The sequence below is a fragment of the Arachis ipaensis genome, chromosome B6, assembly GCF_059453495.1.
Source record: "Arachis ipaensis isolate K30076 ecotype BB chromosome B6, ASM5945349v1, whole genome shotgun sequence".
Classification (NCBI taxonomy): Eukaryota; Viridiplantae; Streptophyta; class Magnoliopsida; order Fabales; family Fabaceae; genus Arachis; species Arachis ipaensis.
In genome coordinates, this window is record NC_142441.1 from 143227625 (window position 1) to 143371803 (window position 144179).

At 31.3% G+C, this 144179-nt stretch overlaps 8 protein-coding genes and 2 long non-coding RNA genes across 12 annotated transcripts; 5 read left to right on the plus strand and 5 right to left on the minus strand.

Annotated features, from left to right (window-relative positions):
• Window positions 1-9592: 9592 nt before the first annotated feature.
• LOC107648466 (uncharacterized) lies at window positions 9593-17441 on the minus strand. Its single transcript, XM_088490291.1, has 5 exons — window positions 17148-17441; window positions 13883-14088; window positions 11944-13663; window positions 10229-11150; window positions 9593-10120 (listed from the first exon to the last, which is right to left on the minus strand). Exons 3-4 carry the CDS (start codon window positions 13660-13662, stop codon window positions 11049-11051), a joined length of 1821 nt encoding a protein of 606 aa, XP_088346417.1. The 5' UTR covers window position 13663; window positions 13883-14088; window positions 17148-17441; the 3' UTR covers window positions 9593-10120; window positions 10229-11048.
• Window positions 17442-18617: 1176 nt separating this feature from the next.
• Window positions 18618-25035, plus strand: LOC107605197 (uncharacterized). Its single transcript, XM_016306980.3, has 10 exons — window positions 18618-18921; window positions 19300-19382; window positions 19481-19558; window positions 20196-20308; window positions 20415-20480; window positions 21383-21484; window positions 21600-22176; window positions 23544-23749; window positions 23878-24041; window positions 24718-25035. The coding sequence occupies exons 1-10, from the start codon at window positions 18782-18784 to the stop codon at window positions 24851-24853; spliced, it is 1665 nt and encodes a 554-aa protein (XP_016162466.1). The 5' UTR covers window positions 18618-18781; the 3' UTR covers window positions 24854-25035.
• A 262-nt stretch (window positions 25036-25297) lies between these two features.
• On the plus strand, window positions 25298-26766 carry LOC148563012 (uncharacterized). Its single transcript, XR_015885905.1, has 2 exons — window positions 25298-25693; window positions 26248-26766. It is a non-coding gene; the product is annotated as an uncharacterized LOC148563012 (long non-coding RNA).
• A 1266-nt stretch (window positions 26767-28032) lies between these two features.
• LOC107648465 (Polyketide cyclase/dehydrase and lipid transport superfamily protein) lies at window positions 28033-28698 on the plus strand. Its single transcript, XM_016352320.3, has one exon. The coding sequence runs from the start codon at window positions 28126-28128 to the stop codon at window positions 28630-28632; it is 507 nt and encodes a 168-aa protein (XP_016207806.1). The 5' UTR covers window positions 28033-28125; the 3' UTR covers window positions 28633-28698.
• A 16041-nt stretch (window positions 28699-44739) lies between these two features.
• LOC107647546 (uncharacterized) lies at window positions 44740-51418 on the minus strand. Its single transcript, XM_021105085.2, has 15 exons — window positions 51322-51418; window positions 51150-51235; window positions 50981-51021; window positions 50032-50101; window positions 49774-49922; window positions 49534-49629; window positions 48803-48873; window positions 47959-48020; window positions 47794-47857; window positions 47624-47708; window positions 47230-47356; window positions 46490-46566; window positions 46152-46209; window positions 45335-45462; window positions 44740-44993 (listed from the first exon to the last, which is right to left on the minus strand). The coding sequence occupies exons 2-15, from the start codon at window positions 51223-51225 to the stop codon at window positions 44814-44816; spliced, it is 1284 nt and encodes a 427-aa protein (XP_020960744.1). The 5' UTR covers window positions 51226-51235; window positions 51322-51418; the 3' UTR covers window positions 44740-44813.
• Window positions 51419-52042: 624 nt separating this feature from the next.
• Window positions 52043-57353, minus strand: LOC107605196 (Thioredoxin superfamily protein). Of its 3 annotated transcripts, none has more exons than XM_016306977.3 (11): window positions 57229-57353; window positions 55565-55776; window positions 55428-55472; window positions 54711-54767; window positions 54388-54457; window positions 54045-54086; window positions 53812-53885; window positions 53196-53266; window positions 52973-53058; window positions 52724-52833; window positions 52043-52421 (listed from the first exon to the last, which is right to left on the minus strand). In XM_016306977.3, exons 2-11 carry the CDS (start codon window positions 55724-55726, stop codon window positions 52359-52361), a joined length of 780 nt encoding a protein of 259 aa, XP_016162463.1. In that variant the 5' UTR covers window positions 55727-55776; window positions 57229-57353; the 3' UTR covers window positions 52043-52358. The 3 variants fall into 3 exon arrangements, with proteins under 3 accessions (XP_016162463.1, XP_020960745.1, XP_088348028.1); XM_021105086.2 differs by having other exon boundaries at window positions 52724-52880; window positions 57229-57352; XM_088491902.1 differs by having other exon boundaries at window positions 55565-55772; window positions 57229-57348.
• A 3703-nt stretch (window positions 57354-61056) lies between these two features.
• On the minus strand, window positions 61057-62211 carry LOC148563013 (uncharacterized). Its single transcript, XM_088491124.1, has one exon. The coding sequence runs from the start codon at window positions 62209-62211 to the stop codon at window positions 61057-61059; it is 1155 nt and encodes a 384-aa protein (XP_088347250.1).
• Window positions 62212-74925: 12714 nt separating this feature from the next.
• On the plus strand, window positions 74926-78600 carry LOC107605195 (uncharacterized). The gene is made up of 4 exons (XR_001612474.3): window positions 74926-75066; window positions 75140-75256; window positions 76404-76475; window positions 77899-78600. It is a non-coding gene; the product is annotated as an uncharacterized LOC107605195 (long non-coding RNA).
• Window positions 78601-106483: 27883 nt separating this feature from the next.
• Window positions 106484-107330, plus strand: LOC107647545 (ethylene-responsive transcription factor TINY-like). Its single transcript, XM_016351615.3, has one exon. The coding sequence runs from the start codon at window positions 106586-106588 to the stop codon at window positions 107222-107224; it is 639 nt and encodes a 212-aa protein (XP_016207101.1). The 5' UTR covers window positions 106484-106585; the 3' UTR covers window positions 107225-107330.
• Window positions 107331-129186: 21856 nt separating this feature from the next.
• LOC107648464 (GATA transcription factor 9-like) lies at window positions 129187-131886 on the minus strand. The gene is made up of 2 exons (XM_016352319.3): window positions 131533-131886; window positions 129187-129969 (listed from the first exon to the last, which is right to left on the minus strand). The coding sequence occupies exons 1-2, from the start codon at window positions 131884-131886 to the stop codon at window positions 129187-129189; spliced, it is 1137 nt and encodes a 378-aa protein (XP_016207805.1).
• Window positions 131887-144179: the final 12293 nt, after the last annotated feature.

Here is a 144179-nt window from a genome sequence, read left to right on the forward strand (position 1 = left end):
TCTTCTTCTTTTTTGTTTGATTTTTTTATTCTTGTTAAAAGAGTAAAATAAGAAGAAACTTAAGAAGATAAAAAGAAAAAAAAAAGATGAATAAGAAAAAAAAAGATGATGATGATGATTATGATGATTAGGGGTGTTTATGGGCCGGGTGAAACCGGGTTTGTCCTGACCCATACTCGGCCCTAAATATACACAGAGTCTATTTTTTAGACCCTAACTCAGTCCTAGACCCGATGAAACCTAAACATTTTCGGCCCACAACTATACCAGGTCCAAATCGGGTGAAAATCGGGTCTTTAAAATTTTAACAATAATTTATAAAGAAACTTATTTATAATGCACTTATTTATAAAGAAGAAACTTATTACCGAAAAGTGGATATCCATATTTGAACTTGAATTTGTCCATAAATTCTAATTTAATGTTTCTTTGATCTATTTTCTAATTCAACAAGTGTAATTAAAAATAAAAAATAAGCTTATAATTAATATAACATAATATTAAAATTAATTTAAAACATATATATCTTTTTTAGTTGCTTTAAGGTGCACATGGGTCGGGAGAAGCCGGGTTCGCCTTGACCCGACCCGGCCTGAAATAATGACCAGGTCTATTTTGAGATCCTTACCCGACCTTAGACCCGGTGAAATCACACCAAATTAGCCCCTAAAATGTTCGGGGCCGAACCGGGTCTTTGGGCCCAACCGGGCCATGTGCACTCCTAATGATGATGATGGAAAAGAAGAAGAAGAAGAAGTAGCAGAAGATGAGGAGGAGGGAGAAGAAAAGTTTTGAATTATGTAGAACTTATCAGCACACATACACCAAAAATTCTTAAACAATACACCCAAATACAGAAAAATATTTTCTTTAATGTAGAATTTTTACATTACATTCAATTCTAACCATCAACAGTGAACAACAATTTTCATAAAAAAAATATTATTCACCAACAGAATCATAAACTATTAATGAAAACATTAACTAGGATCGAACCACACCTCAGCCACTTGATTGGATTCAAAATAATCAATTTCGTTCTGGTTCAATTGACAATCTAAACTTAAATTGTTCATTTTCTTCAACAACGAGATAACTGATGATGGAGGAGAAGGAGAAGAAGAAATTCCAATAAAAAAAAAGAGGAGGAGGAGGAGGAGGAGGAGGAGGAGGAGGAGGAGGAGAGTAAAACAAGAAGAACTTGAGAAGATAAAACAAAAAGAAAAAAGATAAATAAGAAAAAAAAGAAGAAAAAGATGGTGATGATGATGAAAAAAAGAAGAAGAGACAGCAGAAGATGAGGAGGAGGAAGAAGAAAAGTTTTGAATTATGCAGAACTTATCAGCACACATACACCGAAAATTTTTAAACAATACACACAAATATTTTCGTGTTACACCCAAATTTGCTGCAAATACAGAAAATATTTCCTCTAATGTTGCATTTTTTTCTTCTTCTTTTTTTTCTTATTTTTTTCTTTCTATTAGTTGAACGAATGTAAGTTCATCATTTTCCAAGTAATTTTGTACCATTATGTGTTTCTTTTTCTTCTTTGTTTGATTTTTTTATTCTTGTTAAAAGAGTAAAACAAGAAGAAACTTGAGAAGATAAAACAAGAGAAAAAAGATGAATAAGAAAAAAAAGATGATGATGATGATGATGATGATGGTCAAAAAGAAGAAGAAGAAGTAGTAGAAGATGACGAGGAAGGAGAAGAAGAGTTTTGAATTATGCAGAATTTATCTGCACACATACACCGAAAATTATTAAAGTATACACCCAAATATGTTCTTGTTACACCCAAATATCTTCGTGTTATACCCAAATTTGCTGCAAATACAGAAAAATATTTTCTTTAATGCAGAACTTTTACATTACATTTAATTCAAACCATCAACGATGAAACATTATTACCTACATAATCATAAACTACTAACGAAAAAAATTAATTAGAATCGAACCACACGTCAGCTACTTGATTGGATTCAAAATAATAACCAATTTCGTTTTGGTTCAATTGACAATCTGAATTTGAATTATTCATTATCTTCAACAACGAGATAACTAATGATGGAGGAGAAAGAGGAAAAAGAAAGAGGAGAAGAAATTCCAATGAAAGAAGAAAGAGAAAGAGGAGGAGGAGGAGGAGGAGGAGGAGGTAGTGGTGTTGGTGACAACGATAATGAGAGAGAACAATAACGAAGAAGAAGAAGAACGTACAATAACGACACGAAGAGAAACGTGCGCGCATGAATATAAATGACTTGTATGACTTGTATGGGAAAAACGCTTGTATGTGGAGAATAATTCATATACATAATCAATTTGGGTTGGCCTAATAGTTAATTCAAAGAATAAATATTGTTTTGGTTTCTAAAATTTAGAGTCAAAATCAAATTTATTGTGATAAGTGTGAAGTGGATGACCATTGACCACCTATGACTTGGATGGCTTAACTTTCCTATAGTGAAGTGCCATATTCTAGGAAGCACCGATACGACACGCGATACGGACACGACACGACACGGATACGCCGACACGTTCTTTTTATAAAAAATTGGATACGACACGTTTAGGATACGTTGTGAATTAAAATTTAAATAATATATTAAATTAATAAAATAGCATATTGTAAATATAAGAGGAAACATAGTTGTATAAAAAAGTCTAAAAATTATGCAATTATTAAAAAAAATAAAAAATTTTCATCTACTCTTGCCATCTCGCTAACAGAAAATGTATCAATTTCTTTTCCTCCAAGTCCATCATCCGCAAATACAACAGCTTCTATGTTTGGTTCATCTAAAGATAAATACGAAACCCCACTCAGATCTGGACTGTTGTCATCAACTCTGACATCCCACATACTGGTATCTCCTTTTTTATAATCTTCACTCATTCTAGATAAAAGTCGGAGATTAGTACGAACATATACCAATTTTTTTTTAAAATTTAAATTTTGATTTGTTTTAATTTTAAAATATTTTAAAATTAAAAAAAATCGGTTAATTGGACCATAAAACCACAAAATCGGATCGGACTCATTCGGATTCGTGACAGCTTCACCAAAACTCTGCACCGCAAGAAGACACGCCACCGATACGCTCGTTTGAAGTATCCGTCGAGTGTCGGTGTCGGATTCGTGTCCGACACGGATACGCCGACACCATAGGAGAATCCGTGCTTCATAGGCCATATTACCAAGAAAAGTACATTTAATGAAAGAGGAAAAAGAGGACTCTTGTACATGTATAAATAGGAGGTTAAGCCTCTGTTAATTACACACACAAGCAATAAGAATTCTCTCTCTCTTTATATTGTCTATATACAAAATTCTTCCTCTCTTTCTTTCTTTCATACATTAATACATATATATAAATATATAAGTATCATATTTTTTATATTGAGATAATAATTGTGGTTAATATTGTTATCTAATCATATTTCTTTACTTTATGTTTGTTACCTCTTTCTTATTTATTTATTTATTTAGTTATTTTATAACACGTTATCAGCACGAAGCTCTAACGAAATTTTAGGAAGACTTCAGGTAACAAATTTTTATTATGCGAATCTCTTTTATCTTGAATATAATGCTTTTGATATATTTGGAAACAATTATTTACCATGGATACTAGATGCTAAAATTTATCTTGATTCAATGGATCTTGAAGATACCATTAAGGTTGAAAATAATACATCCCAGAAGGATAAAGCCAAAGCTATGATTTTCCTTCGTCATCATCTTGAAGTATGATTGAAAAATGAATATCCCACATTAAAAGATCCTGTAGATCTGTGGAAAGACCTTGAAGAAAAGTATAATCATAAAAAACGGTGATACTTCCTCACGCCTGATATGTTAGAGAAAATTTTCTCAACCTTCCATGCCTCGAATGTGCTCCTGCAGCAGCAGTATCGAGAAAAATAATTTAAAAAAAAATATTCTGAGCTAATTTCTTGCTTTCTTGTTGCTGAGCGCAACAATGAGTTACTCTTAAGAAATCATGAAGCGCACTCAGCTGGCGTCGCTCCATTTCCTGAAGCAAATGCGGCAAATTATAACCCCAGAAGAGGTAAATAGCAAGATTTTGATGACAAGAAAAATTATGGAAGGAAAAGAAATTATGTTCACAAAAAAGGATCTCACCAGAAGTGGGATAAAGAAAGAAACAATGGGCAAAGTAAATCAATTGAGGATAAATGCTTCTGTTGTGGTGGAAAGGGCCATTGGTCACGTACCTGTCGTACCCCAAGGTACCTAGTTGATCTTTATCAAGCATCCTTGAAAAGAGATGACAAAGAAAAGGAAACAAATTTTGTTTCAAATAATGAAAATTCCACCACTCATTATGATGTATCTAATTTCTTTAAGGATTCTGAAGGTAATATTGGCTATTTGATCAATGATGGAATAGTTTGATATGTGTATGTGTTTGTTAAGTATTCATGTGAATAATTTGACTGTGCATGTACTTCTACTCATTTTATAATTATCATTTGTTTTTGAAAAAAAAAATGGCAAGGACATATCTTGAAGATATTTGCCTTGCGGATAGTGCAAGTTCGCACACTATTCTTAAAAGTGATATATATTTTACCCATCTTCTGCCAAAAGATGAATATGTTAATACTATTATTGGCTCAGGCAATGTGATAGAAGGCTCCGGAAGAGCTATAATTTTGTTTTCTGGAGGAACAAAATTTATAATAAATAATGCACTATTATCTAACAAGTCCCTGAGGAACTTGTTGAGTTTCAAAGATATTGCCGAAATGGATATCATATTGAGACTATGAATGAGGGAAATCATGAGTACTTATGTATCACAACTCTTGATTCAAATAAGAAAGTTATATTAGAAAAATTACCCTCACTTTCATCTGTGTTGTATTATACCAAGATTAGTGCAATTGAATCACATGCCACTGTAAACCAAAAGTTTACTAGCCCAAATGAATTCATAACTTGGCATGATAGATTGGGTCATCCGGGAACAACCATGATGAGGAGAATTATTGAAAACTCTCATGGACATTCACTAAAGAACCAGAAGATTCTTAAAACTAGTGAATTTTGTTGTGCTGCATGTTCTCAGGGAAAGTTAATTTTAAGGCCATCACCAGTAAAAGATTGGATTTGAGTCCCCTAAATTCCTAGAAAGGATTCAAGGTGATATATGTGGACCTATTCATCCACCATGTGGATCTTTTAGATATTTTATGGTCCTAATAGACACATCTTCGAGATGGTCACATGTGTGCTTATTATCTTCTCGCAACCTGGCGTTTGCGAGATTACTGGCTCAAATTATTCGATTAAAAGCACAATTTCCAGAAAATCCAATCAAAGCAATTCGTCTTGATAATGCTGGTGAATTTACTTCCCAAGCTTTTGATGCTTATTGTATGGCTAATGGAATAAGTGTTGAACATCCAGTGGTTTATGTTCACACACAAAATTGGTTAGCAGAATCACTTATTAAGTGCCTCCAATTAATTGCTAGACCCTTGCTTATGAGAACAAATCTCCCAACCTCGGTTCGGGGGCATGCTATTTTACATGCCACAGCACTTATTCGTTTGAGGCCAACGAGTTACCATCAGTTCTCTCCTATACAATTAGCTTTTGGCCAGCAGTCAAATGTCTCCCACTTAAGAATATTTGGGTGTGCAATATATGTTCCCATTGCACCACCTAATCGTACCAAAATGGGACCCCAAAGAAAATTGGGGATATATGTTGGATATGATTCTCCCTCTATAGTGAGGTATCTTGAGATACAAACTGGTGATGTGTTTAAAGCCCGGTTTGCGGATTGTCATTTTGATGAATCAAAATTTCCAACATTAGGGGGAGAGAACAAGCTTCCTGAAAAGGAACTTAATTGGAATGCATCATCATTGATGCATTTAGATCCTCGATCAGGGCAATGTGAACTAGAAGTTCAAAAGATTATACATTTGCAAAGAATAGCAAATGAATTAACTGATGCATTTTTCGATACAAAGAGGATTACCAAGTCGTATATACCAGCGGAAAATGCTCCAATTCGAATTGATGTCCCAGTAGGACAAGTAGCCACTGAAGCAAATTCACGCCAGAAACGTGGCAGGGCGAAAAAATGCCCCAATTCGAATTGATGTCCCAGTTGGACAAATTGCCACTGAAGCAAATACACGCCAGAAGCGCGGCAGGCCTGTCGGTTCCAAAGATAAAAATCCTCGAAAGAGAAAAGAGGTAAATATTCCTGTGGAAAAAGACATAGTAAAGACACCTGCAGTTGTCCAAAATTCTGATATAACGCCAGAAGACGTTCAGGTACCTGAAAATTATGAAAATGACGAGATCTCGATAAATATGTCTTTACAGGAGAGAAATGGGACCGAAATAAGACAATTGTCAATGAAATATTTGCATATAATGTGGCATTGAATATCATGCATGAGAGTAAGGATCTTGAGCCAAGATCAGTCGAAGAATGTCGACAAAGGAGTGATTGGCCAAAATGGAAAGAAGCCATGAAGGCTGAATTAGACTCACTTGCAAAACGTGAAGTCTTTGGACCTGTAGTCCGTACACCTGAAGATGTAAAACCTGTTGGATACCGATGGGTATTTGTGAGAAAACGAAATGAGAAAAATGAAGTTGTGCACTACAAAGCCCGACTTGTGGCACAATGTTTTTCACAAGGGCCCGGTATAGATTATGAAAAAACGTATTCCCCTGTAGTGGATGCGATAACATTGCATTATTTGGTCAGTTTATCTGCATATCATAAACTGCATATGCATTTAATGGATGTGGTAAAGCCTATTTATACGGCTCATTAGATCGGGATATCTATATGAAAGTCCCTGAAGGACTAAAGATATCTAAACCATCCAATGAATATTCGCAAGGGTTATACTCAGTCAAATTGCAAAGATCTTTATATGGTCTAAAGCAATCTGAACGAATGTGGTATAATCGTCTTACTGAGTATCTAACCAAAAACGGATTCAAGAATGATGATATCTGCTCATGTGTTTTCATAAAGAAAATTACATTTGGGTTCATTATAATTGTTTTGTACGTTGATGATTTAAATATCATTGGGACTCCTGAAGAGATTCCAACAATTATAAAAACTCTAAAAGAAGAGTTTGAGATGAAAGATCTTGGAAGGACTAAATTTTGTCTCGGCCTGCAGATCGAGCATATAAAAAATGGGATCTTTATTCATCAAACAACATACACAGAGAAGATCTTGAAGAGATTTTATATGGATAAGTCACATCCCTTAAGTACCCCAATGATCGTAAGATCTTTGGATGTGGAAAATGATCAATTCCGTCCTAAAGAAGAGAATGAAGATATCCTTGGTCCTGAAGTACCATATCTTAGTGCCATTGGAGCGCTAATGTATCTTGCTAATAATATGCGACCTGACATATCATTCGCGGTGAATTTACTAGCAAGATATAGTTCCTCTCCAACCAGAAGATATTGGAGTGGAATCAAACAAATTTTTCGATATCTTTATGGAACGGTTGATATGGGATTGTTTTATCCCTATAGATCCAAGTCACAACTAGTTGGCTATGCAGATGCCGAATACTTGTCTGATTCACATAAAGGGAGATCTCAAACAGGATACCTGTTTACATATGGTGGACCAGCTATATCATGGAGGTCCACGAAACAGACGATTGCAGCAACATCCTCTAATCATGCTGAAATACTAGCGATACATGAAGCTAGTCGTGAGTGTTTTTGGCTGAGGAGTGTGATCCAATATATTCTGTCATCATGTGGACTAATTGATTAGAAGATAGCTCCAACTGTCCTGATTGAAGATAATACAGCATGCATTGCTCAGCTTAAAAGCGGATACATCAAAGGTGATAGAATAAAGCATATTTCTCCCAAATTCATCTTCACTCATGATCTTCAAAATCAAGGGATAACTGATATCCAACAGATCCGCTCAAGTGACAATTTGGCAGATTTATTTACAAAGTCACATCCCAAAATCCTCCTTTGAAAGATTGGTACATGAGATTGAGATGCGCCGATTTCGAGACATCAACTGATGTTGACAAGAGGGGGAGACTGTACTCTTTTTTCCTTGGTCAGGTTTTTTCCCATTGGGTTTTTCTTGACAATGTTTTTAATGAGGCAGTCCCTATCACTAAAGGATGTTGTACTCTTTTTCCTTCAGTAAGATTTTTTTCCCACTGGGTTTTTCTTTAGTAAGGTTTTAACGAGGCATTATCCTAAATGGTCATCCAAGGGGGAGTATTGTGATAAGTGTGAAGTGGATGACCATTGACCACCTATGACTTGGATGGCTTAACTTTCCTATAGTGAAGTGCCATATTACCAAGAAAAGTACATTTAATGAAAGAGGAAAAAGAGGACTCATGTACATGTATAAATAGGAGGTTAAGCCTCTGTTAATTACACACACAAGCAATAAGAATTCTCTCTCTCTTTATATTATCTATATACAAAATTCTTCCTCTCTTTCTTTCTTTCATACATTAATACATATATATAAAGTATACTTTTTGTCCCTGAAGTTTACTAAAAGTTTCAAAATTACCCCTAAGTTTCAATTTGTTTCAATTTTATCCCAAAAGTTTTCGATTTGCATCAATTTTATCCCTAAACGTTAACAGCGTTGAAATCACTAACAGACGTTAGTGACGTGGCAATAAAGGAGTTCTATGTGGCAACTATGTGTGTGAGTCATTTCTAAAACGTTTTTTAAAATAATTTTTAATTTTTTGTTTAAAAATTTATATTACAAAAATGATATGGCTAAAAATCACAACCTCAAACCCTAAAATTAACTTCTTCATTTACGTCTTCCTCTTCATCTTCTTCACTGTGTGTAAGAATAAGAAACCCTAACGAATGGCTTCCCAAGGCTCGGTATCATCACAAAAAAGCACTCGGAGACGACGAACGCTTATATGCAACTGTGGTGAACCCCCTGTACTGAGATGGTCGAAGACACCAGAAAATCCCGGCCGGAGATTTTGGGGCTGTGTATACTTTGATGTTAGTTTTGAGTGCTTTTTATTTTGATGTCTTCATGAGTTTCTTCAAGTTCTTTTTTTTTTGTTTATGTTGCAGATTGGGAAGGAGTGCACATTTTTTTCCTGGGCAGATGGAGTTGCAGAGACAGAAGAAGCTGAGGTTGCAAGGTTGAAGATGAAGATTTCCACCTTGAAGACTAAATTAGTTTATGCTAAATGCAAACTGTTGGTGGCTGTTATTTTTGGTGTGTTGGGTTGGTTTATGGTGATTTTAATGGTTTATTTGTGGGTGAAGAATGGAACCCATTTGAGATTAGGGTATTAATGCGTTTGGGACAGCTGAAATTAGCAGAAGTAAGAATAGATTGACTAGTTGTAATCAGTTACAAAACTGTACTCAACTCGAAAACTTGTTAATATAGTTGTCCTTGAAGTTTAATTTATGTTTCAAAAATATCCCTGAAAGGATTAAAATAGTTTGGCACTAAAATTGGCATTAAGAACCTGTTGTGGCAGAGACAAACTCAAGTAATGAGGGATAATTTCAGCAGTGCACTAAAATAAATTTGCATGAAGGAATCCATCACATTAGTCATTATCAAAATAACATAAGTTGTTAATCAACATAATCTCTAGTTAACATAAGTCATAACTAAAGTAAAAACTTAATTACATAAGTCCTAAGCAAAATAATTCAGCAACAAAGGAAGAATTGGAGTCATAAGTCATAAGTCATAATACAAAATGCCAACATTTTTCAATCTTCCAAAATAAACACCAAACACAAGATGTGACACAACTAAGACCCTGTGAGAGCACTCTGAGTCTGACTCCCTTGTGATGAGGGTTGTCCCTGTGCAGTTGAAGTAGAGTTGCTCCTAAGAATTCTAGTTGGTCTTGGTGGCTGAAATTTTTTGTGTGCATTTGGTTGGGTATTAGGCCTTGCTACAACACTGGCCAACCTGGTACTCTTATGCACTGAGCCAGTAGATCCAGCATTCCTTGCAGTGCTGTGCTGGACTGGTGATGTTGTAGCAGTTCCAGCATTATTGTTTTGGGCTGGCGATGCTAAGGATGGGGCAGCAGTTGTTTCCTATGATGGACATGAACAAAAAACAGCAACAAGTTACAGTTATAAAGAGGTAAACAGCATAAGAAACAGTGTTATGTATAAAACTATATTTACTAGACAAGTACTCACGTTTGGCCTTCTAAGAGGGCAGCCTCGCTTGTTGTGACCCAATTTCAGACAACGAGAGCATTTTTGTTGTAACCCCAGCCTAGATGTGCTTGGGCCCTGTGGTTCTTCACCCTCCCCCTTGCTCTTTTCTTCTTAGGCCTCCCAATTGGCACTCTATGTGGTGGAGGCATCACATCTGGGTGGGTAGTTCTCTCCCACATTGTATGTCCATTACAAGGGTTAATCATGGGGGTATAACAAGCCACATAAGCAGCTTTATTGTAACAGCTTGAAACATATTTTCGAATATCATCCTTAGCACAATTAATTGCACTAACTGCATGCGGACAAGGTAAACCTGTCATTTGAAACTTTCTACAAGTACACTCTTTCATCAGAAGATCCACTACAAATTTGTCCCTGCCTCTTATGACTTTAAATTTTGAAATACCGGCAGCAACCGGAAACCACCACCTAGAAGCATCTATTTCCTTTTGTAACTTAAGCTTAATCCTAGGAAGAATATCATCCTTATACTTCTCAATAAGTACCCTATTTTCAGCCCATCTCTTCATCAAATAAACTCTAATATCTTCTAGCATTGTCAATATTGGTTTTTCCCTTGATTCAACAATTGCAGAGTTAAAGCTTTCACACATATTATTGACAAGAGCGTCACATTTAGGATAGAATTCAAACCTTGATTTAGTCCAATACTTTGGACGAATTCCTATCAAGTGTCGATAGGCACCCTCACTAATGGCTCGGATTTCCATCAACTCCTTTTCCCATGCTGCTAGATATGTACATTTTGCAGCTCTCCACATCCTTTTCTTAAGATTCAGCCCTGGAAATTTTTTTTTTTGAAGTTGGCATAAAGGTGTCTCACACAGAATCTATGATCAACACCTGGAAGTAATTCATCAAACGTTGGCACCAGGCCCTGTTGGTGCAAAGTGCACAATTTTAATATAATGATCAAATAATTAGTTTAGTGCAGAAGCCACATGACTAACTAATTCACAGCAATTTATAACTATATATAAAAGAACATTACAAGAACATTAACATATAGTGCAGCTCTCCACATGACTAGCTAATTCACAGCAATTTATAACAGCAACATATAACTAATTATATGTTGAACATTACAAGAACAGCAAGATATAGTACAGAAGCCACATGACTAACTAATTCACAGCAATTTATAACTAATTATAAAAGAACATTACAAGAACATTAACATATAGGTACAACAATTTATAACTAATTATAAAAGAACATTACAATTACATTAACATATAGTGCAGAAGCCACATGACTAGCTAATTCACAGCAATTTATAACTAATTATAAAAGTCAATTACAAGAACATTAACATATAGGTACAGCAATTACTAACTAATTATAAAAGAACATTACAATTACATTAACATATAGTGCAGAAGCCACATGACTAGCTAATTCACAGCAATTTATAATTAATTATAAAAGTCAATTACAAGAACATTAACATATAGGTACAGCAATTACTAACTAATTATAAAAGAACATTACATATAGTGCATAAGCCACATGACTAGCTAATTATAAGAACAATAACATATAGTGCAGAAGCCATGAACGTGCTAATTATAAAAGAACATTACAAGAACATTAACATTAACTAATTATAACTAGACATAAAAATATAGTGCAAAATCTTAATTACACTAAAATACAGGTTAGTAAATTACCTTTTGTTGGTCAGACATGAACGTGCTACGTAATAATTTATCCGCTCCTATATCATCAATTAGGTTTGAGAGGAACCACGTCCATGAATCTTTTGTCTCAGCCTCCACGACCGCATATGCAATAGGTAGCATCTGGTCATTCGGATCCCACCCCAAAGCAACCAATAGCCATCCTCCATATGGTGTCTTCAAAAAGCAACCATCAAGCCCTATCATAGGCCTACACTTCATGAAACTCTCCTTGCAAGCCTTTAAGCAAATATAAATCCTATGAAATCGTGGACTTAAGTCGACTGTTGTATCGGGGTGCTCAGTTTGGGCTGCTGGAGGTAATTGAACATGCAGCTTCACAGATGAACCAGGATTGGTGCGCAGCAACTCATGGTAATAGTCGTAAAGTCTTCTATACTGCTCCCTAAAAGTTCCATTAATGTCAACCAGTGCAATCTGCTTGGCCCGAAATGCCTTTGCTCTTGAAATCTGCACATTCCACTTCCTAAGAGTCCTACTTTGTATGGTGCCCAGCTTCAACTTCGGATTCTCTTCTACTTTTCTCCTGAAGACCTTCGCCAGCCACTTCGACTTCATCACTTTTATGTCAAATACAGTGTTACAAGAATGATGATCATTAACTGTTCTTAGCTGCCAACTATCTTCATTGGCCATCTTCACTGCATATGCAAACCATTCACAACCATCTCCACACTTAGCCCTCACCCGGACATTGTCCACCACTGGAAATTTTATGTTTCTCCCAGTATGAACAGCATATGATGTCACAGCTTCCTTGAACTCCTCTCTTGTTGCATAGAGAGTTCCAGCCTCCCACTTATACTTACTCATATCCTTCAACTCCTTGTGAACGGGAAATTTCTTCTTGCTGGCTTCATCATCCTCACTCGATACCTCCTCTAATTCATCACTGTTCAATCCTTCATCATCGCTTAAACGAGAGCTCTTTCTCTTCCCAGCAGCCACCTTTTGAGTTTTCTTTAACTTCTCGACAGCACTCTTACTTTTCTTAGACTTTCTTATATCTTGGTGCATCTCCCCAAGAGTTATATCAACATCAAATAAACCATCATCACCACAATAATCATCTTCACTATCACTAAAATGCAGATCAGAATCAGCCTCATAATCTGGGTCATCAGTGTCATCCTCTTCTTCACTATTGTCCCCATCACCAATATTCTGTAGCACTTCTTCAGCAGATAAATGGGCATCAACTAATCCCTGCATTTGGGCCTCCATATCCACCCCTCCACCTTGGGCTTCTGCTTGAATATTTTGGGCCTGTCTAATATCACTTGGCCCACTATCAGCATCCACACACTCCTCCTCAACAACTTTGCTGCCACCCCCAACATCTAAATAACCAATGTCGTAACAAAAATCATTAGGGATTGAAGCCTTATGCACCACATACAAATCAACTACCTTTTTTTCAACTCCTATATTTGCCATTTCCATTGCTTCTTCATCACCTTTCAACAACTTCAACCCTTCTAATCCTAATTCAGTATCTTTATACCACAGTACCCCAATGTTTTCAGCAATGTACCCAAGTTTTTCAACCACATCATAAGCTTCTATAACACTCCATCTATCTCTGTCACACCAGTCAACCGTTGTCACCTCACCATCAATATACTCATTTTTTCCCTTATCACTACAAAACCTACCCCTGTGATGAACTCTAACACTGAAATCATCCATCCTGCCGTTATAAAAAGATGTTCAGACCAAAGAACAGAGTAACTAATCATTAAAAAATATAGACCACCTCAAAGTTATATTTTTCACTAAAACAGAACAGAAATTCCTCAATCCCTCAATGCAATAGAATCCTAACAGCAATCAATAGTGATTAAAAAAAAACCCTAAATCCTAACCGTTCAGACATGCAGTAGCAAAATTGACTAGAATGGTGGCCTACCTCGTCAGAAACCTTAATCAGAATGGCGCTATCCACGTTTGAATGGTTGATGACTGAATGCTATCCCAGACTCCTCCCTCAGTCTCGACGGCGTCACAACATGCGCCGTCCTGCACGTCGCTGTGGCAGACTGTAATTGACGGTGCGACGTCTAACCACCCACCAACCTTCCTCCTGTGACTCTGTTTCTCTGGCGATGTTCCTTACTGGCAAAGGGAAGACAAACGGGTTATGTTTGAAAAAGGATGCCAATTGGTTTACTTGGTATAACTCAGCCATGGGTATTTTGGGGGTTTCACATTTCTTGCCACATCACACACTATACTTTGCCATATCACTAACGTCTGTGAGTAATTTAAACGGCGTCAACTTAAAGGATAAAATTGATGCAAATCGAAAACTTTTGGGATAAAATTGAAACAAATTGAAACTTAGGGGTAATTTTGAAACTTTTAATAAACTTCAGGGACAAAAAATATACTTTACCCTATATATAAATATATAAGTATCATATTTTTTATATCGAGATAATAATTGTGGTTAATATTGTTATCTAATCATATTTCTTTACTTTATGTTTGTTACCTCTTTCTTATTTATTTATTTATTTAGTTATTTTATAACAAAATTCATCCTTATCATTATTTTTAATTTAAAATCGTCATATTGAATAAAATATTTTTTTAAATAACAAAAATATCCCCTAATCTTCCTTTGTTATGATGTCCTCTCCCTTATTCAAGAAAATAAACGTTTCACATCTTCTGAACTCACTGATAAATTTCTCTTCTTCTTTTTGAGCATCATCCACTTTGAAGTCCTCGCTCTAATTTCGGTGCTCTTCAAAACAGTATCGTTGTTGTTGTTGTTGAATGTGTTGAAAGGGAGAAACAACCACGGTAGAGATCCGCTTCGACCGCGCCATTGAAGACTCTTCTGCCACTGTCGAGATTGACGGCCACCCTCGCCTCGCCTCGCCATCGAAGGACATCCTCTTCGTCATCGATGCTCTCCTCTTCGGCGTTGATCGCGGCGCCCTCGCCGCCGTCACCGTTTATCTTGACGGCTGTCGACGGCCTTCTCCAGCGACAACAGTGGTGGAGTAAGTCGGCGATCTTACTCTCTCTATTTTGTTTTATATTTTGTTTGTCTCGCTCTGTAATTGATGAAGTTTTTCATTTTTTTTATAAAAAGTTGAATGATTTGTTGTTGTTGTTATTATTGTATTTGAAAATTTTGATGTTGGATTTGAAGGATTTTAAAGCGTTGGTGGTGTTGATAAATATTGAGGCTGAGCTTCTTTGCTTTTCTGTTCGCATTTGCAGGAACTTTTCTGGTTCTAGATCTCCTTTTCCTCCTTTCTCTGTTGTTAATGATAAATTTTAAAATTTAAATGTTATGTTGTGTTGTTGTTGTTGATGAATTAAAATGAATAGATGTGGAAAGAGAAATAGCTAGTAGTTGGTGGGAATAAGGGTAGTGGTGGTGGTGGTAAACGGTGGGGTTAAAGTAAGAAAAAATATAAGGGTATTTTTGTCCGAAAAAAATCAAAAGAATGATTTTAGTACCAAATGAATCGTTGAGGACGATTTTAAATTAAAAATAAGGTCAGAGACGAATTTGATTTTGACGACCCTAAACCTTAGGAACCAAAATATTACTTATCTCTTAATTCAATGATATGTTTAAACAAGTATCGGATGTTCAAATTATATTCTATACATGTAATAATCAATTGGCCAGCTACAAACCTTTAAATAAAATTTCCATCCACAAATTTGCCGTTAGAAGAACTTTATTTCCGTTTAGTTTAGTATACACGTGGCCAAGAAAACAATGATTTGGCACTCTATCATTATTTTGGATAACTAAGGTGGAAATTAACAATTTTTTTTAAAGAAAAATGTTACAGGTACAAATCTTTTTTGTGAACTAAATCTAATTAAGTTGAATAATAAAACTTATATGAGTGAGTCAGTAAAAGTGATGAGATTGATTTTTGTTGATGTTAGACTAATTTAATTATTAAACTTGGTTAAGAAAAAAATATATACATTTAGTACTATTATTTTTTAAATAAGAAAAATTATTATTAAAGAATGAAGTGCCCTTATTTGGCTATAAATTGATCAAATCCTAATTTTATCGCATTATCCAAAAAAAGTGCTAATGAGAGTTAGAAGTTGAAGTTATATTTAGGTCTAAGGATTGGTCCTTCTTCTCATAAAGGGTTGCTCTTCCACTCCTCATATCTAGAGATGACTTTAATCTCTAACTCTCATTGGCATATCTATGGATAATGTGGTAAAATTAGAGTTCGATCAATTTAAGATTAAATAAAGACACTCCACTCTTTAATAATAATTTTTTTTTATTAAAAATTGTTAATTTTCACCTCAATTACTCAAAATAATGATAAAGAATGCTAAAGTTATCGATTTTTTTTGCCACGTGTATACTAAACTAAACAAAAATAGAACTCTTCTATCTACATATTAGTTTTGTTCATTATTAGTTATTTTGGTGTGTATATTAAAATTTTGATTCTATCATGTGTATTTTTATGATTCCAAAATTTTTCACATGTATTTTTATCTATCAAATTTTAATTTTATTATTTGCAAGTGATGAATAACTATAACTATTATAATATAAATCACTAATACTAATTAAAAAAATATTTTTTTAATCAAAGATAGGTATTATCTATTTTATTGAAAATAAAAAGTTGATCCACATTTAAATAATACATATATCAGATGGGGTCTCCCAAATGAAACAAAAAAACAAACTCATTCAAAAAAAGTCTAAGAAAGAAAGAAGGAAGTAGAAGAGATGAAAGCTTCTCAAAATGAATGATGGGAGCAATTCATTAACTCCATAGCAAACTACTCACCTGAGCCAGAATTTTTTCAGGGGTTAAACATTTATCCTCAAACAATTGTACATTTCGAACTAATCATATCTCCCAAAACGTGAAAGTAAACTGGGTTAGCAGTTGATTACTGTGCGGCTTTGATTTGATGAAGGTGAAATTTGATTTAAGCCATTTTCCATAGAGGCTGGTCTTGCAAGTTCATTGAGATGAGTTGTTGTTCAAGCTTAAGATAAAGGTTTTAAGATTTTATAATAGAAGAGGAACTAAATTGAGCATAATAAATTAAATTTGGACCTTACTAAAGGTTTAAGATTTTATAATAGAAGAGAAAAGGCTTAAGATAAAGGTTTAAGATTTTATAATAGAAGAGAAAAGGGAGGGCCAAACCGTATCACCGGTGGTGTGACAAGAGAGAAGACGGAGAGTCAAATTGTGTCGGTGGTGTGATAGGAGAGAGACGGAGAGGTAAACCGCATGGAAGGAGCTGACTGAAGAAAGAGAAAAAACTGCGGTGGAATAGCTCCGACGATAAAAGATGGTGACTTGGAAGAAGTGAAGATGGGAGAAGAAGAGAGGAAGGAGGATGACGAGGAAAGGAGGGGGAGGGTATAGAAGAGGGTATTTTTTATTTTAATTATCAAATGTTATAAAGAATAAATTTGTTAAAAGGATGACTTTAATACCAAATGTAATGTTGGAAACTATTTTAAACAAACAAAAAAAAGGTTAAGAACCATTTCGATTTTTATAAGGACTAAAATAATAGTTATCTCGCTTTTAAAATATAAGATAGATAAATCTAAATTAATTTATCATTTATATTTTTTGAAAGCAAAATCCTAATTTTTTTATTTATGGTTGTTTTTCACTTTATCTTCTTAACAAGTTTTGTTATAACACTTATGATGAATGTGGTGATGTTTAAGAAGTTGAATGAATGAACTAAATTCTCAAAGTAGTTTTTTATATTCACAACTTTTATTATTTTAGTCCTTTAAATACAAAATTTATTATATTGTTTTTTGAAATTTGGTACATTATATTAATTTTTGGATCTTTTTTAGCATTCGGTCAACAAATAAAGTGTTGAACTAACTCTAACTTACCACCCTATATACAAGATTAAACGGCGTCGTTTCGTTTTAGCGCTTAAACAAGGCAAAATGAGAAGGCGAAGAAAAGTTTATATAATGTGCAAACCGTTTTTTCTCACCTCATTCTCAAAAAAGATATCGTTTTTGCTTTGTTTAAGCGCTGAAATGAACAAACATCATTTATCCTTCTGTCTAGCATGACAAATCAGAACTAGCTCAGTATTTCGTTCGATAACTCAATGTCGAAAAGGGTCTAAAGACCAATAGGAACAAGTATAATGAATTTTGAATCTGAGTGACTAAAATAATGAAAGTAGTGAATATTAGGACCACTGTGGCGATTTAATATGAATGAGTGATTAGTCGTTGATAATAAAAATTAAGATAAAATATATTTTATCTTTTGTCAAAAATTTTAAAAATATCTCTAAATTTTATTTTATTTTAATTTTGTGATAAAAAGTTTCAATTTACATCAAATATATCTGGCAATTAAATTTTTAAAAATTTTAAATTATTTCAATAATAATATATAACAACTATGTGTAATTTATTTGTGTTGAAAGTTATTTTTGTGAAGTTGTTATTGAATTAGTCATAGTTTTAAAAAAAATTAGCTAATAAAAATATACTTGATTTAATAAAAAGCTTTTAAAATAAAATAAACTTAAAAATAATTTTAAAAATTTTAACAAATAGTATGTTTTACTGTAAAATTTAAAATCACAAGGTTATTTCACACATGTAATAACTAACAATATGCAATATTAGGTGGTGGTCAGTCATCAACTTAGAAAATGTTCTTTAAAATTACCGTAAGCATTTGCAAATAAAGAACACTAAGCGGCAACAAATAGTGTTGATCGTTTCTGCGTTGTTTTCTATTTTCACCTTCATTTGTAATTTACACAAACCCTGAAGAACAAAATGGATGAAGAAGAGAGAAGAATCCTCCTCGACAGGGAAAGGTACCAGATCGAACAGATTCGCCAGCTCGATCTTGAGGAGTTGCAGATCGAGGAGGTTGATGATATTCTCGAATCTTCCGATGAAGACACTGACCCTACGTAATTCGCCTTATTCTTGTTCTTTCCTATGATTTTTCTCGATTCTATGGCGTTTAATTCGACGTAGCTATTATTATTTGCGATTCTTGAGAGCTACAGCTGAAAATTCCATTTGGATGTGCTATATTAAACTGAAACAGAATGCTAAAATGCCTTATATACTTCGTTTCTTTCGTTTTTATTTGTTTTTGGTTCAATTGTTATTGAAATATGAAAAAGGAACATTTGGTGTTATAGAATTTGATGTCGTAGAGGCACAGTTAGCTGGTTTTTATGCTTGGGAAATTGGAATTTGCACATGGATTCGGTATAATGGATCAAATTGAACTTTTTCTTAGTGTTACTGAGAGTCTATCGTTCATGCTGTGGGGTTTACAGTGGTCGCGGATTTGGCGGCGCAACCTTCGATGGCGAGTTCACTTACAATACCTGTGTAGTATCCTTACATTCATATTTGGGTGGTAGGTATTTGTCTATTGGACTTGGTTGTATGTATGTTCCCTTTTCTACTGTTACATGTTATTGTTTCATGTGAAGTGTGATAACTTGCATGTCACAGAGGTTGAAGACGCACGCCATAGGACAGCTTTCTATGATGGTGGTGCTGTATTGAACACTCCGCTTTTCTGTCTAGAAGGTATCTATGTCATCCTTCACGGATTTCAGTTTCATGGTCTTTTATCTTATAAGTTATAACATGGTTTTTTGTCAAAACTGACAGCTCTGTGGTTCTGCATTGTTGTCCTACTTTTATATACAACAAGTAGCTGAATATTCGTGTAAAATATTGATAAAATCTTGTTAAAAAGGCATAATGTCTTTGCAGTGTGCTTATGGATCATGTTTGAACATTTGAATCATCATTCGTTCTCTGAATATGAGTTACTGTCCTCTAAAACTATTCAATTTATAAATTAAAAAATAGGTTTTGCTTTCACCATGGTAGTCCTCGTCAATCTTTTGCTTTTTCACTTGCCTTATTTTAAGGTTCTTTCTTTTGTTATATGTTTATTGGCGTCTGGATGGAATTTCAGGTGTCCTAACCTTTTCATTGTGCAGCACTGTCTTATGGTGCTTTTGCTCATTTTTATTTTGGGTCTCTATTCTACTAATGATTGTTGAATATATTCTTTCAAATGGTCAATTTTATTGCTTCTGGAGTAAAATTGGTGCAAAATTGTCATCTCGCTCGACTTATCATCTTGTCATCCTCATTTGCTTTGTGTAAATTCTCACTTACAGAAAGAACTGATGCTAATCCTAGCAATATTCAGGTGTCGTACTCTTTCCTGGGGCTACCCTTCCCTTGAGAGTGACTGAAGCAAATCTTGTGGCTGCTATTGGGAGAGCTTTGCGTCAGGTTGATGTTCCTTACACTATTGGTGTGGTAGGTGAACTTATTACCATGTCTGCTCATTCTTTAGTCATGCTTTGGATTCTTTCAGCTGTCCTTGAAAACATGAATTACATATACTTGTGGGTGCCTCTTCCAGATTCGAGTTCACAGGGATACTGCAAATTATAGGATGAAAGCCGCAAGTGTTGGAACGACTGCAGAGGTATTTCCTGCCAACTATTGTGCTGTTTGTGACGTATTCATACTGAGGAAACCTTCTTTAGTTGTTATTCTAGAGTTTCACATCACAATATGTCCTGATTTGTTAACCAATAATCAGTGGTTATCTTGTTCATGATGGCTCAGTCTTTCTGGACTACGGTTAGAAGATATCCCAATGCTATTTCTTGCCCTCTATCCATGCTGGTTGATTGAAATCATATTTTGGGTGACAAATATCTGACCAAAGTCTTCATCAATATTGGTTGGTAACCTTTTGGATAGTGCCAGCTCCACTTTTGGCATGCATTAAAGCATTTCCTTGTTGTTGAGCAATCACAATAGCCATTAGCCTTTCTCAGCAGCATACTGATTAACCAACCATAAGTATGATTATCTCCTTCAAAAGATAGGATCCCTTTTCTCTTCTGATGACCCCCCCCCCCCCCCTTTTCCTGTTGTCTTACTGCTCCCTCTTATGTTTCATATTTGGTGATATCTATCCAGGCTCTAAGGATTGAAAACTCTGATACTTATAGATAGGAACCTCATAATGGAATAGGAAGAACGTAGAAAAAATGTTTGTATATGAATAATGATGGAACTTAATCAGATTAGAACAGCCTGTGTACTGAATATTTAGAAAAATGATTTTGTATGAGCAACATGAAGCCCTCAACACTTCCCAAACCTGTCATGTCACATCACATGCAACCCCCCCTTCTCTGTGTGTGTGTGTGTGTGTGTGTGTCTCTCTCTCTCTCTCTCTCTCTCTGTACAATATTGAACGCTGAAGGTTTAGTAAGATGAGAAGCACTGTATTGGTGATCCACGACTTAATAATTGCTAAGCTACACTCCTTACATGTGTGTTAGTTCTAACAACTTGTGAAACCCATCCCGATAGATTCGACAATATGGACGCCTGGAGGATGGTTCATTGAATTTGGTCACCCGTGGACAGCAACGCTTTCATCTGAAAAGACATTGGATTGATGCAGAAGGAGTGGTGAGAATACTATCATGTTTACTTCCTTTTATCCGCATTGGTTGTTAAAGGTTCATGACTCTCTATCCATTTGTCTTTTTCCTTCCCTTCATTTGGTTGGGGTGGTGGTTCTTAGCCTAATGGAGAGATACAGATTATTGAGGAAGACATGCCGTCGAGAATGCCACGGGATGCTTTTGGGAAGTTAGCACCTTTGAGTAATATACCACATAGTTGTGTCGTCTCACGTTTTCTACCCTCAAAGTATTCTCACCTAGGAGTGTGTGGATCTAAAGTTGGGGTAAATGATTCGGAAACAAATTCAGAAGATAGCTTTGAGAGTGAGCTTTCGCCAATGGATAGGAGAATGCACCATTCAATCATTGGCTCTGGCTATGACCATGACTTGATGGATGAATCAGCAAGCAGTGGTGATGATAAATTCTTGTATGAGTCTGATCAGGAAATTAGGTCTAACCAAAATGATTCTGACTCCTTGAGATTGTTGCTCTCTAACTATGGAAAAGATGCTGAAATTCAAGATTCAAGAATTGGGCATTGTTCTACTTCGGGAAAGCAGTCTTCCATAAGGGAACAGCTTAGGTGCCGTAAAACTATCGATGTCTGCTCGTCACATAAAATGTCAAGAGCATTCTGGCCTCATTGGGTATATCGTATGTTTGACTCATATTGGCTTGCACAAAGAGCTTCAGGTAGTTTGGCTTTGCCTTCTCCAACTCTTTATCTGTCATTTCTTCAATGTTTATTTTTTGTAACATCGTTATAATATAAGTTGCTTAATTATGTCTTGCTTTTGTTTCTACATACTGATTGGTCCTAATGATTCTAATTCAAACATGAATTTGTTAGAAATCTTAGAATCTCCAGGAACAGTCTTCTGGATTGGCAAGTGTATAATACTAACTAATGTATGCTTTTGTCCATTTTCCATTTTAGCTCAGATTTTTCTATCCCAATGTGATTGAGATATCGAATTTGTCATTTATAAGTTAACAAGACTAATATGCTAGTGTAATATTTAGTCTAATAAGAGTGTAGAAAGGTAATCAAGCTGCAAAACTTGAAAGTAGTTTGGGTATTCAGTCTAATAGTACTGTGCAAAATGTATTTAAAACAGTAGAGATGAATAAGAATGAGAAAGGTAAACAAACTGGAAACTTAAAATGTTAGGAGCCTTCATCGTCCCCAAGAATCTCCCGACTTCTGCTCAAGTGATTCAGCAAGAGTTCCCTCCCATATAGAGCTAACTGCAGAAGGCACTCCTTCTCGGTCCTAGTCAGCATAACTTACTTCCTTACCAAACTCACATGCCCCACTTGGATCCAGGTCACCCTTGATCATGTGTTTGTGTCAGTGCAACTCTCTCTTTGTAGAGTAACCCTTAGTTTAATATTCTGGGCCTTGATGCTGGGGTTCGTACTTCATTTTTTTTTTTGACAGAAGAAAACATTTCATTCATAAACATAGCCAAGCGGCAGTTACAGATAGGAGAGATAACTTAGATCTAAATGTAAAGAACAAGATCAGATATGTTCTATGTTGAACTCTAAATGGAGAGTGGGCCCAATATTCAATAACGAGGGATCTTTAACATGCAAAACAGAGACATATCTGAGTCTCTCTAGTTTTTTCAGCTACACTCAAAGTGCTGCAACAATCTGAAATATCCATTCTTCTTCTCCACTTAAATCTAAAATCTCTTATGGTCTGAAAGTAGTTCCATGAACAAAAAGCCAACTTCACTATATTCTTCTCCCAGATCTGTATCAACATATTCAAACCAACCACAAAGGGGAAAAACACCACAAAAGGGAGAGAAAACACCACAAAGGGATATTGAAAGGGAAACATCAGAAACAAAACAAATAAGAGAGAGAGAGAGATTCATTCTATAACATTTTATTATATTTCTTACTTATTGATTCTTCTTGTTGATTAATAATATGGTAAATTGGTATTGTATTAAAAAATGGATCTAACAAATTAATTTTGGTTCTTCTATGTTGGCTGTCAGTAATCACTTAGGGTAAAATCTAATAATTGTAATTGTAATATGTAGATATGTGGAAGCAAATAGTTGGGGCGCCAAGCGTGGATGGTCTTGTCAAAACGCCTGATGTTTTATCATTTTATATTGCCAGTAAAATACCTGTTTCTGAATCTACAAGACAGGAGCTTTTGGATATTGATGGCATTCCATACCGACTGCGCAGGGAAATTGAATTACTAGAGAGTATTGATCTTGTTCGGTGTAAGATCTGTCAGGTAATAATTATGTCTCGAAGATCCCTGATGTTTTCAATGCAGATAGATATAAACAGTTTGGGATTGTGTTATTCCTTTTAAGTGCACAGGACTAAAGTGAGGCTTGTTTCAACATTCTGAATTTGCAGGCTCTAATTGCAAAGCGAAGTGATATGTTAGTGATGTCTAGTGAGGGTCCTCTTGGTGCGTATGTAAATTCAAATGGTTTTGTGCATGAGATAATGACTCTATCGAAGTCAAAAGGCTTAGCCCTCATGGGGCCACCAGTTACAGAATATAGTTGGTTTCCCGGGTAAGATTCAGTGCAATTTCATTTCCTCCGATTCTTTGATTGCCATAAGCATATCAGTTTATTTATATTTGCCAAAAGGGTGGTATACCGATATTCATTTAGACGTCAACTTAATCACCATTAGATTAACTGTGGACTAAGAAGTGTCTAGAGTGGACATCAAATTAGATGTACAAATAACTGCCATTTATAAATAGGATGTTTTAAGAACCTATATTTTTTATTTTAGATTAATTTATTTTATTTTAACTAATCAAATCAAATGTGGTAACAATATGACTGCAATCACCAAGGCTAGATGCACAAAATAGATACAACAGGAAAATGAACAGAAAAATAAAAACCTTGTGAAGCATCTTCTCTCACTCATCCCAAAAGGCCCCTAATTTACGTGGTCTACCTTCTTTCCCAGCCAAATTCCTCATCCATGCTCATTTTCCGCTGCCACATTAGCAATTTGTTATTTTCTGGCCACATTATGAAACTTGAGTTTGTTTGAAATGAGACGGATAAATTGAAACCAAGCTGCTATTCTTCTGGGTAGTTTTCAAATAACAGAGCTGGGGATGTAAATCAATATTATTCTTTGATTAAAGGCTCCATGATGTTGGAGTACATTCTATTGGATTGTTTGAAAAGAAGATAACATGTTGGTCAAATTTCTGCACTTTGGCAGGTATGCATGGACAATCGCAAACTGTGGTACATGTGAAATTCATATGGGGTGGCTTTTTACAGCCACCAACAGAAAACTGAAGCCCAGGTCATTTTGGGGGATACGTAGCTGTCAAGTTGCAGAAGAAATGCGCTAAGCCTCCAATTCTGGTGTAGTGGCCAAGTAGTTATGTTTGATCTTTATACATTCACAACTAACTCAATGGAAATTCATAGTAGGATGCTGAAAATTGTATCATTGTGTGTATGTATGCCTTTCTTTATTACATTCGTTGAATAAAAGAAAAAGGATCATTCATACACAGACAGTCATTCGTGATGCTGAGTTCTTTATGTAGTTAGAGTAGAGTAAATCCCCATAATATTCTTTGAGATTTACGGAATTACCCAATTTGATCTTCGAGGTTTCAATTTCACTATAGTGGTCTCCCAGACTGAGGTTCGGACACCATAGTGGTCTCTGACTGTTTTTCCAGTGATGACTCAACCATTTCAGTGAAGACGTGGCTACAATGTGCCACGCCGGTTTCTCCGCCATCCCACACCTTATACCTCTGCCACCCTCTTCTCCTTCCCCTCCCACTCCACCACACTCTTCTCCTCTCCTCTCGTCCTCAACTCTCTCCATCCCTTTCCCCCTCTCTCCGTCCTATCCCTCTCTCTCCTTACTAGAATATGGAAGAGCCCAGGCCTTGCATTATATCTAGATCTATGATGTGAATCCTTTTTTTCTTCTCTCAAATGCTTCTTGAATCACTGGCGGTGAAGTGGGAGAACTTGACGAAGGGGCTGATTCCGTTGAAGACTTGGAAAGCAGAAGCGACTTTCTGGCTGAGGAACGATTGGCAGTGTTGCGTAGATTCCGAGACAAGAGCTTACCATTTCTGTGGCGCTGCTTGTGGTTGTTGCCGGTGTTTTAACAAGATCTTCTTCAGGTTGCTGAGGTGGCTTCTCTTGCGGTGGCGGCTGCGGTGATGGTAAAGTATTGGCCAATGAAGTATTTGTTTGAAGCATGCATGTTTGAAGTATTTGTTTGCTTCATAACCGAAGTTTTGTTTTGCCATTGGGTACAAGCTTTTTAAGATTTTATTTATAAGTTTATTCTTCTTTGTGCAATACGTTCTTAGGAAGAATTTGCTGAGCTTGCTCGTTTGGACAATAAAAAGAGATCTAAGTTGCATGCAATTAAAAGTATGCTTGAAAGAGTTTTTCTGACTAGTTTTAAGAGGAAAGTAGAAGATTGTATAATCTTGTTTATTTGTGTAGGAAAAGAAAGATAAAATAAAAAGAAATGGGATGAAAGAGATTTTGACGGGGAGTAAAATTAGTCCATGAAAGATAAGACATCTTTTAAATTCGTTCCTAAAAGATTTTTTCAATCTAATTAGTCCTTCAAAGATTACGAATTAATTATATCTATTCTTTAGTTACTCAATTCACAATTTTTCTTAACGATTGATGATATAAAATGTTAACTAATAGCATACATGACACATCTCATTTGTTTTCTGGTTGTGAGTTTATTTGGCAGGTATGGTGAGTTTGGGAGGCTGTAGTCTATTTCGGGTTCACTGAAAAAACATTTTGAGAGTTGGACATGAGTCGTTAACAGAAAAGAAGAGCGTAACAAGTGACTCATATGTTTCTTTGCAGTTATTTGGAATGTGTGGCTAGAGAGGAACGGACGGATCTTTAATAACAAGGAAGTCGAAGTGGAAGAGGTGTTTCACAAATCTTTGACCAGAGAATGATGTAGTTTGGATCCTTTTGTTGTTGATGGCAATGCCAGAGATAACACTAGAGATTGTTTTCAGGTTTTATTTTGTTGGATATTGACGTTTGAGACTTTGTCGCTCCACTTTATTGTGTTGAGCTCACTTGTTAAAAAAAAAAAAAGCATACATGACACATACTATGTTCAATTGAACGTTAAGTAAATATGTTTAAAAAAATCTATCAATTTAGTTACTAGGTCATGCTGGGAATAGGATATTTGTACTCGAAAAAAATAACTAAATTAATAAATTTTTATAAATATATTTAGTCAATATTTAATTAGGCATATTAAGTATTATATATATTATTAACTAACGTTTTACAATATCAATCTTTAAAAAAAATTATTAATAGAGTGACTGAATGACAAATATAATTAATTTGTAATCGTTGAAAGGCTAATTTTTTAAAAAATATTTGAAAAATAAATTTAAAATTTTTTTTATTTTTTAAAAATTAATTTTTAACCCATTTTTGACCGTGAATCAAGCACTAGAATGCATGGGAGCCAGAGAGTGGCAGGTTTATGGTGAAATTACAATAAAAAGATACCAAATAGTATTATTCTAAACGGTTCAATTTTAAAATGTTTTAACTTGCATTTTAATTGCAGCTTGATAAAAATTTAAAAAAAAATATATCCACGGACTGTCAAAAAATATTAAAGTTGGTTCAAAGACAAGTCTCCAAATACTATTTTAGGAATGAATATGAATAATTATTATTCATATAATATTTTAATAATTACGAAGCCATTTTATGAAAAATAATATGATTTTTTTAGTAAAATAAAATAAAAAATTATTATTTTCAATCTTTAAACTTTAATTTTTTAAGTATGATTTTTTTTTGGCATTTGGATAAGTTTGTCGTAACTCGGCGAATTTTATAAAAATTAGCAAGTTGGCCACACCCCAGCAAACTCTATACAAATTATAGAATTTGTCTTATCTCGATAAACTCCACTCAAATTTTTTAAAACTCACATTTTTAATCCATATTATCGTATCTAAAATAGTATATAAATCTCTAAACAGAATATAAGAGTACACAAAAATACACAGACAAGAAAACATGACTTCTTCTAAATTAAAAAAAGCAAGCTATATTTAATAATGACAACTATTATCATCGTCTCCAAAAATATACCGGTACACTAGAATAAGCCATATTTAACAAGAATTTTTTTAATTATAAGTTAAAAAAATAACTATTTCCCAACAATAAAAGACGACTTATTTCTTTATACTCTTGTGTACTGTTATGTAACTTTTCAAATTCAATCTAATATATTTGAGTGGAGTTCGCCCGGGTAAGACGAACTCTATCATTTTTATAGAGTTCGCCACGGTGCGACAAATTTACTAATTTTTATAGAGTTTGTCGGAATGCGACAAATTTGTCTAAATGCCAAAAAAAATAGTATTTAAAAAATTAAAATTTAAAAATAGTTGTGTTTAAAAAAATAATAGTTTTTTTTATTTCATTATAGTAAAAAAAACCAAAATGATATCTTTTGAGGATCAAAGTAAAGGGATAAGACTTTTCTTCAAAGCGGTTCGTTTGAATTATTAACTCAAATAATTATTATATATCCTTTGAACGTGATTCCTTTTCATTTTGAGAGAAATCAATGGAGGTAGAGAGTGCTGTAAAATGGAAAGGGGAAACCTCAACGAAACTAGAAAAAGCAAAAGCAGAACAAGCGTGGGCACTAGTGAAGGACTTCTTCAACCTGCACAAATGGTACCCCACACTTCCCACGTGCTATGGTGTCCACGGAACCAACGGTGAGCCCGGCTGCATACGATACTGCGCCGGCTCCGGCATCCCATCATCAGACGGTTCTGGATCTGAGAGCGTGAGCTGGTCAAAGGAGAGGCTGGTGGCCGTCGATGATGCCGACCGGAGTATCAAGTACGAGATAGTGGAAAGCAACATCGGATTCAAGTCGTACGAGGCCACCATGAGGGTCGTTGAAGAAAGTGACGGTGGCTGTGTCATTCAATGGTGTTTTAGCGTCGAACCTGTTCAAGGTTGGGTGTTTCAGGATCTGCTCATGAAGTACCGTGACGGCCTCAAGCTTATGGCTGCAAAAATCGACGATGAGATTGCTAGCCAGGTCATCCGTCAATCGTAGATTTTTTTTGTTCTTAAGTCTTAAAGTGTTCTTTTTTTAATTTAAATAAAAATTATTTAATTTTAATATAGCCCCCTACCGTAAAGTTAATATTAAATTATGAATGAAATTTAGTTCTTAGATATACAAAACTTATATAATTGAACTCTTCAATTGTTAAGGAGAGTACTCCACAATAGAGGTGACGATAATCCCCTCCTTGTTGCCACCGCCAAACTTTTTCGTGAAGTGTGAGTTCCGATGATGTCATGTGCTTTAAAGTGTTCTTCATATGTTTCTCAAATTTATATATTTTTTAAGACATTTGAGTTTGATAAAACAGTGTTGATTATTTAACATTGATTTTAAGATAAGATTACATTAAAATTAAATAAAAAAATTTTAAATTTAAATGAAATACTTTAAATTTTAAGGAATAAAATAGAATTAGACTCAAACATAAGAGATTAATTTAATATTTTATTCTTTATGATATTAGTCGAAATTTGATATAATATTTTATTTTTATATTATTAAAATTTAGATTTATAATTGATCCAAAGTTGGTTAATTATTAATTAAAAATGATAAATTTTAAAATAAATGTCTTTTTCGTTCTATGTTTAAAAGATAAAGTATCTTTTACATTTTAAAATTCTAATCATTTAAACAAAGAAAAGTATGGAGAGCCAATGTAGTGTGTGTTTGGATTACAGTTTACAAACGAAAGTTTGAATAAAATTGATTTTATACACTTGATTTTGATGAAAAGTAAGTTTGTGTTAAGGTAATTTATGTTTGGCAATCTTTATATCAGATGGATTATAGTAAAATAAATGTTGTTTGGATTACACTACTCAAAATCACTTTTAGATAAAAAATTATTAAATAGACATCAACTTAAATAATTTTTGTATATTATCTTATCATTTTAATTTAGATATTTGCATAGATCTTATTAATTAATTCTATAATAAAATTAATATTTATACACTAAAATAAAATAATATATAAAAATTGGCAATATATATTTTTAATTAAAACTAACAAAACATAAATTTTAGAGAGTACTAAGAATAATAAAAATAAATAAATATTTACCTTGGTAGTAATTGAAATAAATTAAAAAAAATTTTATGATATTTTTTATATAGTATATTTTTAGTACTCTTAGTACTCTTTTTTAATATGCTATAATTATTTTATTATTATTATTATTATTATTATTATTATTATTATTATTATTATTATTTACAATTAATTTTTTGTTTAATTTATTTTACCTAATAGGATCAATAAATCATATTATAAAAAGATAATAAAAATAATACAAAAAAATTACAATTATAAAAAGTGTATTATATCAAATAAATAATTAATAAAAATTAATAATAATAAATAATAGAAAAAGAGAGTTCATATAAACAAAAATAATAAGAATTCTATAAATAATACAATAACATGCATAAAGGATAAAGTTGGTAAAAGATAAATAAAGATTGTGTATTGATGGCTAAAAGTCGTTGGTGAAATGCAAAAACTCAAAATTGTTGCTTCTTTTTGAACGCAAAATCACTTCTGCGTTTATGAATAAAAAATTTGCCAAACCAAAAATGGAAACTTTCGAGAAGGTTAAACGTGCTTCTTCTCTTTCAACGCGTTTGCCAAACACTATACAATGTGTACAATAGAGATATTTTTATAATTAAAATCAAATGATAATTAAAATAATTAATTATTATTTATTTCAAATTTCAAATTCAACCTAAGGATTCCATACCGTCAACAATGCAAAATTGAGAACTGCCAACCCTCTCCCCCATTTAAGAGAATTGCTTCTCGAAAATTCTCATATTCTCTCAACGGTGCCACCCCACAACCCGCGCATAGTCTTGGGAGACGTTGCCGTGCACACCGCAAAGGACCGTGCAATACCGTCGCAAGGGTTGCTTCGTTCGTGCAGCCGTGGACGTCCCAGTCAGAGAAAATTCTCCCCAACCGGCGACGGTTCACCCTCCGACGTCGTCATTCATCACCCATTGCGGCGCAAACACGTAAATAGAGTGCAATTCGGTGGAACCGCGATGTCATCTTCCATCTTCAGTCACTGACGACAATTCGATGCATGCAACCGACAGCCATCTCAACCCTTGCGACCTGTTGGGTGAGCTAGCGAATAAGGTTAGCAATCTATGTTCATGCATCGTCATCGGATGGTTATTCTATTATTAATTAGATGTTTATTCTTAGTACAAGTGGAACGCTCTATTTTATATGAACCGGTTAACTAGAGTCAAGATAATATTTGGTGATGCATTCAAGATAATAATGAACCATGTCATATATATTAGAGGTTGCTTGAAACTCTTTAGAGTTTATAATCTCGTACATAATATGTATGTATGTATTTAGTTCAATTTTCCTTTATCTTGCATGTATAAGCACAAGATTTGGCTTCATTGAACATCTTGTTCTTCAATGAGTAATCACCTTTTCTCCTATTGATGAATACCGCAATTCTCCTGTAAACTTGTTAGCATCTTGTTCTTCAATGAGTAATCACCTTTTCTCTTATTGATGAATACCGCAATTCTCCTGTAAACTTGTTAGTATATTCTATTAAATAACAACATTGGTTATTATTATTATTATTATTATTATTATTATTATTATTATTATTATTATTATTATTATTAAATTGACAAAGATATAGTAATTTCAGCATGTGATTTTTATGCATGTGCTTTCATGTCAATATTTATGATGATTGGCTTGATTTGTGTGTGTTGAATTAATTTGGCTGCTTAGTGAAGGTTTCTGTAATTGCTATTTAGTTCATCGTTTGGTATATAATTAGTCATTTTGTTTTGGATTTGTGTGTTTATTTGCAAATGAATGCCATGCAAGTTTTTTATTTTATTCAGGTTGGAAGTGATGAGATGGATCTTGGTCATCAGGTTTGGAATTTAGTTTAATTTTATTTTGCCATGAACCGCATGTTTCAATTGAGGTTTAATTTTGTTTTCAACTGATAATAGATGGTTATTTTTTTCGCCTGGTAAGTATGTCATAATTGAAAGACATTCTACCAACACATTCAGCCAGGTTCATAAATGAATGAGCAACTACATGTTAGTCCTCGTCAAGTCTCATAAACAAAAGCTCAAGACTCCAACTGGTAAATCAGCTCAACTTGCATTTTACATTGAAAAAAAAATCCATGTACATAAACACAATAAACTAGCTGGTCAGTTTAATATGGATTCGGATGTTTACTTTCTTAGACAACATAGATGGTTATTTTTATCGCCTGGTGAGTATGTCATGATTGAAAGATATTCTATCAACAAATTCAGCCAAATTCATAAAATGAATGAGCAAACACATGTTAGTTCTAATCAAGTCTCATAAACAAAAGCTCAAACTCCAACGGGTGAATTAGCTCAACAAGCATTTTGCATTAGAAAAAAAAATCCCCTGTACATAGACACAATAAATTGGATGGTCAGTTTAATATGGATTCGGATGGTTACTTTTACAAGCAAAATAGATGGTTATTTTTGCCGCCTAGTAAATATATCATGATTGAAAGATATTCTACCAATACATTCAGACAAGTTCAAAAAATGAATGAGCAATCACATGTTAGTCCTCATCAAGTCTCATGAACAAAATCTCAATACTCCAATTGATGAATTAGCTCAACAAGCATTTTGCATTGGAAAAAAAATTTTCTGTATTTAGATATAATAAACTGGATCGTCAGTTTCATATGGAATTGGATGGTTATTTTCTTAGACAAAATAGATGGTTATTTTTTATGTCTAGTAAGTATGTCATGATTGAAAGATATTCTAACAGCACATTCATCCATGTACATAAAATAAATGAGCAGCCACATGTTAGTCCTCATCAAGTCTCATAAACAAAACGTCAAGACTCCAATTGGTGAATTAGTTCAACAAGCAATTTGCATTGGAAAAATAAAATCCCTATATATAGACATAATATATTGGATGGTTATTTAAATAAGGAATCGGATGGTTATTTTCTTAGACAAAATGGATGGTTATTTTCTATACTTGATAAGCAAGTCATGTGTTGGGAATAAGTAGTATGACTACAATCCAATCAATCACGTGTCAAATAATTTGTTATTGTTATTATATTAAAATGTTAATATAATAAGGTCCTTGATTAAATTTAGAGATTTATCATTGTGATAGTGATCATAATATTGAGAGATAAATCTTTTATAATTTAATCTAAATTGTTCTTGGTCATAGGATTATTAAAAAGGACATTAATAATCCGGAAAGATCAATATATATATATAATGGTCTTCATTGGAAGAATATATATATATATATATATATATATATATATATATATGGTGCATATAGAGATATGACCATTGAACTGACTCACTCTGATAATTCCTAATGGTTATAATTACTGTATATTTGTCAATAGGATATTCTCAATATGAACATAGTAATAGAGTTTTCTTTGACCTGCGACTATCATAGTAATTAACAATGTATTTATTATACTTTGATTCCGGACACCTAATACCCTAGAGTACTAGTAGAATGGATATTGGGTATGATTTAAATACTTGTAGAATTAATGATTAGTCAATAAAGAATCCGTCAACTCTCGATAAAGAGTTTGAGCTCTGATTATAATGACTGATATGAATAAAACCTTGGCCAAGGGGATTGAATGAATGAAGAAATGAGTTTCTTAGGTCATTCACAGTTCATTATAATAATGGTAACAAGCTAAGTTAGAGTTTGACAATTGAACCAAGGGTAAACCAAGAGCTGGAAAGATTGAAGGAATTATACTTTGTTCTTCTAAGGTTCTTAGTAAAAATATATTACTTCATACTATCGGGTTGTTGAGGAGTGTTGCTAGACGACAACCTTAATTAGTAAATTTAGTATGACTAATTTACTACCCGCTTAGTATTGAACCTATGGGGTCACCCACTAACGAGTGTTCTAATCTTTGCTATAAAATTATTTAATTATTATTTTGATTTGATCAAATAAATAATTATATTAATTCAAATAGAATATTATTATATTCTTTGCTAGCACCAAGAATATAATAATAATATGATAATTGAGAATATTAAATGAGATTTGAGAATAATTAGTTATTCTATTTCCGAATTTGAATTATAAATTTGGATGAGATCCAAATTGATTATATTTTAAATTGTTATGATATGATTCATAAAATTTGAAGGATTCGGATTTGAAATTTCAAGATATGATTTAAATTTGAATTGAGAATCAAATTTAAAATCAATAACAAATCTCATAATATATATATATATATATATATATATATATATATATATATATATATATATATGTACGTCAAGAGTACAGAAAAGCAGACGAGAATAACAAGAGTTTTATTCTGTTACCTCTACACACATAAACGTTTGTGAGCCTGATTCTTGGAGAAGAATTTTATGGCGTGCAAAGAGTTGCAAGAGGTTTCTCAATTTAGATCAGATGTCCATTGGTCAAGGAGTTGACAGTAAAGGTTGGTCTCGGTGTGGATACGCATAGCGCCTTCGTACCATCGAAGGAGAAAGTGATTTTTACTAAAACGTCTAAAGATATTTAGATCTGATCTATTATATATGTATTATTTCTAGAATAAAATTTAAGCATAAAATAGATCTTTAGGATTACCTTCTTTTCTTCCGCTGTGTGTTATGAACACATGGTAATCCTTTCGTGGTATCAGAGCTTTGGCTTTTTGTGTTTAAATTTTATTCCTATTTTCTTAAAGTTTATGAATTAATAGGATTAATTCAAATTGTTTTTAAGCATGTGATATATTTTATTTCCATTGACATGGTTTTCTAATAAATTAATAGTTAATTTATTTTAATTATTTAATTGTGATTAAATTATCATTCTTTTAATATAAAAGTTATATTTATAATCAAATATTTTGTTTGATTTTATTTATATATTAAATTTTATTGTGATTTTGATCACAATAAAAGGAATAAGATACAAAATATCTTTTGTTTGTTTCTTATATATATAAGTATATATATATAAATGTCAAATTTGATTTGATAATTTTTTTTAAGGCTAAACGTTAGTACTTGAAAATCAAATTTTGATTTGATTGATGTATTTTGAACACTATAATTTTAGAAATTAATTTTTCTAGTGTTCTTGATTATAAAGAGCGGCCTGACAACCAGGAGTTTTATTTTCAAGATAATAATCAGTATATACATTTGATGTATTAAGAATTTAATTTTATTTTTTGCCTAGACAATCTAGGAGTATAAAATTTTATCTATGAGTACTGATAAAAAAATTCTCTAACAATGGAGATGAATCCTAAAAGGTAGGAGATTGCCAAAAATAAATTTATCTCTTGTTTACAAGGAGCAACCTGACAACCAGGACACTTATACTCAAAGATAGAATTTATTTATGCATATGATAATGTATAAGGAGAATAAATTTTATCCTTAAACCTAGACAACCTAGGGGTATAAAATATAATTCAGTTAAATAATTGTCTATCATATTTATTTGGAATAGGTATGAGTAACAACTTAACAACCAAGGTACTCATTCACGATTCTAAATAATTTTGTCAGAAATATAGATTTCTTATTTACTTTCATATTTTAAATTTTTAAATATGTCCACCTTTTGTGTGGCATACTTGAAAGTAATATATTAAATACAATTTGAGAATTGTATTTTCAAAGGGTTATCATTGAGATGATAATATTCTCCAATAAAATTGACTTTGGAATGGTCAGAACTTTTGATGTATTTATAATATTATTTTATATGGGTTATTTTGACAACCATAAGTTCTAATTTCAAAGGCATCTCTCCACTATTTATTACTGAACATCTTGAGAAGATGTGGTGTCCAAAGTAAGATAATATGACTATCAAAAATTTTATTTAAACTAGTAGGAGTATTGGGCAATATATTTTGAATTAAACAACTTTAGAAGTTAGAATGCCATTAGGCAAATAGCTTTAGCGAGAATTGTTCTTGCAAACATTTTTTGGAGATTTATTTTGTTATAAATAATTTATAATTGGCCCTAATATGATTAAGGTTTGTGGTTTTTTTGGAAAAACTCAATAGGAGTATTGAAGATGAGAATCAAAATTGCTCTTAAGGGTTGGTTTAACTAATAATAAAGATATTGAATATTTTTATTATAAAAGCTTAAAGTAAAATCTCTAAACATCTAATTGATTTTCTATTGAATAGAGAATGAGATTCTCTCAACGCACAAATACTAGTACTCTATGTACTCCATCAGTGACGGACCCAAAAAAATTTAGTTGTGGAGACAAAAATATAATAAAATTTAGGTATAGATATATTTTTTTTGTTCCTACGATACCCAACAAATTAAGGATTAATTATCAAAAATTTGAATTTCATTTAAAAGGGCCAATGAGTTATTATATATACGAGACGAAATTCGAACTCACAACACTTGCTTAAGTAGACGACTAAGCTAATATAACTTAATTTAATTATCAGCTAATTAACTAATATAATAAAATTAATTATCACTTTTTTTGAGTTTATTTATTTATTTAATTTTTTATTTTATGCTAAATCAAATTTAACAATATAATTATTATTAAATGTTAAGTTTAACAAAATATTTTTTTAACATAAAACATAAAAAATTATTTATATTTTATTTTAAAACAAATATAATATAATGATATATATATATATATATATATATATATATATTATATTTCTTTTAAACCTTGTGAGGCAAATGCCCCCTCTTCCATCAATGTAGGTCCGTCCCTGTACTCCATTATGTTTAAATAAACATGGAATTTGATTTAGCTGAGGATCACTGTTTGTTAAATATTTAGACTACGTTTTAAAAATGTTGCTAAATTAACAAATTTCTTACTAAATCAATTTTTTATCCATATGAGATGTGAAAAGGGACATAAACCAAATCTCAATAGTATTAGAGTTTGGAGATGTCTTATATGTGTTAAGAGATTGCACAACAATAAAATTGATATTAGGTCCAATAAATGAGATTTATTGGTTACCCTAAAAAAATAATGAAATTATTTTTATCATTCTTCTTATGACAAAGTGTATGTGATAAAAGGTTAAACTCTTTTTTAGAAAAGGGAATCCATCTTAAAGAAAGAGTGAGAGTACAATTACTTTTATTAGAATTGTATACCACTCAATAGAGGATACACTTTCTCCTGAAAGTATCAAATATTTGATCGTCAAACTAACTTTTCGAAAAAAATAGCCTATTTGTATAATGATACAATTCTATAAAGATAGATCTAATGGTTACTTAGATTTTTTTATAATCATGTTCAATAAGGATTGTCCTTAAAATAAAATTATGCACTATTGTAGTGAGAGATTTCATATTTTGAGAAAACGTGATATTTATTATGTACTAGGTGTATTTTACAAAAGATCAAGCAAACATGCTCAAGAGCAAAGGTGTTTAAGGTCAAAACAGTTTTGATAAACACAAATGTTGAAAAATTATACACATGATTGATTGGCTCTAGTGCAAGTGGGAGATTATTGTGATAATAGTATGCCCAAGATCCAATCTATCATGATTGGCTCTCGTACAAGTGGGAGATTGTTGGGAATAAGTAGTATGACCACAATCCAATCAATCACGTGTCAAATAATTTGTTATTGTTATTATATTAAAATGTTAATATAATAAGGTCCTTGATTAAATTTAGAGATTTATCATTGTGATAGTGATCTTTTATAATTTAATCTAAATTGTTCTTGGTCATAGGATTATTAAAAATGACATTAATAATCTGGAAAGATCAATATATATATATAATGGTCTTCATTGGAAGAAGATTAATAGATCTCATTTATTAAATTATATATATATATATATATATATATATATATATATATATATGGTGCATATAGAGATATGACCATTGAACCGACTCACTCTGAGAATTCCTAATGGTTATAATTACTGTATATTTGTCAATAGGATATTCTCAAGATGAACATAGTAATAGAGTTTCCTTTGACCTGCGACTATCATAGTAATTAACAATGTATTTATTATACTTTGATTCTGGACACCTAATACCCTAGGGTACTAGTTGAATGGATATTGGGTATGATTTAAATACTTGTAAAATTAATGATTAGTCAATAAAGAATCCGTCAACTCTCGATAAAGAGTTTGAGCTCTGATTATAATGACTGAGATGAATAAAACCTTGGCCAATGGGATTGAATGAATGAAGAAATGAGTTTCTTAGGTCATTCACAGTTCATTATAATAATGGTAACAAGCTAAGTTAGCGTTTGACAATTGAACCATATTGTAAGGGTTAACCAAGAGTTGGAAAGATGGAAGGAATTATACTTTGTTCTTCTAAGGTTCTTAGTAAAAATATATTACTTCATACTATCGGGTCATTGAGGAGTGTTGCTAGACGCCAACTTTGATTAGTAAATTTAGTATGACTAATTTACTACCCGCTTAGTATTGAACCTATGGGGTCACCCACTAACGAGTGTTATAATCTTTGCTATAGAATTATTTAATTATTATTTTGATTTGATCAAATAAATAATTATATTAATTCAAATGGAATATTATTATATTCTTTGCTAGCACCAAGAATATAATAATAATATGATAATTGAGAATATTAAATGAGATTTGAGAATAATTAGTTATTCTATTTCCGAATTTGAATTATAAATTTGGATGAGATCCAAATTGATTATATTTTAAATTGTTATGATATGATTCATAAAATTTGAAGGATTCGGATTTGGAATTTCAAGATATGATTTAAATTTGAATTGAGAATCAAATTTAAAATCAATAACAAATCTCATACTCTATATATATATATATATATATATATATATGTGTGTGTGTGTGTGTGTACGTCAAGAGTACAGAAAAGCAGACGAGAATAACAAGAGTTTTATTCCGTTATCTCTACACACATAAACGTATGTGAGCCTGATTCTTGGAGAAGAATTTTATGGCGTGCAAAGAGTTGCAAGAGATTTCTCAATTTAGATCAGATGTCCATTGGTCAAGGAGTTGACAGTAAAGGTTGGTTTCGGTGTGGATACGCATAGCGCCTTTGTACCATCGAAGGAGAAAGTGATTTTTACTAAAACGTCTAAAGGTATTTAGATCTGATCTATTATATATTTATTATTGGAATAAAGTTTAAGCAAAAAATAGATCTTTTTAGGATTACATTCTTTTCTTCCGCTGCGTGTTATGAACACATGGTAATCCAACATCATGATTGAAAGATATTCTACCAATACATTCAGCCAAATTCAAAAAATGAATGAGCAACCACATGTTACTCCTCATCAATTCCCAAAAACAAAACCTCAAGACTCCAATTGGTGAATTAGCTCAACAAGCATTTTGCATTGGAAAAAAAATTTCCTGTATTTAGATATTATAAACTGGATCGTCAGTTTCATATGGAATTGGATGGTTATTTTCTTAGACAAAATAGATGGTTATTTTTTATGTCTAGTAGGTATGTCATGATCGAAAGATATTCTAACAGCACATTCATCCATGTACATAAAATGAATGAGCAACCACATGTTAGTCCTCATCAAGTCTCATAAACAAAACGTCAAGACTCCAATTGGTGAATTAGTTCAACAAGCAATTTGCATTGGAAAAATAAAATCCCTATATATAGACATAATATATTGGATGGTTATTTAAATATGGAATCGGATGGTTATTTTCTTAGACAAAATGGATGGTTATTTTTTATACCTGATAAGCAAGTCATGATTGAAAGATATTCTACTAACACATTCAGCCAAATTCAGAAAATGAATGAGCAACCACATGTTACTCCTCATCAATTCCCAAAAACAAAACCTCAAGACTCCAACCAGTAAATAAGTTTAATAAGCAATTCTATTGTAATAAATAAATTTAAATATGCTACTTTTTTCTCTTGTAGACATTTTTAACATGTGGTAATCCTTCGGCTCGTTGTCTCAGTGTTCTCGTGCTGGGTCCTGTGAATGGTGAAGTCACTTCCTTACGCTTGTTTTATGGTATGTTGCGGCATCCAGGTTTAGCTTTGTCTTCCAAAATTAAAATCACCTGATCAATCACCTGATCAGATTAATTCAGGACACATCACAATATCAACAAGCGCACAATGTGTCACAATTGACCAGTAACACTAGTTGTCCACTACAAACACCAAGACTCCTAAATTCGCGTGATTCATGACAAAATTACGAGTTCATTAAAGAATCTAAGAAAGACATACACAAACACTAGCTTAATTGGAGCTTTAAAATGACACAAAAAACCAATATGCCCAATTGCTATTAACAGGAATATAGAAAAACTATGTTTCTAAAAATCCAACAAAATGCAAAAAAAAAAAAAAAAAAAAAAAAACCGATCACTTGAGTTCAAAACAACCATCCAGATATATTTTAAAGTAATCATCTGTCTTATATTCACTAATTAAATCAACTCAAATAGGGACGCATCAAGATAACCACAAGCGCACAAAGCGTCGTAGTTGCCCATCAGCACTTGTAGGCCGCTATAAACACCTAGAAAACTACTTAAATTATGTGGTTCGTAAAAAAATTACCAAGTTCTCAAATGAAAGCAATAATACAAAAATACATAATTGAACTAAATAAAGGCTTCAAAGGGACTCAAAGACCAATCTGCGAATCTGTTGTTTAGAAAAAAAAACCAGATGAAATAACACTGAACAACAAAATAAATATGAACTATTAAGTCATGAAAAAATGAAGAAAGTAAAAAAAAAAACGTAAACCAGCACAACCATATAAATGACATACCAGCATATGAAAATTATTATATTAATCAAATCAAATAAACATAAGCCATTTACTTCTATAAGCAATACAAGCACGTTAACTTATTAGACGAATTATCACAAACTACCATAAGAAATGCCATACACTTAACTTGATAAGCATTAAAAAAAATAAAAATGAATTAAAAGTAAAACCTTACCTAACAAAATCATAACTAACAAAATCTACATGATTCAAACAAGTCAAGAAAAATCAAAACAAATACAAATCAATTGCTTGAAAACCAGGACCACTGTCCTTTCTAATTCGAGCATGAACAAAATTTTTCGCCCTAAAGAAAACACCAACATAGCCATCAAGAGCATTGGTAGCGCGGAATTACACTTTGCACAATTGAACCAATAAGTGCACTGGGTCATCCAAGTAATACCTGAGTGAGTCAGGGTCAATCCCACGAGGATTGTGATTTGAAGCAAGCTATGGTTATCTTGTAGATCTTAGTTAGGCGGATAGAAGAGTTGTTTGTTTGTTTAATTTGCATAAAAGGAAAATAAATAAAACGTTACTCAGTTGATGGTGAAAGCAATGATATGAAGATGGTTAAGGCTTGGAGATGCTTTGTTCTTCTGGATCAATCCAGTCTTACTGTCTTCTTCAACTGTGAATGATTTCTTCTATGGCAGGCTGTATGTGATCAATGCCTTTCTTAAGAGATCGCCAATACTCCTCCAGATCTGAACTCCAGGGTTAGTATGGATCCAGTTTGATTGAGGGTGAAGCTCTTGCAGTTCATTCTCTGTAGTGATCCTACTCAAAACGCCACAGACAAGGTCGAATCTTCCAGATCAGAGAATGCTACGCCTTTGGTTCTTCAACTGTGAATGATTTCTTCTATGGCAGGCTGTATGTGATCAACGCCTTTCTTAAGAGATCGCCAATACTCCTCCAGATCTGAACCTCAGGGTTAGTCCATCCAGTCTTATTGAGGGTGAAGCTCTTGCAATTCATTCTCTTTAGTGATCCTACTCAAAACGCCACAGACAATGTCGAATTTGGTTCTAGCCTCTACCACAAAGACTTTAATCTTCCCATACCTCGGCTGAACTGGTGTCGAGAAGTCCTCAACGAAGTCGTGGATTAGCCGTCTAGGAGATGTATAATCAAGCTAGTGGTTCATCATTGTCCAATGAATAACCTTGTGCGATTCAACGCATTCATAATGATGAAGAACGGATATACATCTTAAAATAGAGAATCAAACATGTATTGAGATAGAACAATAGTACTTTATTAATCCATAAAACTCAGCAGAGCTCCTCCCTTCAACATAGAAGGTTTAGAAACTCATACTGATAGAAAATACAATGATAAACGTGTAAAGTGGTGGAGAACCTCTGAAAAGTGTAAATGTTCTCAAATAAATACTAGACTAATGACTAAGGATTACATAAGAAGGGCAAAATAGTCTTTTAGTGCTAAAATCTACTTCTGGGGCCCATTTGGTGAGTGTTTGGGCTGAGCTTGAATGAGATCCACGTGCTAGGAGGCCTTTAGGGTGTTAAATGATGGTGTCTTCTCCTTTGGGTGCTAGACGCCAAAATAGGGCAGGAGGCTAGCGCTAAACACCAGTTTTGAGCCTTCAATTCTGAAGCAATGTATGGACTATTATACATTGATGGAAAGCTCTAGATGTTAGCTTTCCATATCCGTTAAGAACGCTCTATTTGAACTTTTGTAGCTACAGAAAAGCTCTTTCAAATGCAAGGAGGTCAGATCCTGACAGCATCTGCAGCACTTTCTCTGTCTCTGAATCAGACTTTTGCTCCAACTCCTCAATTTCAGCCAAAAAATACCTGAAATTGCATAAAAACACACAAACTTAAAGTAGAATCCAAAAATATGAATTTTACACTAAAACCTATGAAAACTTAAACATAAATGCTGAAAACTATATGAAAATGATGCCAAAAAAGCGTATAAAATATCCGCTCATCAAGCATCAACTTAAACAATACGTTCCCAAAAAATTCAGGTGTTCTAATTTAGAAAAACAACCTGATCAAATCCAACTACAAAATCTACGCATGAACATCGAGTTACACGCAAAATAAAATTCATCAGGTAAGCATATTCATTATCCAACCTTATCAGCAGTGGGAGATGGTGCCGTTGCAGGAAACAGGGCCGAGCTGTTCACCGTTAACCTCAAGGGTGAGACAGAGGCAGAACGGGACCACAAGGATGGTTGCTGCCGCTAGAGAGAGGGTCGAGCCACTCACCAGAACGCGCGACCGAAACGACGACGGCGGGGCTTGAACTGCGACACCGACAGATGAGATGGAGACCCGCGATGGGAAGAAGGCCGGCGTGAGGGAGGAGAGGCGTGTTCTGCAGGCTAAAACGCGCATGCAAGAGAGGCTGGTTGACTGCGGTGGAATCTACTCCGATGGGGGCTGGATGTTCAGTTGAGAATGGGGTGGGTCGGGAGCTGAAAGGTGATGAGGGAGATGCAGTGTCAGTCGGCGGCGCTATAATGAGATGGTTATCGGAGCTCGCAAGGGAGAGGGTGAGAAGTGTGCCGTCGTTCACAAAGAAGGGATTGGGTAAAATTTAAAATAAGGATGGGATGGTTAAAATTAAATTGAAACTAAGGGTTTTGTTACACTAGGGTAAAAAGTGGGTCCATTTTCAATTTTAATTTAAATTGAGTCAAATAAACAATCCATGGTACACATTGTATAAATACTCCATTAGTTCCTTAGCGAGATTCTATAAATAATTAGTCTAAGTAATCTTTTTAACCGATAAACTGTTGATATGTTAAATGCCACTTAAATCAATAATTTTTTTTTTTGGATTTTTTTCAATTTTAAAATTAAAAAAAATTGTTATTTTCCCAACATGGTTTTTGGACTTTAATTTCCTAAATACATTTTTTTTTTCATTTAAGCAAGTTCGCTGGACCCAGGTGAACTCTATAAAAATTGGCAAGTTCGCCTAACTCCCGGCGAATTCCACTCAAGTTTTTTTCAAACACGTATTTTTATGTCTAGAAAATAGTATATAGATCTACAAACAGTATATAAGAGTACATAAAAATACACGAACAACAAGCATGACTTCTTCAAGGATTTTTCTAATTATAAATTAAAAAAAATAAGCCATATTGTAGTGGATTATTTTTGAGAAATAGTTATTTTTTTAATTTATAATTAAAACTTTTTTTGTTAAATATGACTTATTCCAGTGTACCTATGTATTTTTAAAGACGATAACAATGATTGCCATTGTTAAATATGACTTATTTTTTTTAATTTACAATTAGAAAAATCTTTGAAAAAGTCATGTTTGTTATCCGTGTATTTTTGTGTACTCCTGTATACTGTAAAAGCGCGTGATTAAAAAAAATTTGAGTGGAATTCGCCGGGATTAGACGAAATTGCCAATTTTTATAGAATTCGCCGGGATTCGGCGAACTTACTTAAATACAAAAAAAATTGTATTTAGAAAATTAAAGTCCAAAAATCATATTTGAGGAAATAATAATTTTTTTTATTTCAATTACATGGATAGTTTGAAATGGAGTTTTCGAACTATAAAAGGGTGTTTTTTATTCGGAACAACAGGGACAGAAATGACATATATACTAAGTTTTATTGTAGTATTATTATTTTTTTATTTTTAATTGTGATTTGTGATGGACCATGTGTTGAATTGAAATAAGACAAAATTATAAATTGTTTATTATGTATTGATATGTCCAATTATTCTGAAACTAATGGGAGTGAAATTCTCATTTTTTTTTGCAATTGTTTAATAAAATATAATTTTTTATTATTTAATATTTTTTATATTTTTTGTCTTACTTAAAAAATATAAGACAAAAAATTATATTTTATTAAATAATTGAGAAAAAAATTAAAAGAACGTATATGAAGAAGCAATGTGTATAAATATAGTTGATTTTGTATGTTTATAGAAGATATGAAAATCAATATAAAAAAGGAGTATTTTTATCAAATATTAATAATGAACATTCTGAATGAAGTTCTAAATCCAATAATTAGCCAATTTTTTTTTAAATTCTTTCTCAATCATTACTTTTTTTTTTATTAAAGATAGAATACTCGAACCCGCAATTTTTTAATTGAGTATAAGGAGACTATACCATTTGAGCTATAACTCATTGCTTTCTCAATCATTACTTAATAGTTAATTGTTAGTTAATAAAATTAATCCCTTTTTCCCTATATAACATGACACAGTTCATCAGATTGAAATTATAGTTTTTTTTTTTTTTACACACTATTTTAATTTGTTGAAAAAGTTCTACGTAACGTAGGTACAGAAGTTCTTGGGTTACCATAGTTATTATTGGCAGATACACAACCCTGATTTGAGGCTTCTGCTGGAATTCTAAGTTTTGAAACATTTTCTATGAAAACTCTGGGCATGCTGCTGGAAATAGATAAATCACTATTCTTCTCTGTCTGCAAAAATTAAAAATGATCAAACTCGTCAAATTAATAATTTCAGTTCACTACAAATTGATTCAAAATATCTTTTTAAAAAAGATAAAAAATAAATATTTTTTTCAAAAATCAATCGAAATTAATTCTCTGTCTTGTGATAAATTTTTTTTTTTTACAAGTCTCTAGGCTTAATAATTTTTATTGTAAGCTTAAGTTGTTAGTTAGAAATACACAAATAATTCTATGTATAAAAAATAAATTTGTAGAAAAAAATGAGTATTCAATTCGTTTATATTTGAAAGAGGAATAGATAGATGGAAGAAAACAGTGGAGAAATTTTAAACATATAGGAGTTGTACATGTTTTTCGATGGGAACCTTGTCGTTACATTTCTGAGCATTAGATTTCTTGCTGTTTATGCTAACATGAGGATTATCAGTATTAATCGATGGTTTTGCCACAATATCTTGAGTAACATCACTAACTCCTGAAAATGAAACTTAAAACTATCACAATGTGTTTAGCAGACTTCACAGTACTATGAATCTTTCAAATATTAGGTAAATAAATTATAAATAAGTTTAATATATTTTTTCTTATGTGTTATCTCTTCTTTTTTTAGTTAATTTTTATTGTACTAATAAATTACTAAATTAATTTGATTAAACTTAATTACAAAAATAACTTAGTCACGTAATATCACTGAAATTTTTATTTGTATATTTTATATTTCGACACAAATTTTTTTTTTTTGTAAAGATTAGTAGATTAAGTTTTAAAAAATTTTAAACTATTAAATACATTTCTAAAGATTATTAATATTGGATATATTAGATTTTAACTTCGATTTCTCTCCCAAATAATTCTATGGTAGCTATATACATATCTTAAATTACGAAATAAACACGTCATGCACGTTAACAGACACGTATATAACTGTGACAACATTAATTAAAAGACTATAAAAGACCCAACATGTCCAATATTAATAATCATTGATTAAGAAACTTTGATTATTAAAATTTGTAGGACATTAATCCTTTAGGAAAATTCTGGTGAACCTAATTGGGATATTATATATTAGTCTGAAAAGTTATAATCCACAGAGTTCAAGCTAAGGTGGGAATTGGGATATTTTGATGATGTGAAAATTTGTGAATAATAACACTTGATTACCTTGTTGGTTGTCACCATCCTTTGGTTGTAGATTGCTACGAACAGCAATTATTGGAGGCTACAAATTGCCAGAAACTCAAGCTATGTGAGAAACAAACCATGATATATACAACACCTAACAAGTGTTGGACTATCATAAACGAAATTTTTTTTAGAAAAAATCAAACAAGAGAATATAAGATGTCTTCTCATCTTATATTCTCTTGCTTGATTCTTTTTCGAAATCTCTCTACTGGTCGAGAATTTTTCTTGGTAGTCCAACGATAAGTAATATTATTTATCTAAATTTGCTATTAAAATAAATTAAATTAAAGTAGGCCAAGCCAAGCATAACTAACATTTGATTCAATTAACGTCTTTGTCTGCCGCATTTGCTGATATTTTAGAATGGTCCAGTCAAATAAATCATCATATCCTGCCAGAAAACAAAATTTAAAGATTTTATTACAATACTAACAAAGAAAACTGTGATATTACAATCTTACATGGATATATATATATATTAACCGATAAACAATAAACTAACATTAAAAATAGAGAAAATGGCGGCTTGGACTGAAGTACTTACAAGGAACTGAGCAAGAAAGCTCATTATAAGCATAATATACAAAAGAACACAACGATATCAATTTTGAGAAATATTCTATTACTAATAAAATTTATTGTTTTAGACTAATATTTTTAGTCATTAATTGAAATTTTTTTAATTTATTAATTTAATAATATTTTTTTATTTTTTAAATAATAATAATTAATTATTGATCAAAATAATAAATTTTATAATCATCTAATATTTTTTATTAATTAATTCATGTAAACGTCCCATTTAATATAGGATAAGAATTTGTTGTCATTATTTGCATTTGAATTAAAAATTTCATATGCTTTGCAAGGGAAAAAACGCTTTTAGTAGTCTTTTGTGAATAAGCTAAAAAGTAGCTAATAAAAATAAAAGGAGGTTAAAATTCAAATTAAATGAGACTAAAGTAACTAATAAAATGCAAGGTAATAATTTTAACATGTATAAAAGAAAAAACAATAATGAGCCACAGATATGATAAGCAACAAAATTAAATACCTTGAGCATTGAATAAATGACGAAACATGCGCTTCAAGAATCCATAATCTGGTCGTTGATCAAAAGTCAAAGAATGGCAATACCGAAAGTATGATGCGAACTGCACAGGACATGACTTGCAAAGTATCTAATAACAAAAACATAATATATATATCAATCAACTTCTATATATGCATTTAAAAAAGAAAATTAATTAAAAAAATATCTCAATGATAGGTACTCCTTCAAACGCAAACTTTAGTCTAAGATATATAGTAAGCTTCAATAATATTATTAACATGTTAGGGTGGAAGAAGTAAAACAAATTATTAACTCGCATTTTTAGCTTTATTAAACCTAAAAGTATATATATTAAAACGTTAAAGGAAAATAGAATGGGAAGAAATGCACATACATCAATTGGAATTGATTTCTTCATTTCACAAATTTTGTCGTATTTTTGTTTATTTGTTGGAGCTTGTAGACCTTGCCAAGGAAGGCTAAAATGCAAATCAAAAATTGAAATTGTTAATTAAAATTACATTTAATTTTTATGAAACCAATATGTTAATAAAACATATATACCTTCCTCTTATAAAGTACATAAGAACATAACCAAGAGACTCCAAATCATCCCGGCGACTTTGTTCTGAAGAAACAAATGACTTAAATTGAAGTAAAAATTATATATGAATTAATCTATAGACAATAAATAAAGAAGATAAAATTGATTTTGATATTTCTACTTACCAAATCCCGAATGAGTATTGCGACTAGCATAACGTGGAGTCCCTATTAAAAGTTTGTTTTCCCTTGATGATTTTTTTGTCATGTGTGGTAAAAGATAAAAGTATTATTGAGTAATAATTCTAACATGGAAAATGAATTTAAACAGGTAAAGTACAAGAAATACTGAGAATTAATCAACCAACAATTTCTTTGGAATATTATACTTCATTCCATTAAAAACTCTAGAGTGTAAGCTAATAAAGAAACAAAAATACTTTTATTTATTATTAATATTAAGAAAACTAACTTGGAGCCCAAATTAAGTACTTCTTATAAATTGATGGAAATTATAAGTTAAATTAAACGAAGCTTCTTATTTAAGATGGAAAAAGTGTCAAATTTGATTTGAGTAATTGGAAACTTTACAATACATACATATATGATAGAGAACGCATAGTAAAATATAGGGTTAATTAAATTTTTAATTAGATTTTTATATTATTTTTAATTTTATAATTAGGTTATTTTGATGTCAAAAATGTTAAAATTAATCGAATATTTTTTTTAAATACATGCGGTAAAAAATCTAATTAAGTTTTTAATTATAAATATCTTTAATTTACGAAAAAATATTTTGTTAACTCTAATATTTTTTACATTAAATAAAAATAACTTAATTATAAAATTAAAAATAATGTAAAGACTTAATTAAAAAAAATATATAAAAATTTAATTATAAATTTAGTAAAATAATAAAGACTAACAGAATAATTAAACCTAAAATATACTATATATAAAATCCAATTCAAATGATGTATCTAATAAAGTAATAAAACTCAATAAAAATAATAATAAAGAAGCATACCTACAAGGGATATGCTTATTTGTGATAGGGTCTCTGTATCTCTTTGCAAGTCCAAAATCAATCATATAAACCTGTATGCTTAACTAATCACTAATATGTATGCCATATGCCAAATGAAAAGCATGACAAAAGTTAATCTTCTTACTTTAGGTGCAATTTTGAAGTATATTGTTGGAGTAAATTTTTTTTTGTTTAATTACTCTATTAATTCTTATAGTTTCATTAAATTTATAATTAAATTTTTATATATCTTTTTTTAATAAGGTCCCTACAATGCTTTTAATTTTGTAATTAATTTTTTTTATGTCAAAAATGTTAAAATTAATAAAATATTTTTTTCAAAAAATATGTGATAAAAAATCTAATTAAGTTCTTAATTGTATATATCTTTAATTTGTAGAAAAGTATTTTGTTAACTCTAACATTCTTTTCACTAGAAAGAATCTAATTATAAAATTAAAAATAGTATAGAAACTCAATTAAAAAAATATATATAAAAAATTAATTAAAAATTTAATAAAGCTATAAATATCAATAAAATAATTAAACTATTTGTTTAATACATATTCCACACAAACCGTGTGAAGACACAAAAAAGGAAAAAGACGTGCCAAATCATCATATGGTCTTTGTAAAATATATTTTAAAAAAAAAAAAAGCAAATTATTTCATCACATAATTTATACAAAATTATACCTGCTTTGCTAAGTCACCAAAAAAAAAAAAAATACCTGCTTTGCTTTTTTGCCAAGACCCATAAGGAAGTTATCTGGCTTAATGTCTCTATGCAAAAAGCCCTTGGAATGCAAATACTCTATCCTTGTAAGCTGAATGAAAAATAAATTGAAAAAATTAAATTTCCACAATTATATATGCAACAAAAAAGATTTTCAATTAATTACGAGAAAAAGGCTTCTTTTGTGGAAACCTTAAACCTCACTAACCAATATAAATGTGTTTTAATTAATTACCATTTGATCAGCCAACATCAAAACGGTTTTTAATGAAAATTTCTTGCCACAATAGTAAAAAAGGTCTTCAAGACTTGGTCCTAAAAGGTCAAGAACTAGAACATTCTTGTCTTTATCAGTGCCACTCCATTTCACTCTTGGAATACCGCCTAAATTAAAATATATACATAAATATCATATAGAATAAAAAGACAATAACAAGATTCATGGAAAATATTGTGATATAATATTAATTAATATTTTTTATGGTTAACTCACTTCCTCCTTTTAGAAGATTATATAGCTCAGCTTCATAAAGTAGCTGTGGTTGTTTGGTTTTCCTATTCTCCTACAAAACAAGAAATAGCTAATAATAATAATAATAAAGACTAAAATAGAGATATTTTAAGTGCATATTTTGAGTCATTATTTTGTTAAAAAAAGATATTTTTTTTAATGAAAAAATATCTTTTTTTTATTTTTTAACGTGTTTGGCAAATTTCTAGTAGTAAAAGTAAAAGTACTAGTAAAATTAAAAAAAAGATTTTTTTTTGAGAAGTTGTAATTTACATCTTTTTTTAAAAGATCTTTTTTTCTTAAAAAAAAAGATATTTTTTATATAATAAATAAACAAAAAAGTATTTTTATATTATTATACTCAAACATAATTGATAGATAAAAAGACTTTTTTACATGAGATATCCAAACATAAAATTACTTTTACTTCTCTATAAGATCTTTTAAAAAAAGATAACTCAAAAAAAGATCTTTTCTTAAAAGGTCACTCAAACAAGCCCTTAAATTAATTAAAAAAATCAGAATCAAACTAAAAATTTTATACGGATAAAATAAAAAATAGATATTTTATAGGAACCAAAAGCTTATTTAAACTTATAATTTTTGTGTTATTCTAAAAAAAATTATGTGATTAAAAAAAAAGAGAAAATGAAAATGAAATATTATTAAAAAAAAATTACTTATACACCCAACATTTGCAACTTACTAAAAAATTTTACAATGGTAACATTATTCAACCATATACCAAAAACTATATTCTAATCATATTAGGACTTTGCTTCTCTAATCATCATCTAATAATACAATAACTCGAATTTGAAAACACAAAAGATAGTGAGTTTATATATATTCATGATCTTTGAACAATGAAATTATTACTCGGTTATTTCCATTTTCATTGATGTAACATGGGAAGTAAAATAAGACTCACCATCTTAATTGCTACAGTTTCAGCATTCTCAATATTTGACCCTACATAATTACCACGAAACAATTAAACAAACATACTATAATTAAGCAAGTATATTGAAAAAACAAAATAAATTAAATAAATAAAACAAATGGCAATGAGAAAATAGAAAATGAACATAACAGAAGACCTATATGAATTTCACCAAATGAGCCACTTGCAATTTTCTGACCAATTTTGTACTTCCCTCCGATGACTCTCTCCATGAAAATATAACTGAAAAAAATAGAAGAGGCATGCAATTGAAGAATTAAATATGTTAAAGAATGAAAGAAATAGACGATTTTTTCAACAAAACATACCCTGGCCAAGGCTCAAAAATTATCTCCAAAAGAAATAAAAATTGCTATGAAAACTAGCTTGAACAAGTTCTGCTCCTCAGTATATTTGTTATTGTCTTTGTCTACATTTATTTAATTTGTACAATTGTACCTGCCTTTTTAATTTATGTAAGTTTAACGATTGAATGGAATCAATTTTAAATTATTTGATTGATGCTAATTGAAAATTTTGATTTTTTTTTTGTGACTAAAAAAACCTATTGTGAAAGAAGTCAAAGAACACAGTTTGCAACATTTAAAAGCTGATAATGAACCTTTTATACGTTTCTGGCAGCCATTTCCTAAAAAAGAATGAATATATTACTTATCCGAGGAGATATAATAATGTGACAAATGATCGGGAAATTTTTCCATCTATTTTGTCGATTTTATTTTATTTTCTGGCCCCCTGATATCATGTTCTACATTGATCTGTGTTCTTTTTTCTTTTTTTAATCACCTCTCATTTTTCATCATCAAGTACGAAATATCTAGTTGCTAAAAATATCATAACACTTGAATAAATAGATCACGCTATTGCAGATCATTAATAGCCAATATTTATATTACTATGAGCAATATTAGGGAGAGAATAACATAAAATTATCTTATTTAACTTAATATTTATAATTATATATATACCATTTATAATTATATATTTATTATATATAAAATTTTAATATTCTATAAAAAAAAAAGCCAATTTTAATATTCTAAAATCAACAAATCCCAATGACTGGGATATTTGGATTTGAACCTTAATTAAAAAGTCAAATTACAAAGCCTAAAAAATTGGCATTCAATGTAGCCTTAGGTTGTGTTTGGTTAGTGTCCTAATACAAAATATATAAATATCTTATAACGCAAATATCTTCTATTGCATTGAGACGAAGACAAAGATAGATCTGTGATACTAGAATTCACTGTCTCAATGTGCATCTCAAAAAGATAATGTCTTAAAATTTTAGTTGTCTATCTCAACCTTCCCTTCATTCCAAACGCAGCCTTAGTGCAGTTGCCTATTTACCATTTACATAATCGAGAAGGTGCCGATCAAGCTCGAAATGCCGAGAAAGAAAGCCCTGTATATTATAACCCATATGGTATGATCAAATTCTTTAGTAATGATAATCAATGATCACAAGGCATTAGGAACTACCAAAATGACTCTCATTCTACCCAAAATCAAAGGATGAATATTCAAATACTCACTCACCAAGTGATATGACATAATGAAATTAAGGACAAAAGTTTTAAAGTAAAAGGATAGATGGATCAGTTGACCTTTATCTTACAATTACATCATGTTCTAGTGAATATTCAAAATAGCGACTCAAGTTTCACAAAATCTGTGTTTCATTGTGTGTGAGAGAGAGAAATATACCTTAGTAATTGTAGGGTTAAAGAATGTTGCCTCAAAATCCAACTCTGGAAAGCGTGCAACTTCAGCAGCATTCTCAAATAAGATATACGTCGGTAGCTGGCCCATGAATCCTGACAGTCAGAAGACTTCATAAAATGCCATATTTCTGATAAAATAACTGAAGATCGATCCGATAACAGTAAGCAGAACGCAATTTGATGTTTAAAATAGATTGAGAAAAAATAGATGTCATATATCAATATTATTTACCACTAAGAGATATTCCAAATTTTTCAGCAGCATTTGGAAAGAGTCCGAGATCAACTATCCCAAATGATAAATTTTTGTTTGAATATCTGCCAGAGAGAGTATGTGATTGATACATCATACACAAACATAGGGAAAGCACTTATAATTCAGAAGGCATAAAAACAACTCATATCAGGCAAGTCTAAACAGTGTCGATTTAAGTCAAAAGGCAATAGAAGCATACGTAATTGAGAGCTCAGGAAAATGCCGACTTGAGCGAATGCAAGAAGATGAATATGAAGCACAAAATTCTACCTGCCAGTTCATGGAAGTAAGAAATGGATAATTTTGGGGACAATGGAAGAGATTCTAAAATATAAGAATGGCATGGAAACATTCCTAACAGTTCTGATGTAATCTTTTCAAGTTTCAATAACAGTGGGTGGTGTTTCACGCATTAAGAATTTAAACATAAACAACTAGTAAATGACAAGGTACAAAAACATAATTCCTTTTCACTCACATCATTTATTTAACACCACAACAATGTGATAAAGAGGAGAAATTTTTTCTTAATGGTATTAGATTGTATAATCATAGTTCTTTTTCCCCAACAAGCTTCCTAAGTTTGTTCAAGATTGCCATCAATGTCATCTATACCAAGAACAAAGTTAGCACATGTTTGGAAGTAAATTGTTAAGAGAGAAATTTTTTTGCTTTATGTACATATGGTTATCATTCCCAAACAAGCTTTATTTGTATACATGAGGTTATCATCAATGTGCATATAAGTACCCCGTCACAGATCTTCAACAGTTAAGAGTTTCATAAAGAATTTTCATTCAATTGGCGGTACTTACTAGCCATAATCTTGATGTGCTCCCCTCTGTCAACAGGCCTTCTAACTGCAACGGTGTTAGCTTGGTAGAGGCACCTGGATGAATCAATTATAGAGAAACAGAATAACATTAGCCACTACATTAAACGAGAACGATTTCTTGTATATATTTGATACTTTCATCTACGATGAAGTTTGTAAAATAATGAAAGCTAAAACATATAAGGAAAATCACCCAACCCCTTTTAACAGTACCTAGTCCTTCAGATGGAGGTTGCTGTGTTAGCATATGTATCACTGCAATACAACATGGTAGTGTGAATCACAAAATCGATAATTAACTTTCAATAATCATCCAACGAACTACTTGGACTTATAATCAATTTTAAACAGATGAAAACTGTATTATTGGTTAATATATTTGAAGGGAAAGTATATAAGTTGTTGCATTCTACAAAAAGAAAAGGGAAAATAAGCAGCTGCCATACTTGAGCTTACTTGAATTCCAGGAAGAAATGTGGAGTGAACAAAATTTCAATTACAAGGCCAGAAGTATATACTTTACTTAAAAAACTCAGTGTAACACGAAACTACCCACCTAGAAATACAAGAATATACCAAAGAGCTATGCGGCGATCCAGTGTAAAGGCAAGGGCAAAAAGACAAATCTGGAAAATGAAAATGATAGAAGCTGAGAAGTAGAAAAGATGAAGCCACAGATATTGTGCAGCAAACAATATGCATGGTCTACAGTACAATAAGCACCTTAATTGCTGACAAATATTATATCATGACCTATCTAAAAGTCAAATAGATCCTCCACCCCCTAAAAATAATAAAATAAAATAAATGGGAAGTGAATATATGATTGGATCAAAGAAGAAAGGTAAAAGCTTTTGCAAATGCATCAATCCTCATCACCTTGGCAAGAAAAAGAATATCAGCTATAAATGCTTCCCATGTTTCTTCTCTCACTGCCTGCAACGGGATAAAGAGATATACTTGAATATACACAAGTCAAATGTCATACTAGTGGTATGTGAGACACCAGTTGATATACCATATCCATTCAAATAAAAAAATTACATTGCCCCTTAGAAACAAAGCCAATTTAGAGAGTTACTTAAAAAGGTAATAGAAAGTGAGATCATGATCTTGTGCATAGCAGCATTAAGTTTTTTACTTTCCTATAAAAACAGGGAATTTTTCACTTATGGCATTCTCAAGGGTTAGAACAGCTGGTAATCTTAGTGCCAACAAATCACATACTTGTTTGATGAGCCTTTTAATGGTTTGCATTTTGCGCATAAATTTAGATGTTAATGGAGTCATTTACACCTTTTCAAATTATTTGGTACAATTGCATAAGACAGTTGATGTTTAGATCCTGCAATTCACAATCTGATGTTTTTCAATGAAGAATTCATACGAAAGCAATTTGTTTCCTTCAATAATTGTTTCATTTGGATCATTCTAGTTCTTTCATCTTGTAAGCTTTTAGGTAGCTCTGGATATTGATGTTGAATGAATCATTGCATTCAATTTATGTTTGAGTAATATGACAAATTGACAATATACTTTCGATGCAATAATTTTGAAAATAGATAACAAATTCTATCTGATTTCAGTAGCAGGTACCTTCAAGGCAACCAGCACGGCAAACACTAACACTGTTAGTATTTCCTGCAAGTAAATGTGAGAGATGCAAGAATTAAGCAATTTATAAAGAAGCAAATGAGAGAGAGAGAGAGAGAAACAGAGAGAGAGAGAGATACGCGACGAAGAAGACTTAGGGTGAGCTGAGGTGTTAACACTTGAACAGCAGAGCTACGAACAACCAAATAGGAGAAGAAACATAAGAAATGAAACAGGTAGTATGGTTCTGAAGCCATCTTATTCAGCCACTGTTCCATATTACCACTGCTTTCCTTTCCCATCTAAGCTTGAGTACGGATCAACCTTACTATGTGCCTTTTTGTACTTCTGACTACGCAATGCATTGAAATATTAGAAAAAAGAACCCCCCCCCCCCCCCCCAAAAAAAAAAAAAACAAAACAAAACTCTTAGAGCAAAGTGATTATGCAACTTTGGTTGAAACCAACAATTCGAAAGAGTATTCATCAAACACATGAAGCATTATTTCTGCGAAGGAGGAATCATATTCTTTCTACTTATGTTAATATAATGGGGGGTTGGGGATATTGTTACGAGCAAAGTCTACTCAGTATATAAAATGAGATTTTGTTGTCACTGCATACTATTAAAACTAGAGGCAGTAGATCCATTAGCCATTCAAGTTGTGAATTGTGATTATGGACTGTGCTAAAAAAAGCACATCAAGTTGATGGTTCACGGGTCACAACTATAGTCTATAAAAAGCTCAATCCACTTACAATTATAAATCATAATATGTTTGACTACCCGAAACTCCTATATGAACTAGCACAACAACATAACATAACTAGATCGAGGTATATTAGCCTTGGAAATAACCAATCAGGGATAAACAATATAGTTCTTGCCGAGACAGTATAAATAGATCAACCGAGGTAACCAATCAAGGTTCACTAATTACAAAACTGAACTCTTTAGCTCAAGACAGTACCAATGATTTGCCGGGAGATACAAAATGAACACAGGAAGCACACACATTTCCCCATTACAAAGTTCATATACAAAGTTCATCCATTTCTTATAATACCCCCCAAATCAAATACACTGTCAAAAGTTATCCTCTTAAACAAACCAAAATATTCATTTATGACAACATCTATATAAAAAGAGGAACTTTAAGCATGAAAATTGAATTAGTTAGTTAACACGGAAACCATCTTTGTTTGGCCAAATAACATGAACACCTTGAAAGAAGAACTCCCCAAGATTATACTGAAGATTAGAACACGGACATTAAAGAAAGAAAAATAGATTTGTATCAGCTTATGTGAATACAGTCATTTCTCTGCATCCCATATATCAACCTTACAGAAAACAATGAACGAAGAAAAAGAAAGAGACAATACCACAACATTTCATTTCAATTTTTTTAAATAATAATTGAAAAAAAAAAAAGCATTACCCTAGTAAAAACCTGCAAAAAACTTTCCCAAGATTCCTGTACTACATTTCTTAAATCTACAGCTTCACTAAAATATGTTGTTGCTTTTCATCTATTAAACTGCAACGAGATTTAATCATAGGAGTATATGAAAAGCTTCAGAACTAATTAATATCAAAGTCATTATAACATCGTTGAAACTATCAACCATGGCGATTCAATAGCAATGAAACACAGAATTCAAACATCGACGCAGAAAACAAAATGAGAAAAGTGAAAGGAGTTCATGCGCAACCGAATCACTCGAGTTCCAAACCTAGCATCAGATAAATGTAATTGCATCAATAAAATCAAATCAGGAAAGAAGCGTTAATGAAGCTAACCAGAATCTGGTGATTAAACAGTTGAGGAGTTTGGTTCCCTCTTTTTACCCGTGATTTGATTTCTCTTTATGTCTCTCAAATTAAAATCAATCATGAGCCATGAACCGAGCATATGCCACAAATTTGAACTCATTTAATTTTTTTTCCCTATATAACATGGTGAGAGATTAAATTATCTAAAAATGTAAATAATAAAAAATTAATTTAATTATTTATCTTAATAAAAAAACTAATTTGTAAAATTTTTAGAGGATAGAGATTTATTTGTCAATTTTTTTGTTAAGAATTAATTTATCTAATATAAAGTTATTAGAAAAAATTTAAAAAGTTACTCATAAACTAAGAATAATATTAAAAATATAATAAGACAAAATTATTTTATTTAAATTAACATTTATAATTTTATATATGTAATAAATTATAATTTATGTTTATTATTATATTTTAAATTATTTATTTATTTTAATAATAATTGTAATGACTCACATTTTTTAAAATATAAATAAGTTATAATTTATTTTATAAATCGAAGCTTTTTATTGTTAGAAACTAATTTACTAAAAATAATTAAATTAATTTATGATTATTAAAATTTAAATTAATTATAATTTATTTTATTAATTTAAACTATTTATTAAAAATTATTATTATTATTATTATTATTATTATTATTATTATTATTATTATTATTACCATAATCCTTCTTCCATTTAGATTAGTGGACCGAAGCCACAAAAAAAATGAAAGAAAAGAAGTAAGAAAACGTAGGCTTAATGCATGCATATATATATATATATACCTTTTACACCTAATCATCATGCTTTAGTTAGGATCACTATTGCATGACCGAACCATAATAAAAGAAAAAGAAAGATTAGTAATGTAAATATATGCCCAAGCATTAATATAACAATGATACATATGTATATATATCTATTTCTTTCATAAATATTATGACACATAACCCCCTTATTAATTAATCATCACCATCAATATCTCGTTTTCGTTTCTTAACCGAAGCAACAAGAAAGAAAAAAAAGAGAGAACCGAAAGAAAGAAAGAAAGAATTCCATGGCACCGTAAATCTTTTGAGTTCGATTTTTTGAGATCTTTCAATAAAAAAATCTAATTCGGTAAAAATGTTCGTATTCTCTTCCTCTACACAATAGCGTTACTTTTGTTCAGTGGAAGCTGACGGTGATGTAACTCCCCTTCCTCTTGAGTTCGACAAATTAGAATTCTAGGAGGCACAGACGATTTCTGACATTTTCTTCTTCAACAGCTCAGTCAGAAAGTTTCTTCGAAATTTCCGTTATTTTGATTTCGTACGGAGATAGGAGATTTTATTTTAAAATTAAACGTTTTAATTTATGAATGCCATTAAAGTTTAGTGAATAAGTGCAAATAATTTATAAATGTCTCGTGACTAGTTTTGTTGTTGTGAGTGGTTAATTGATGAAATTGAATTGCGACTGGTTGAATTGAGGCTGTGAATGATGTTGGTTTTTTTATTTTGATGGAATTGTTTAAAATTATAATTTATGAGATTATGCTGAATTGGTTGGTTGTGGCTGAAAATTCTGATTATTGAGTTGAAAAGTCGGTTTGATTGAATACTATGTAAAATGATTTTCTTTTCTTGATTTGGGGTTAATTTGATATTGAAAATAAATCCGCATTTGAAACGATTTGAGATAGTGGAAATGAGTTTTATTGATTTATCAAAAATGATTCTTTTAGTCTTTTGAATGAGGTTTAAATCTAAAATGGTTTTGAAGTTGGTTTGGAAAAATCATGGTTAAGTAAGAACTGGTTTTTGTATGAAAGAAGAACTTCTTGTAAATAAAGTAGTTTCGGAGGTTTGGAAAAGGTTATAAAGAGTGATGTTGGTTTTAAATAAAAAATTATTTGAGTTCGGTTTATTAAGAAAAGGAATTTTAAATAAAAAATTATTTGAGTTCGGTTTATTAAGAAAAGGAATATCTGTCACAAGAGAACAGAGAACAAAAATCAAAAGAATGTATTAATTAAAGAAATTGTTTGCCACAGGAGAGCAGATGTGACATTGTTTGGGCCTTGGTGCCAAATGTAAAGTGGGGACGCCCACACACTAAGAATTGTTTTCTAGATGTACGCTTATTGATTTGGAAAGTCACACTGTATGCGGCCTAGCCGTACGACTTATAAGCACACTGTATGCATCTGGAAAGCCATACCTGAGACTTGTGCCCAGGTAATGTCGGGAGCGAATAGGTAACCGACACATGAGCTCATGACCTGCACTAGGGATAGACATGCATCATGTTATTTGCACATTTGCATTTGGTTGTGTTTGCTTGTATTACTTCTCTGTGATTGCGTTGTTTGACTTGTTTGTATGTTGGTTTGGACTTCTTACTTGTGCTATTAGTTTGCGAATATATTAAGGTGTTTAAGAATTGATGTTGTGATTGTTGAGGATTAATTATGTGACTAAGAAATGGGTAATATGACTAGTTTTATATTTAAAATTTGATTTGAGTTTAGAGATTTCAAAAGAGGTAATTAGTTAGTTAAAGTAAAACTAAAAGTATTTTCAAAAAGGTTTGATAGAAATATAGTTTTTTTTGTAAAGTTAATTATTTGTATTTTATTTTACTACTTTTACGGCAATTCTATTTCTTAATGAGAACGTGTGGTTTGTTCTCACCCCAAAGTCTTCCCCTTTCAGTGACACGGTTCGAAGACTCAATTTGAAGCTGCGGGCGATTATTAGTCTTATTTGAGTTAAGTTTAGGTATTGAGTTGCTTTCATAGAACTCCATCGCCTTTGTTATTAAGCTTTTATTTTATACAGAGCATAGAAATTGTATTTGAGTTTCATTTGAATCATTTTGTATAATATTTATTATTATAATAATAATTATGTGATTGTTATTATTTGAAGATCTTTGAAATTTAGTTTTAATTAATGGAAACAAAATTTTTTGGCTTTTCTTAAAAATTGAAACACGAAATCGAACTAAAGGCTCAATATTAAATAGTAAATGAGAAAAACAGGTTAATAACGCCTCACTTTTGGTACGATCATGACGTGCTAAAAGTTAGGGTGTTACAATAATTAAAAAATATAAAATAAGAAAATGAATGTTAGCCGTTATTGGGTAGTATAAATGGAATTTAATTATTTACGTAATTAAATACACGTTTACCATCAAAATTAAATTTTTATTATATTGGCCAATAACTATTTATTTTTTTATTTATATTTTTTTATTATTATTAAAATAAATAAATAATTTTAAATATAATAATAAACATTAATTATAGCTTGTTACATATATAAAATTATAGATGTTAATTTAAATAAAATAATTTTGTGTTATTATATTTTTATTATTATTCTTAGTTTATGAGTAAGTTTTTAAATTTTTTCTAATAACTTTATTTATAACAACATTTATAACAATTTTTACTTAAATAAATTAAATGCATTTCAAAATTACCCAATTCCCCTGAATCAGATTCTGCAACGTGATTGTCCTTTTTGTATTATTATATAAATCGTCCCAGGGTGCAAAGGATTATATTAAACGTAAATCATCTCACCCTAGGACAATTAATGAATGAATTTGTGATGCAAAATAAGAGTAAATCGTGGCAGGGCTTCTTGGGTTAGTAGTTGAGCATAAATCGTCCCAGGGTAGTAGGTTTTACGAGTTAATGGGCTAAACCAAACTGGGCTGGCACGATTTACTTGTTTTTTCAGACCCTCAGGACCCTGGGACGATTTATGTGTTACTCTGTAACACTCAAAGGGGTGGGACGATTTATGGCCAAGTGATAACCCTAAGGACTCAACTCCAACCCAATCCTGTCGCACCATGCAACCATCGCAGGATCTTCCTTCCTCAAAATATCCATGTAATACCGGTGATCCTCCTCAGTCTTTGCGTATGCGGCATTCACTAGAATCCTCCGGGCTTCCTTAGACTTGTATGACAGTGCGAAGTTAGACGCGATGTGTCGCACACAAAATGCCCGGTATGCCGACGGTGGGAGCCATCCACCGTCCACTGCCAGCAAGGCAGCCTTGATGGCATTGTGCCGATCAAAGATGACTAAAATGCCGGGCTGAGGGGTGACATGCTGGCGGAGATTAGTGAGGAAAAACTTCCATGAATCCGTGTTTTCGCCTTCAACTAACCCGAAAGCCACTGGAAGAATGTTCGAGTTTCCATCTTGGGCAATAGCCATTAGCAGAGTGCCGCCATACTTTCCATACAAATGGGTCCCATCAATGGATATAAGTGGCTTGCAATACTTAAATGCCTCAATGCATGGAGGAAACGTCCAAAATAGTCGATGAAAGAAAACCGTTGACGCATCAACGGTATTACCTATCCTCACTGGCGAAGTACGCAAAAGCGCAATCGTACCTGGCATATACAACTGAACCCCCATGATCCACCGTGGTATGTGGTTATAAGACTCCTCCCAATCTCCATATATCTGCGCAATTGCCTTCTGCTTGCCCATCCAAACCTTCCTGTAGCTTGGCTTGAACCCAAACTTCGATGACACCGCATTCTGTAACACCTTAACCGACACCGATGCATCAGCCATCACCAATGATAAAATCGAGGCACATATGACATGGTAATCGAGCTGCCTGTGATCCATTGCTATCTCCGTTGCTAGACACGTGTGTGGTCCATTGTACTTTCTAACTTCCCAGTAGCCTTTTCTCTGTCTCATAGTGACACGGATCAGCCAATTACAACCATTCCCGAACTGGACACACTTCCCATGATACTTCAACTGGTCGGACTCAAACACTTTATACTCGACTCCCCGCCGAATATTATAACTCTTTATTGTCAGTACAGCTTCCTCTTTTGTTTCAAACCTTTGCCCAACCTCAAACTCGTCCGTGCCAATCACGCTAGGCCTTTCTCCGTGAATCACCGGGTGATGCTGATCTAAGTTTGCGGCCGGGTTCATTGCTTCAAAGTTCAATGTGGTAAAGTGTCGAGGGTACTGCTACGTTCCACTGCTACCATGGGTTTGAGCTCCCACGGCAACTGCGGTGTCATCGTCAGCGTCGCTCTCGTCACCAATAATTGGTGGCTCCGAATCTGACCCATCATCACCTATAGCCTCCACAAACGGATCTCTCTCTCTTACCTCCATGAATGCGGGTGCACCGTCCACTACAGGATCAGCTCCCATCGCAGCTGCAAGCTGGCCGAAGCTACGCCCATCACCCAAGTCATCACCCGAGACAGGCAAATCAGCAGCAAAAGATGGGGACAAAACAAGTGGAGTCGCCGGTTGCCTTGTTGGAACGGCGGTGGAAGTTCCTTCTATGATGCCAGTGGGCAGATTCGGAGCAGTCCCCCCGCTACTGCCCTCCACGTCAACCATTCTGACAAACAACTCCAGCGCGCCTAAGTCGGAAAATTTTGATTGACTATGAAATATAACTCGCATGTCGTCATCACCCAACATCGCGTACTTCCCAAACTTAACATAACCTGGCTTCAACGATATCGGAATACGAAAAAATAATTGCTTCACGCGCTTCTTGCCACAATTTCCAGCCTTCTCTAATATACTACTATGCAGATCCATCAACGTCGTCGACGGAGTAATAAACACTCCTATCTGCTTTTTGCTAGAAAAAGTTACACCCTCACTTGTGTTTTCATCTATTTTTTTCCGGTGATGCACTAACAAGAAAATACTCTCTGCCATCTCTCACAACCTCAACATATGTTTTGTGTGGCTCGTCTGTTTGAAACTCGTTTATTTATAGAGTTTCTGGCTGCATAAATCGTGCTTGAGTCCTTAGGGTTATCACTTGGCCATAAATCGTCTCACCCCTTTGAGTGTTACAGAGTAACACATAAATCGTCCCAGGGTCCTGAGGGTCTGAAAAAACAAGTAAATCGTGCCAGCCCAGTTTGGTTTAGCCCATTAACTAGTAAAACCTACTACCCTGGGACGATTTATGCTCAACTACTAACCCAAGAAGCCCTGCCACGATTTACTCTTATTTTGCATCACAAATTCATTCATTAATCGTCCTAGGGTGAGATGATTTACGTTTAATATAATCCTTTGCACCCTGGGACGATTTATATAATAATACAAAAAGGATAATCACGTTGCAGAATCTGATTCAAGGAATTGAGTAATTTTGAAATGCATTTAATTTATTTAAGTAAAAAACCCTATATAATGAGAATACATGGGTTTGGTGGCCAAGATTTCTTTCATCTCTCATCTGTTTCTCTCTTCTCATCTCATCTCTTATTAGTATTATTGAATACAAATAGAAATTTTTTTATTTAATTTATTTTTTAATCCAATTTATCTTTTTTTAAAGATATCACAAATAGAAATAGACACATGCCTAGAATTATTGCCCTTCAATATTTTACTTAAGGTACTCTATTTAAATTAATTATTATAAATTATAAATAATAATTTTTTTGTTTAGAACTTTAGATCTATGTTTTGATTATTACTATTATACTTTTTTTTTATTCTTAGTCTTAGTAGCTATGATTTATATAAAAAATTATTTTATTTTTGGTAAAATTTAAAAATACATTAATCTCATATATATCAATAATATATTTACTTTGTAAACATTCAGATACTAAAAATAATTATAAAATTGGTTTAAATTCAAGTAATAGATAAAACAGCAATAACATTAGTGGGTATAAATTATCATTTTTTTAAAAACTTTAATTCATAATTAGTAAATTTTTAATTATTTCTAATATAATATGTTACATATATCTATAATACAGTGTATTATAATTGATAATTGTTCACTTAAAAAATTTACACTATTAATTTCATATTTGAATTTTTTTTATTATGGTACTATTTTAATATACTCTAGATTTTTATTATGTATTTATAATTTCGATAAAAAATTATTCTTAGAAAAAATATTAATCTTATTTCTTAATTTTTTTGGTCCAGACAATATTAAAATATTTATATTAAAAGATTTAGATAATTCAAAAAATATTATTTATATGTTAATAATCTATTTTTTAGATATTCAAGTATTAAAATTAGTCTAAATAATATACTGAATGATGATAACATTGGTTAGTTGTGTATATATATTCCATTAGTTTGTTAATTTTATATTTTGAATTATTTTTTATTATGGTAACATTCTAATGTACTCTAATTTTTTATTGTGTATTTATAATTTTAAAAATAATCATTCTTAGAAGAAATATTAATTTTATTTCTTAATTTTTTTTAGTTCTGACATTATTAAATAATTTATATTAAAATATTTAGATAATTTTAAAACTATTATTTATACTATAACAAAATAACAATATACAAAAGGATATAGGAGTTTGATGTTCAACTCTTTTTTACTATTCAGTGAGTTTTGTATGGCAGTTGTTGTATAAAATATTTATTTAAAAATATTAATAATTTTTTATTTAATTTATACGATAAATAATAACGTTTTATGTAATTTTATTTTATTTAATATCTAATAAATTTAGATTCAATTTTTTTTTTATTTTTTTCGACGTGATTAAACTGAAATAGTGCCATGTATGATTGACAACTTTGATTTCTATCATAATAACTATTTTTTTTATTAATTTTTATTTACTATTTTTTTAATTTTTGTCATAATGACCTTTTTTTATTCTAATAATAATTATTTCAGAAAGAGAAGTGCATCTTGAATTAGAAATAGAAGTAAAAAATAAAACAAATTAATAGAGTAAAGAATTCAAAAAGAGGTTACACATAATTTTTCTACAACTGTTACTGAAATACAGATGAAAATAAGATAGAAAATATAAGTTGTCGTTCACCGTAGAGTGGTTTCTTTATGTAACGTGAGGTACGCGAGAAGTTTCATCATAAAAGATAATATTAAAACTTAAATTTAGACACTAAAATTTTGAGGTGAGTCATGCTCTATAAACTATGTGCAATTATTCTCATGTATAATAGTAGCTGTTTTATAAAATATTAGGGGCTCAAAAGGCACGTTGCCTGTTCAGCCGCTTTTCTATTACTTTTAAAAAAATAATTTTATTTTTTGTTAATATATCATTCACTTTTTAAAATTATTAGATAAGTATTTTTTATTTTAATATTAACTGATCTTATTTATATCATATTTTATTAAAATTAAAATTACTATAAAAAATTTTTAAAATGTTAAATTATAAAAGCACATAATAAAGAGGTATATATATTATCAGAAAAATATAGTTCAAAAAATAATGATAATAATATTTAGAAACATTATTTACAAATTTAACTATTTATAATTGTTATTAAGTTTAATTATTTATTTTTAATAGTATTTAATTTGAAGTCGAGATAAAAATTTATATTCAAAGCACACTCTATTTTTATGCATAATTTTAATTGATAAAAAATATTTTATTTTTTTAATTTTATATTTAGTTTTTTAAATTTTCTTTAATTTCATTATTTTTTTAATTATTAATTTATATTTTTATTATATTATCTTACTATATCAAACACTATTATTTCTCTTACTATTATTCTCTAGTACCTGTCATTGTCTTATCCTCATTATTATATTACCTTGTTCTCATTTATCGTTTTTTCTTATAAATTATCTATTCTGTTAACTTTTATGAGTGGTTGAAGTTTTGTTAAAAGAAGTAAGAGTAAGACATAAAGCGTTTATTTTTTTTTTTCAATTATCAAAATTTGATGTCAGTAATCCTAAAAAAATAATATCAAAATATATTATTTTCAACTAAAATAATACATAATTATAAATTTTTTAACTAATAATTATAAATGTAAGTTACAATTTAATATAATAACTTGGGACAGAAGACAGCCATTACTATCTATATTTGACTGATACTATATAAGTTTCACATTTATTTTATTGTGCACATTAATTAAGATGTACTTTATTATTTTATTTTACATGTTTTGAAATATAAGGATGAGATTAATTTTCATAATCTAATGAAAATCTTTTTATTATTTTGTTTGTCATTTGAAATTTTGAATACTATCAATAAAAAATAGTTACTTAAAGTGAAACACTATATAAAGAGAGATAGAAAATTTTTAGATTTATCGTTCTGGTTTGTTTCTTATTAATCCTCACTTAATATACTCAAATTTAATAGCTTTGATGGTGGTAAATTTTTGTAATTAGTTAAAAAAGTTCAAATTTCTCTTTCTCCCCGTCTCTCTATGATTTTGAACAAACTCAATTTTATTAGTAAAAAAATTTTTAAGTTCAGAATATTTTTAACTTCTTATATAATAATTAGACTTAATAAATTACCAAAATTTAAATCTATTTTCTTGCACTACTTCTTGATCATATAATTAGAATCGTTTAAACGGGAGATCTTTAGACCCTAAAATTTTTAAAATAAAAAATATAATAAAATAAATTAGAAAACCTAATAAAATAAAATGGTTTAAAAAATTAGAATATATATATAGGAAAAATAATAAATTAAAACTTACGTGGTCCATGAGATAGAAAAACAAAGAGAAGAAAATAATCATTAAGGTTGAAACAATAAAAAATGTATGACATAGTTCTTATCTTACTATATTTAAATATTATATGTATATCTAATAATCAATAAAAAATAATATTATTTAATATAAAATAGATTAAAAATAAAAAAGAGATTAACAAAATCAATTAACAAATTTCTTATCTTAGGTCGCCAGAATATTTGAAAAATCAATTAACAAAGTTCTTATATTGCTATATTTATTGTGTTATATGTCGAACTAATAGTCAATAAAAAAATAATATTATCCAATGTAAAATAGATTACAAATAAATAAAGCTAACAAAATATGCGTGAGAATTTTTTATTCTACCATTGGTAGGTATAGATTTTTTTTTGTATCTTTTATATGTTAATCATGTGACAAACAAATAATATTAAATTAATTAATTTTTTGCAATATAATTTAGAAAATTGATAAATGTCAAATCAAGTACTCTATATAATTAAATATCAAATTCAATACTCTGCCTAATTAATAGTTTAGATAGTTTAGGAAATTAACATATTAATGTTTTTAAGCGAACTTTCTTGCATCTCTTGTATACATGTCAATCAAATAAATTGGCTAATATTCAAAATAAATAATATTATAGTAGACAAAATTAATAATTTAATTTAGTTTAAAAGTAAATATTGATGTACTTAAATATCAAATATAATACTCTACATAATCAATATATTAGAAAATAAAAAAATATTACAAAGCAATTTAAAAAGAAAATATAAGTTAACAAAATATTTATGGGACTTTTTTCATTCAATTATTAATATGTAAAGACATATCAAATAAAAAAATCGTTGTGCACTTATGAAGTGGAGGGTGTGACTTATGAAGTGGAGTACGAGAGTTTACAGTTGATTTGTGCTACTTGTGCACGGTATGGGCATGATAAATCGTTGTGCATGGAGAAGGAGTCCTTGGAAGGAAACATAAATTCCTTTGGTGATGGAAAAAATAATGAAGCCCCAACACTAGTGCCACACAACAATCATGAGATTCAAAAAGAGGCTGAATCAGAAGCTCGTGATTTGGGTGAGAAATTAGGAGTTGTTAAAGGGAAGGATGTGGTTACGGAATCATTGGCTCCTCACGTGCCTGATGGTCTTGTTAATGAGGCATGCATGGATGATGGAGAGGGATGGCAACAAGTGCTGCGTAAGAAAAAATTTACAATGGGCCAGTCATCAGGTTTGAAGGACCAAGATGGAAAGCAGCACAAGTTTAGTTCGAGAAGGGTTCCAAGGCCCAATTTGCATGGTGATGGAGGCAAATCAACTGGCATTAGGATGGGGAAGCAAAAAAAACATGAAATTGCGCCATCTCCATCGCGCAGAACTCCTGCACGTCGTGGAATTTCTCTACGGAAGCGTCCTCGGCCTTCCTCCTTGCAGAACTCGCCAGTTGATAAAAATGGTGGCACAACGGAGGAAACCTTAGTAGATGGAAACATGGCAAGTGCAGTGTCAGGGGGTCCAAAGGTGGCAATTATTGAGGATCAGAGTGTGCCAGTACCGCAGGACAAACCACCTATTGAGGTTGGTGATTCTGTTTAGAGTTTATGTTCTTATTTATTCTGTCCCTATTATTTATGGATAGTTTAAATATGATTGTTTGGAATATTAGGGGTGCTTCTAATAAGTTAGCCCGGGTGCATTGTAAGGAACTTGTTAGGAAATTTAGACCTGTTTTCTTTATTGTGGTTGAAACTCACTCCCCTTTTCAGCATTTAAAATTATTTTGGGAAAGGTTGGGGTATCACTCTGTTGGTATAGTAGAGGCACAAGGGCATAAGGGAGGTATTTGGTTTCTATCCTCTATGAAGGGTGTTTGTTGTAAGTTCATTGATGCTTTTGATCAGGGTGTTACTGTTGAGGTTCATTTTGATAATTTAATTTGGAGGTGTAGTGGTATTTATGACAATCCTCAATTTAATAAAAGGGTTCTCCTTTGGGATTATCTTGTTGCACAATCCATGGTTTTTCAAGGACCTTGGATTGTTCTTGGTGATTTTAATGAAGTCAAATTTTCTCATGAATCTAAGGGCTGTCAATTTTCTCATCAAAGAGCAGACATGTTTGCTACTTCATTAGGGGATAGTGGTTTGTTTGATCTGAAGACTATCGGGAGGCAATTTTCTTGGTACAGGAGGGTGAAAAATTATGTTGACGTGGCAAAAAAGCTTGATCGAGTCTGTATAAATAGTAGTTGATTATCTATCTTTCCAGAGGCTTATGCAGAAGTTTTAAATAGGCTTCAGTCTGATCATTGTCCTATTCTGGTGCGTTGTAAAGGTCGTCCTCAGCCTACAGGGAATCGACCTTTCCGATTTGTTGTTGCTTGGGCTACTCATCCTGGGTATAAAGATATTGTGAACCAGTCATGGTGGTCTGGTAATAGAGGAATTCATGGCAAGCTTTCAGAAGTACAGAAGAATTCACTAGAGTTTAACTCGAAGGTATTTGGTAACATTTTTGTTAAGAAATGTGAATTAGAGCAGCAGATTAATTATTTACAAAAGCATTTGGAAGTGGTGGATAGTATTTATTTGCGTCAGAAAGAGCAACAGTTGCTTGATGATTATAATAATACTCTAGTGCAAGAAGAGCTCATATGGTTCCAAAAGTCCAGAGAGCAGTGGGTAAGGTTCGGGGATAGGAATACAAGATTCTTTCATATTCAAACTCTTGCGCGAAGGAAGCATAATAAGATTCATGGCCTTTTTCTCAAGGATGGAGTGTGGGAAACTGATCCAGAGGTTCTGAGGCAAGAAGCAGAGTCTTTCTATAAAAGCTTATTCTGTCATTTAGATGATGTTGATTTGGGTTGCCTTGGTGATGTGCCTCTTCCTTCTCTGAATGAGGAAGCTTGCAATAATCTTACGGCACCAGTTACTATGGAGGAAGTCAAAACAGCTGTTTTTCATATGAACTCTTTTAAAGCTCCAGGTCCGGATGGGTTTCAAGCTTTCTTCTTCAAAGAATATTGGGAGATCATTGGTCTTGATGTTTGGAAGATGGTTAAGCAGGCATTCTCCGGTGTTACTCTTGATCCGAGAATGTTGGAGACTTTACTGGTTCTCATTCCAAAGGTTGAATCACCGGTATCTATGAAAGATTTCAGGCCGATTAGTCTCTGCAATGTAGTTTACAAGATCATCACGAAGGTCCTTGTTAATAGGCTTCGTCCTCATCTTGCGGAGATTGTTGGCCCGCTTCAAGGAGGATTTATTCCGGGACGAGGAACTCCTGACAACATCATTATTTCTCAAGAAGTCCTCCATTTTATGAAAAAGACTAAATCAAAGAAAGGCACACTGGCCTTTAAGATTGATCTGGAGAAAGCTTATGACAGAGTTGACTGGAGGTTTTTAGCTCATACCCTTAAGAGCTTTGGTTTTCCTATTCCTACACTTAATTTGATTATGAATTGTGTCACTGCTTCTTCCTTATCTATTCTTTGGAATGGGAGTCGTCTGAATGGCTTTACTCCTAACCGAGGTCTTAGACAAGGAGACCCTATATCACCCTATCTTTTTGTGTTGTGTATGGAGCGACTGGCATGCTTTATTAGTCATCAGGTTGATTTGGGCTTGTGGGAGCCGGTTGCTATTTCTAGAGGGAGACCAAGAATATCCCATTTAATGTTTGCGGATGACTTGCTTCTATTCTGTAAAGCTACAAAGAGACAATTGCAAAATGTGATGTTGGTTTTAGAGACTTTTTGCAAAGCATCTGGGATGAAGATTAACGTGGAGAAGTCTAAAGCGCTTTGCTCCAAGAATGTCTCTGCAACAAGGAAAGAGGTTTTCACTGGGGTATCCTCTATCAGATTTGTCCAGGATTTGGGCAAGTATCTTGGAGTTACCCTTAGCCATTCTAGGGTGACTCGTTCAGCTTTCAATGGTGTCCTGGATAAGATTCGGAGTAGGCTAGCAAGCTGGAAATGGAGTTTACTCAATCGGGCTGGTAGACTCTGCTTGGTTAATTCTGTTGCCGCTGCTATTCCCACGTACCAGATGCAGGTCTCTATTTTTCCCAAAGGAATCATTAGTAAATTGGAGTCTATGATGAGGAATTTTCTTTGGAAAGGACAAGTTGATGGAAGAGGATTGAATCTTGTTAGTTGGAAGGTACTGGTTACTCCAAAAAAATATGGAGGTTTGGGGATTAGAGATCCTTATTGTGTAAATATTGCTCTTCTTGGGAAGCTAGTTTGGACTTTTTTCCAGCAGCCAAACAAGCTATGGGTCCAATTATTGGATGCCAAATACAGATCATCTCTATATGACTGTTTTAGTTATCCTAAGAACAAGGACTCTCCCATTTGGAGGTGTCTTTGCAAGGCTTGGAAAGTGTTGAAGGATGGGTTTGCTTGGTGTATTGGAGATTTGAACCAGAATTTTTGGTTTTCTAGCTGGAGGAGAGAAGGACGGTTATCTAATGAGATGGATTATGTCCACATTTCTGATTCGAATCTTCGGATACAGGATATTTGGTCGGTTGGTAGGTGGCATTTGGATACTCTTTATTCTCCTTTATCTCAAAATCTGAAAGATAATATTCTCTCTTACAATCCAGATGAACAAGCAGGTCCGGAAGTGGGTTGGTATTGGAGTGGGTCTGCTGCCAAAGTCTATGACTCACGCAATGGTTACTTGTGGTTGTGTAAGCAGCTGTTTGGTTGGGAGGAGAGGGAGAATTGGCTTTGGCTTTGGCGTCAGCTTGTTCCGGAAAAGCATAAGTTTTTGGCTTGGTTGTGTCTTAAGGAGGCTCTTCCTACTGCAAGTTTTCGCTTTAGAAGAGGGATGTCGTCATCGGATAGGTGTCCAAGATGTCTTTCTAGCCAGGAATCGGTTATACATTGTATTCGGGATTGTCCAAAAGCTCAGCTTGTCTGGCAAAGGTTGGATATTCCTTGTCATCCTTTGGATTTGAAGAACTGGTTCTTGTATCATAGCAGAGAGCACCCGTTCAAGTTCTTTTCGGGACTTTGGTGGATATGGCGAGCAAGGAATAACGACATCTTTAATCCCCATGAAACTTGGCCTCCGGAAAAAGTCATTTGTTTGGCATTAACTTCAGAAAAGGAGCTTAGAAATATTTTTGAATTACAACGTATGTCCCTTCCCTCTACTCTAAATGGTTTTTGGAATCCCCATCCATTGGTACTTTTAAGATTAATTGTGATGCTAGTTATTTTGGTTCGGGTGATAGTGTTGGTTTTGCTTGTGTTATTAGAGATTGTAATGGGAGCTGGCAAAGGGGGTGTTTGGGAATGATTGAGAGTAATAGTATTCTCCAAGGAGAATTGTTTGCTATTTGGAGAGGATATCTCTTAGCTTGGGATGTGGGTCAACGAGATGTTATTTGTGAGACGGATTGTGTGGAAGCATTTAATCTTGTTACTCAAGATGGTTTTGGGTTTATTGATCCACTGGTGCTCAAAATAAGAGATATCATGCATTGGAATTGGCGTGTTGACTTTCGTTTGATTATGAGAGATGCAAACACGGTGGCAGATACTATGGCAAAGATGGCGATGAAGTTACAACTTTCGCATGTGGAGCTTCTTTCACCTTGGGAGGAGTTTAAGAGTAGTCTTAAACGGGACTGTCCCTCTATTTAAGCAGTTCCTTGTTTTGTTTCTTTTGTTTTTCTTTGTTTAATTTATTTCAGTCACCAAAAAAAAAAAATAAAAAAATCGTTTTCTTTCTACATCAAATTGATAAGATAAAAAAAATTGTTTCTTTTTACATTAAATGGATAAAAAAAAGACATAGTACTTTTTTTATACGTAAAATGTTTAGAATAAATTAAAAAGACAGAAAAATTACCGAAAATATAGATTAGATAAGTAAATTAAAGAGAAAAAAAAATATAAATGGATGTTATGCACGTGAAAGCAGCAAAATCGTCCAAAATTTGTAACTGAAGGCAATGGAAGATGACGGAGGCGAAGGTATCGAAGAAAAGAGAAGAACGAACAGTAAGAAAAATACAGAAAAGTAGAAACCAAACTAACATAGAGTTAAACTAAAGCAGGATGGTGAAGAATGTAAAAATATTGATATTCATTTTCGTTTTTTTTTTTTACTTATTAGCAATTTGCATACCATTTGCATTTTTTTGGAGATGTGTTATTATAGTTATAGGAGTAACAAAACGGTTTTTTTTAGTGGGAAGTTATTGAATTTTTCAAAACAAATTTTATGACTATTTTGTTCTTGTAATTTACTTTATGAAATGGTTTGTTATAAGGTTAATATAGTCTAAAAAAAATTGGACATTAAAGTCATAGTCAACCTTTTGTATTGACTTTATATATTGTTATAGATTATAGATTTATTTATTTATTTTAAAAATATAATTTTTTTAATTCTAAAAGTATTGGTATTTTTTTTTATTTAATTTATAGTGCAAATAATATTTTAGTTTATTTTATTTAATACCTAATAAATTTACATTCGAAATTTTTTTCACATGATTGAATTGAAACAGTGTTATTGTATGATTGACAATTTTAATTTTAATTTATACTGTAAATAGTAATATTTTATTTCATTAGTTACCTGATAAATTAAAAGAGATATAAGAATTTGGTGTCCAATTATTTTTTTATTTTACTTCTATCACTATAACCTAAAACAATCGAAGCAATTATCGTTAATTACTATATTCTCCTATTTTATTTATTAATTATTCTTATAGTTTGATATTTAAAAATAGAAAAAATAAACATTCTCATTTCTTTAGTTTTTTTACTATTTATAGAAAAATGTAAGCCTATTCAGGTTCAAATTCATATTTTGGTATACCACTTAAAAAAAATGAAGACAAATATAAAAATTCATGATATTTAAGCAAAATTATCTTTTGTAAATAAGTAACATGTATTTTGATTTATATATACTCTTTTTAAATTAGGATAATATTATTATCATTATTTTGAACTATGTTTTTTCTTATCTCTTTATTGTATGCTTTTATAAGAGATAATACTCAATTTGGTTCCTAAACTTACACGCGAGTCTCAATTTAGTCTCTGAGGTTTCAATTGCCTCTATTTAGTCTCCGAAGTTTATAAATGTGCCTCATATTAGTCTCTGAGACCATTTTTAGTATAAAAACGTTAATAGAGCGTGTTGTAGACTATCACACGTCACGTTAAAACTTGTAAAATGATGCAGTTTTAGTTTTGACATTTAAATAGCTCAAAAACGGTATTGTATTACTTATTTTGTTAGGTAAAATTTTAATAAACACAATTTAGGATGTTGTTTTTAGGTTATTTAAGTGCCAAAACTAAAACGACATCATTTTACAAAGTTTAGTGTGGCATCCGGCTGTTACGACAGTATTTCGTTAAGATTTGTACGTTGAAAATTGTTTCAAGGACTAAATAGAGGCAATTGAAATTTCAGGAACTAAATTAAGATTCGCATGTAATTTCAGGGACCAAATTGAGTATTATCTCCTTTTATAATTTAACATTTTAAAAATTTTTTATAGTAATTTTATGTTTAAAAAAATATGATATAAATAAAATCACGTCAATATTAAAATAATATAAAAAATATTTATTTAACAAATTTAAAAAGTGAATAATATATTAAAAAAATAAATAAATTAATTTCTTAAAAAAATAGAAAAACGGCTCATGTTGAGCCGCTAGTATTAAATAAATTAATTCTTAACAAAAAAAATTGACAAATAAATCTTTATCCTAAAAATTTAGATTGAAAGACAAAAATTTAGTATTATATTTATTAAACTAAAAATTTATATTTAAATTTCTGTCTTTGTTTTTTAAATTTTAGTATTTTAATATTTTTAAAAAATAAAAATACTAAAGACTAAAAATTTTAAAGATTAAACAAAAATTTTAAGGGAAACATTACGATAAAGATTTGTTTTGTACAGATTAAATTTTTGTGGTTAAAAATAACTACACGTGTATATCAATCATAGCACTAGTATTATTAAATAATAATTTGTATGGTTTAAAATGAATATATGTATTCTCTATATGAATTTACATCTGTATGCTATAATTAACTAAATTTTAATTATAATTTATACCTAAATTACCCCATTCTAATTTAATAATTGTAAGTTTCTAATATTACTCTAATGTAAATAAGGGCTTCATTGTTAACCTGGTGACTCCTTCATCTTCTCATTCTTCTTCAAGGACATCACTGCAGCCTCTCCATCACCAGTCGAAGAACAGTCACCTCCTCGCCGCTGGCGTAGCCATCGCTAGGTAAGTGAGTCGCTGTTTTCAAGTTCATCTTCGTAGCCCCTATGTTCTCATTTCCTCGTTTTCTCCTTCACAGGACGGCTGCTGCCTCTTTCCTGTTACAACAATCGAAGAACCAAGCTGCCCCCTCTCCCCTGTTGCTGTCGACGTCAGCCACCAACTCGCCTCTCCCCTGTTTTCTCCCCTGTTGCTGGTACTTTACTGATTCTGTTCATTTTTTTTGGTCGTGCCCTAATATGTGGATTTGGTCGTGACCTAGCAATATGACTTTGATTTGGAGAAATTAAAGTTTGAAAAGAGACAAGTTACTATTTTGCTTGGTTTGTTATTTTCTTAATGGTGTGAAGTAGTAGCACTGATGTTGAAGAAATCCTTTGTCTTTGTGACTTTGTCCTATATTCAGGGATTTGCCATCTGTTTTTGGGAATTATTAATGCCACTGTTACATGGGAATTAATTGTAGTTTATAGCTAACAGGAGTAAGAGATTTATGGTCTGAATAATTCTATATACACACTGATGATCATGATTGAAAATCATTATATAAGAAGTTACATAGCTAGATACATGCATGACCCTTTTGAAAATTTATATGATGGTTTGTTCCAATCTTTATTAAGATTTAACGGCATAAATTTTATCTTCTTGCTCTTGTTATAAACCATATTGGTCTATCACTCACTCACTCTCTCTCTCTCACACAAAGGATTAAATAATATTGATATAGCATGGTTATAATGCCTAGCTATATATGTGTCTCTCTGAGAATGAGAAACAAACTTTTGTCAAATTTGTCCTAATTAACTAAGTCATTATATTACTTTAGATTATGTGTTCATGTTATTAAATCATTCTTCCCCTCTTATCCATGACAACACCCGAAAAAGCATCATAGAAATCATACAGAAACAAATTCAACTCATAAATAGAATATTTTTTTTGGTCACACTTTTTCTCCTTCTATTATATTTACATTGTAAGGTTAAGGGTAATTTTGTAAATTTAAACATTTCAGTCTCTAGTTTTAATTCAAACCAAATAAGATACTGAGACATAATTCAGTTCTATACACTTTATACACCAAACACAATATTGAGACTTATTTTAATTTCTGTCTCTCTGTCACAGTCTCTCGGTCTCTGTCTTGCTACCAAACGCTACCTAAAAATTTTACAAATCAATTATTTTATTAAAATAAATAATTAAATTAATTTTTTATTATTTACATTTTTAGATAATTTAATCTCTCAGCATGTTATTTTATAGAAAAAAAATTTTAAAATTAGTTCAAATTTGTGGCTTATGCTCGGTTCATGACTCATGATTGATTTTAATTTTAGAGACAGAGAGAAATCAAATCACGGGTAAAAAGAGGGAACCAAACTCCTCTACTGCTTAATCACCAGATTCTGGTTAGCTTCATTAACGCTTCTTTCCTGATTTGATTTTATTGATGCAATTACATTTATCTGATGCTAGGTTTGGAACTATTGAGTGATTCGGTTGCGCATGAACTCCTTTCTCCACTTTTCTCATTTTCTTTTCTGCATCGATGTTTGAATTCTGTGTTTCATTGCTATTGAATCACCATGGTTGATAGTTTCAACGATGTTATAATAATGACTTTGATATTAATTAGTTCTGAAGCTTTTCATATACTCCTATGATTAAATCTCGTTGCAATTTAATAGATGAAAAGCAATAGCATATTTTAGTGAAGCTGTAGATTCAAGAAATGTAGTATAGGAATCTTGGGAAAGTTTTTTGGAGGTTTTTACTAGGGTAATGCTTTTTTTTTTTCAATTATTATTTAAAAATATTGAAATGAAATGTTGTGGTATTGTTTCTTTTTCTTCTTTCATTGTTTTCTGTAGTTTTGATGTAAAATCTTGGGTTTTTTGTTTATTTTATTATTATTTTTTAAAGGTTGATATATGGGATGCAGAGAAATGACTGTATTCACATAAGCTGATACAAATCTATTTTTCTTTCTTTAATGTCTGTGTTTTGATCTTCAGTATAATCTTGGAGAGTTCTTTCAAGGTGTTCATGTTATTTGTAGATGGTTTTCATGTTAACTAACTAATTCAATTTTCATGCTTAAAGTTCCTCTTTTTATATAGGTCATAAATGAATATTTTGGTTTGTTTAAGAGGATAACTTTTGACAGTGTATTTGATTTGGGGGGCATTATAAGAAATGGATGAACTTTGTATATGAACTTTGTAATGGGGAAATGTGTGTGCTTCCTGTGTTCATTTTGCATCTCCCGACAAATCATTGGTACTGTCTTGAGCTAAAGAGTTCAGTTTTGTAATTAGTGAACTTTGATTGGTTACCTCGTTGATCGATTTATACTGTCTCGGCAAGAACTATATTTTTTATCCCTGATTGGTTATTTCCAAGGCTAATATACCTCGATCTAGTTATGTTATGTTGTTGTGCTAGTTCATATAGGTGTTTCGAGTAGTCAAACATATCATGATATCTAATTGGTAAGTGGATTGAGCTTTTTATAGACAATAGTTGTGCAGGAGCTATTTATAGTTGTGACCGGTGAACCATCAACTTGATGTTTTTTTAGCACAGTCCATAATCACAATTCACAACTTGAATGGCTAATGGATCTACTGCCTCTAGTTTTAATAGTATGCAGTGACAAGAAACTTTGCTCGTAACAATATCCCCCACCCGCCATTATATTAACATAAGTAGAAAGAATATGATTCCTCCTTGGCAGAAATAATGCTTCATGTGTTTGACGAATACTCTTTCAAATTGTTGGTTTCAACCAAAGTTGCATAATCACTTTGCTCTAAAGAGTTTTTTTAATAGTAAGGTTGATCCGTACTCAAGCTTAGATGGGAAGGGAAAGTAATGGTAATATAGAACAGAGGTTGGATCAGATGGCTTCAGAAGAAGAAGGACAAGCCGAAGAAGAAGCACAACAAGCTCCTCCACCACCCCTCGTGCCTCAAGGGCATTATTTTCCGCCACAAGAGTATTGGCAACAATTGACTGCGTCCCTTGAGCAAATAAGGGTGAACCAAAATAGCCATGATGTCCTTCTCCAAAATAGCCATGATGTCCTTCTCCGTCAGATAAGGGATAACCATGATGTCCTTCTCCGTGAGATAAGGGTGAACCAAGAAAACCATAGTGTCCTTCTCCGTCAGATTGTGACTGTGCAAGAAAGAATGCACCTCGAGCTTCTCCAATTGAGACAGGAGATAGGGAGGCTGCAAGGACCACAAGGAACACAACCGGATAAGGGGGATGGCCACCACGATCATTGAGGTAGTTGAGTTCTTTTCATGCTTGCCTTCTGCTTTTCTTCCTTTATGATTATGATTATGTTTCTGTTTTCAGTTTATTTCGGTTTATTTGCATGAGTCCTATTTTTCTATTTTTTTTTAGTTTTTAGTTTAATGTTTTTATTTTAATGATGTCTCCTGTCATGTCTTCAAGCAGTATTCAAAAGACAAAAGAAGAGAACAGTGGTGTTATCATATTAGAAATTGAGTTTATTTTACAATTGTCTTGTCATATTACATGTGGTAGTATATAATTGTGATTATGAGTGCATAGAGAGAATGATGAATGAATGACCTTGGAAAGGAGGGATGTTGATTCTTGATGAACACGAACTTAGAGAAGTGATATGAAACTTTCAAAAATAGACAAAAGATTGACTCTTGAATAAAAAAAATTAAAAAAAAAAAAGAATAAATTACTATATGTACCTATGAAATATACAAACATAGACAAATATATCAATCAAATAAGAAAACGACCATTGTACCCAAGATTCCTATACTACATTTCTTGAATCTACAGCTTCAATAAAATATGCTGTTGCTTTTCATCTATTAAATTGCAACGAGATTTAAACATACGAGTATATGAAAAGCTTCAGAACTAATTAATATCAAAATCATTATTAGAACATCGTTGAAGCTATCAACCATGGCTATTCAATAGCAATTAAATACAGAATTCAAACATCGATGCAGAAAACAAAATGAGAAAAGCGGAGAAAGGAGTTCATGCGCAACCGAATCACTCAAGAGTTCCAAACCTTAGCATCAGATAAATGTAATTGCATCAATAAAATCAAATCAGGAAAGAAGCGTTAATGAAGCTAACCAGAATCTGGTGATTGAACAGTTGAGGAGTTTGGTTCCCTCTTTTTACCGGTGATTTGATTTCTCTTTATGTCTAAAATTAAAATCAATCGAGTCATGAACTGAGCTTAAGCCACAAATTTGGACTCATTTAAAAAAAAATTCTGTAAAATAACATTTGAGAGATTAAATTATCTAAAATTGCAGTCACCAAAAAAAAAAAATTATCTAAAATTGTAAATAATAAAATATTAATTTAATTATTTATTTTAATACAAAAACTAATTTGTAAAATTTTTAGAGGATAGAGATTTACTTGTCAATTTTTTTTGTTAAGAATTAATTTATCTAATATAAAATTATTAGAAAAAATTTAAAAAGTTACTCGTAAACTAAGAATAATATTAAAAAGATAATAACACAAAAATATTTTATTTAAATTAATATCTATAATTTTATACATGTAACAGTTATAATTAATGTTTATTATATTTAAAATTATTTATTTATTTTAATAATAATTAAAAAATATAAAATAAGAAAATAAATATTAGCGGTTATTGGCCAATATAATAAAAATTTAATTTTAATGCACCATAAAGTAATTTTACACGTGCGTTCAATTATGTACACCACATCAATAAAAATAATTACTTTTCACATTAACCGCTTGAATGATCATAAAAAATAAATATGTAATTTTTTTTATTTTTACCAAAGAAGACTCGTACCCGCAATCTCTTAATTGAGTATGGGAAGATTATGCCATTTGAGCTATTAAAATTACACGATTGTATAAAACGATTTACATTATTAGTGCATTAAAATTAAACTGATATAATAAATACAACAATATTTCTAAAATATTCAATCTTGTTTGATAATGAAGAACAAAACATTTTTTTTGTCTACGAAGAACAAAAGCATAAACATTACTCGTCTATCGAAATGTCAATTTTACTCTTACACCGCACAATCACCACCACTATTCCACCACCATTCACCACTATTGATCACCACAAACACCATTCAAGTCCACTACTTTTTATTGTATGAAATATTTGAAATTGAGTATGTCAATTGTCAAACTGAAGAATTGAACAAATTTTCCTTGCGCAAATTAATCGAATAAGTAGATATCTTGCTTCTCGATCATGATTTAATAAAAACAAAAACTTTTTGAATTCAAATTTAACGCAATCAAATATCATCATAGATATAAAATTCAAACACACATGTACCATTAGCAACTTACTTAACACCCTAGTGTGTGTGTAATTGTGTGTATATATAATTTTATCCACGGCGAATCACTTAGTGGAATCATTATTACATTGAAGAAAATGTGAACTTAATTATCTCTACATCTATAGTAATAGTCTCACTACTTTAGGGTAGGGTCTTCATCTTTTATTCTAAGGAAAATTGTATTAAACGAGCTAGGCTCTATGTTATTGGTCCGAAAACACTTCATATAGGGTTGGCCTACCTCGTTTAACTCAGGGGCTTAAAAGTTCGATATACTTAATTTCTACACACGTTAGCAATTATATTATATTAGGTTGCCAAAGTGGTAGTTAACCATATACGTCAACATTCTGTTAACCGTGTTAACTAAGTTGGTGACCAAACAAATACAACTAACTTGATTTAAGATTATAAAATTTAAGGATTAAATTGAAGCAAAAACTCATGTGCCATATGAAATTGATAGTTAAAAATTGTTAGATAATTTAATATATTTGATTGAATTATTATCTAACGATTTTGACTATCAACTTCACATATATGAAGATAACTATATGTGAGTTTTCACTTTAAATTAATCCTTCTTAAAACTTAATGATCAAATTGATCATTTTTTTTAGTTAATATTCAAATTGGTCATGAAGTTATACTTGTATCTTAATTTGGTCTCTAAAATTTTAATTTATTTAATTTGGTCCCTAACTTAGCATCTGTAATTTAGATTAGTCATAATTTTATTTTCATCACAAAATTATTAGGCTACATTTGTTTTGTGGAACTAAAACTGAGATTAAGAAACTAAAACTGAATATTGTGTTTAGTGACTAGAGTTTAGAATTAAAATTTCAGTCTCAGATTAGTACCTCTAATTAAAATGTAGAGACATAAGAGATTGAAATTTTTAGGAACGAAAATTGAAATTTTAATAATATTTAATTCTAAAAATATTCTCATTTAATTTTTTAAATTCCAAAACTACTCTTAGTCTTTATATTTATCTTAAACTAAATATGATACTAAGACAAAATACAATCTTATATATTTTATACCCTCAATTTCTGAGTTTTTATCTCCCAGTCTCAGTCTTCTTTTCAAATGTAATCTTAACAACGTATTGAGATAGATTAATGACGGTCACACTAAACTCTCTAACGAACTACTTGATATAGCAATTGAAACTTTTTATCCCAATTTACTTTTTAAAAAGCCTGTAACGTCCTTAAATAAAATTAGGATTAGGATTTTAAAAACTTCACAGATAAAAAAATTAAAGTAAAAATATTTCAATTACCATATTAAATAATGGTTAAAAAGTCTAACATGTCTATCGCTAGTTTCTCTCAATAATCTGTTAACATTGGCAAAAATAAGATAAAGAAGCAATATAAATCTCAAATGTTAAATTAAAAGATGGAATTAAGTAAATCAAAATTTTAAAGAACAAATAAAGGCGCGAAGTGACCAATATTTCCTCTTTTCTTTCCTAACGTGATATCGCACTTGGCACATAGCAATGAAGGCATGCTGAAGGAATAGGAGAAGTAGGGATATGCGAACATGGGTATTCGTAGAGACACATGAAGATGGATAAGTGTTCAATAGTTGATGTAGTACTATATTTTCTGTTTTTCTATATTCTGCTCTTAAAACAGAACAAGAACCACAATAGCGTTGCTATCAAGTACGGTTGACCTTAAGGACTGGAAAGTGCTCGACATTTATTTTTCTATCACAACGTGTTTATTTGGAAGAATAACATATTCCTAATCGAATCAAACATACATATGCGTGCAGCAATTACATTATTTCGGTGAGGATTTGAAAGGAACTTGCATTCTGTCCTATTCAGAGAGTGACAAAGCACCAGAAGAGAATAGAATGGTACAAGTTTCTGAATGCACCTTTCAAGCCACGACACCAATTAATCATATGATTTCGACATTTTAACCTATAAAAATACCCACATTTTTTTATATCTGCTATCATAAAATAATAATTTGCGGACAATAATAAGCGTAATTAAATATATTCTTGCATCCACTATGCTTGATTGTATGAACAATTCAACATGAACAAAAACATTGGCATATATAGATCACCATTTTAATTTTTTAAATTAAAATAGACCAAGTTTCAATCATAACTCACAGCTGATAGAATGTAAAATATCAGGTGTAATTGGGTCGGATTTCAGAGTGAGAAAAAAAAAGAAACCGAACTAATGGGTTTGGATTAAAGTTTACTAATCCCATATTCGAACCATATTTAAAGTCGAGTTGCACTGGGTTTTATCCAATTACAAGATTGTTATTCCAATCATAGTTGATTGAGTCAAAATGGATCGGATGATAGGTATTCACATAAAAATATTTGTACTATAAAATAATAGTTAAAATATGAATAGATATTATATTTAGTTATTTAATTAAATATGTTAAATTATTTAACGATTTTTAACTGTAATATTCATATTAAATCATGAAGATATCTTTCTTATATAAATGAATAATTTTAAAAAATAATTATTAAATATTTTTTATATTTCTTATTATATTGTTGTCAAGTTAATAAATACTAATTAAATTCATATATAATCTAATAAGTAAAAAATTATATCTAATTTTTTTTCCAGTTAATCTTTTAAATAAAGATATCTAAATAATTTTTCATTCCTTAATTAAAAAATAAATTAATTTAAAAATACTTTAAAATATTATAATCCAATATATGTATATCCAACATTATATCATTTAGTGTTTATAAATTTAAAATTATATCAGATTGACATATAATATTACATTTGTTTGTATTAACCCATTAATAACTCTTTACTATTCAATACACATCTAGTAGACAAACAAATATATATAAAAAGTTAATCCAAAAAACTAATATTATATGTCTATATAAAAATTCTTACGTTTATTTTTTTTAAATACACAATAGTAAAATACTTAATATAGTATTGAATATTATTACATTTTTTAATTTAGCTTTCATTTTCCTTTTTTAATTACTAATTATAACAATATTTAATATTTTATTTAAAATTTTATAAATACTATTTGGATGATATATAACTAAAAAAAAAAAGATAAATTGTTACTATAAAAAAAGTATATCTTGTAGAGTTGTCTATTTAAGAACGGCCATTTTAGAAAAAGAAAATAATATTACGGTAATGTTAGGGATAATGTTAGGAAGACAAAAAAACAGTCATAATTTATTTTATTTAATATTTATTAATTATTATAACAATTAATAAATACTAAATAAAATAAAAATTATAATTGTTTTTGACTATTTTTTTTACCAAATATTTTCGATAATATTAAATGAGAAGGATGTGACAATAGCCATGGTGTAAAAGTAGCGCCTCTGCCCCCAAAGAAATCCAAATATCTATGTTTGTTAAAACAAATAAAAGTTATTTTTAATAAGTATATGTTATAATAATAGTATTTGGTAAAATTATTTTAAAATTTTAAAATGATTATAATAGATATAAGGGTTAAGTATGATTTTGATTCCTAACGTAAAGGCCGAAAATTTATTTCGTCTCTAGTCTTTTTTTTACTACAAAATGGTCCTAAAAATTTCAGTTTATTTTAAAATCGTTATTTTTACCAAAAATTTCTTTTATTACCAAATTATCATTTTTTAAAAAAATTATAAAATAAAATAAAATAAAATAAAAGAAAGAGAACAAGAGAGGGGAAAAGAGAATAGGGGGAAGAAAGAGAAGGGAGGTGAGGGAAGAAAGAGAATTTGGGGGGGGGGGGATAGAGTATGGAGAAGGGAAGGTGGGTACGGGGAGGGAAGAAAGAGAATCCGGAAGGGAAGGTAGCGCCGCCGCTCCTCACGCCGCTGCTCCCGCCGTCGCTTGTCGTTTTTGCCTCTGTTTTTGTTTCTTCTGGTTTTGTTTTTGTTGTTGCTTCATTCTTTATTGTTGTTGTTGTTGTTGTTGTTGTTGTTGTTGTTTCACTGTTTCTGCTTTCTGCTTCTGCACTCTACTTCTGTGTTTCTGCATTCTGTTTCTGTTCCTGCATTTGGTTGATTTGGGGAAGAAGGGGGAAGGGTATTTTCGTCCGAATGACGATTTTAAAATAAACTGAAATCTTTGAGACCATTTTGTAATGAAAAAAAGGCTGAGAACGAAATAAATTTTTGACCTCTACGTTACGAACCAAAATCATACTTAACCCTAGATATAAATATAACAAAAAAGTCTTTTTTTTTAATCTTTGTCTATTTTAATATATAATATTCTATTAAGTTTCATAATTTTAAAAAATATAAGATACTTTTAAAAAATATTTCTATGGATGCTTTTAAAAAACCTATAGCTTATATTAAAAGTAAAAATGCAAACACATGAACATTTGATTTATCGATCACAAGATGTTGATTTATCATATGCTTATCTTTTGAAAAGTACAAAACACATAGATCTCCAATAATTACTAACATATTTTGTTATTAGTAGAGATACAAAAATATTTAATAATAAAAAATTAATTAAAAATAATTAAAATTTATCTTATTTAATATTTATCAATTATTATTAAAATTAATAATAAATATTAAATAAAATAAAATTTAGCTATTTTTTTTATCTTTTTACTATTACCGGTAGAGATATATCCCTCATTTTGTCGATAATGTTTCTCATAGAAGACATCTAATTATTTTCCACTATTTAATAATAATAAGCTAAGAGTTTGGTATCCTCTCAACTTTGTTTATGCTCAGATTTAATGACTAACATGCGTGCCTTGTTAACACGGACTCGTTAATGTCTTGTAACAAAGATTAGTTTTCAATAACTTCAATTCATTTATTATTTATCTTTTCTACTCTTGAATTTTAATAATGTTTTAATTTATCAATATATAGCAAAATAATAAAACATATCATAATAAAACAATCAAACACTTTATAATATTATAATTAAATTATTTTATGAATATCAAATATGTCTTTTTATATGGATCCCGCTACACATTCAAATAATTTTATATCAAAATTCATCCAAGTTATTTAGTTTACGCTGCGGGACTTCATTTTCTTCCTCCTCCTCCTCCTCCTCTTTTTCTTCATCTTTTTTCATTATCGTCATAGTCACCACCACCATACCACCACATCCATCTCCTGCTCCTCCTTCTCCTATTTCTTTTTTGTTTGAATTTCTTTGATCTCCTCATTCCTTTTCTTCTTCCTCCTCTCTATTATCATTATCGTCATCACCAACAACACTAATATTTTGTTAACATCTTTATTGATTCTGATTCTCTATGGTGATCGAATGAACCAAAAATATTATCAAAACGAAACTATTATATAATACTAAATGAACCAAAAATGGTCCATTATATAAGTTCGAATTTAGAAACACCTGTGTATCGAATGAATCGAAAATATTATCAAAACAAAATCATTGTATAATACCAAATGAACTGAAAATTGTCCATTATATAAATTCGAATTCAGAAACATTTACGTCTCAAATGAACCAAAAATTAGCTCAAAATAAAACTATTGTATAATACTAAATGAACCGAAAATTGTCCATTATATAAATTCGAATTCGATGATAACGATAACGACGATACGTATTAGAAGAAGACAATGACTATAACGATAATGATTATGATGATGATCGATGATGATAGAGGAGAATGATGAAAAGGAAGGAGGAGACGAAATTTCAATAGAAAGAGGAGGAAGAGGAACAGGTATTGTTGGTGACGATGGTAACGAAATTAAAAAATAATAATAAGAAGAAGCGCAATGAAAAAAGAAAATAGAAAATACGTCACTCAAATCACTTAAATGAACTTGAATGTAAAATTGTTTGGAGATAGAAAAATTACTCTTTTCATATTGTAGCTATATATATATATATATATATGGATGGTGAATGCTACCCAACCTCCTCTAAAATAACATGTAAGTTACCCTTTATTATGTGTCACATTGTAATTGGTCCTTATCTTAACCATAGTTGGGTTATTTTATAATTTATTATTCTTAAAATATCAAAGCTCCACTCCCGTTAATTGAAACACATTCCACTCCTCCATTTTTTGTTCATCACTTCATCACCTAGATTCGGTCATTCCAAGCACCGTCGCGTTCGTGACAAGAAGCGCCAACGTCATCACCATCTACTGCCCTCCCACACGACCTCTCTTTCTTTAGTGCATAATCCCTTAGTCACGTCGTTGAATTCCGTCGCCCATAACTTGTCCTTCCCAGTATAGCCAGCACCTCTTTTTGTCATGGATCACTGCTTATCCACATAATTAATGGTTAATTTTGGTTATTAAATTTTTTTATTAAAAAAACATATCTTTATTATTTTTTAAACTGTTATATTGGTCTCTTCTCTAATATAATATAAAAAATAATTTTTCATACAAATAATTTGTTTAATTATTAATTAAATAATAAAATACTAATAAATTAAAAATTAAAAAATAAAAATACTATAAAAAAATATGGTAAAAAAGTTGAATTTTATCATTTTAAATTTCTGTTATTAATTTTAATAATATATTTATTTTTAAATAATACATGTATGATAAAAAAATATGTTTATTTGTTTGGAGTACAAATTTTATTATTATATTTGTATGTTCATGATTTTAATTATACTTTTAAATACTTTGAATAAATTTATTTTATTATATTATATTTTACATATAAATATATGTTCCGTCACGTAATTAAATAAAGATATATTTTTTTAATAAAAAAATTTAATAACCAAATTAACCATTAATTATGTGGGTAAGTAGTGATCCACGGCAAAAAAGATGCTGGTTATACTGGGAAGAGAGGTTATGTGGGAGGGCATGGCGATGACGTTGACGCTTCTTGTCACGAATGCGACGTGCTTGGAAGGACCAAATCTAGGTGATAAAGTGATAAACAAAGAATGGAGGAGTGGAATGTGCTTCAATTAACAGAAGTAGAGCTTTGATATTTTAAGAATAATAAATTATAAAATAACCTAACTATGGTTAAGATAAGGACCAATTACAATGTGACACATAATGAAAGATAACTTACATGTTATTTTAGAGGGGATTGGGTAGTATTCACCTATATATATATATATATATATATATATAACATGTTGCTTACATTTAATAGTGTCTAATAAGACACATATTATTATTGCTTTACAAATAATAGTACTCTCACTTTCATAACCTCAAAATCTAAAAAGTTGATTAGTTACTACTATTGCATAGGCCTTTTTGCCAATAATTTATTTTTTTTAGATAAATTATCAAAATATTACATTTTTTTAATTAATAATTCATATACCATCTTTTCATTACAGAAATAGCTGAATTGTTATTTCTTGTTGTTTATAGTGATATAAGAAAAGTGACAGTAGAGCAATTAATTTAAATAATAATAATATTTTAGTAATAAATTTCGAAAAAAATACAAGACATTAATTTCGTATAACTAAAAAAAAAATCTCCTAATCAATCTCAATAATAATAATAAAAGGTAATGGAAATTCACGTATATACGAGGCTCATGCAGATGTCACCTGAATTGCATGTGAATAGAACATGAGATGACATCAAAATCAGAAAGACAGTGAAACCATATCATGCACGATATATATATATATATATATATATTAGATTTAGATTCTTTAAATTTTAAATTTAATTTTAGAAAATAAAGTATGATCTATCACTATTTATTTTATAAGTGATACTAAAAAAATACATAAAAAAAAATTCAATAATAAGAGATTTTATTTTATCTTCTAAAATAAAAATTTAAAATTTAGAAAATCTAAATTCATATTTATTAATGCATCATTAATTGGGTGAATAAGACATCAGAGGCCCCACCGAAGACTACACATGCATGTAATAATAAATAATTAAGGTGGTAGAAATTAAGGTGCCACATCTTCCGTGTATGGGCAATGCATGTGACAACTATTGTTATCTAACGGTGAAATCGAAATTAGATCCTCTTATTTTCTTTTTTTTTCTTTTTTTTTTTGAGAGTATAAGATGTAATTTTTTATTATATATTTTATAAGTAAAAAGAAAAAATATTAAAAAAATTTAAAAATCTATTTCCATAAAACCTGCATGCCTCTCTTCATCCACAAATAATTAAGAGTAAAATTTAAGTTTTAAAACCAATTTAAAATGGAATTACTTATAATCAAGGATCTTTATAGTATTAAAGATATAATAATTAATATTATTTTTTTTATCAATCTTTCTTTTCTCAATTTCTCTAAACTCTATCTCTTTTTTTTGTTTTATTTCTTTTTCTGTTCATTCTTTTATTCAATTCTATTAAAAAGGCTTTATAGTATCAAGAACTTAAGACAAAAGATTCATGGCTTTTTTAATGAAGATTCTAACAATTCAATTGTCAATAATAATCTTGTTAGAAAATTATTTTAATTTTTTAATTTGTTTGTGTCAATACATATATTAATTATAATCACAAATTATGCTATTTTAAATTAAATGACTTATATAATGGTGATCTCATTTATTGTTACAAATACTAAATTGAATAAGTCATTATTACTTTTGATTTGGAATTAAATGAGAATAAAACCGGATATTATCTTTTGTTCCTTAGACTTAGATAATTATCTTTTAGATTTTAGATATATTATCTTTTGGACTTTAGATACTATTTTATTTGGGTTTAAGGGTTTAATGGGTGCCATGCTCAAATATAAATAGGCCTTCAGAGTTCGGTCCCCAATATACCAAAGCCGCATTTGTTACTCTTTCCCCATCAAAAGAATTGTAGTTCAGCCTCCTAGGAATACAGAAGGCTTTGATTGAGGAAGATCGAAAGAACTATAAGATCCAAATCCTTCCATCAATTTTCGACTCTTATGAGTAAAGGTACGCTTTCGCATTATGATATATTTTTTAGTGATTTAATATAGATAATCTGGGATATTGAAATTAATTTATTCCAACAGATAGTATCAAAGTCATCCATAATTTAATCATAAAAAATATCAATTTTTTTTAATTATTCTTTTGCTCGATATATATATATGTGCGCGTCATATATAACTGGTACTGATGTACAAGCACAATGCAAGGATTAATTTTTTTTTAAATGCCAATACTCTGGATTGCACTTGATTGCATTATTTTATACATATACGTGTATTATGTGTGTGCTACTGTGCGTACATATATATGGCTTTATTATAGCTTTAGTATGGCTTTAATATATATATATATATATATATATATATATATATATATATATATATTTCACTGTACCCAATTTTTTTTCTTTTATATTATAATGATTTATTATGAAACATTAGTACAGAATATTATTATGATTATTTTGGATTTAATCATGTGTGTCATTAATTTGGTGTAAAGTTAATTGATTATCTTTTTAGGATATAAGGATTATTATGTATATGTAACTTATGCGAATATTAATCGATCTAAAAGGAGATTTATATTTGGCCAAGTTATGTATACATATTAATAATATTTGAATAATAGAAAATATTATTTAATTGTTACATAAAGAAACTAGTAACAATTTGGATTAGTATACCCATCTATTTTATAAAGATTTGGTTTTGGAATAAATTGATTGAACATTATGCTGCCAAAGTAGCCTCTTTTGTGAAAATTGATTTATTCAAAACATAAAGAATATGGTGATATATAATTTATGCGAATATTGGTCAGTTCAAAGGAAGGTCTATATTTGGCCGAATTATATACACATATTGATAGTAATTACATATTTGGGTAACTGATTAAGAATAAAATAATACTTATTATTTATGCGAACAATAATCGGCCCAAAGGAAGTTTATTGTTTGGCCAAATAATAAGCATTGCACACTTTTGTTTATTTTCTATTAATTATGCGGTCAATAATCGGCCTAAAGGAAGGTTATTGTTTGGCCAATTAATAGAAAATATATGCGGTAATAAATAGGTTGCGAAGTTTAAGTTTCCATGTGCGCATTAAGTCGGTCCAAAGAAAGGTTTAATGTGTGACAGGAATTTCGACAATATTTGATTACTGCAATGAGAGTATCACTTACAGTTAATTTTCTATCCAAAGATTGAAAATTAATGTTATTCTAGATATCTCAATATGGATTTTTTCTCATTATTTAACTAATGTTTACTGCATGTTTATTTGTTCTAATCCATAAACTATGGCTTTAGCTACCAATGTTTCTGCACAAATTAGCAGTATCCCTATGCTGAATGGTTCAAACTTTAAAGTTTGGAAGAATACCGTAGAAATTGTCCTCAGTTGTATGGATCTAGATACAGCTCTTCGAGAGGAGAAACCAACTTCCACTCCGAAAAATCTCAATGAGGTTAAAATAGAGAAGTGGAAGAGATCCAATCGAATGAGCATTATGATCATGAAACGCTCAATTCCTGAGGCGTTTCGGGGCTCAATTACTGAGGATAAAGATGCTAAACAGTTCCTGAAAGATGTTGAAATTTTTTTTACTAAGAATGAAAAGGCGGAGGCAAGTAGTCTTTTGAGCAAACTTGTCTCCATGAGGTATAAAGGTAAAGGGAACATAAGGGAGTACATTATGAAAATGTCTCATCTTGCTTCAAAATTGAAAGCACTAAAGTTAGAGTTGTCTGAAGATTTACTCGTGTATTTCATTTTGATTTCCCTTCCTGCACACTTTGGGCAATTCAAAGTGAGTTATAACACTCTGAAGGACACTTGGTCCTTAAATGAGCTTATATCTTACTGTGTGCAAGAAGAAGAGAGGCTACAGCAAGATAAGACTGAAAGTGCTCACATGGTTTCATCTTCTTAGTATAAAAGAAAGCGTAATACCATTGCGGATGTGCCTTCTCAGCAGAAAAAGGCTAAGAAACAGGATCAAATTTCAACCTGTTTCTTCTGTAAGGTGGGACACATGAAGAAGGATTGTACCAAATATACCACCTGGCGTGTAAAGAAGGGTATAATTCTTACTTTCGTTTGTTCTGAGAATAGTTTAAGTTATGCACCTATTGATACTTGGTGGGTAGATTCTGCTGCTACTACTCATGTAAGTGTTACTATGCAGGGTTGCCTGTGGAGCCGACCGCCAAGTGATGCTGAAAGATACATCTATGTGGCAGACGGCAATATAGTTGCAGTCGAAGCTATAGGAACCTTTAGATTATGTTCCACGAGTGGATTTTACTTGGATTTATTAGAGACATTTTATGTACCGTTGTTTAGACGGAATTTGGTTCCTGTTTCTCGTTTGGACAAATCATGTTATTTTTGTTCGTTCGGAGACAATAAAGTCAGTCTCTTCTATAATTCGAATAATACTTGCTCTGGTCATTTGGTTGATAATACATATAGGCTGGACTTAAATTCCTATAATAATGAAATACTGCAAACAGGTACAAAACGAAAATAAAATGAGAATTCGGCATCATTATGGCACAAACGCCTAGGTCATATCTCTAAACAGAAAATTCAGAAGTTCGTGTCGGATGGAATTCTTGGACCCCTAAATTTGGCGGACTTTGAAGTCTGCATTGAGTGCATAAAGGAGAAAAGGACAAACGAAAGAAAATTAGGTGCTGAGAGAGCTAAAGATGTCTTAGAACTGATACATACCGATATATGTGGCCCATTTCCTGCTGTCTCTTGGAATGGACAACGGTACTTTATTATGTTCATAGATGATTACTCTCGTTACGGGTATCTATATTTAATTCATGAAAAGTCCCAAGCCTTGGATGTTTTCAAGTCTTTCAAAGCTGAAGTTGAACTTCAACTTGGAAAGAAAATTAAAGCTGTCAAATCTGATCGTGGTGGTGAATACTACGGAAGATATGACGGTTCAGGTGAGTAACGTCCCGGGCCTTTTGCTCTTTTTCTAGAGGAGTGTGGTATTGTTCCGTAATACACCATGCCAGGCAAACCTAGCATGAATGGTGTTGCAGAGCGAAGGAACCGAACTCTTAAAGACACGGTGAGAAGTATGATTAGTCATTCTTTCTTGCCTGAATCACTTTGGGGAGAAGCCTTAAAAACCGCAGTGTACATCCTTAATAGAGTACCAAGCAAAGCAATTAACAAAACCCCATATGAAATTTGGACTGGAAAAAGGCACAGTATAAAGCATTTGCATATTTGGGGATATCCAGCTGAGGCGCGACCTTATAGGCCGCATGAAAGAAAATTGGACTCAAGGACAATTAGTTACTACTTTATTGGTTATGCTGAGTGTTCACGGGGGTACAAGTTTTACAATCCTGCATCAAAGTCTATTTTTGAGACGGAAAATGCGAGATTTCTTGAGGATGTTGAGTTTGGGGGGGAAGGAAATATTAGAAATGTTGCTTTTGATGAGGATTCTGTAACTGACAATGATCAGGTCCTTGTGTCTATTACTGTTCAAGTTACAGTTACAGTACAAGAGTACAATGAGAATCCTACTGTAGATCCAGTTACAGTACAAGAGAACAATGAGAATATTATTGTTGCTCAAGATACTGCTACAGTACAGGAAAATAATGAGAATCCTCCTCAACCCCAACCCATACAGCAAGCTCAACAACCTCAAGAAGTGCCATTAAGGAGATCCATAAGAGAAAGGAGAAGTGCAATTTCGGATGAATATGTAGTCTATCTCCAAGAATATGAGGATGGCATTGGTTTGACAGAAAATGACCCAATCAATTTTCTTCAAGCCATGCAAATTTCTAACTCTGAAAATGGATCGATGCCATGAAAGAAGAGATGAAGTCTATGAAAGACAATGACGTTTGAGATCTCGTAGAATTACCTGAAGGTGTGAAACCAATTAGTTGTAAATGGATATTTAAAACCAAAAGGGATTCTAAGGGTAATGTCGAGAGATATAAAGCTTGTCTAGTCGCTAAAGGCTTCACTCAAAAGGAAGGCATATACTACAAAGAGACTTTCTCTTCAGTATCATCGAAAGACTCTTTTAGAACCATAATGGCACTAGTAGCTCATTTTGAGTTGGAGCTACATCAGATGGATGTAAAGACAGAGTTTCTCAATGGTGACATTGATAAAACAATGTATATGGTACAACCAGAAAATTTTGCATCAGGTGATTCAAAATCTATGGTTTGTAAGTTAAAGAAATCCATCTATGGTCTCAAACAAGCTTCCCGTCAATGGTATCACAAGTTTCATCAAGTCATTACCTCATACGATTTTGAGGTGAATATCATAGATGAGTGTGTATACCGCAAGTTCAGTGGGAGTAAATACATTTTTTTGGTCTTATATGTTGATGACATTCTACTTGCCAGTAACGATATAGGCTTGTTGCATGAAACTAAGAAATTTCTATCGAATAAATTCGAAATGAAAGATCTTGGTGATGCCTCTTTTGTATTAGGAATCGAGATACTAAGAGATCGCTTTCAAGATATTCTTGGATTATCACAAAAGAACTATATCGAAAAGATTTTAAGTAGATATGACATGGAAGGTTGTAGACCGATGGACACATCCGTGCCTAAAGGAGACAAGTTCAGTCTCAAATAATGCCCTAAAAATGATCTTGAGAGGACAACAATGCATGATAAACCTTATGCATCAGCACTAGGGAGCTTAATGTATGCTCAAGTCTGCACACGTCCCAATATATCGTTTATAGTGGGAGTATTGGGTAGATACTTGAGCGATCCGGGTATGGATCATAGGATAGCTGTTAAATGCTTAATGTGTTATCTGAAGAGAACAAAGGATTACATGCTTACTTATCGGAGATCAGAAAATTTGGAGATCATTGGGTATTCTGATTCCGATTTTGCGGGATGCCAAGACAGTAGACGCTCTACTTCAGGCTGTATCTTCATTTTGGCTGGAGGAGCTATTGCATGAAAGTCTAACAAACAGACTCTTGTAGCTTCCTCAATAATGGAGGCAGAATATGTTGCTTACTTTGAGGCATCCAAACATGGCATATGGTTGCGAAACTTTGTCACTGAGCTTCATATAGTAGATGACATTGAAAAGGCATTAAAGATATTTTGTGACAACAAGTCAGCAGTTTATACTCCAACAACAATAAGAGCTTGACAAAATCGAAACATATAGACATCAAGTTCTTAGTTGTCAAGGAAAAAATTTAAGAAAAATAGATTTCCATAGAACATATAGGAGCAGAATATATGCTAGTAGATCCATTAACCAATGGATTGATCCCTAAAGTCTTTCATGAGCACACTGCTCGAATGGGTGTCAATGTTTGTGATGCCTTGGTTTAGTGGGAGTTTATTTTATGCTATATATCCTATGACAGATATTGAATTATTTTTCTACAAAATTAAGTTGATGGTTTATTTCATGTTATATGAAATGTTCATTTTGCAATATTTGTATTGTATTTGATCTCATTAAAGTTGGACCAGCTGGAAATAGACATGCATGAGACCACTTGGCATGTAATTTCCATATTACTCATCCAAATTTGATCTATGTCGTTAAGTATATTAAGATGGTGATTGGCGTGGTTTAGTCGCGACATTAATGTGATAAAAGCTGCGGTAGTTCCATATCTGATGTATGAGACGGACCAGATTGTTAAAGTAATAAGAGAAATAGCATTCAGATGCGCGCATAAAGTTTATAAGATGTGATTATATCAAGAAAGAATATATGTATAGCCCAAGTGGGAGATTGTTAGGAAATTATTTTAATTTCCTAATTTGTTTGTGGGCAATACATATATTAATTATAATCACAAATTATGCTATTTCAAATTAAATGACTTATATAATGGTGATCTCATTTATTGTTATAAATACTAAATTGAATAAGCAATTATTACTTTTGATTTGGAATTAAATGAGAATAAAACCGGATATTATCTTTTGGACTTTAGATACTATTTTATTTGGACTTAAGGGTTTAATGGGTGCCATGCTCAAATATAAATAGGCCTTCAGGGTTTCGGTCCCCAATATACCAAAGTCGCCTTTGTTACTCTTTTCCCATCAAAAGAGTTGTAATTCAGCCTTCTAGGAATACATAAGGCTTTGGTTGAGGAAGATCGAAAGAACTACAAGATCCAAATCCTTCCATCAATTTCTGACTCTTATGAATAAAGGTATGCTTCCGCATTATGATATATTTTTTGGTGATTTAATATGGATGATATGAAATATTGAAATTAATTTATTTCAACAAATTTCTCTACAAATCCCCAACCCACCATTCTTGCAAATTTCTTTTAACAAAGACCTTTCAATCCAATTGGTGATAAACTTGGAGAAAACAATCACAAGATATTACAACAAGAAGTAATTTTGCTATAAAAGGCTAGAAACTTGCACCATAAAAAAAAGTCATCGGATACCATTAAATTTATTAGCAGATTTATTATCAAAAAAATAATCTACCGGTAACTTGTTTATCGTTGAATTTAACGGCAGAATAAATTCAATAGTATAAATTTCGCTAATAATTATTTATTAAGAATTTTTTTTGTTCATCGCTAATTACTGATGAATTTAGCGGCGAATATAAATTTTTAATTACAAAATTCTGTAGCTTGTTATCGTTGAATTTTTTTTTCCAATAAATCTGACGGAAATATATTATTTATTATTAATAATTAAATTAATGATTGATTTAACCGACGGTAAATTTTAATTTTAATTTTTTTAAATTTATTTGAAAATTTGATATATAATTTTAAATATTTAAATTTAATAATTTCTAAACTAACAAAATTTAAAATTTTACAATTTTTTATAATAATTTGTCTATAATTTTTAGTTAAAAATTCACAAACAAGTTTAAATATCAAAGTTTATTATTAAAACAAAAAAAATTTAGTTAAGCAGAAAAATCAAATTTAAAATGCATCAATTCCTCAATTACAAAAAATGAACAAAATTAAATCAGAAATCAGAACAATACTGATGAGTATTAGAGATTATGCTATACTAATACTACTACATTACATAAAGAATTTAAAATTTAAAATTTAATATAAAAATAATTTTATATATTGACCAAATATTAATAAAATAATAAATTTTATTCATCATATAATATTACTTTTTAAAATATATTCACAAACTAATGAAAACAGAAGCCAATGTGAATTTTGGTTTTTTAATTGGTCAAACTTTATTCAAATATTAACCAAAAGACTACTATCCCAAATCATATTATTTTCTACGATAAAATAAAATCTATTTCATTTAAAAATTCACCATATTATTTCATTCTTAATTCAAAACTACAACCCTGGAGCATTTGTAAACGAAACATGATGAATTTGCAATAATAATAATAATAATAATAATAATAATAATAATAATAATAATAATAATAATAATTTTCGTCATTGGCCTTAAGATTTTTTTTTCTGGCCTTCGATGGCATTCACCTAAAGAGCTGCTCACTCAAATAATACAAAGTTTTTTATTAAAAATATATTATATACTTTTTTATTAATTTAAATTTTTTTAAAAAAATATTAAAGTGACATTATAATATGATATCAGAATTTTTATAATAAAAAAATTTAAAATTTAATTATTATTAAATTCTTACAAAAAAAAGTAACATAAAATAAATAAAAAATATATATACACACAAAATTTAAATAAATTCAAAAGAAAATTTTGTCAGAAAAAGTATTAAAAATAAAATATTTTATTTTATCAAATGAAAAAAAAAAAAAAAAGAGTATCATGATGACCATCCGAATAAAATTCCTAATTCATTCACCAACCGATGATGTTAAATGGAATGGCCATATCTAGGGCCTTTGACAAGATCCATTCCTTTTACATGGCCCACATGTCTCAGCATTAATAATGCTTAATCGTTTTCTTATCTAAAACTCTTGTTCAATGTGTCAATTCCAAGAGTTGCACTACTTTTGTACACTGATTAGATGGATCCTATGAGTCTTACTAATACAAACGGTGCCACATCCCTTTTTAAGAAGCTTTACTTTTCACTTTAAACATAACAAAGTTTTAAGAATTTAGATTCAATTATATATATGTATATATAATCAGTTATCAAATAATTAAATTATTTATAAATAATATATATTAAAATACAAAATATATGAAACAACACAAATTAGAATTAATTACAATTTTAGTTTTTAAGGTATAGGCCAAAATATTTTTTTTTATCTCCAATTTTTTTTCTCATACAAAATTGTTTTTAAGATTTAATTTGATTTTAAAATCGCCTTAATTACCTTAGATATCAAAATCATACAGAGGTAGCGACAGAAGCGAAGACAGGGGTGGATCGTGGATAACTTCTTCTTCCTCTTTTCTTCCTTCTTTTTTTCTTCTCCCTTCACAGGATCAGAAACACTCTCTTTCTCTTATTTTTTTTTCTTTTTTTATTTTATAATTTTTTTGTTAAGGGTAATTTGGTCTAAAATTTTAATATTTAAGTAAAAAGAACGATTTTATATGAAAAAAAGATTGTGGACAAAAAAAGTTTTTTTCCTATACCTTAACGACCAAAATCGTACTTAACCTACACTAATTATATATGATTTTATGACTAATTTTTTATGTACATGTATTATTCTTATTTTAAATTAATTGTTTCGCCCATCAAAATATTGTTTTTTTCAAATGTCAATAAAAAATTAATCCCTATTATGTTATTGAAGAAGAGATTGTAAGGGAGAATAAGATAAGAAAAGAAAACATATAGCGTAAATTGGCAAATTCATTTTATGGGTCGAAATAGGTATCAATCAACAGACCACAGCTCGTTTGATACGTGCAATTTGAACCTCTTCTCCAAAGTAGTAGCCATATATATATGTACCCTAAAGCCTACAAACTAATGAATGAATATAAATGTACATAAAGAACAACCACCATAAGGACAAAATTTAATTTTCCTAGTTATTAACTTCAAAGCACTGCCTTTTTTTCGAAACTTACTTGAATCATATGATGCAATAATAAATAATTGGCACTTGTAAATTATTATGCAAGGGCTTGTAATGTAATGTGTCAAATCTTGACATATAATAGTGAAAGCATGGGGCCTTTGGAAAATTCGATATAGCAATGTCACTTTGATGTGTGTGGCAGTGTCGGATTAGTCCATTATTAGTAGAGTTGAGTAATGTTATAAGAAAAAAAAAATTATTATTTTAGATTAATATTTGATCAATAAAAATATTTGTTATACGTAATATCTAAAAAATATAGACTTATTTAAATCTTAAAACTTAAATTTTAAATCTTAATAATATGAAAATAGAATAATACTACATAAACAATAAAATTTATCATTTTAAATTAATATTTGGCCAATGAAAATATTTTTTATGCGTAATATCCAAAAAATATAGTGTTGGTTAAATCTTAAATCCTAAACCCTAAATTTTAAATTTTAAATTCTAATAGTATAAAAATAAAGTGTTGGTCCAAAATATTAAATAATATTAATAAAAAATATTAGTTTTTTTAACATTTCTCAAAAAAATATTGTCTTAGCAAAAAATGTTAGTTAATTATAATAAAAGGTGTTAACTACTCTTAACATTTCTATTAGAGTTAAATGCATGGCTAATTAACAGGGGTAGAACTTTGTATATAGAAACATTGGAAACAAAATACAAAATAAAAATATAAGAGTAAAGAATTATTTTTGTCCCCAATGTTTGGGATAAATTTTATTTGTGTCTCTAATATTTAAATCGTCCTATTTGTATTTCTAACGTTTGTAAAAGTGATTCAATGTTATCCTGCCGTCAATTACGCTTTAGTTTGAGTTTTAAAAATCTCTTCTTGAAGTTAGAATACAAATGTCTGAGATAGAATCGATGATCCACTCCGAAAAATAACTCATCAAAAGTTGAAACTAATTCCTACAACATTTATATAATTCACTTTTCTAGGGATATAATTGAATCTAAACACAAATAGTGGGTATAATATTAAAATCGAAGATTGAGAATGAATACATCTAAGTGAGAATAATTGAAAAATATAATCTGATTTATTAGTATAATTGATAGTAGGATAACATTGAATCACTTTTATAAACGTTAGGGATACAAATAGGACGATTTAAACGTTAGTGATATAAATAGGACTTACCCCAAACGTTAGAGAGAAAAACGATACTTTACTCAAAATATAAAAAGTAGTATTCTTATATTTTGTTTGGTAATAAACTAAAATAAATTATAAAAGTCTAATTTAATTTTATTTTTTATACAAAAAATTTGGAAAAAAAAAAGTTGTGTTTCTTATTATTATATTTGTATTTGAAATGGTACAAAATATACTAATTCAATATATTTAAACATAATTTTTTTTTTGTTTTTATCGTATTTGTTAAACATAATTTTATGTTTTTATATTCTTGTTTGAGTGTCTTATGCCTATAAACAAAGACAATCATAAAATTCTTAATTTAGTTTGGTTCCTATTTTTTTTTGGCCTCTTTAAATTACAATTTTTATGTTGGTCTCCTTAAACAAAATTTTTAGTTAATATATAATTCGCACGTGACAAGAACAGCATAATTCATTAATTTGGACAAAGGTAACACGAGCGCAGATTTGGTATGATCAGTTTTGTTGTATATTGGTTTTGTAAAAGCTAAGTGTCTTCATTAACTTTTGAATATGATAGATATTTAATTTGTGGGGAAAAAAATTGTAAGATTCAAGCGCGTGGAATAAAGGAGTTTAAAGTATTGTAAACATATCCAAATTTAAAAACTACTGTTTTGAGGGTTATTTAAAACGTTAATTTAGATCTGAACGTGAGGTCTAGATCTTTTTGAGTGGTAGTGTTCGATTTGTTGTTATTGAGGTGCCGCTTGTTCAAATTTTTTGTGAGGAGTTGGAGAGTGATACCTGCAAGAGATTCCGATACTTAAGTTAGCAAGGATTTTAGATAGGTTTTTAATAAAGTAGAACGTGAATATACCTGAGAGGTGTCAGTATATTTTTAGTAGAGTCGATAATCACCTTTGTTGGAGTAGTTCCATCTTTTTTAATGGATAATTGTTCCCTTTATGTTGAGAGTTTGTTAGGACTTATCTTATCAGATCAGAGAAGATAAATATAGTTGTAGAGATTGGGTGTGGCAATTTTTTACTTAGATAAGTATAAGCTGCCCCTTTTCATTGTATCCGACCTTTTTAAGGAGGTCGGAAATGCGGTAGAGGTCACCTTTTTAGGTGGGCCTTTCATCTTTATTGAGTCTGGCTTTTGTTTTGGGTCAGGGTATGAACAGTGCCCCTACTTGAGTCATGATCTTTTTATAGGTCGGGTTCGAACATTTTGTGACTTCTGCTCGGATATAGTTTGCTTGACTTTGAGTCTTAGCAACTTTGTTAGGTTATTAATTTCCTTTTCTAGTTCCAACTTCGAGTAGTTGGTCTTTATTAAGTTACTTTTACAGCTCATTTTTTATCGGACCTCCTTGAGGCCGCTTTGTACGAGTTGTTTATATAACTTCTTATATTAACTTGTACCTCATTGTTTCATCTTGCCGACCATTTTTAGGTCGGACAATAATTTTCATGGTTCGTCGAGATTAAATTAATGCGTTCTAAATAGGAAAATTTTAAAGAGAGAGAGAAAAATTTTTGTTAATAACCCAGAAATTCCTTTACATGGAACTAGGGGCTTGAGTACCCCTAGACCTTGTGTTGGCACCTTGTTTTCGGGATGGTGGATCTCTGAATGAATCTTTTTTGGATGGAGATTTCTGATGGCCCCTCTTCACGGGGTTCACGCGTTTGGTGTGGTGGAGGCAGTATAAGGGCATTGCCCTCTGGTTGGGGCTCAGTTTCAGATTTAGACGCCGTATGACCGTCTTCATACTAGTTGTCCGGCATTATTATGGGATGAATTTCAGGTCTCCGGCAACGGCATCAATGTTCCAAGAGTTACTTGAAACGTTGATTTGGGTCTGAACGTGAGGTCCAGGTTCCTTTGAGTGGCAGCGTCTGACTTGTTGTTGTCGAGGTGCCGCTTGTCCGAGTTTTTCGTGAGGAGTTGGGGGGTGGTACCTGTAAGAGACTCCGATGCATAAGTTAGCAAGGGTTTTAAGTAGGTTTTTAGTAGAGTAGAACGTGAATATACCTGAGGGGTGTCAGTGTATTTATAGTAGAGTCGATAACTACCTTTGTTAGAATAGTTTCATCTTTTTTTATGAATAACTATTTCTTTTATCTTGAGAATTTGTTAGGACTTATCTTATCAACAAAAATAAAGATAGTTGGAGAGATTTGATGAGGCAGTTACTTACTTAAATAAATATAAACTGCCCTTTTTTATTGTATCTGACCTCTTTAAAGAAATCGGATATACGGTAGAAACCATCTTTTAGACGGACTTTTTATTTTTATTGGGTTTGATTTTTATTTTGGATTTGACTTTTTGGGTTAGATACGAATAGTTATAAAATGAGTATTATATGTATTATGATGGTAAAACAAAATAAATGTGTATATAGTTGCTGATAAGTGTTGGGTATTAAGGATAAATATATATAAAGTAGGAATAATTGGGTGTTAGGTATTTCGCTTTTGTGCTTGAGTTTGGATCTCCATAAAATCTTATGATTTATGAGGAGAGAAATGATAGGAGGTAACACTTGTATATTATCTAATACTTTGAATTAATACGTTATCATTATACTATTAGAATTTAAGATTTAAAATTTAATAAAAAAATATTTTTATTTATTAAATGATAAATTTTGAAATTAATATTTAAATTATTTTTAAAGTTATATTTACGTCTTAATTTAGTCTTTAAAATTTTAATTTATTCAATGTGATCTCCTAATTTAATATTTATAATTTACAAAATTATTAACAACATACTAAAATAGATTGACAATTATCACGTTAAACTCCTCAGTAACTATCTGACATTGCATTTAAAACATTTTATTTCAATTTACTCTCTAGGAAGTCTTTAAAATTTTTAAGTAAAATTAGGAGCAAGAGTTTTAAATGAATAGTAATAGAAAGCAAATTGAGATTAAAAAAAAAAAGTTTCAACTGCCACTTCAGATAATCATTAAAAAATTTAAGGAGTAGTCATTGCTCTATTTCAACATGTAATTAAGGATTCTGTGACAAAAATAAGGATAAAGACTAACGTAAATTATGAATACTAAATTAAAAGATCAAATTGAATAAATCAAAATTTTAAAAACTAAATTAAGACACAAATATAACTTCAAATATTAATATAAGTATTAATTTTAAATTTTGTTAGTCGTATAATATTACTCTTATAATAATTATAATAATGCGTGCTGAGCTGAGCTTACATATGGTTGTATATATTCCAAAAATATTATGAGAAAGATTTGTATATATTAAGTATTTCAAAAGGTCAGTAATAATACTGCATTTCAAATATTTTTTTTATAATAAGGTTCAGTTTATTTTGTTAATTTCGGTTGGTTTTATTTGTCCATTTGTTGATTGTGATAGCTTTTCTTTTTCTCTAGTCTTATGTCTATAAAATTATTATTTCTTAGCTTAAAGTTTTCTCATAATATCTACTGCATTATTCATTTTAAATAAAATTTAATGAGCATCATCAACTATGAAGAAATATAAAAAACAAAAATCAATACAAGTTAAAAGTGCCAAATATACTTTGGACGATTGTCCTTGAATAATTTAACCAATAATGTAGTTCGAAGACTAGTATTTTAAAGTTCTAAAAATGAAGAGGAAACAAACATATAAAGAGATCATTGCCCCTATTAGGAGTGGCAAATAATATATATTTGGAATTACAAAAGGGAAGATATCAAAGAGGGTCCAAATACCTAAATCATTGCTGGCTCTTATAATCTAGGTTTTAAAAGCACTCACATGCATGTCTTAGTTGGTCTTGTCATATATTATTAATTACTAAAGAGCAGTCTTTTTTCTTTTATAAAATAATATTTTGGATATTCTTCGTTAGAGATAATTTTATTCAAATATTTGAGATTTTAAATTACCGGGGTATATGACTTTATTTTCAAGTACTAATTTTCTCATATTAAGATTTGATCTCAAAATCAATAGTAAAAAAAATGTATCAACCACTTCAAATCTATTGTTTAAAATATTTGGCAATTCTAGTAAGTAACAAAAGATATAAAAAAAACTCGATATTCGTTAAAGATTTGATTGGTTTAAAAATGTTCGATAAAAATACTTAATTATTCATCTTTTTTATATAATTTTGTCAAATTAACTGAATTTTTTAAGAATAATAAATTATTTTATTTTTTATAATTAAAATTGTTAGGATTTCAAATCTTTCATAATAAAAGTAATAATTTACTCTTCAAAATAGATATATAATAACATAGGACGGAGAATATCATGAAAGAAATTACTCTATACATGTTTATTGAACGTCAAATTGTATGCGTATTAGGAGAGTCTTTATCATTACTACATATTCCTTATTTTATAGTTAATTTAACTGAAAACATGCATTGAATATGAAGTTAATGTTTCGTATTGCTTAAAATTATAAGTATGATAGTCTAGGTATCTTTACAAGTATGAGGTAATTTTCCCTTTTAGAGTACCTTTTCATATGTATGTCATTAAGGTGACTAATTTAGCAATTAATTTTTTATATATACATAACATAATTAATATAAAAATTTGAAAAGATCTAATAATTTTTGAGTAGGGGGTGAAAATAGATCGAGTCAAATTAAACTTTGGTTTAGATGAGCCTTACTTTATGATCAGATTTAGACATATTATTTTTCATGAACTTTTTTTAAGTTTGAGTTCCACCTGTTTAAAAACCCGATAATAAACTTACAAGTTACAATAAACCTATTTTGTGAATTATTATTCAAAATAATAAACTTTAAAAAATCTAAATTAACATTAGATATATTCTAGATTTTATAATTCATAATTTTAAACCACAATTCATTATTATTTATATATGAATCGTTAATCGTATATCATAACTTTACTTATGATCTATAAATATAAACTCTTTTTTAAAAAAAAGGTTACAGTCTCTTAACTAATTTTAACTATTGATTTTTTTAGTTTTGTTTTGAATTTATTACAAGTGAATAATTAATAGTCCAAATTAAAATATTTAAAAAAATAAATTAATAAGCCAATTCAATGAATTTTATAAATTTTTAAAGACTATAATCTGACATTTTTAACTAATAAATTTTATAAAAAAATTAAATTTAACCTATTTAATAAAATAAATGGAACCTAACTTAAAACGAGCTGAATAATAAATTTCATAGGATATTCTGGTCCACTTCCACCCCCTACTACCGAAGGTGGAGGTTCTTCAATCAATTTATTATTACGAGGGATGCATGGGTGTTATATATAGCGAGTTATTGAGGACCGCATTCCCAAAAGAAATGAAGTATTTCTCCTCAATTTAAGTAATTGGTTAAGAGTCAAGTATGGATGGACGCATTCGAAGTTAGAACAGAATTATTGAATGACGATAGCACATGGATCATGATGGGTAGATGCAGAGAGATAGTTAGTTTGTTCAATCTTAGTCACCTTTCACTTCGAACTTGGAAACTCAATTAAAATCTTCAGATCAAATTATTCTACATCACAACTTTTTGGCAACCTTGTACAAATATCAAAACAAAAATTAGTCACAATTATTAAAGACTTAAGCTAGCAAACAACAACAACAATTTCAACTAAAATATTAGTAACAGAAGTAAAAAAAAAAAAAAAAAAGGCCGCTTAAAAACCTACTAATACGTCTAATAATAATGTCAAATTTGAAGTACAAATGACAATACCCTTAATAATACAAGGAAAAAAGTACATAAATGATATGTTAAATGACAACCGAGAGAATGCAAATTGGAATTTCAATATGGGAGATGATAAAGATGCTTAAAATGTCTTTTTTTTTAAAGATATTTGTTATTAACTAAAATTTAATACATATAATTAATTAAACTATATTATTTTTGTTAAAATTAGATCAGACAAATTAATTTGGTAAAAAATATCAGTAAACCAAATCTTGAACTGATTTAAATTAATATTTTTTTTATAGAAAATGACTACAATAATCTTATTATAAAAAATTACTAAAATATTTTTATTATATATTTTTTTTAATTTTAAAAACCCTAAATTCTAACTCTATAACGACAAAAAAAGTTAAAATTTAGGATTCTCAATATATATATATATATATAAAAGAATATTTTAGTCATTTTTTATAATAGAAATATTATAATTTTTTTTTTATAAAAGAATATTAATTTAGACCGATTCAAGATATAATTTATCGATTTTTTTTGCTAAATCAATTTATCTTGATCTAATTTTAATAAAAATAACATAATTTAATCAATTATATGTATTGAATTTTAATTACTTAAAAACATCTTTAAAAAAAGATATTTTAAACATCTTTATCTAAGTGGCTCCCTTTCAATATACCTTAGCCTAATGTTTGACAGAGATACCGGAAAAAAAAGGGGGGAAAATATGTGAGAAATTCTTTCATATTTTATTTCTTAAATTCAAAGTTTTTAAATAAAAATAAAATATCTCCTATATTAATAAATTTTCGATTAGGACCGCTTCAAAAATATTTGTATCAATTAAAATGCCTCCATAAATATTTATGCTCTTACTTAATCTTAATATTTATATTTCTTATTATTATAAATACTAGAGATCAAATACAATATATTTGTATATTTTAATTATAATTCTTACACATAAATCTTTTAGCAAAATATTTAATCACTAAAATAATTATATAAACGTTTTATAAAAAGACGAAAAATTAACTATATATTAATGTATAACCACCACTATATTTTTGTTCTATTATTCATATTTTTATTATAAATACAAATATGGAATGATTCCATATTTCTATGCTGAGTGCTTAATAATTCATTTCCTTGCTAGCAAGGTCCCTGTATATATATATGATGATATCATGGGCATTGCGAAGCATAAAGCTCATCAACTATATCCACATATTCATCATCGCACGTACACACTACTTAGCTAGTTCTCTGAATTAATTTCCCTAACCTTAATTTCTTCCCAATCCATTGAGAATAAAAAAGCACCTTCCAATTAAATACAATATGAATGCTTCCATTTCGGAGCTTGAAAGCACCTCAAACTCGTTATCATTTTCTTTCTCACCATCACCGCCGCCGCCACAACCACTAAAACAATCGTCTTCAACGAAATTAAAGGGCAAAACGTACTCAAACAACAAGCACCCGGTGTACCGAGGGGTACGGATGCGGAACTGGGGGAAATGGGTGTCGGAAATCCGGGAGCCGCGCAAGAAATCGCGCATATGGCTGGGCACATTTCCGACACCAGAGATGGCGGCCAGGGCTCACGACGTGGCCGCACTAAGCATCAAAGGAAATTCCGCCATTCTCAATTTTCCTGACCTTGAAAACTGCCTTCCTCGCCCGGCATCCTTGGCGCCTCGCGACGTCCAGGCTGCCGCGGCGAAGGCAGCTCACATGGACAAGTTTGAGTTATTAATACCTTCTTCGTCCCCGTCCTCGTCCTCGTTGACTTTCGAGCTGACGGAGATTATTGAGCTTCCGAGGCTCGAAACCGGCGACGAGTACCGGAAGGAGTTTGTGTTTGTGGACTCCGAGGATGCATGGATGTATCAACCACCTCCAATGCCGTGGTTGCTGTACGGACAAGAAGAAGAAGAAGATGGTACTTCTTTCCGGAGTTTTTTTTCGGATTACTAAGGCTCTGTTTGGATTCACGTAACATTCGTGAGTGAAATGGATCTGAAACCAGGGGAATTAATATGAACTCTGTTATTTGGATATGACGACGAGTTCACATCTCAAAAACAAAAACTCAGAATTTTATAGAATAATGTGATGGGATTAGTCCATTATTAATCTTAGTTCCATTATTTTATTACAATTTGGATTTTATTTGTGAAGAATATGGAAAGAAAGGAAGGATTTTATAGATAAAGCAAATTTATATACATTTATTGTTAAAGAAATTCTAGAAGATTATTTTTTTTTGTCAACAATTGATTAAAATATCAATATTTTAATCTTTTATCTATTTTTGCAATATTCATGTAGAAATAAATATCATATCATTTGTAGTTATATTAAATAGACTCTGCACACAGATTAACAGAACATGCATGTATGAATCATGATATTTTATATTTTTACATTTTTTTAATAATATTACAAAGACAAAAAAAACAACAACCAAAATCTATCTTATTTAATTTTCATTAATTATTTCATTAATTATCAATAATTAATAAAAATTAAATAAAATAAATTATGAGTATTTTTTTGTTGTCAAATATTTTTATTTTTTTGAGAAAATATAAAAAAATAACACTTTTTCTAAACAACGTAACAATAGGTCAAAAGAAAGAAAGTTAATTTTAATTTTAAAAATTAAATTATGAATTAATTAAAATTAATCATAATAAAAGAAAAGTTAATTTTAATTTTAAAAATTAAATTTTAAATTAATTAGATTTAGTTATAATTTTGAATCATTTTTTTTTATTTTTACTGCAATTGCTCTTTCGCAATCTTGTGCCACCGTGGCCGCTATGTCCCGACCCCATTGTCCCTACACCTGCTGTTTTGTTACTTTTTTTTTATTAACTAAATCGAATGTTCATTTTACTATGTATACTCATAGTTCTTTTCATTCTAAAGTGGATGTTTATTTGGATATACAATTGATATTTTACTTGATTTACTTAATTTTGCATCCACACAAAATGTTTATTTTAGGAATAAGTATTGTTTTGGTCCCTAACGTTGAGGGTCAGAATCGAAATCGTTCCCAACGTAATTTTTTATTTAGAATCATCCTTAACATTTTTTTTCATATTAAAATCGTCCTTTTAACTTTTTTCGGACAAAAATACCATCCACCACCACCACCACCACCAGCACCTCCACCACAAAAAATAACAACATCAATGAAATCAACACAAATTCAACAAATCAGGGAATCAGAAATTCAATAAATCAACACAAATTCAACAAATTCAACAACAAAATCAACACACAACAACAATAAAATCAGAAAACAACAAATCAAAATCAAAATTAAAGTAAAAGCAGAAGCAGAAGCAGAAACTCAAGCAGAAGCTCAAGCAGAAGCAGATGCAGAAGAAGAAGCATATGCAGAAGCCGAAGCAGAACCACCGGCAGCTCGTGGGCAATGGAGCGACGGCGGCTGGGCAGATCGGCAGTGGTAGGAACCCAGCTCAGCCTCAAATCCGTCTCTCTCCTTGGCGCGCTGCCCTCCTCACGTCGGGCTCCCCTTCCCGGCGACGCAGCAGTCACAGAAGCAGAAGCAAAAGCTCAAGCAGAAGCAGAAAGCTCCCCCTTCGCCGGCGCCGTCCCCCCTCCCCTTTCACCCTCTCCCTCCCCCTCTCCCTCTCCCTCTCCCTTTCCCATGTTCCTTCCCCCACTCCTTTGCGCCCTTCCCCTTTTTCCTTCTCCCCTCACCCCTCGTGTGTTTTCTTTTTTTTTTTTAATTTTATAATTTTTTTATTAATAGGGATAATTTAGTAATTAAATAAAAAATTTATTAAAAAGAACGATTTTAATACGAAAAAAATTTTAAGGATGATTCTAAATAAAAAATTACGTCGGGGACGGTTTCGATTCTGACCCTCAACATTAGGAACTAAAACAATACTTATCCCTTTATTTTACTATATACAAAGATGATTGTTTTTTTAAGATGTGGATGTTCACTATTAAACACCACTAAAAAAAAATCTCCAATTTCTTCTCCCTCCAATTGACTCAAATTAGTCTATCTATAACCTCATTTAATTAGGGCATTTTTATTTAAATAAGTTTTAAAAAATTATTAATTCCTAGAATACGCATAGATCGAAAGTTGGAACAAAATGTGCGTGACTAATTCAAGGACAGCATACACGAAATGGAATTACACCAGGACAGGCGCCAACGAAATGAAGTTGACAGGGTTGATGCATGTGAATTAAAGGCTCCATTTCGTTGACGTCTTTCTTAAAATGGAGTGTAATTCTATTTTATTTATGCTGTCCGTGAGATGGCCATGCAGATTTTATTACAAATTTCTATCCATTTATATTCTGAAAATTAATCATTTTCTTATACTTATTTAAATAAAAAAACCATTTGATTAGCATGTTTAATATTTAATATGTAATAAGAAGTGGATAATGAAGAGTAGTGGAGGATGCATGCATACGATGAGCAAAGACCATGGTGGAGAAGGAAAACCACAAACTGGTGCTGACCTGGTGAGAAGGAAGGCCACGAAAATCTTTGTTGAAGCGGTACTCAAGAACCCACACCACGAATCCAGAGAACACGAACGAATAACCAGTGGTCATCCATAGATCCTAGGTGAGAGGCTTCAAGAACACCCATGCACCCTTCTTGCTCTTGTCTTTCACTGCTACCCCCAATTTCTTCTTTTGCAGCAGCAAGGAGGACGATCGGCGCTAGTTCAAGGTTGTGACAGCGACCATGCTAGATAGAAACGCGGCGTTGGGGAGGATGCATAGAACGGAGCTCTTGAGGGGCAGCGACGGCGTGGGTACTTGCGTCTTGTTGGAAGAGGAGAAGACGCGACGAGAAGGTGGCTTTGTTGCGGTGACGGTGGATGAATGTAGTACTGAAAAGCTTCGTGCCGGCAATAGTGAGCGGCGTCACAGTGAAGGCAGCGCTGAGGTGGAAATGAGATGGCGATGGCACAACGGAGAAAAAGAGTCAACGATACAGTGGAGATGCGACGGCACGACGGAGAAGATGAGTATGCATTTGGGAGGCTGCTGTAAAAAAAGGGGCTAAGATTTTATGTGGGTTAAGTTTTTTTTTTTATGGTTATTAGGCCTAAAATGCATATCGTTGTTCATGTTATTTGCTTCTCTATTGTTCATCTAGCATAATCTATTTTTTTTTGGGAAAAAAGATAGATAGGTCCCTGACTTTTTAAATTTTTGACAAATACATCCCTGACAAAATTTAAATACAAAAAAGTCCCTGACTTTAACAAACGGAGGACAATTTAGTCCTTCCATCTATTTGTCTCTCATACACCAAACGGAACTGACTGACGTGGCTGAAACAGTGTCCAGGTGTCCGTTACGGTGCCACGCTGGAAGGAGAATAAAGTTCGAAGGACATATAAGTCCTTGACGTCATTTTGCAAATAAAGTTCGAAGAACAAATAGGTCCTTAAGAATTTTGTTCATTTTGCTTCTAAAAATTTATATTTTTAATAAAAGCTATTTACTTTTAAACTCTTATAAAATGTTGTTAAAATAGTTACTAACAAAACTCTTTCGAATTTTAACAATTCAAACAAGTAGATAACATTTTTTTGGACTCCGCTTCATTATTCTTTTGCAACCTTGAGAGTAATTTTGGTTTAATTGACGGTAGTTTTCTCGTCATCATTTATTTGTTTCTTTTGAGATACAAGGAAATTTGGGGCCCCTGATAAGAATTTGTTTCGTGCAAGCCCGAAAGGCTCTCATGGGCCTCCTATGGGCGCAGCCTCAGAACGGTTTATCAAGGGACCATGATTGCAAAATACCCAAAAAAAAAAAAAAAGTGACCATGATTGCAATAGATAAGGAAATCGAAAAATGTGGTTAAGACATGTGATGTAATGGCAAAGATGTTTGCCTCAAATGAAGCCACACCAGGATCCAATCCTAGTGAAGGTGCTAGGTTAGTGTGTGTGAGAAATATGTGTGTGTTGTATGACAAAAAAAAAGGAAATTAAAAACTAACTTAGCTCGATCGAATAGTCAGCTTATTTATTCGTTTAAATAATAGTTGGAAGTTTGAATAATATTTTATCTATATATTAAGTTAAATTTATTGGCCAACAATAAATACATAATTAAAATTTAGATCTTCGATAAATTAATCACTAATTTGTTATTCCATTCTTTTTTGTAAAATTTCAGAGGATAATTATGACAACATTCTTAGCTTTGCTGAACTCATATAAAAGATTTAGTGGTCAATAGATCAATTTGGATAAATCAACAGTATTTTTTTAGTAATAACACTCCTTCCTCCATTCGAATTCTTGTGGCAGGCAAACTAAATATCCACCATATTGGAGCTCAGGACAAATATTTGGAACTTCTTTCTTTTATTCACAAGTTTAAAAGAGAAACCTTTAATGAAATTAAGAAGAAGTTAAGGAAGAAGGTTAACGGATGGCAGCAAAATTTATTATCAACAGAAGGCAAGCAGATTTTATTAAGAGCAGTTGGTAAGACAGTGCTAGTTTACACACTCTCTTTCTTTAAATTATCGGACACTTTACTGTCTGAAATTCACATTATTTTGACAAATTTCTGGTGGGGTCAGAGAGGTAATGAAAGGCATATGGCCTGGATTAGCTGGAACCAAATGACATGGCCAAAAAGGGAAGGAGGTCTTGATTTTAAAGATCTTAGAGCTCAAAATCTAACTTTACTAGACAAGCAATTTTGGCAAATCACAACAAAATTTCAATCTATTCTAGCTCAGATATATAGGGAGAAGTACTATAGATATGATAACTCAATGAATGCTGAATCAAAAAACTCACCTTCGTGGGGATGTCGGAATATGTTGGAGGACAAAAAAGTTGTTGAGAAAGGCCTCAATTGAAAAGTAGGTTCCAGCTCTACAATCCAAATAATTGCTGACCCTTGGCTACCTCCTCCATATCTAATGAGCATTGCTCTTGAAATGATCTCACATTCTAATCCTGGTCAACATATATGGACTAGGGACTTATTGACATAAAACAGAAAATGGAAATAGGACATATTAAATAAAATCTTTCCATCTGAAGTTAGAAGCAGAATCCAATCAATTAAGCCAGTAGAAGGGGAAGATGTTCTGCAATGGTCCCTCAACAAATTCAAATCGTATGATGTGGCTTCGGGCTATCAGATAGCATACTAATTTTTTTATGCAAAGCCAGAAATAGAACTTGGAGAGAATCCAATTACCTCAGTTTGTAAAGATCTCTGAAAGTGAAGACTTCTTCACAAAGTCTACATTTTTATTTGAAAATACTTTCACAAACGGATACCGGTCATATCTCTTCTTCACCGGCGATTCCCTTTCACAAGCCCCAACTGCCCAAGATGTCAAATGGAGGAAGAAACCATTAATTACTGCCTTACCCAATGCTCTGAATCGAGGATCTTCTGGGAGCAGAGTCCATTCAATGCAAACATCATCAACCACAACTTCACAAGCTTCCGTCAATGGTGAAAAGTGTCACTGTCAGCATTGTAAGGTAGACATAAAGGTGGGAGAAAGGTAGATATTTTAGCATGTTTTTGTTAGAATATTTAGAAGGCAAAAAATAAATTAATATTCGAGAATCAGAGCTCAAATCTAATAAAAATTTACACTGCTTTGTTGAGATTAATTAGTGAAAAACTAAATCCATCGGTCAATTTTCTTTGACCCACTTTTTACTTTATCTTTTCTATTCTCTCTCTTATCTTTATTGCTTTTTCCTTTCAATAGTATTATTAATGTATTGAGGCAATTTAGTGTCTACCAAACAAATTCTATCTTTTTTTATTGTCCTATAACTTAGACAAATATTTACTCATTTTTTAATGAATAAATTTAATATCTTTAAGAAAAAAAATCGCTAACTTGCTAAATTAAAAGATACCATAAAAAAATAAAATCGAATCTCTTAAAATGCATAATATGTATGAATCGAAAATAAATTTGCATAATTAAATAATGGTACAAACTTATATTTATTTATTTTTATATAAAAATAATTATATATGAGTATTCAGCTTAAAAAATATTGTATTCCCTCATTTTTTTATTATTATTATTATTATTATTATATGGGATCGTAGAATTTTTTTTTTTTTTTGGTTTCCCACGGTATCCCCCAACCCGGCAGGTCAAGAACTAATCCGTCGCGGTACTGAGCTCCATTTAAGGGTTTACCGCTGGCCAATGGGTTACTGCATGCACAAGGCGGGATTCGAACCCCCGACACTTGCTTAAGCGGACTAGTGAGCTAACCATTAGACCAACCCAACTTGGTTGGCATCGTAGAATTAAATAGCCAGCTCTACCATACCACGATTTCAAAAAGATGGGCCCTAAGGCCCTAGGTTTATGACAAATCTCGATAAGCTTTTATTTACTACTTGAATATTTACTGGCTTAAGTTTCAAAAAGCTTTTACAGACATCTGTCGCTGCCTCAGGCATACACGTTAGAGATTCACTCTGGTCCTTATTTTCCAAACAAATATTGTGTTTAGGTAATTCTTTTCAAATAGGAATAACTCTCGAATAATACTCTACAACTAAATTAATTATTTAATTAAATTTAATTAAGTTGATATAATTTAATTAATATTTACACATCACTAAATATATCACTATATATAATTATTTTTTTATTTTTTTCTTCTTTTTTCTTTTTTTTAATCTTTTTTTTATTATCGTCGTTGTTAGTTGTTACTACTATCACCATACTTCCTCCTCTTTCTCCTCCTCCTCCTCTTCTTCATCATCATTTTTCATTTAAATTTTTTCGATCTCTTCTTTTCTTTTCTCTCTTCCTCCTTCTCTTCCATTATCTTCATTATTATCATTATCGTTATCGTTATTGTTATTATCGTTGTCTTCTTTTTATATGTATAACAGTTCAATTTAGAATGCACCGAATTTTTTTTAACAAAACAAGTTAAAACTAAAATGCACCGAAATTCAAATACAGAATGCACCGAATTCAACAACTCCTCATCCTTCTTATTTTTTATCATTATATCATCATCATCATCATTTTTTTTTTGTTCATTATCTTCTTCTTATTTTACCTTCTCATTATTCTTCTGATTTTAATCTCTCAATAAGAATAAAAAAATCAAATAAATAAAAAGAAATACATAATGTTGCAAAATTACTAGGAAGAGGAGGAGGAAAGGAAAAAAACACAGCAACAATATTAATAAAAGAATGATGATCGAGAAGAAAATACACGAAAAAAAAAAGAAACGCAAAAAAAAAGAGAAAAAAAAAGAGAAAGAGAAGGAAAAAAAAAAACGCAAAAATATTTACAATTAGAAACAATATTCACGCTGTTACTAATAAAACTAATTTTTATTGAATTTAGGCTAATTTTATTAAATTTAGTTAAAAAAATTGAATATGTAGCCTAACTCATAAATATCAACAATCATGCAAACAACATGCAGTTCTGATAGAATAAACTCTTGGGATTATAAATAGAAAAGAGTGATAGGAATAATACTTGGTTTATGAGAGAATAATATATTAATTTTTTTGCATTTTATCAATTTATATTACTAAATTTTTAAAGTCGTTCTTGAGATTTAACCCATGCATATATTAATTGACTTTTGAAATTTTAATTGTACTATTAATTTCTTTAAAATTAATCTTCGAAGATTATAATAATTCTTAGACTTCTCTTCAATAACAACTCAGCAAATAAAGTAGAGTTAACGCTAATATTGACAGACTAATTGATATGATGATATGATAATTAACTATCATGACCCATTGTGGTCTCTTCTCCTTTTATAATCCTAAACCCACTTATAAAAATAGACTACATGTTGGGTAAAATAAGTTTTATTAGCTAAATAAAAAAAAAATGTTTGTCACCTAGACTTACTTTTTCAAAACATATATCTCATAATAATATATATAATAATAGAAGGGTATATAGACAAAAAGAAAAATCAGATACGCAAATTTATTAGTATTTTCTGACTAGGGCAAATCAAAGCAACACAAATCTCTCTATATATACTCATTTTCATACATGCACTTTGTTGATGCTTCTGATGTAAGAATAATTCCATATTTAACAATTTCTATAGATTAACTAAAAGAGACATGTCTCAATTTGTCATTGGGACATTGTCTATCTATACTAACTCAAAGATCGAAAGAACAATCATATTCCACCACAAAAAAGTATATTCACTGGGTTTGAACCATAAAATTTCATCTTTGTTTCTTAGCCCATAGGTTTTTGTACAAGGTTAGAATTCATGCTACACTACCACCACTGTTGAGAAGGCTTTGATCGAAGGATCCCATACTTGGATGTAACCACCACCATTGCTTATGAATCAATCAAAATCTATATGAATAAGTGGATTTTATTCTATTGATAGGAAGGAGAGGCACTAAGTTTGGAGATCACAGACTTTAAGCCATATATTGAGTTAGTCGCATCATCTTACCCCAAAACTTTAAGGCAATAATAAATCCATATATAAATCCTCAACTAATTTAATGTCTCATTTTTGAAAGCCAATATAAGGTCTTACCCAAATTTTTATCAATTATTTTCCAGTAAGTCATAATAATAACCAATTTAAAAAAATTGCTATTCATATTAAATATTAATTTCAAAAGATCAATCACACTCCTAAATAACAACAATTAATCATTCTATATGACACAAAAAAAAATCAACTAAAAAGCAATTATTCGGTATAGTATATATATTAAAATATAAAACACACATTAAAAATAAGTAAAATAATATATGTATATATTGATAAACACATATATAGTGACTGATTTAATAGTTGATTTTTTATGTACATGTAATAGTCGATTATGCACAAGGGAAGAAGATCAAAACTTTGACTACTATCGAAGAATTCGAGACTTCGAGGTAAAAGATGCTCTAAAGCAGATGAAAAATGGCAGGGCAGTAGGACCTGATAATATCCCGATTGAGGTTTGGAAGGGTCTAAGAGAAAAAGGCATCAACTGGTTAACCAAGCTTTTTAATGAGATTTTAAGGTCAAAGAAGATGCCTGATGAGTGGAGAAAGAGCACCTTGATACCTATCTACAAGAATAAGGGGATATACAAAGTTGCGGAAACTATAGCGGGATCAAGCTTATGAGTCATACCATGAAGTTATGGGAAAGGGTAATAGAACGGAGGTTGAGAAAAGAGACACAAGTAACAGAGAACCAATTTGGATTCATGCCAGACAGATCTACCACTGAAGCGGTATACCTTTTAAAAAGGATGATGGAGAGGTATCGTAGTAATAAAAGGGATCTACATATGGTGTTTATTGATTTGGAAAAAGCGTATGATAGGGTACCAAAGAAGGTCTTATGGAAGGTTTTAGAAAAGAGGAGGGTAAGGATCGCATATATTCGTGCAATTAAAGATATGTATGATGGGGCCACAACTAGTGTGAAGACTCAAGGTGGTGTGACAGAAGAATTTCCTATTGGTATAGGATTACACCAGGGATCATCCTTAAATCCATACCTTTTCACATTAGTCTTGGAAGTACTCACAGAGCACATCCAAGAGCCTGTGCCATGGTGCATGCTTTTTGCCGATGATATCGTCCTTATGGGAGAGTCAAGGGAAGACCTAAATAAGAAGTTGGAATTATGGAGAGAAGCTTTAGAAGTGTATGGTCTGCGCATAAGCCGTAGTAAGACGGAATATATGGAATGTAAGTTCAGTTCGAGAAGGGAAAATCCTAATATAGAGGTGAAGATTGGAGAAAACACCCTACGAAAAGTTAAAAATTTTAGGTATCTGGGGTGCATCATACAGGATAATGGAGAGATTGAACAGGATGTAAATCATAGGATCCAATCAGGGTGGTCAAAATGGCGGAGTGCATCTGGTTTTATATGCGACAAAAAGTGCCTTTAAAACTTAAAGGTAAATTCTATCGCACCGCTATAAGACCGGCTATGCTTTATGGCTAAAGGGGGGCACGAACATAAGCTGAGTGTGGCAGAGATGAAGATGTTGAGATGGATGAGTGGTCATACGCGATTGGATAAAATAAGGAATGAAGATATAAGGAAGAGAGTTGGAGTAGCACCATTGTGGAAAAGATGGTTGAATCACGTCTTAGGTGGTTTGGACATGTGAGAAGAAGACCGATAGAACATCCAGTCAAGAGGGTGGATGAGATAGAAGATGGACAAGGGGCGAAAGATAGAGGAAGACCTAAGAAGACCATCCATGAGGTGGTCAAACGAGATCTACATGTAAATAGTCTCTCTGTAGACATGACACATGACAGAGCACAATAACGTCGTTTGATTCATGTAGCCAACCCCACTTAGTGGGACAAGGCTTTTTTGTTGTTGTTGTTGTTGTTGTTGTTGTTGTTGTTGTATAATATTTTTACATGTTGAGTTTAAAGAACTAACAAGAAATTAATTGATGATGACTAAACATTATTATTGAGTTAAAAGTCCAATTATGTGTGTGATTAGTTTACTTAATTATGTAGGAAATTAATATCAAACAAATTGGTCCAACAACAAGCTTCAAACTCACATACACTCATAGCTCAAGAGAATGTTTTCTCATAAAAAACAAAAGCAAAGCATCAGGCTAAATACAAAGAAAAGTTGCTGATCTTCAAAACAAAAAGAAGAAGAAAAAAATAAGCCTAGTTCAAAAACATGCATTAGGCCCAACTGTTGAACCAAATCCATTCACTTATTTGGTGACTAACTAAATAATAGAACTCCATTTTTATCTGAACCAAATCACAAAGCCACCGAACCAAAACTCTTTCTTCTCTCTCTTCTCTCACCCACGTGAAAGTTCAAAAAGAAAGTAAGAAAGAAGCAAACAGATTAGGGCTCAAATAAGAAATAAAAAAAGTAGGTTATTAAATCTAAGCAAGAAGAGAAAGTCAAACAAGCTAGGGTTAAAAGCAAAGATCATATCCAAAGACTTATCAGAAGAAATCTTTCCACATTTGTGTTTTATTGAAGATTGTTGAAGAAATCCTCCTTTTGCATATACAGAATAAAAAATCTGATTCAAATGGAGGTTATGGAGCTTTACAACAAATAAATAGACAAGAAACAAACTTGGAGCTAATGTTTTGATACATGGTTTAGATTTGTGAAGCAAAATAAAAAAGGATGAAAGAGAAGATAGAAGGTATGGATGCATGTACTGTTAAATCACTGGTGCTACTCTATTTCTCTTTTGCATTGCAGCCGCTATTGATATTGGGAAAGAAGAAGTCAAACAAAGTTTCTGAAGACTAGTTTCAAGCCTTGGAATAGCTTTACTCCTCTATTAAAATGGTAAATGGCCAAGGATTGGAGTAAGGAGTGACAGCACAAAGTTTAGGTTCTCATAGCTTATAGAGCTATACCTTCTTCTCCTTCATGGTGTTCAATTGATTATTCTGTTTTCTCAATTTAATCTTTCTTTGATTTAATGGAAAAAAGGCATTACAGTGAGGAATATAAGAAAAAGCCATTGAGTGAAAAAAGGTAGAGAGAGTTAGACTTGGAGAAAAGTCAAATGTTTATCTAAAAAATTCTTTGTATGTATTTCTGTTTTGTTATCAAGATTCCAAGGGGATTCCCTTGCTAATTTGAGTGAGAACTTAGTAGTTGTAAATCTAGGGTTTGTCTCAGATAGGATTGGGTTGAATCTTAGAAAAATTGGTGAATATAATCATGGTTAAAGATAGTGAAATTTTATCATAGTTGTGATGGAGACTAGATGTAGGCTACATTGCACAAGGTAGCTGAACCAGGATATATCACTGTGTTAATTTTCTTACTCTGTTCTGATTCTGGTTTTCTTCTCTAAGAGACAAAATAAAATTGTCTACTGCTTTTCATAATCAGAAATACTTCACATCATCTATCCCTTCTCACAATTTTGTTTTGCCTCCTCTATTGACAAGAGACAAATTAAAAGTATCTCCTGCTTTACAACTCAAGGCGACTTTACAGATACTACAAAATTCATCCAGTTTGAAGAAGAATCAAGTAAAGTTAAAAAAGGCCTAGATTCAACTCCTCTTTTTCTAAACCACTGATATCCATCAATTGGTATCAGAGTTTGGTCTGAAATAGATCAAGTTTCACAGCTTGGAGAAAAGATCCAAATGACCAACAACATGGGATTGAATACAGTGGCTTACACTTTGACAGAAGGACAATCCAACAACAGACTTTCATTCTTCAATGGAAAAAATTACAACTATTGAAAAGAAAGAATGAATATTTTTGTACAGTCTATAGATTATAACCTCTGGAAGATTATCATGAATGGTTTTCAAATTCCAACCAAAATAAGCGTTGAAGGAGTTGTAACTCCTAAAATAGAAGCAAAATAGAATGAAGACGATAAGAAAAAGGTGGTTAATGCCAAAGCTGTCAACATGCTAAACTGCGTCATCAACTTCGAGGAATACAGGAAGGTATCTAGATGAAAAACAGCAAATAAAATTTGTGTTAAGCTCCAAGTTACACATGAGGGCACCTAGCAAGTAAAAGAAACAAGGATTGACATGGTGAGCAAGGAATATGAAATTTTTCTATGAAGGAAGGAGAATCAATAGATGAAATATTCGAGAGATTCTCTATCATCATAAATAGTTTAGATGCTATGGGAATTACTCATTCTAAACAAGTGCTGGTGAAAAAAGTTCTGAGAAGCCTAATAAAAGAGTGAGAAACCAAGGCTACTATTATCTCCAAAAGCAGTAACCTGAACAAAATAACTTGTGATGAGCTTAGAGGAAATTTACTTGCTTATGAAATCACTCACATAAAAAATGTTACAAAAAAGAAAAAGGTGGCTCTTAAATCTTGTGCTGAATCATTTGAAGATGATTCCAACGACTGTTTATCATATGACAAGATTGTATTTTTTGCTAAGAAACTTAGAAGACTGATGAGACAAAGAAGAAGGAATAGAAAAGGTAGCTCAAAGGAACTAAAGAAAGACATAAACAATGTCATCTGTCATAACTGCAAGAAAGTTGGACATTTCAAATATGATTGTCCCAAGATCAAGAGGGAAGACAAGACTAGGAAGGACAAGAAAAAGGTGCTCATGACTTCATGAGAAGATCTGAAAAATGACTCTGAAGAGAATGAAGAATCTGATCACAACTTTCAAGCATGCTTAATGGCCAATCACATTTAAGATGATGAGGTAACATATTTTGAACCCACTAATGATGAACTCTATCAAATGATTGATGATCTCATTGAAAAAATTAGAAAATTTTTGAATTAATGCTATGAACTTGAATATGAAAATGCTTATCTCAAAGAAAAATTAAAAGAAGCCAAAAATACTGTTGATCTTGTTGAAGAAAATAAATGGCTTAAATATGAAATTAAAATTCTTAATGGAAAGCATTCTGTCACTGCTTTCTTGAACTGCATTGAAGAAAATGAAAGGTTGCATAATGTGAGTAAGAGTTTGAATCAAGACATAGCAAAATTTACCCAAAGTTCAGAAAACTTAGACAAATTATTAGCTAGTCAAAGATCTCTGTTTGCAAAGGCTGGCTTGGGGTATCATGACAAATCTAAAAATTATTTTTAAACAACTATGTTTCGAAAATGAAGTCTCAACGTCCAAAAACAAAAGTTTTCAACCCTCAAATCTTTTTGAAAAATCAACAAGCAAAAATTTTTGTCTTACATGCAACTAGTTTGGTCATTTACCTATTCAATACTTCATCTTTGAAAGAAAGATCAGTAATAAAGGCTACAAGGTGATAGGCAAATATAATGCTCTTGAAAAACTAAGAAGGTTTAACATTAAAGGATCCAAAATGATTTGGATACCTAAGGTCACTTAAGACTATTATGCAGATTTGCCTAGCATCCAAAAGGAAGAAGGACATGTGTTACTTGGATAGTGGATGCTCTAGGCACATGACCAAAAAGTCTATGCTCTTCATCAAGCTCAATAAGTACGATGGAGGCTTTGTGACTTTTGGTGATGATAGAAATGGAAAGAAAGTGGCCGTAGGTAAGGCTGGTAAGAGCTTTTCTACCTTCATTAATGATGTATTTTTGGTTGATGGAGTGAAACATAATCTTCTAAGCATTAGTCAACTATGTAATTTAGGTTATTGGTTATTTTCAAAAAGTTGGAATGCTTAGTTATTTGTGAAAATTTAGATGAAACTTTGTTTGTGGCTAAAAGATGTAATAATGTATATGGCCTCATCTTGGAAGAACGTAAAGAATAAAATGTAGCTTGTTTCACATCTTTTGAATTCGAAAAATAGTTATGGCATAAGAAATTTGGAAATGCTAGCATGTTTCAAATTTCTAAGCTTGTGAAAAAGAATTTGGTTAGAGGTCTTCCTAAAATCAAATTTGACAAAGATCTAACTTGTCATACTTGTCAAATGGATAAACAAACAAAAAGTTCTTTTAAACCCAAAGATGACATCTCAACTAAAAGACCATTGGAATTGTTACATATTGATCTTTTTGATCCCACAAGGATTCAAAGCCTAGGTGAAAAATACTATGGCTTAGTAGTGATTGATGATTATACAAGATTCGGATGAGTTATTTTCTTAGCTCATAAAAATGGTGCTTTTTCAACCTTCTCAATTCTATGCAAAAAGATTCAAAATAAAAAAAGATTTAAAAATTGTTTCCATAAGAAGTAATTATGGAAAGGAATTTAAAAACCAAGATTTTAAATCTTTTTGCGATGAATTTGATATTTCTCACAATTTTTCTTGTCCTAGAATACCTTAACAAAATGGTGTTGTTGAAAGGAGAAATAGATGCTTTCAAAAAATGGCTAGGGCAATACTTTGTAAAAATGAAATTCCAAAATTTCTTTGGGCTGAAACTGTGAACACAGCTTGTTATATTTTAAATCGAACTATCATTCAAAAAATTTTAAGAAAATCCTATATGAGCTATGAAAAGAAGATTCTCCTAACCTTAAATACTTTCATATCTTTGGATGCAAATATTTTGTTTTAAACACAAAAGATAATCTTAATAAATTTGATTCAAAATCTTATCAATGTATTTTTATAGGATACTCTACCACTAGTAAAGCCTATAAAGTTTATTTCAAGGAACATAGAATTATTGAAGAGACCATTCATGTTACATTTTATGAATATAACTCTTATAAGTGTTAGTGAAAAAAATAATGCAGAAAATGATACTAAACAGAATTCAAGTGGAACCCAAAGTGATGCCAAATCAGATCCGTTGATAGAAAATACTGTAACTGATTTTGCAGAATAAAATACAGGAGACAATTCTATTTTGTCTCTTACCAATGTTGAAAGTTCTGAAAATTTCAACATTGTTGAGCCAACCAATACTAGATCTACTCTTGCAACACCCAGACCTAGAGAATGGAAGTTCTTGAAAAACTATCCATAAGAGTTTATAATTGGAGATCCATCTCAAGGAGTTACCATAAGATCACCTAATAGAATAAGGATGAAACTAAATGATCATACTCTCATATTTCAAGTAAAACCTCAAAATTTGAAGGAAGCCCTTGATGATCCTTTATGGGTCAAGGTAATGGAGGAGGAACTGGTCCAATTTGAAAAGAATAAGGTTTGGATTTTGGTGCCAAATCTGAATGATAAGAAGGTAACGGGTACCAAATAAATTTTTTGAAATAAATTGGGTGAATATGGTAATATTATTAGAAATAAAGTTAGACTAGTAGCTCAAGAGTATGACCAAGAGAAATACATTGACTTTTGATGAGTCATTTTCTCCAGTTGTAAGGATAGAAGCAATAAGATTATTGCTTGCATATGCAGTCCACAAAGTGTTTAAATTTTTAAAAATGGATGTTAAATACACATTTTTAAATGGAATTATTGATAGAGAAGTATACGTAGCACAACCTCCCGGTTTTAAAAACAAAAATTTTTCAAACCATGTTTTAAACTCTCTAAAGCTCTTTATGGTTTGAGATAAGTTCCAAGAGCTTGATATGAAAGACTTAGCTCTTTCCTATTGAAAAATAGTTTTCAAAAAGGTACTACAGATACAACTCTTTTTATTAAAGAATCTAATGATAATTTCATTCTTGTTCAAGTTTATGTGGATGACATTGTGTTTGGATCGGCTAATGAAGACTTGTGTGCTGATTTTGAAAAATTAATGACTAGTGAGTTTGATATGAGTATGATGGGAGAACTCATTCTTCCTAGGACTCCAAATCAAACAAACTTCCAGTAAAATTTTTGTGCACCAAGGTAAATATGCCAAAGAATTAGTAAAAAAATTTGGTTTAGAAAATTTTAAACTAATGAGTACTCCAATGCATCCAAACTCTAAACTTGAGAAGGATGAAAAAGAAAAAGATGTGGATGAAACAAGATATAGAAGAATGATCAGATCTCTTATGTATCTAACATCCTCTAGACCAGATATTATTCAAAGTGTTGGAGTTTGTTCTAGATTTCAATCACAACCTAAAGAATCACATCTTTCAGCTGTAAAAAGAATCATTAGATACATTAACGGCACTGCTGACTTTGGTCTTTAGTATCCCAAGTCTGATGAGTTTTGTGTAGTAGGATATTGTGATGCTGCTGGTGACCGGGTTGATAGAAGAAACACATTTGAAATATGTTGCTTCCTTGGACAGTCCCTAAACGTGTGGTCAAGCAAGAAATAGGCTATCATTGCATTATCCAAAGCCGAGGCTGAATATATAGCCGCTTCTTCTTGTTGTTCTTAATTAATATGTCTTAAAACACAACTTGCATATTATAAATTGCAAGTCAATAGTATCTCTTAATTTTATGACAACATGAGTGCCATAAATATTTCTAAAAATTCTATTTTGCACTCAAGAACCAAGCACATTGAAGTGAGATTTTACTCCATTAGGAAACATGTGCAAAAGGATATAATTGACATACAATTTGTAAAATCTGAGATCAACTTACTGATATTTTTACTAAACCTCTGTCTGAAGACATATTTTGCAAGTTGAGAAAAGTATTGGGCATTGTTGAGTCTGATTTCTTGAATTAAGTTGATGATGTAGCTCTCTGTGTATTTTTGTCTCTCAGTTTGACAGGAGATAAAACTGGACAGATGATGACTCCCTCTAGGTTTTTTGAATTTCAGACTGAGTGTTGATAAAACTAATTAATTTGGATCAGAAACTGAATCTTTGGTAGACCATTGCGTTTCCTTAAAACCACCATTGGGCCCAAAAAGAAAAAGTTTTATTCTATGATATGGGCCTCATTGTTTGCATTGAACATTTACTTTAAAAAGGAGTATTTACTTTTAGGGTTTCTCTTCAAGTCAAATCAAATTCAAATTTTCAAATTTCTTACAAGACTTATCTTTTCAAAATTACTTGCTTACATACTCATATTTTCTTTAAAACACCTTTTCATTTTATTTAAATATCATTTTGTGTTTTCAAAAAGGATTCAAAGCATTTATAGCAGTTACTCCTTGAAAACTTCTCATTTTCTCCACCACTCCCTTGAACGCATTCATTGTGCTCTCATAAAGATAAGAAAGAAAATAGCCACACGAAGAGGCACAGGTACTTATCGTGCTCCACGAAACCCGCCACCAAAAGGGCAAGCTTATACCTATATCCACATCCATTTCCATTCTTCTTCACACTCTTCTCTAGTTCTACAAACCATAGTGAGAAACAAGACCACTTCTCGACGTCCATCCACGGCGCCAACTATCGCTGAAACTTCTAATGTAAAAGAAAAGAGACCCATGGGTGACAAGAAACCTCCAACATCTCCACCTCCTCGTTCATCTTCTCATCCTTAAGGACACTCAACACCTTCCACTTGCCCTTCTAAAGCTAACCGAACACCTTTTCTCAACTTTGTGAAAGAATCCACAAATCTTGATCCTGTTGATTTTAAATTTCATTTCAGTAAACGTCATTACTCTCACTATGATCCTTTCGTTTTTCATCCAGTATGAACTATGAATTTCATAAAATTGTTACTTTTAAAAGACCTTTGTGTTCAATATTTGTGGCTAATTTAAATGCTATGACTGATAAAGGAATTAATTTTAAAGAAAACTTTGTTTATTTAGACTGAGAGAAAATTTTTAAAATAAAAAAACCGGTTTAACTTGATTTGGTTAGAGAATTTTATGCCAACATGTATTATCATGAAGAAAGTGTTCACTCTTATGTTAAATGCCATGAAATTCATTTAAACAAAGAATCTATTGGTGATGCCCTAGATTATTACGATGTTGGTGTCAATGTCTACATCTCTGAAAAATGGGATAATGATCTGGGTACATCACACAAAGATGTACTGGCTAACATTTGTGAGAACATTTCCGTCATGAATGGTATGACTCCTAACTGCAAAATCCTAGGTCTTATCAAAACTCAACTTCACCGCCTTATTACCCACATTTTCATGCCTCAAAGTAGTTCATATCAACGAGTTACCCTTTGTGACACCCTGGTTCTCTATGCAATCCTCAACAAAGCTGAAATTTTATTTGCTTACTTAATAATGCGCCATTTGTATGATTGTATCAAAAGTGATAAAAATATTTCTCTACCATATGACATGTTTTTAACTTGCATATTTGAACACTTTGCTATTGATCTGAATAATAAACACCAAGAGAGTAGAATTTCATCACTTAAGAGTAGTGGTACAGTCAAACAGATAAAAAAAAAGGGAACTAAGACTACCAGAGGTACAGTTATGGAGGAAGAAGAAGAAGATGAGAGTATCCCTCCTCCTTTTGCTACAGGCACATCAAATTCCAACAAATATTTTATTAATGGCATCGTCAAGGATGTGTTACAAGAGTTTATTAACCTTACAAGGCAAATGATCAATTCCAGTCAACAAGCTGGAAGACTTGCAATCCAAAATAAAAATTCATTGAGAAGGTCTCAAAGTAGAGTTGAGGTACTTCTAAAGTACCTTGAATCATTAGAAGATGATCACATGCTATCTGAGCATGATGAGGAAGAAAATCTGGGAATAGAGAATGAGGGATCTAATGTCTAACTCCTTGTCAATGATGCTGTTTCTAAAAAACTGTTTTATGTTTAGATTTCAGTTACTTTGACACTTTTATTTCTTTTAGCTGTCTGTAATAGATATTGATAGACACCTAACATTGACTTATTTTGCACTGATGATTTGACTATTAAACACTGAACAACTTTTGCGCAGGTTTACTTACCTTCTTTGATAACAAAAGGAGAGCAAGTAAAAGAAAAATGAATTGTTAAGAAGATGTTTATTTGATGAATTGATTATTTGAGACTGGCTGCTATTTTAAACTATTTGTTTGAAGCTGGCTGATGTTTTGATAGTATAGGTTGCAGCTCTAATTGATATCTTTGATCACCATTATTACTGCAGCTCTAATTGATTTTTTTATCATTATTATGATTATTGTTTGTTATAAATTGAGGCTGTTTGATGATTTTATTTGGATAATTAGTCTTGCAAATATTTGGCATTGAATAGGCTGGCTCACTAAGTGTATAAAGCTATTTTATATTGTTTGGATGTTTGGCATTGTTTTTTCGTAAATTTTATTGATCACAAGTTAAAAAAATGCAAACATTCAAGGGAGAGCCAAGTGAATAAAAGAAAAGGAGAGCTCTATATCAAAGTGGATAATCAAAGGGAAGTTCTTAAAATCCTTCTTATTTCTTTTTCTAATTTATTTTTAATATTTGTCATCAAGAGGGAGATTGTTAAGTTTAAAGAACTAACAAGAAATTAATTGATTATTATTAAACATTATTATTGGGTTAAAAACCCTATTATGTGTGTGATTAGTTTACTTAATTGTACAGAAAATTAATATAAAGCAAATTGGCCCAACAATAAGCTTCAAGACCTCATACACTCATAGTTCAAGGGAATGTTTTAAATCAGAAACAAAAGCAAAGCATTAGGCCAAATATAAAAGAAGGTTGTTGATCTTCAAAACAAAAAAAAAAGAAGAGAATCAACTCTGGTTAAAAAAATATGCATTAGTCCCAACTATTGATCCAAGCCCATTCACTTATTTGGTGACTAACTAAGTAATGGAACTCTATTTTCATCTGAACTAAACCACAAAGTCATCGAACCAAAACTCTTTCTTCTCTTTTCTCTCTTTTCTCTCACCTACGTGAAAGTTCAGAAAGAAAGCAAGAAAGAAGCAAACGGATTAGGACTCAAATTAGAAGTAAAAATAGTGGATTACCACATCTAAGGAAGAAGAGAAAGTCAAACAAGTTAGAACTAAAAGTAAAGATCAGATCCAAACACTAATCAGAAGAAATCTTTTCATATGTGTGTTTCATTGAAGATTGTTGAAGAAATCCTCCTTTGCATACATAGAATGATAAATCTGATTCAAATGGAGGTTATAGAGCTTTGCAACAGATCAACGGCTAAGATACAAACTTGGAGCCAACGTTTTAATACATGGTTCAAATTTGTGAAACAAAATGAAAAATGATGAAAGAGAAGATGAAAGGTATGGATGCATGTATTGTTAAATCATTGCTGCTACTCTATTTCTCTTCTGCACCACTGCCGCTGCTGATATTGGGGAAGAAGTCAAACAAAGTTGCTGAAGACTATTTTCAAGCTTTGGAAACTTTACTCCTCTATTAAAGGGGTAAACGGTCAAGAATTGGAGTAAGGAGTGAAAGCACAAAGTTTGGGTTCCCATAACTTACATAGCTATACATTCTTCTCCTTCATGGTTCTCAATTGAATATTCTATTTTCTCAGTTTAATCTTTTTTTGTTTCAATGGAAAAATGCATTACAGTGAGGAATGTAAGAAAAAGCCATTGAGTGGAAAAAGGCAGAGAGAGTTAGACTTGGAGAAAAGTCAAATGTTTATCTCAAAAATTTTCTGTATATATTTCTGTTTTGCTATCATGATCCTGAAGGAATTTCTTTGCTAAGTTAGGTGAGCACTTAGTGGTTGTAAATCTACGGTGAGGTCCTAGTCAAATCTGACTTGGGTAGAAGCTGAATTTGTCCCAGATAAGATTGAGTTGAATCCTAGAAAAATTAGTGAATATAATCTTGGCTAAAAATAGTAAAATTTTATCATAGTTGTGATGGAGACTGAATGTATGCTACATTACACAAGGTAGCTGAACCAGAATATATCGTTTCGTTACTTCTCTCACTCTGTTCTGATTCTAGTTTTCTTCTCTAAGAGACAAAATAAAATTGTCTCCTACTTTTCATAGTCAAAAATACTTCACAACATGTATCCCTTCTTACAATTCTGTTTTAGCTCTTCCATCAACAATAAGAGACAAATTAAAAGTATCTCCTATTTTTGAATTCAAGGTGACTCACCAAATACTACAAAATTCATCTAATTTGAAAAAGAAGCAAGCAAAGTTAAAAGAAGTCTAGATTTAACTTTCCTTTTCTAAGTCACTATATTCATCATGACATAATAATAAAAATGAAATTAAAATAAGAAAATACTATAAATGACTCATTTTTTATGTATCAATAAGAAATTCTTCATGTAATCATTTTAAAAGAAAGTGATGAATTTTAAGTGAATACATAGAAAAATAAGTTACACAGATTATTTCTCGTAAGAAAACCGCAATGATAAAGCCAAAAAAATTGCCTCGGTGAAATTTTGATAATTGGAGTTTGCCAAATATGGCCTAAACAATAACAACTTGAACAAACCTTAGGGTCATGATTAAACTAGTCTATGTGAACTCAAATTTCAAGTGAGGAAGAAAACTTATCCCTAACAAAATTGAAAGAAAAAAAAAAGAGTGACATTCTCTCCTGACATACCTTACTCCGATCCACTACAGATTAAATTACCTGAGCCTCCATTATCGTTCTACCCTACCAAATCACCTAAATCAACTGCCTGAAATCGGGCCCAACATGTTGGTGGATCAAGTAATCATCAGCGTTTGTGGGTACATCAAACATCATGTTCTGGTGATGATGATGATGTTGTATGAACTGTTGTTGGTGTTGATGATGGTGTTGTTGTGCTCTCATCATCTCCTTTTGTCTACGAAGCTCCAAAACCTTTCGATGTGAGTTAGAGTGCTTAGTTAACACAAACGTTGGGCTTGCCGCGGGCCTGTACTCTGGCACAAGACGGCCTGACTTGTACCTCACACCACAAGCATTGCACAACGTCTTAGGGCCCATGGGCCCAGTCCGCCACTGCGGTGTCTTGTCCGTAGCACAATGCAAGCACTTGCGACCATCACCAGAACCACAATCCCCACCTTCTTTTTTTCTGCCTGTTGTCTTCCCCGGCTTTTTTCCGGTGACCGGAATAGTGAAGGACACTGGAGTTGGAGTAGAAATAGGGACCATCACATCAGGTTCTGATGATGATGACGTTGTGGGAGTCGGAGTTGGAGAGAGTACCAGTAGGCGCGAAGTCCAATTGCATGGAGGCACACGAGACCGCTTGCTACGGGCCTTGGCTGGCACTGACACTTCTGAGTTGAATATTGGGCTTTTTCTGTTGGGCTCTGCGCGGAACTTGTGGGCCTCCGATGAAGCATCATCGTTTGGTCTCTTCATTCCTGAGATGAGTTGCATCTTTTGTAGATCCTCACTGGAGAAGGATTCCTCCACAAAATTGGAAAGCCATTCTAACTCTGCCAGGTCGTCATACTGCTTTTAAATTTTAAAACCATAAATACATGTATTAGTTTGGTATTCTTTTAATAATAATTCTTCACAATTATACAAAAAGTAAGAGAGATATCTATGTTTAGGAGTACAAATAAATATAGATGTACCTCTTTTTGTATTGTATAGTTCTCTGTTTTGATTAAAAACACAATGATATAGATCATAGTATCATACTACCAATGCTTATGTTAGTTAATAATGTTCATTTATTTTGTCTAATTATTTTTTTTAAAAAATAAATATTAAAAATATTTCTTTAATAATAATATTTTTTTATTTTATCTACTAAATATTATAATTATAAATTAATAAGAAGTGACCATTTGTGCTACGTTGGACATCATATGTATAACTAAACTTTATAAATAATTTAATCAAAACTCACATTTATAACTAAAATATAAATAAAAGTAGAAAAATATAAAGATTTTTTTGTTTGCATTCATAAAAATTTGATTATTTTGTTGCCATTAATTATTCAACTAAAAAACAAATAAAACATGTAAATATATATATACAGATACATAAAATTAATATTCTGTTTGTACAGAATAACTTTACAAAGGAGATAGAGATACTTGAAAAAAATATTACGTTTAATAACTAGATTTAATAATTTATAAAATTTTTGTAATAAAAATTTAAGAGATACTTGGATTGAGAAGGAAAAAATGTGATATATAAGCAAAAAATAAAATTTAAAAAATGAAAATTCAAACACCAATGTTCTTTATTTAAATGAAAATTAAAAATAAAAAGGTTTTACTTCAACACATATACAAAAGAAACAAAAAAAAAAAAGCGTAGTTTAACAATCCTCTACAAAATTTAATTCACTACATTTGGCAGTAGTTTTTTTAGGCAACACTATTTTTGGCCTAAAAAAAATTGTTTTCATACATAGTAATCTGTTATATCTACTGAAAATTTTAATAAAATCTTACCTTTCTTGAAAAATTTTACAAAAACAAATAATAAAAGAAATCAAATTTTATAACTTTCACAATGTTAAAACATGCATGTACTTTTTCAGAAGGATCTATGATATCAAAAATAACAAAAACAAACATGATCATAAATATTCTACAAGAAAAATTATTCAATGTTGAAAAGAGAAAATGATAATTTTTGTTTTATTTGATTCATTTTGTGAGTACATTAATAATCTATATGATACTTTTAATTTTAAAAATTAAAATTTTAAAATTAAAAAAAGTTGTAACATTAGGTATTTATTTATTAATATGAAAGATCTTTATACATGAAATAGAGGAAAAACTTTTATTTACTTTGTAAAAAAAACCTAAAGAATTCTCATTACAATGCCATCAATTTCAAAGAAAAAAAAAGAAAACATTCATGAAAAACCAAAGTTTATATATATAACATTTTATACCATCATTCAATTAAATTTATTTCATAAGTATGAAAATTTTTCATTTTACTTAACATTAAAGTGATTATTTTGTCTATATAAAGCATCTTTTACACAAGAAGAGAATTATATATATGACTAAGATATATTTAAAATATATAATATACCGGAACACAAAGTTCACCAGAGAAATGACCATCCACAAGACTCCGACTACCAATATCCGCAATGATACTGGGTTCGCAACCAGAGAAAGAGAAGGAGGAGGAATTGCAGCTTTCAACAACGGTAGTATTAGAGGAATTGGCTGAACCAGAGTTTCCTGTGACAGAGTCCAAGGTGGCAACAACACCGTTATTGTTGGCAATGATACCGTCATCGTTCGAAAAGTCAAGGAGATCTTCCACGATGAAATTGTCTCCTGTGCTTACAGCGGTGTTGTTATTGTTATTGTTGTTGTCGCCATCATCAGAGGTGAATTGAGAGCAGAAGCTGTTTTGAAAAAAACTTGGTGTTTCCATCTTTGGTTTTGAATATTTTAATTTGTATCTATCTATATATGCGTGTGTTTAGATTGCAAGAGTAATTAATAATGTTCTGGATTAGTTAGAAGGGGAAATAAGGGCAATGGTTATGAGTGAGAGAGTGTAGCGTGTTTGAGGCACAAAGTGTGAGAAGTAGTGGCTTTGAGTGGAAGACTGGAGAGAGAGAAGGAGAAGTGTGTTTATTTGCGCTTGAAGGGGACAAGGGAACACTTAAATTAGAGTATTTAATTATTTTTTTATTTTTTTATTTTTCTCTTTATTTATCATAATGGGAAAGAAAAACATGTTCCTATTACTAAGGGAATGAACTGAAAAAATATTTCATGTACGCTCAATTTTAGTTACTGATAAATCACTCACACTAAATATATAAATTAAATTATCTGTGTTTTATTTTATATTAGAATTGTGATATCATAAGTCCTTATTTCAATAATAAATATTTTAAAAGAGTTATAATTTCAATATATATATGTAACATCAATAGTTTAAACTGAAGTTATTTATTGTGCTTTCAAATGGTCATATAATCGGTGATGATGAATTTTGGTTTTGGAAAGTAATATTGTAAAATTAAATTAACAAAGAATAATTCTCATGTAAAACATTTGTATAGAAATATGGTGCTACGGACTTACAAACTTTTTGTTAGAAAATCTCACGAGCATCAATTTAAAGTACTAAATACTCATGAGTCTTACCATTTAAGGTTTGATTTAGACATTCATGACATCATTAATTATTTATTACCATATAAAAATTAACATTCATAATATAAAGTATCTCTTTACTAAGCATCAAGAATAATTTATTATATTCAAAGATAATCAATTTAAAACTCTTTTAAAATTTAGATGGGTGAGATTTATAGTTAAATTTATGTTAAAATATTTACCAAAAATGAAAAAAATTCCACTTGTCATTCAACGGATAATAAAAACAGTATATAAATTTAAAAGCTTACCATTTACACAATATTTTTCTTTTTAATTATATCATCTAATATAATTGTATAGCACTATAACACAGCTAATAATTTAAGTATTAGGGTTATATTCATTTAAAGGTTATCAATTTAAAACTCTTACGGAAATAAATCTAGTGAGATTTATAGATAAATTTATGCCAAAATAAATTTAAAAAAAAAATTGGTTCCTAAGTCATTTTTTTTTTGGTGACTGATTCCTAAGTCATCTAACAATTTAAACCATTTCTTCTTAATATATAATTACATTTTTTTTAGAATTTATTCTATAGAATAGTGAAAAAAAAAAGTTTAATCTAAGTTGATTATAAAAAAGTATAGATAACCAACTATATATGTAGTAAACTTAATTTTTTTTTCATAGTTTTTGATGTTTTTTTATTTTTTATATTTTGAATATATTTTTGTTATGTTTTGAATATTTTTAAAATAATTTTAGATATCTCACTTTCATTATGTTTTGAATGTTTTTATATTCAGAATACATTCTTCTTTATTATAATTAAAAAACTTTTGGATAAAATTAAAAATTTTTTTTATTACGTTTCAAATATTTTTTTTTGTAATTGTCGACTGTTTCTTTTTGTTTTTTATGAATTTTTTTACTGTGAACGAGAATAAAAATAAAATTAGAATAATGACTCTCGAGTTTGGGATACTGTTTTCCTTCTTAATGGGCTTTTTTTTATCAGTAGGGTGTAGTTGTTGTACCCCTAATTAATTACATACCTAGGAGAATTGTAGTCATATATTAGGATGAATATTTGTTTGTATATTTATACATGGTACACAATTGTCCATTCCACTTATCATGGTCATCTTACAAACCTCATCATCCCTGTTTCTCCATTTATCATCATTATCCATCTAGAGTAGGGGTGGCAATATGTACTCTATCTGCGGGTACCTAATCTGACCCCACCCGGTCGGGTAGGGTTGCCAACCCGATGCGCAGCGGGTAGGGTAGGGTGCGGGTAGAGTTTTCGTGCGGGTCGGGTAGGGTGTGTTGAGCCTCAACCCTATCCGACTAACCCGCACCCTATATATGTATATGTTATATATTTATATAAAAATATGTTTTAAGTGATGTTGAACCAAAGACCTCTCACTAAATGCAAAAGATCCTTAGTCATTAAAAAAAGATCATTAATTGATAACTTAATAAACTTTTTTTTACATAAAAGTCACTTCTATTTTAAATTATCATCAAGTTATATAATAATGTTGCATCTTTTTTTGTAACCCGCGGGTAGGGTCGGGTACCCGAGTTAAGAGCGGGTAGGGTTAGGGTTGAGATATTCTCAACCCGCGGATAGGGTAGGGTTGAGTTTATATAAAAATCTCAACCCGCGAGTAGGGTTAGGGTTGGCTCCAAACCCTACCCTATCCTACCCATTGCCACCCCTAATCTAGGATTTTCCAAAAGTAATATATATATATGATTGATTTGTTTTAGTGCTATTAGTTTAAAATATAATTTGCCTATACTAAGGAACTTCTGCATCAAATTTAGTGAATGATAGGTCTTCGAGGTCGACAAAGAAAATGAAAAGTTGGGTTAAATGGCAGTTGAAGAAATAGGAGGTAAAAGAAGACTTGGTATAAATGTAGATAGTGACACATATCAAAGGAACAGGTAGGTGAAGAAAGGGGGGCATAATTAACATGTGTTTAAATAAACAAGTTTAATTTTAAAGGATAAATTAACATGAATGTAGAGAATATTACTTAGTTTTTAAGTTGTAGTAAGAGCATAGGTATTTGTCCTTCTTGAACAAATGACAACAACAATGTGGGTAAGTTTAGATAACAATTGTCGAAACTGATATTTATACATTGATTAATTGTTCTCATAATTCACCACACATCATTTATGACAAAGAAAAAATGTGTGTAAAAAAAAATGATGTATGGTCGATAATGATCTTTATCTTTTATTTTTGTTTCACATAAATCATTGTAGGAATCCAACTACCATTGAAACGAACAAGTCAACTCAATAATAATAATAATAATAATAATAATAATAATAATAATATTATTATGTAAAAACCAAAAGTTTATCAAACTTCATTGGATGCATTTTAATTATTTTATGAATTTAATTAGGAAATTAATTTTTAGTAGCCAATTTTAACTATTTGAAAAAAAAGGTCTCATTCACAATTTTTTTACTTTTTCTTTAATTTTTCTTCCTTTTAATACCATTCTTAATTATTAATACCACTATCATTTTATCTCTTCTTTATCCACTCGCTTTAAATTTAAAATTATAAATCCTAAATCCTATAAATAGTAAAAGTTAAAAATGTAATTTTGATAATAAAAGAAAAAAAATTGATATCCACTAATTTAAAAGTTAATTTTCTACGCATTTTTGCAATCTAATTAGTTGAATAAGAATTTTAACAAAGCAAAATGTAACACAAATATATATATATATATATATATATATATATATATATATATATATATATATATATATATATATGTTAGAGTACCAGTAGAATTTATTATTTTTGATCAGCAGTTAATCAATATTTAAAAATATAGGCTAAATATATTATTAGATTGTTAGACTAAAAAAATTTAATTGATGATTAAAATATTTGTAAAAAATAATAAATTATACTTACCTTTGAGCATTTTTTCTATAAATATTCCTATCACGTTTAAAATCAACGTTTTAAAATTTTTTTGCTAAAATAAGGAATGGAAGAAATTGGGGATGGAGATTAGGGAGGAAAGAAAATAACCTGTGTTGCTACACGTAAACCACACCACTTCCTCTTGGACAAGATGATAAATCCTTAACAAAAAAGAAAGTAGTATCATGCCATAAATCTTCACGCAGGAAGATGGTTGGTTCAAAAATAAATTTATGATGCCGAAACCAAAGAGTACTTAACTTACTCATCACAAACAGGAGGGGACAGGGAGCCGCTTTGTGATGGGACTGGACGGATAGATTTTTGAGGAGTCAGGTATGAAGCTGTTGCTGGAAGAACTAAGATCCTCTTAGTCTATTGTCTATGCTCATCCAGGTATTGTGAGCGCAAAGATTATCTGATGCCATATGTCGATGGTATTTAAGATCATTGGTCAATAACGCTTCGTTTGCCACAAGCCACACAAAGATACGGAGTTTCTGTGGACCAACCATCCTCCAAACTTTATCAAAGACAACGGCTCTCTGATCCTCCAAGAAATTGACATATAAGTTGTAGGCTGATTTAATGGTGAATTCTCCATTGGAATTTGGGGACCAAGCAATAAGATCATCCCCAAACCAAGTTCAGGTGGCTTTTTGGTAGATAAAATTGGAATCCAATCCTAAGGATATCCCTAATCCAATTCTAGTTCCAACGGTTTTCATTTGTAGACTCGCTCACAATCTCATCCAACATATCACTTGGCCTATCAAGACGTGAAATTATTAATGATGGGAATAAGATCCTCTCCACACTTGTACACCCTCACCCATAAGTCCTTTCGGTTGTGTAGGAGCTTCCAAGCTAGTTTTATCACGTTGGCGGTATTCAGCACTCTTGCCGATCTAAGACCGAGACCACCCTGGTTCTTAGGTGAGCACATTTTCCCCTAGCTCAGCAAATGTGGCTTTTTACTTAAATTGGCACCACCCCGAATGAAGTTTCTGTAGATAGAATCAATTTTATCGCAAACAAACAATGGGATCTGCATAGTTTGCATGATATAGGATGGAATAGTGGCTAAAGCTGATTGGGTCAAAGTAACCCTGCCTGACAAGGAAAGATTGCGGGATTTCCATGTGCTTAAGCGACTCGTCATCCTGTCCACCATAAACTGGAAATCACCCATCTTCACACGACCAAGTAGGAGGGGTACTCCCAAGTACTTGCAAAGATTTGGGATTAGGCGCCTGCCTAACGCTCCACTTAGCTCAACCTTTCTATCCAAAGAAATGTTATCAAAGAACAGCACACGAAACTAACTTTCTGTCTAGATACTCTACAAAAAAAAATCCAGGATACCTCTGACTATCTCCACTTGTTCCAACGAAGCTTCCCCAAAAAATAATATCGTTGGCAAAACATAAATGAGATAGGCCCATCTTTATTAAGTTGTAAGGGTACCTAATGTAACAACTTTACTATCAGACTATCACGCTTTTGACTGCGTCACTCTGATGACGAAGATATTACGACGACTTCTATATACTTAATAATAAAATAGAGACTTTTAACTCAAAATTGTATCGCTGTTTTCTTTGAAAAATCGAAAATTCTTTTTCTTTTTACAAACATGCATGTATATAAAAACATACAAGAATTCTTATACAAGTAACTACTAATATTACATAATACATATTATTACAATCACGATTTCTATCCCTCTTACAAAAATATAAGAATAAAGGCCAGAAGAAAATTATAACGTTGTTAAGCTGCCGAAGTTTGTTACAGATGATTGAAGTTTGTTATAGATATTTTCTGATATAACACGTGATAAGTGCTGCTACTATCACTATAAAAACACTACTTGTTACAGATTTCCTCCCTTATTTTTCTTTCTATTTTCTATATTCTACTTTCTACTCCTTCCTCTCTCTAGAGTTGAGTTCAGCTCTCGTTTATCATAGAGCTTAGGTTTTGATACCTTTCAAATTTTATCATCCCCATTCGCTTTTGATTTCTTGATGCTCCGATCAATGAGGTCCTCCTCCTGAGAAAACTTCTCTCCACTACAAAAAAAAAGGTTTATGGTCACGGTGAAAAACTGTGACCATAACTAGTGAAAAGGGTAATCATGAGTCTATGGTTATGGTTTTTGACTTATGATCACGGTTTTTTCACCGTGACCTATTCTCTCGTGGCCATAGACCTATAGTCATAGTTTTTTTTATCTATAGTCACGATTTTAGTGTTCAAATTCTGGCACTTTAGGCCACGTTTTTTTACCATGACCATAGGTTGCTCTATGGTCACGTCGTTACGAAAACTGTGACTATAGCCTAATCTATGGTCACGGTATAGCCTCTATGGTCACCCCTTCCAAAAATCGTGACCATAGCTCATATGATCACCCCTCCTTAAAACCGTGACCATAACCTTATTTATGGTCACAGTTTTCACCGTGGTCATAGCTTATCTATGGTCACCCCTCTTTAAAACTGTGACTATAGCCTATTTTGTTTTACGAGATTTAATTTTTTTTAAAGTATAATCACATCCCAAAATGATGATAATCACAAAATAAATCTAAGAATGAGAAATTCAATAAATCTAAATCATAAAGTTTCATTAAAAACTAGATATCCATTACAACACTAATCAAAATAGAGTATAATTTATCCATTACATGTAATATCGGATAAAGTCTCTTATCAAAAAGTAAAGAACACATCAAAATAATATATTTAGATAACCAAAATCATTATAAGACCCATCTCATCTTATATTTGTATAAAACATATTTTCTTCACATCATATCCTCTTGCTAGCAAAAAAAATAAACATGTTAGAACATAGCAAAAATGTTTTTGATGATGCAGTACAGTTGAGGAATGAATATGGAGCACAAGTTTAATAAGTCAATCAACATTAAAATTTCAACCACTAAACAACAAGAAGCATTTGCTAAGGTTTTGAGCCACATAAAAAGGACATACTAGGTATAATAAGAACTAGCAGCCTTATGCTAACAATCTAGATTCTATTGTAGATTCGCTTAATGTAATACCTTACCACACAGAGTTTTACACCTAGGATGTAAAACAGAAGTGGTGAGGCGCTACGACCTCTAAAAATAGAATACATAAATATAATAGTAGAAAGAATATAATAAAATAGGAGCCTTGAAAAATGGGTAAAACAAAATTCGTAAAATAAAAAGCGCAACGCTCGAGGAAAAGAATTACTTGCGTGCTAAGAAACCTAAAAGCTAAGGATAGGAATAAGTAAAGAGTCATAAGAGTGCCAATAATACAGAGGAACTAGCTCCTGACTCAGCCTGCGAAGCCAAGGCTGGCCGGAGAATATATATATATCCCAACACCCAAAATACAGAATTAAGCCTCTAACTCTCCTTTAGCCTCTATGAGGAACAAAATAAACAAGATTCTTGGAGAGCAAGCTAAGTACATGAGTCATATATATACAAACATAAAGCCCAAAATACACCCAGGACTACTCCGCTTCCAGAATCCAGACGCCTAGCGAGGAGCCTCTCGACCTGCATCTGAAAACAACAACATAGTATGGGGTGAGAACCGGAGGTTCTCAACATGGTAAAGGTGTCACGCGTATAATAAATAAAGTCCTGGGAATGCCAGAGGCAATCCTAGAACTTCGTCATACAATTATAGAACTTAATTTCTAAGTAAAAGCCATGAATAGGGGTAGGTAATCTAAGTATACTATACTCACTTGCCTTAAACCTAACACCTAACACTTAACTAATTCACCATTCCTCCGTCCCTCCGTCATCCATAATTCAGCAGAGACAAACAACCAAACAGATTCACACACAAGTAAGAAGCAGATAGTGCAAGTAGCAAGTATACAAGTAGCAGGATACATATGTTCAGTTAGGCAATCCCAGGTAGTGCATAACAACCAAAACAAACAAATACACATGATGCATGCCTATCCTATGGCTGATGAGGCTCATCTGTCGGATATCCAGCCAACCCGACATGTCCGAAAACCTTAGACTGTCTCCTGTCGTGCATCCCCATGAGTCTATGCATAAAATTCACATTCATTCATCATTCAAATCACTCAATGAGAGCTATCCATACCCGAAAATTTATACGTGCTCGATCACCTTTACGACGTAGGGTCAACAGAGTATTGAGATTCAACTTGAAACACGTAGTGGCAAGCCACGGTTCTTACCCAGAAAAACTCGTATCTCAAATATCATCATTCATAAGCCATTACATTTTCATAATCATTATATAGTCATTTAGCAAAGCCATGGCATAATACTTCACTTAACATTCTCATCTCCTTCATATAACTCATCATTTACCTCTTACTTCACTCCCAAGTTACCCCCAAATTCCTACCTTCCACTAATTACTAAGCTCACTGGTAAAATCTGCGGTTAACAGGGCAAAAATAGAGGTTTAGGGGTTCAAAACCAAGTTTAAATCTTAAAACTCAGGTGCTAGAAAACAGGGCGTGTGTGTACGCACACACCTGTGCGTGCGCACACATCACTTGGTGTGCATGCGCCTCACCTGTGCTAGCGTCTCACCTGTGCTAGCGCCACCAACAGAAGACCTATCTTGGTGTGTGCGTGCGCACAAGGCGTGTGTACGGACAAGTAAACTTTTTGCTTCTGTTTGGTGCGTGCGCACAGCTATGTGCGTGGGCACACATCAGAAAAACCTGATTCTGCTATAATGTTCAAAATTTCAGCTTTTTGCACCGATTTTCCGGCGTCCATAACTTCCTCTACAAAATTCGGTTTCCTGCAAACTTTATATCAATCTCAAGCTTTTAAAACCTTCTTTAATTTAAAACAAACCTCATTTTCATCCAAAATTTGAGGAGCGAGTTATGGACTACCAAAGTTCATCAAAAATTAAAGTCTACCAAAACATGCCAAACCCCATTTTTACCAAACTTATTTATCATCACTCACAAAACCTGCATATTTGCAACATATCGAGCCTTATTCCATTATCACCAACCACTAGCATGTCAATGCCCATACCATTCCATAAAATCCACACAATAATCCCAATATTCATCATTTTAACCACAAGCTTAAATCTTTAAACATTCTTAATTTGCTCTTTTAATTCATTAATGACAACTCATAAATCATCATTGACTTAATCAACAAGCCATAATTACCAAATTCCATTAACATATATCAACATCATCATCAACCCTTCATTAATAATTTTAAGATCACATTCAACAATACCAACAACTCATGCTCATAAATTCTAACACAAGCTCAATCATTAATTTATCCAACATCATCACAAAGCTAATCATTTAACATATTTAGCCATTTCAACTTAACTTATGGTTCTCTAGCCTAAGTTTTCACAAAACCTTATATGTTAAACGCGCGAAACCTAAACCATACCTTGGCCGATCACTTTAGTTAGTCCAAGGCAGCCCCCCAATGTCACAACACAGCCCCTCAAGCTTAGAGAAACCAGCCACAAGCTTAGCCTCAATCACCATCAAGCTTCCAAAAGCTCACTTTTCAATTCCAATGCTTACATATAAACTTAATTCACACCGTACCCACATGCGTAGCAACTCAAGCGCAATAAGCTCCGCAAGCTAAATCAAACCGGTAAAATTAATCCAACAGAAACGTAGATCTCGACGCGCTGGACGCATGGCCGCGAACGGTGTGGCGATTGGAGCTCGGACGGAAAAGTTATGGTGGTTGGGAGGTTTGATGAGGGTTAGGAAGCTCTCTTCCTTCCCCAACCTGTTTGGCGTGTTTGATGCAAAAATGGGGAAGAAGGTGATTCTGTCCCCTTTTAATTATGGATTCGGTTGGACCCACAGGCTCGGTTTGGGCTCCGGTTCAACCGGTTTGGCCCATCCGATCCAATTTTGGGTCAAATTTTTCGAAATTGGTATCAAAATTCTCGTTTTGAAGAGCTCTATTCTATTTTTATATTGGATTTACATTTTTAATTTTCCTAATTAAAATTTAATTTATTGACTAATTATTTGCTAATTTTACGGGGTTTACACTTAAGGCCAATAAATCAAGAATAAAGTTAACATCAACAGCAATCAGTCACTATTAATTTAACTACTAATTTTGACAGTACTTACTTCCATATCTTTTGACACATGGTTCGATCCAAGTGAAGGAGGAATGCTTCGCCGCGCATCATTTGGTGCACTACTCGCATCAGGCGGAGATTGTTGGGCAGCTTCTATCATTACTTGCACTTGTTCCGCACTCATACCAGGATTAACTTGTTGCAACAACGTTTTGATCAAGTTTGTTAAACCATCCAACTTGGAAGTTAAGTTATTTTGATTTTTCTCCATAGTTGAAACCACTTAAATATGTTGTTGTTGCATTTGTCAGATTTGCTTATCCTTTTTAAGAGAGGATTTTGTAACTGATCGACCATAGAAACGAACTCTACCATGTCTCTCCTTTCCGAAAACCGTTTGAACTGCTTCATCATCACTGTATTCAGCTTGCTTCATATTTTGAAGATGATCCTATTACACACAAGTAAAATCAAAATAAGTTCATATACGTCAGTCTCGTTCACGCCAATAAGCGTTTCCACACTTTGTACACGGACATTGGATTTCTTTTCCAACCGGTTTTCCAATTACGAAGGCAAACTCTAAAAAACTATTTACACCGTCTATATACTCGTTCTCAAATCTTGGTGAATTCATCCAATCTTTTTGACAGAACATTATTAAACCTAAGAACGCAAATATCTGAACTCACTAAACATGATCTAATAGGTCAATTATAGTGACAATCTAGCTACCATATATCCACTTATTACCTAAATAAATGGAAGATCAAATTATTTTATATGACAAGTATGATATAAACTTACTGCTTAGTTCCTTCATTTTGAGATGTCATATGAAGTTGTTATAAACAGTTCTACAATAATTAGTCAACTCCTATTGTCTTTACCAATACAAAAAAATATCATGTATACAAAACAAAACAAAACAAAATTCAAAAGAAGGCTAATAAATTTAAAAAGAAAAAACGCAAAAAAAAAAAAAAAAAAAAAAAACAGAAGGATGCGACGAAATCTATATGAAGAATTAGCCACCAGCACGTCAGAATCATAGCAAAAAATCTTGCAGCATCGAAGCAGAATAAGAACAATTAAAGCCAACAAAATATAAAAGTAGAGAATGAGAGAGTTGTTCTTGGGGAATTGGTTAAATATTGAATCAAGAAAACGTTAACAGGCTAGTTATTAAAAAAAAATATACTCACCCTTCAAATATGTGAAAAAAACTCTCAGATACTCAAAATAATAAGCAAAAGAATTAAATTGATTATATATAAATTAAACTACAAAACATAAGCGGAGTCCCTAACTAGCTAGAAAAAAAACCTGGACCAACTAGTAGCTCGCTCGATACCCAATTTGTTTTTAATAGAAAAAGACTTTGACAGGTGCAATTTTAACTCAGTTACAAATTGGTAAAATTTTCCAAACTAATTAAGATTGCATCATCAACTTTTGGTACCTTGGCAAGCTGCTGAAATTGGCTAGGAACAGATAAATATTAGGTGAAAGCTAACAATCAAATTAAACCAAACAAGTGATAATTCAGTTAGATCGATATATAATATAATTAGTCAACCAAATGTTAGCTTAATATAGAAAATATAAAGTATATATTCTGCAAATTTAAATGGGAAATGCTAGGGGCAAAAAATTTACAAGTGTCCTTTAATTTAAGTTGTTATTGAAACTGGAGTATTATATTATTTATTATTATTTTGATGGAATAATATCTATTAGTGCTTAAACCACTTAAATTTTTAAATAAAAAATAATATATAGAGTATGATTAGATAGATGATAAACTACTACAGCAGAAGGTGTAGGACCAACTTATTTGACAATAATCAGGAACTGCATGAGTAGGACCTGGGGAGTTACATCTTAATATCTTATACATTGCAAGATTATTGATTGTTGGTTATTGGAACAATAGGGGAAATATATAATAATAATTAAATTTATAATAAAACCAGATACATGAATGTTCTCTTCTTTGAACAACAAAAAGAATTTTTTTTTTCCTTTTTTAAATCACCAATCAACTGAAAGAAATTTTATTAACACTATAAACACACACAAATCAGTCCTCTAATGTCCAGATACTTACAACCAGTCAAAGTCTGAATAGCTTTGCCGATAACAGATACCGTCTTCAGATTGTGAACTTTAGATAACTGAAAAAGATCATCAGCAAACGAAATCTGCCCTATCCTTTTGGTATCTACTGAATTTGATTGAAGTAAAACACATCCAACAAGAGATAAGACAGATGGATCACGAGCAAACCATCCTGAAGAGAAACTGCAATTGTTGATCTGGACCTTGAACATATGTATGTAAGATATCAAACAATTAACCATGTTTTTGTAATATCACACTCAGTTGTGTGTTCACATGCATATAGTCCTCATTCCAAGAAATAAAATCTCATAATCTATGATCAAAACAGATCCATTCTAAAGTATAACAACCAAAAACTTAATCATGCAACATACCAACAGTATCTAGACTTTGTGCATTTGGAAGAAC

Bases quoted from the DNA above. Each gene is read 5' to 3' on its own strand.
- LOC107605196 (XM_021105086.2), bottom strand. From the start codon at position 55,726: ATGGGAAAGGAAAGCAGTGGTAATATGGAACAGTGGCTGAATAAGATG. The intron at 53,267-53,811 runs GTAAGTACCGCC...ATGAACTGGCAG, and splicing joins GCACATCAAGATTATGGCTA to GTAGAATTTTGTGCTTCATA. The intron at 52,881-52,972 runs GTAAATAATATT...ATCGATCTTCAG, and splicing joins ATTTGGAATATCTCTTAGTG to TTATTTTATCAGAAATATGG.
- LOC148563013 (XM_088491124.1), bottom strand. From the start codon at position 62,211: ATGAACCCGGCCGCAAACTTAGATCAGCATCACCCGGTGATTCACGGA.
- LOC107605197 (XM_016306980.3), top strand. From the start codon at position 18,782: ATGGATGAAGAAGAGAGAAGAATCCTCCTCGACAGGGAAAGGTACCAG. The intron at 20,309-20,414 runs GTAGGTGAACTT...TGCCTCTTCCAG, and splicing joins TTCCTTACACTATTGGTGTG to ATTCGAGTTCACAGGGATAC. The intron at 24,042-24,717 runs GTAAGATTCAGT...GCACTTTGGCAG, and splicing joins GAATATAGTTGGTTTCCCGG to GTATGCATGGACAATCGCAA.
- LOC107648465 (XM_016352320.3), top strand. From the start codon at position 28,126: ATGGAGGTAGAGAGTGCTGTAAAATGGAAAGGGGAAACCTCAACGAAA.
- LOC107648466 (XM_088490291.1), bottom strand. From the start codon at position 13,662: ATGGATGATTTCAGTGTTAGAGTTCATCACAGGGGTAGGTTTTGTAGT. The intron at 11,151-11,943 runs GTAATTTACTAA...TTGCACCAACAG, and splicing joins TCATGTCTGACCAACAAAAG to GGCCTGGTGCCAACGTTTGA.
- LOC107648464 (XM_016352319.3), bottom strand. From the start codon at position 131,886: ATGGAAACACCAAGTTTTTTTCAAAACAGCTTCTGCTCTCAATTCACC. The intron at 129,970-131,532 runs GTATATTATATA...ATTTAAAAGCAG, and splicing joins CTGGTGAACTTTGTGTTCCG to TATGACGACCTGGCAGAGTT.
- LOC107647546 (XM_021105085.2), bottom strand. From the start codon at position 51,225: ATGGAGAGAGTCATCGGAGGGAAGTACAAAATTGGTCAGAAAATTGCA. The intron at 51,022-51,149 runs GTCTTCTGTTAT...GTAATTATGTAG, and splicing joins ATTTGGTGAAATTCATATAG to GGTCAAATATTGAGAATGCT. The intron at 50,102-50,980 runs GTGAGTCTTATT...CTTGTTTTGTAG, and splicing joins AAACTGTAGCAATTAAGATG to GAGAATAGGAAAACCAAACA.
- LOC107647545 (XM_016351615.3), top strand. From the start codon at position 106,586: ATGAATGCTTCCATTTCGGAGCTTGAAAGCACCTCAAACTCGTTATCA.